This window comes from Trichosurus vulpecula, chromosome 1 (genome assembly GCF_011100635.1).
Source record: "Trichosurus vulpecula isolate mTriVul1 chromosome 1, mTriVul1.pri, whole genome shotgun sequence".
Taxonomy (NCBI): Eukaryota; Metazoa; Chordata; class Mammalia; order Diprotodontia; family Phalangeridae; genus Trichosurus; species Trichosurus vulpecula.
In genome coordinates this window covers 484,301,990-484,446,168 of record NC_050573.1, presented here as the reverse complement: position 1 = coordinate 484,446,168, position 144,179 = coordinate 484,301,990, and positions in this window count along the sequence as shown.

The window sequence follows — 144,179 nt, the reverse complement described above, 5'->3', positions numbered from 1 at the left end:
CACACACACACATCAACCAGTAAGCACCCACATTATAAAGTACCTACTATGTGTCAGGAACTGAGCTAAGTTCTGGAGAGAAAAAGACAAAAGTGAAATAGTCTTTGCCTCTAAATAATTTACAAGCTAGCGAAGGGGGGAGATAATCTGTACATATAAGTGCATACAAATATTTGCAAAATAAATATAAGGCAATTTGAGTGGGAAGAAAAACTAGCAACAAGGAAGGTCTCACGTGGAAGGTGGTATTTGATGTGAGTTTTTAAGGAAAGGGGGAATTTGAAGAAGTAGGGATTACATTTCAGGCTTATGGGACAGAAAATACAAAGACAAAGAGATAAAAGATGGGGCATTGTACCATGAGAAATAGTAAGTAGGACAGTATGGCTAGATCAGAGAGTGCATAAAGGGGTATATTCTGAAAGAAGATTGGAAAGATAGGAAGAGGGCAAGTTATAAAGAGATTTAAATATGAAAGGATTGTATACTTGACCCACAGGTAATATACCATTTAAGTTTATTCAGTTGAAATAAGGTGACATAGTGAGAAATGTGCTTTATTCCTATTCATTTTGGCCCTAGGGATGATGAATTTGAAAAGGTAAAAGCTTGAGACCAATTAAGAGGCTATTGGAATAGCCCAGGAGAAAGATAATGAAGGCCTGAACTAGGAGGTTGGATATGTGAGTGGATAGGAGGGAAAATACCTAAGAAATGTTTTAGGGTAGAAACAGCAAGATTTGGCAATCAACTGAATATGTAAGGTGAGAGTGAGGAGATAAGGATGACATAAAGGTTGAGAATCTGGATGCATGGTAAGCATGGTGATACCCTCAACAGCAATAGAGAAATCTTTATATAAGCATGGTAAGTTGGAAGGTGGGGTTTGGGGTGGGGGGTGATGGTTAAAGAAATTGAATTTCTCTTTTGAACATGTTTAGTTTGAAATGTCTATAGGACATCGACTCTGAAATGTTGAATGGGAAATTTGTGATCAGAGCTCAGAGGAGAGAAAAAGGCTGTGTATACAGATCTGGGAGTCCTCAGCATAGATGATAATTGACCCATGGTGGCTAATGAAGTCACTAAATGGATAGATGGATAGATGGAGAGAATGAAGAGGATAAATATACAGAAAACAAGACAAAAGTAGATAGGCGAAAGCCTTGGTGTACACATCTTAGGTACTCCCAAGATGTTTGATTTAGTATGAAAATGAATTTAATCCAGGCCATAGGCTGGGAACAAAAGGTTCTTAACCCACATCCCCGTCTTTATGTGTCAGCAACTACATCTGATTGCTTCCATTATACATTTTGGCCAATGAAAAAACTCAGCCTCACCACAGTCATATAATTGACTAAATGGTGAGCACAATATAATCCTACAATGCAATTGTCACTTGTTGACTATTAAAGAGCAAGCATCTGATTCAGTAGAACAAACTGCAATCTTAAAGAATATATTCCTGCAAGGAACCTCTCATGCATATATTAGGATTATATAAGATTTCTTGATAGACGCATATGTATAGATGACTTTGACATGCCTCTCCTTAGTAATGTTGTCAGTAGAAGTAATACAAAGCAAGATATAAGTAAGGAATAGTATTTGCCATGGCTTTGGAGAATGTTATGAACTGGAAAAAGTATTGAATTTGTAGGAAACCTAGGTTTAAATCAGGGCTCTACTGTACTACCTGTGTTACTTTAGGCAAGTCACCTAAGCTTTGAGTATGTTTCCTCATGTGTAAAAATGTGGTATAAATCTATGACCCATGAATGATCCAAACGTAATTAACATATATCAGATCTCAATTCCTTCTAAATAGTGAGATCTTCTAGATTCTTCTGTTTGTGAATTCTATTGTACTGATTGAATAAAGCACTAGAATATTACTGAACCTCCTATGTGAGGTCCTTAATTTGTCAATAGAGGTTAGCCTATATGTCCACAATGGAAAAAAATAATAACAACCAAATATATGTAGTATGCCTGTTGCCAAGACTGAAACATATAGTTCAGTGGACAACAATAGAGCTCATCCACTAGTACGTGTCTGGGACAAGACATAGAACCAGTGATCTCTGCCCAGAATTTAATAAGAAGACTAGAGCTACCTGAATTGCTTTTAGGAAATTGTGTAGTGCCATCTATGATATTCATTTTCCTCATGAAGCAAGACCACAACTTTCAGGGATGTTGATCATGGAGATGATGGTGATATTTATTTTTATGCTTTTAATTTATTTATATGCTTTAAGATTTGCAAAACACTTTACAAATATTTTCTTATTTTACCCTCATAACAACCCTCAAGGGTAAGTGTTATTTATTATCCCTTCACAGCTAGTATGCATCTGATGTCAAATTTGAACTCAGGTTTTTCTGATTCAAAGTCCTATGCTCTATCCATTGTGCAACGTAGCTGCCAATAAAGCTATAAATCATTAAATACCACAGCCTTCAAGGAATCAAATTGTAGGCCACCAAAAGAGCAGTGAAGAGATGCATGATGGACATATATAGGCAATAGCATAATATCAACAATAAATTATATACATGAAACCACATCAAATATATAATCAAGGAGCTGTATGGCCAGCAAGCAGGTGAGTCATTCATGTAAGCAGAGATACATGGTAACAGACAGAAGGACAGTGGGTTGTACTGATTTAAATAATATCAAGAAATACAAAGGAAATATGGAGAACATTGAGTGTATTCTTTGAAAAAGATTCATGAGAAAACATGGGCAATACATATAAAAGACGACGAGATGTCAATAGGTCATAATCTGCTGTGCTGAAGGACATGTCCATATTGATGAGATTAAAGACCCATTGAAGCAATAAAGTTTTCATTGATTTTACAAATATTTATGGAATAGTGGTTATTCCATGGAGCATATATAGGAACAAGTCTGTGCCCTGGAAAACTGTGACTCTGGGCTCTGCCTGGGTCACTTCTTGTAACATGGTCAGCCTCTGTCCTGGTCACATTCAATGAGACATGACCTTTGGCCTCTTGATAATGGTCATGTATAATCAGAGATTCCTAGCTCATCCCTTTGTGACTTACCCCCATGACTTGGGTGGAGAGGGCTGTGTTGAAGAGAATTGACCATTGAACAGGAACACCATTGCCATCAATATACTTTAAAGGAAGAGACAATTTCTTCTCTCTCATTTTCCTCTCTTTTAGGATGATTGGGGCATCTCACAGATTTCCTTTTGACTTCCCAAAGTCTAAAGTGGGTAAGGGGATGCATAACAATGCTACCTACTCACACATGGCAATGAAAGCATGTGCTGGTCTAACTATGCTTTAGAGTACATATCAGACAAACCTATAGCAGCCTCTTCTGCTTTGCATTTCTTTCAATAAATGCCAGTGGATTCCAAGTACCTCTACAGTCAAATACATAATCCTGATTTGGCTATTGAAGCCCTTCATAACTTCTCCTCTTGCTACCTTTCCAGTCTTTTTACACCTTATTCCTCTCTACATACTCTGTGATCCAGTGATGTTAGGCCCCTTTCTGTTCCCTAAGATACTCCATTTCCCAACAAGTCTCTCTCGTCCCATTTCTTAGACAAAAGATTTGGATCCTGAGTAAGTTGTATAGGAGAAACTAAGTTCCTGAAGTATTTTTGGAGGCATGCTTAGGAATCTTATATTTAAGAATTTCTTAGGCAGTGAAAGAATATATAAAACTTAATTTTTATATATATTTTATTTTTCCCCAGTTACAGGTTAAAAGAATTTTTTAACATTTTAAAAATGTTTTGATTTCCAAATTCTATCCATCCATCTCTTCCTTCCTCCCCTGCCCCCTCCCTGAGATAGTAATCAATCCAATATAGTTTATACATGTGCAATCATATAGAACATTTCCATGATAGTAATTTTGTATAAGAAGACTCAAATAAAACAAAAAGCATGAAAGAAAGAAAATGAAAAATAGCATGTTTCAGTCTGTATTCAGATAGTATCAGTCCTTTCTTTGGAGGCTGATAGCCTACTTCATCATGAGTCCTTTAGGATTGTCTTGGATCATTGCATTGCTAAGTCATTCACAGTTCTTCATTGTATAATATTGATGTTACTATGTACAATGCTTTCCTGATTCTGCTCACTTAACTGCATCAATTCATATAAGTCTTTCCAGGTTTTTCTGAAATCATCCCACTTTTCATTTCTTATAGCACAGTAATATTCCATCACAATCATATACCACAGCTTGTTTAGTCATTCCCCAATGGATGGACATTCTCTCAGTTTCCTATTCTAAGCCACCACAAAAAAGCTGTTCTAAATATTTTTATACAAATAGGTCCTCCCCACCCTCCTTTTTTTGTTTCTTTGGAATATACACCTAGCAGCTAACACCTACTTTGTACATTGAGAACCTTTCAATAACAGACCCTGTAAATCCCTTTAGGGAAAATCCTAGACAGACACAAACCTCAATCTAAGGCAGGCCTGCACAACATACAGCCCAGGCACCACTTGTGGCCCCCAATGGATTTCAGGCAGTCCATGAAAAATGTAGAAGATATAAAAGAAAGTCAAGATGTAATGAATGCATTGTCCATGCCCTGCTTAACCTGCCTTCCACTAGTCACTATTGTGTCCATCATGTAATTTAGCAGGTGTGTTGCTACTGAGCACTTTCTCCTGTTTGTCATATGACCCATGGCAACCAACCATCATCAGTCTGTCTCTAGTGTGAAGGAAACAATTTCATGATAAATAAAAATCTTAAGTAATAAGTGTTATTAAATTGATATTAACTGAAATTTCCCCCTTTTAAGCGTGGTTTATTTGCAAAATAGTTTAATCATTAATTATATCTTTACTTGGAAAGTGAACTGCTAAAAACATATCTGCCACCCAAAGAAGTTTGGCCTAGTATAATTTTGGCCCCTACCTACTGCCAAATTGTGCAGGTATGGTCTAAGGGATTATTTCTAGAGTTCCACTCTAGGTGGAAGTAAAATGAGTCAGAGACACTAAGAAAAATATTATTAATATCTTTACAAGCCTGGCTTTTCCCAGTACTAAACCTGGATCATGGAAGCCCAGAAGTGAAGCCCCTTAGTGAGGAAACCTGGGAATCTTGACATTTCTTCAGTGTTAATTATGAAAAAGCATTATGGTAAGAACCAAGGATAGGCCCTAAATGAGTTTTTGTGTAGAAGACAGAACCTTTTGCTATGGAGATATAAGTAGATATGTTGCTTAGACTTCTTTCCAGACTCCTAAGAAGAAGAAGAAACTTCCAGAAAACTTATATCTGAAAGAAATGATGTCTTTGAGGAATTACCAAGAACTCTCTAGATCACTGTAGTTCCATCTCTCTTGTACACATTACTGAGAATAGTAAATTCCACTTCCACCTCAATTTGGATAGCAAATTCCAAGAGGAGAAAGTGATTTACCCCTAAATAATGAATTTCATAAAACACAGGAACTCTTCTATTGCTTGTAGTTCCAAAGTCTCTGAAAATAATTGTGTGTATTTTCTTCCAATATATTTGTGGATTTTCTCTTAATTCTCTCTTAATTGAAGAAACAGGAAAGTTGGGTTGGGTTTTTTTGTTTGGTGTTTTTTGGCAGGGGTGGGGTTTGAAAATCTATTCTAAGCTTACTGGAATTAATGCTTAATAGTTTTATTTTCATTTTATGTGGTTTTTTTTGGTCTTGTTTTGTTTTACCATGTGAAATTGTAAAGATCTGTCATTTTATTTTTAAGCATGCAGCTTATTTTGAGGATTATAGTTAGATTTAATTAGTCTTCCTATGAAAATATCTACTCTCTGCTCTGATCTTTGTTCAATTTAGGATTGCCAAATAAAATGAATAATGGATCTCATTATGATATTTACTATTGTCCCAGGGTTCAATCTCCTTTTGAAGGGTTTAAATTTTTCTCTTATTTGTCTCTATCTAAGAGGTAGTAATCTCCCTTTCCCAGACTATGAAATCCTGGCTCCTTAAGTACTTATGTTGCTCCAAATCTCAGTTACACAGAGTTCCTCCTATATCATCAATACAATACTCACAGCAGCTGCCATGCATATGCAGGTGAACTCCCAGGTTTGAATCACGAGATATAACAGACTCTCTTAATTGAAGGTGACACCAAAACATTTATTCAAACACCAGAAAGCCAAATCCCAACACCAGAAAGCCAAATCCATCACAGCAACAAAGAAATCTATACACATTACCAATGCAGGGGGCACCACTATCCCCAACCCAAGCCTTCCCTCTGTCAGCCTTCCTTCAAGCAGATTCCCTTAAGCAAAATCACTCTCTCTCTCACTCACACTAGCTGCTGCTGCCTGCTCTCCCTCCAAGCTGCAATTCTCACCATCACTCTCCCAGCTCTCAATTTCTCCAACTTCCTGCTCCCCTCATTCAGCAAGCTCCTCCCACCACAGGCTCATGTGATTCAGGCTTCCAGGTGACTCCAGCAGGTCACATAGGCCTATTAATGGATGGGAAAGATCTTCTTATTTTCATTAACATAACACCTAGATAACAAAGCATGTAAAATATGTCTTCCAATTTAAATAATCAGATAATTTAAATTACATCAATTAAGATTCAAGATTCAATTTATTAAATAAGGAATTGTAAATAAATATTTAACTAATATATTCTTGTGAAATTCTAATGTGAATGATATGTTGCAGACTAGGTTTTACAAGATGGAATTTATTATTTGGTTTGCTATTGTTTGTGTTGTGTTTTTTTCTTATTTTTAAGGCAGCATCCTTTTATGATTCATGAATTTTTATAGATAAGTATTATATAGTAAATTGACATAGCATGATGGCTGTCTTCAAAAACAAATCTCCATGTAAACCTTTAAGTTAGTGAATTCAGTTGCCACTAAAACTGTGAAAATATTTAAGGGCCAAAGAGACAAGGAAGATTCTTCAAAAAATGGCAATTATTTTCTTCTACATACCTTATGCATAGGTAGATATGGGATTTCAAGGAGTATATGAATGTAATAATAATGATGGTGATGATGGTGGTGATATTGATGTAATATCTGGCATTAATACATTATATCTTCAATGCACTTTGTTCATATTATCTCCTGTGAATGATTATTCCTGTGACTGACTTTCCTTGCAAGGATTGTGTTTGCCAATGGACAAAGACAGAATGGGCTTTTGAATGAGTAAGGATTATTACTTATTTCTCTTAAATATTGTAACTAAAATATTCTTTGTATATACTTGAAATAATGATAATCAATTGAAAGGTATCATTTATTATAAACCTTTTCCTCAGAAGATGTGTAACAAGATGGCTGAGTAAAGGCAGGGACTTGCCTAAGCTCTCTCCCAAACCCCTCCAAACATCTTTAAAAAAAATGACTCTAAACAAATTCTAGAGCAATAGAACCTACAAAAAAGATGGAGTGAAACACATTTCCAGCCTAAAACGACTTGGAAGATCAGCAGTAAAGGTCTGTTGCACCACAGTGAGAGAGGAGCACAGTCCAGCGAAGGCTGCATTAGTACAGACCTGGCCCCAGCAAACCTGGAGAAGTCCTGTAGTTACTGAATCACTGGCAATATTGGCAATTTCCAGACCTCTCAGCCCACAGATGCCAAAGACAACTTAAAAAGTCAGCAGGAAAGGTCTGTTGCACCTGGATGAGAGTGGAATATAGTCCATCCCAGGCCCTGGCAGCACTGTCCCAATGCAAGCAAAACAGGAGCAGGCCTTTGGAGTGACTCAGTCAGCAGCAGCAGTGGCAGTGGCTACTTCCAGAGCTATCAGCTCACTGATGGTAAGGGGGTCAAACAAGTGGTCAGAAAGAGATTATAGGTGTCTCTTTGCTATCATTCAGACAAGACTCTGTTGCTTTGCCCATACTCAGATCCAGGTCACAATCCTGGGTGGCAGTCCCAGGGTGAAGAGGAGCAACTAGCACATCAGAGCTTGCAGCTGCAGCAGAGTAGGGACCCTGGTCACAGTTCCAGAGCCAAAAAGAATACTTGTGGTTGCTCACATACCAGAGCATAGGCCAGGAGAGTAGTAAACACTTCTCCTTAGATCATACCGCCTTGGAAGACCTGAAAACTCACAAGTCCCTAGAAGTGTCTCTGAAAACAGCTGCACAAAACCCCTGAAGCTTGTGACAGTACACTCTCCACCCTGGAAGCAGAGTCCTACCTTAACAAAGAGTTAAAAAGTCAAGAAATAAGCCATGAAAAGACCAAAGAGTGTAAAAAAAACTTAGACTATGGAATCTTACTTTGATGACAAGGAAAATTAAAACATACAACCAGAAGAAGACAAAAAAGTCAAAGTTCCCACATCCAAAGCCTCCAAGAAAAATATGAATTGGTCTCAGGCCATGGAAGAGCTCAAAAAGAATTTTGAAAATCACGGAAGAGAAGGAGAGGAAAAATTGGGATGAGAAATGAGAGTGATGCAAGAAAATTATGAAAAATGAGTCAGCAGCTTGCTAAAGGAGAATCAAAAAATGTTGAAGAAAATAACACTTTGGAAAATAGACTAACACAAGTGGCAAAAGAGGTCCAAAAAGCCAATGAGGAGAAGAATGCCTTAAAAAGCAGAATTGGACAAATGGAGAAGAAGGTCCAAAAGCTCACTGAAGAAAATAATTCCTTAAAAATTAGAATGGAGCAAATGGAAGTTAATGACTTTATGAGAAATCAAGAAATTATAAAAAGGAAACCAAAAGAATGAAAAAATATAATACTATTTGAAATATCTCATTGGAAAAACAATTGACCTGGAAAACAGATCCAGGAGACATAATTTAAAAATTATTGGACTACCTGAAAGTCATGATCAAAAAAAAAAAAAGCCTACACATAGTCTTTAAAGAAATTATCAAAGAAAACTATCCTGATATTCTAGAACCAGAGGAGAAAATAGAAATTGAAGGAATCCACCAATCACCTCCTGAATGAGATCCCAAAAGAAAAACTCCTAGGAATATTGTAGCCAAATTCCAGAGTTCCCAGGTTAAGGAGAAAATATTTCAAGCAGCTAGAAAGAAACAATTCAAGTATTGTGGAACCATAGACAGGATAACACAAGGTTCAGCAGCTTCTACATTAAAGGATTAGAGGGCTTGGAATATGATATTCCAGAGGGTAAAGGAGCTAGGATTACAACCAAGAATCACCTACTGAGCAAAACTGAGTATAATCCTTTAGGGGAAAAAACATTCAATGAAATAGAGGACTTTCAAGCATTCTTGATGAAAAGACCAGAGCTGAATAGAAAATTTGACCTTCAAATAAAAGACTCAAGAGAAACATGAAAAGGTAAACAAGAAAGAGAAATCATAAGGGACTTATTAAAGTCGAACTGTTTATATTCCTACTTGGAAAGTTGATATTTGTAACTCATGAGACCTTTCTGAGTATTAGGGTAGTTGGAGGGGAAAAATTATATATGTATATATACACACACTTATGTATGTATGTGTGTATGTATATGTATGTATGTATGTATATAGTATACATATATATGTATGTATATATGTATACACACATACAGAAGGCACAGGATGAGTTGATGAAGAGACGATATCTGAAAAATAAAATTTAAAATTAAGGGGTGAGAGAGGAATGTGCTGGGAGAAAGACAAAGGCAGTGGTAGAATTGGATTAGTTATCTCACATCTCACATAAAAGAGGCAAAAGAAAGCTTTTACAATGGAGGGGAAGGGGGGAGGTGAGAGGGAATGAGTGAACCTTACTCTCATTGGATTTGACTTAAAGAGGACATAACATACACACTCAACTGGGTATGGGAATCTATCTACAAGAAACTAGGGAGAAGGGAATGGGGGAGACAGTGATAGAAGAGAGGGCAAATGGGAGGAGGGGGTAATCAGAAGCAAACATTTTTGAGGAGGGGCAGAGTGAAAGGAGAGAATAGAATAAGTGGGGGGGTAGGATAGGATAGAGAGAAATTTAATTCATCTTTCTCAACATGACTGTCATGGAAGTGTTTTGCATGACTACGCATGTATAACCTATATTGAATTGCTTGCCTTCTCAATGAAGGTGGGTGGGGAGAGAGGAAGGGAGAGAATTTGGAACTCAAAGTTTTAAAAACGAATGTTAAAAAAATGTTTTTACATGCAACTGGTAAATAAGATATATAAGCAATGGGGTATAGAAATCTATCTTGCCCTGTGGGAAAACAGAAAGGAAGGAGATAAGAAGAGCGGGGGCAGTGTGTGACAGAAGGGAAGACAGATTGGGGAAAGGAGTAATCAGAACCCACAACATCTTAGGGTGGGGGGGAGGGGAGAGAGGGGAGAAAATTTGAAACTCAAAATCTTGTGGAAGTGAATGTTGAAAACCAAAAGTAAATTAATTAATACAAATGTATACAAAAGAACTAGAAAGGACCCTGAAATTCACCTAGTCCAAACTTCCCTACTGCATAGATCATTAAGTACTATGGTATAAGTTTCATATCCCTTTAACACTGGACTCCTTGAGGGCATTGACAATATCATATTTGAACTTTGTGTGTCCTTCAAGCACAAAGCTTTGTGCCCTGCACGTAGTAGGTGCTTAATAAATATTTGTTAAACTGAAAGAAAAAAGAAAATAATGAGCTGGATGTTCTCAGAAAAGTCTGGAAAGACTTGCATGGGCTAATGCAAAGTGAAATGTACTGTGTACAAAGTAACAGCAATATTGCAAGATGATCAGCCATGAATGACTCAGCTATTCTCAGCAATACAAAGATCTAAGACATCTCTGAAATACTTATGATGAAAAAATGCTATAAATCCTCAGAGAAAGAACTGATGGTGTCTGAATACAGATTGAAGCATATTTTTTTTACTTTATTTTTTGAGTTTATTTGTCTTTGTTTTCTTTCACAATATGATGATAATGGTTGTGTTTTGTCTGACTAGACATGTATAATCTATATAACTTGCTTTCTTTCTCAATGAGAGGAGGTTAGGAGGGAGGAAGGGAGAGAATTGGGAAATCAAAGTTTTAAAAACAAATGTTAAATTATATGTAACTGGGATAAAATAAAATACTAAATTAAAAATAAAAAAGGAACAAAGTAAGTTATGTACACCGTCAAATAAAATAAAATATGTATAACAACAACAAAAAATGCATAACAAAAATTCAGGTCAATCTGTAATTAGAGTTTGGTTCCTTTGAGGTAGTTCTCAATCGCTATCTCTAAGTTGTATCTCCTACCTGCTCCTGATATTAGCTGTGTCAACTCTTAAGAGTCTATTATTGCTTGCCCGTATTATCTTGGATCTGTATATTTTTTGATCTGGTGATTATTGCTCTCAGTGCTATCATACCAACCACATAGAATCACAAAATCTAAAATTTGGCAAAAGTCTCAAAGGGCACCTAATCCCTGTGTGAAAAGCAATTTCCTCTACAATATTGTTCACAAATATTCATCTGGTCTTTCTATGAAGACATATTGTGAGGGTGAACCCCACCTCACCTTTAGAGGCAACCCTTTCCATTTGTTGATGTTGTTAATTGTTAAAAAAAATAATAATAGTAATAATTCCCTTTTTTTGAGACCAGCTCTGCCTCTCCAGAGCTTCCTGACTTTGTTCCTAGCTTTTCTCTCTGAGGCACAATAGATAAATCTAATTCTTCTTATACACTATAGTCTTTCAAAGACATGAAGACATTTTTAATATCCCTATTCTTCTTTTCTTCATGTTAAGCATGCTCAATTACTTCAGACTGCCTCATAATATGCTATCAAGAACTATGAAGAGGGCAGAGCCAAGATGACAGAATAAGGCAGAAACTCACCTGAACTCTTCTAAATTCACCTTCAGGAATATGCATATATATATATATATATATATATATATATATATATATGTATGTATATATGTATATGTGAGTATGTATGTATGTATATATGTATGTGTATATATATATATATGTAGAAAGAGAGAAAGCGGGCAGAGGGTGAGTTGAAGATGAAGGGAAGACATATAAAAGAAATAAAATCAAATTAAGGGATGAGAGGAATATATTGAGAGAGGGAAATAGGGAGAGATAGAATGGGGTAAGTTATCTCTCATAAAAGTGGCAAGAAAAAGCAGTTCTGTAGGAAGAGAAGAGAAGGCAGGTAAGGGGGAATGAGTGAATCTTGCTCTCATCAGATTTGACCTGAAGAGGGAATACCATACATACTCAATTGGGTATCTTACCCCACAGGAAAGAAGGAGGAAGAAGATAAAAAAAAAGGGGGGGATGATAGAAGGGAGGGCAGATGGGGGTGGAGGTAATCAAAAACAAACACTTTTGAAAAGGGACAGGGTCAAGGGAGAAAATTCAGTAAAGGGGGATAGGTTAGGAAGAAGCAAAATATAGTTAGTCTTTCACAACATGAGTATTGTGGAAAGGTTATACATAATGATATGCATGTGGCCTATGTTGAATTGATTGACTTCATAGGGAGGATGGGTGGGAAGGGAAGAGGGGAGAGAATTTGGAACTCAAAGTTTTAAAAATAGATGTTCAAAAACAAAAAAAGAAACTTTTTGCATGCAAATAGAAAATAAGATACACAGGCAATGGGGCATAGAAATTTATCTTGCCCTACAAGAAAGTAAGGGAAAAGTGGATGGGAGGGGAGTGGGGTGACAGAAGGGAGGGCTTACTGGGGAATGGGTCAACCAGAATATATGCCATCTTGGAGTGGGCAGGAGGGTAGAAATGGGGAGAAAATTCATAATTTAAACTCTTATGAAAATCAATGCTTAAAACTAAATATATTTTTAAAATTAAATAAATAAATTTTAAAAAATATATATTAAAAAATGTAAAAAAAAAAGAAGAGAACCAAATTACCAGCATCAAAAATGAAAGGGATGATAATGAACAGGAAATTAAAGGCAATATTAGGAGTAACTTTTGCCCAACGATAAGCCAATAAATCTGGCAATGTAAGTGAAATGGATGAATATTTACAAAAAAATTAATTGCCCAGATTAACAGGAGAGGAACTAGAATATTTAAATAACCCCGCATTAGAAAAAGAAATTGAACAAGCCATCAATGAACTCCCTAAGAAAAAAATCCCCAGAGACAGATGGATTCACAAGTGAATTATACCAAACATTAAAAAAAAATCATTCCAATATTATTTAAACTATTTTTAAAAGAGTAATAAGGAGTACTACAATATCCTTTTGCAACATAAACATGGTGCTGATACCTAAACCAGAAGAGTGAAAACAGAGAAACAAATCTACAAACTAATTTCCTTAAGGAATACTGATGCAAAATATTTTAAATAAAATATTAGCAAGGAGATTACAGCAGCACATCTCCAGGACTGTATCACCAGGATTTATTCTAGAAATTCAGGACTCATTCAATATTAGGAAAACTAACAGTATAATTGACCATATCAGCAACAAAACCAACAGAAATCATATGATTACCTCAATAGGTAAGGAAAAAGCTTTTGACAAAATACAACACCCATTTCTTTTAAAAACACTAAAAATAAGAATCAATGTAAGTGTCCTTAAAATACTAAGTAGTATCTATCTAAAACCATCAGCAAGCAAATCAATACTGGGGATAAACTGGAAGCTTTCCCAATAAAATCAGGAGAAAAGCAAGGATTACCATTATTACCACTATTATTCAATATCATACTAGAAATGTTAGATATAGCAATAAAAGAAGAAAAAGAAATTGAAAGAATTAGAGTGGAAAACAAGGAAATAAGACTATCACTCTTTGCAGATCATATAATGACCTGCTTACAGAATCCTAGAGAATTAACTAAAAACCTAGTTCAAATAATTAACAACTTTAGCAAAATTGCTAGATATAAAATAGACCTACATAATTCATCAGTCTTTCTATTGATTACCAACAAAATCCAGCAGCAAGAGATAATTCTATTTAAAATAATTATAGACAATCTAAAGTACTTGGGAATTTACCTGCCTAGGCAAACCCAGGAACTATATGAACACAATTACAAAACACATTTCACATAAATAAAGTCAGATCCAAACAATTGGAAAAATATCAGTTGCTCATGTGGAGGCTGAGCCAATATAATAAAAATGAGAAGTCTACCTCTATTAATTTACTTATTCCATGCCATGCTAATCAAACTACCAAAAATATTTTATAAAGCTTGAAAAAAACAAATTCATCTAGAAAAACAAAAGGTCAACAATATCAATAGAATTAATGGAAAAAAAATATAAGGAAGTTGTCTTAGCCATATCAAGTCTCAAACTATACTATAAAGTGGTAATCATCAAAAACAATCTGGTACTGACTGAAAAATGGTGAATCAAGGGAATAGATTAGGTACACAAGACACAGTATAAAAAATAGTAATCAAGATTAACCCAGAGACCCAAATTTTGGGGATGAGAACTCACTATTTGACAAAAACTTATGGAAAAATTGAAGACAGTATGGTAGAAACTATGTACAATTCAGCATTTTACATAGACTATATTTTGACCAAGATCAATGGGGTCAAAATGGGTACATGATTTAGACATAATAGGTGATACCATAAACATATTAAGACAGCAAGGAATTGTTTATCTGCCAGATCTATGGAGAAGGGATGAATTTTTGACCAAACAGGAGATAGAGAGCATAATGAGATGTAAAATGCATAATTTTGATTTACTTTTTTTAAAATTGCACAAATGAAACTCATGGAACCAATATTAGAAGGAAAGCAGAAAGCTGGGAAACAAAGTTTGCAGAAGAAATCTGGGAAACGATCTTTGCAGTGTATCTCTGGCGAACACCTCATTTCTCATATATATAGAGAACTGACATAAATTTATAAGAATACAGATCCCCAATTGACAAATGGTCAAAAGATATGAAAAGGCAATTTTCAGACAAAGAAACCAAAGCTATCTATAGTCATATAAAAATGCTCTAAATCACTAATGATAAGAGAAATGCAGTTTAAAACAATGGTGAGGTCCTATCTCACAGCTACCAGACTGGCTAATATGACAGAAAGGGAAAACGATAAAAGTTGACAGAGTTGTTGGAAAACTGGGACACTAATGCACTGTTGGTGGAGTTGTGAACTGATTCAACCATTCTGGATAGCACTTTGGAACTATACCTAAAGGTTTGTAAAACACTGCATAGCCTTTGATCCATTAATATTGCTACTGCCTATATCTCAAAGAGCTCAAAAAAGTGGAGGCAAAAGGGAAGAATCTATTTGTTTTTTTTGTTTTGTTTTTGTTTTGTTTTTGTTTTTTTTTTTTTTAATTTAAATTTATTTATTTAACATATTTGGTTTTCAGCATTGATTTTCACAACAGTTTGAATTACAAATTTTCTCCCCATTTCTACCCTCCCTCCCACTCCAAGATGGCTTATATTCTGGTTGCCCTGTTCCCCAGTCAGCGCTCCCCTCTATCACCCTCCTCCCCTCTCATCCCCTTTTCCCTTCCTTTCTTGTAGGGCAAGATAAATTTCTATGCCTCATTGCCTGTGTATCTTATTTTTTAGTTGCATGCAATAACTTTTTTTTTTGAACATCTGATTTTAAAACTTTGAGTTCCAAATTCTCTCCTCTCTTCCCTTCCCACCCACCCTCCCTAAGAAGTCGAGCAATTCAACCTAGGCCACACATGTATCATTATGTATAACCCTTCCACAATACTCATGTTGTTAAAGGCTAACTACATTTTGCTCCTTTTCAACCCATCCCGCTTTATTGAATTTTCTCCCTTGACCCTGTCCCCTTTCCAAAGTGTTTGTTTTGATTATCCTCCACCCCCATCTGCCCTCCCCTCCATCATCCCCCCCCTTTTATTTTTTTTTTATCTTCCTCTCTCTTCTTTCCTGTGGGGTAAGATACCCAACTGAGTATGTATGGTATTCCCTCTCAGGCCAATTCTGATGAGAGCAAGGTTCACTCATTCCCCCCTCACCTTCCCTCTCCCCTCCTCCCACAGAACTGCTTCCTCTTGCCACCTTTATGCGAGATAATCCACCCCATTCTATCTCTCCCTATCTCCCTCTCTCAGTATGTTGCTCTTTCATCCCTTAATTTCATTTTATTTCTTTTAGATATCTTCCCTTCATCTTCAACTCACCCTGTGTCTGCTCTCTCTCTTTTACATATCTATATATATATATCTATATCTATATATATATATATATATATACACACACATACATACACATACACATAGATATATACATACATACTCATTCACTTATATATATACATAAACATATACATAAATATATGCATATTCCCTTCAACTACCCTAATACTGAGGTCTCATGAATCATACACATCATCTTTCCATGTAGGAATGTAAACAAAAAGTTCAACTTTAGTAAGTCCCTTGCAATTTCCGTTTCTTGATTACCTTTTCATGCATCTCTTGATTCTTGTGATTGAAAGTCAAATTTTCTATTCAGTTCTGGTCTTTTCACTGAGAAAGTTTGAAAGTCCTCTATTTTATTGAAAATCCATATTTTGCCTTGGAACATGATACTCAGTTTTGCTGGGTAGGTGATTCTAGGTTTTAATCCTAGCTCCATTGACCTCCGGAATATCGCATTCCAAGCCCTTCGATCTCTTAATGTAGAAGCTGCCAGATCTTGGGTTATTCTGATTGGGTTTCCACAATACTCAAATTGTTTCTTTCTGGCTGCTTGCAGTATTTTCTCCTTGATCTGGGAGCTCTGGAGTTTGTCCACAATATTCCTAGGAGATTTCTTTTGGGGATCTATTTGAGGAGGCGATCGATGGATTCTTTCAATTTCTATTTTGCCCTGTGGCTCTAGAATATCAGGGCAGTTCTCCTTGATAATTTCTTGAAAGATGGTATCTGGGCTCTTTTTTTGATCATGGTTTTCAGGTAGTCCAATAATTTTTAAATTATCTCTCCTGGATCTATTTTCCAGGTCAGTGGTTTTTCCAAGGAGATATTTCACATTGTCTTCCATTTTTTCATTCCTTTGATTCTGTTTTATAATATCTTGATTTCTCATCAAGTCACTAGCTTCCACTTGCTCCAATCTAATTTTTAAAGTAGTATTTTCTTCAGTGGTCTTTTGGACCTCCTTTTCCATTTGGCTAATTCTGCCTTTCAAGGCATTCTTCTCCTCATTGGCTTTTTGGAGCTCTTTTGCCATTTGAGTTAGTCTGTTTTTAAGGTGTTGTTTTCTTCAGCGTATTTTTCACTATTTTTTTGGGTCTCCTTTAGCAAGTCATTGACTTGTTTTTCATGGTTTTCTCGCATCCTTCTCATTTCTCTTCCCAATTTTTCCTCTACTTCTCTAACTTGCTTTTCCAAATCCTTTTTGAGTTCTTCTACGGCCTGGGGCCAGTTCATGTTTTTCTTGGAGGCTTTGGTTGTAGGCTCTATGACTTTGTTGTCTTCTTTAGGCTGTATGTTTTGGTCTTCTTTGTCACCAAAGAAAGAATCCAAAGTCTGAGACTGAATCTGGGCGCGTTTTCGCTGCCTGGCCATATTCCCAACCAACTAACTTGACCCTTGAGTGTTTCAGTGGGGTATGACTGCTTGTAGACTAACGAGTTCTATGTTCCACGTTTTGGGGGGAGGTGCCAGCTCTGTCAGACCCGCACTGCTCCTTCCCCAAGAACCCCCAACCCGAACTGGGCTTAGATCTTCGGCAGGCTGTGCACCCCTGCTCTGATCCGCCACTTAATTCCTCCCACCAGGTGGGCCTGGAGCCAGAAGTAACAACAGCTGTAGGTGCCCCACCTCCGCTGCCCCCGGGGCTGGAAGCCGAACCGCGAACTCCCGCAGCTTTTCCCACTAACCTTTTCTGCAGTCTTTGGTGTTTGTGGGTTGAGAAGTCTCGTAACTGCCGCAGCTCACTGAATCAGGGCGCAAGGGCCCCCTCCGCCCTGCTTCTGGTCTGGATGGTCCACGCCGCTCAGGCTGGGCTCTGCTTCACTCCGTTCCCGGCTCCCAGCTCCGTGTGGAATAGATCTCACCCAGAGACCATCCAGGCTGTTCTAGGCTGGAGCACTGCTTCCCTCTGCTGTTCTGTGGGTTCTGCCATTCTAGAATTGGTTCAGAGCCATTTTTTATAGGTTTTTGGAGGGACTCGGTAACGGAGCTCACTCTAGTCCTTGCTTACCAGCCGCCATCTTGGCTCCGCCCCCAGGAAGAATCTATTTGTACAAAAAAATTTATAAGTTTTTGTGGTGGGAAAAAAATGGAAATTGAGGGGTTGCCCATCAATTGTGGAATGGTTGAACTAGTTGTGGTGTATGATTGCAATGGAATATTATTGTGTTGTAAGAAATGATGAACAAAATGATTTAAGGAATTCTGGAAAGACTTACATGAACTTATGCAAAGTGAAGCAAGAAGAACCAGGAAAACAATGTACATAGTAACTACAATACTGTATGATGATCAACTGTGAATGACTTAGCTATTCTCAGCAATACAACAATCAGAGGCAATTCCAAGTCTCATGATGAAAAATGCTATCCACATCTGGCGAAAGAACTGATGGAGTTTGGATGCAAACTGAAGCACACCATTTTTAAAATTCTTAATATTTTTCATATATTTTTTATTTTGCTGAGTCTGTCTTCTTTGAGAACATGATGAATATGGAAATATATTTACATGATTGTACATGTATAACCTATATGAAACTGCTTATCATCTCAGGGAAGTAGAAGAGAGAGAATTTGGAACTCAATTTTTTTTAAAAAAATGAATGTTAAGAATTAACTCTACAAGTATTTGAGAAAAAATACTATTTAAGAAAAGAACCTTAACCATCCTGGCCAGCTTCCCCTTATTCTTTCTAGCTGATAAGTTTTCTTTTCACAATGTGGCACTGAGAACTAAATCTACAATTCAACATAGTGTGTAATGAAGGCAAAATTTGGGGAACTAAACACCTCCTTGCTCTGAACACCATGTCTCTTAATGTAGTCAAAGTTTGTAACCTGTTTTTCTGCCAAGCAACACTTTTGATTTTAATCTAATCAAAAATTATTTATTAAGAACCTTCCATATACAAGGCAATATATTAGCCACTAGCTACACAAAGAGAAAGCAAAAAGTAGATCCCCCAAGAAACTTATATTCTATTGAGTGGACTTATATTTTGTTAGCAATCTATTCAATACTTCAAATCTTTTTCTTTCATCTGAGCTATCTATGGGTGTTTCCCAGATCTTGTACTAGTGACATTAAATAGAATGTAAACTTCTTGAAGATAAGAACTGTTTATAGAATACCTGATGTATTTTTGGTTAGAGGTGGAAGGTGTCCTGTGATTTCATTTTGTAGAGAACTCAGTGTGAAAACTCTATCTGTTGAGCTATATCAGTAGTTCAAATTGTTTTGGATGAGTTCTCAACCTGGGATCCCTTGGACTTGTTTTTAAAAAATTGGTAACTATTTCAACATATTTGGTTTTCTTTGCAATCTTATTGATTTTATTTTACATATTTATATTGTCCTGAGAATGATTATATGGGCCTCACCAGACTTCTTAGAGGTTCTCATGATACTAAAAAACATTAAGAACCCATCTTGGAAAGTTACTTGGAGTACTGTACGGTGAAGTAATTTGTTTTTGGTCACACTGTTAGATGTTTCTACTGCAGAATTTGAGTCAGTTTTTTCTGACCATAAATCCAGCCCTCTATCAAAAGTTAGTATGCTCCAGGCTGCCTCTAATTTTGTACTAATAAATATTGTTGAATTGAGTTGTATATCATATTTTATAAATATTTATATACTTAAGATCATAGTATTTATGTTTTTATATAGTAGTATTTATTATATACATATATTATGAACACTATATGTAGTAGTACAGTACATAGTATTAGTTATAGTATTCATATAATATATATAGGAGTATTTATAATATTCATAGTATGTATACATCTATACATATATATATAATCTATATTCTCAGGATCATAGAATTTATATCTAGAAAATATCTTAGAGATTCATACTCTAGTCCAATTCCCTCATTTTAGAGATGGCAACATTAATGCCCAGAGAGAGTAAGTTCACTTGACTGAAAAACTTTCTATTTCTAATCAATCTGTACATTTCTTCTTCTGTTTGCGATAAACAGTAATTTTCATTCTGTTGCTTTCAGTCAAATGTGGCATTTTAAAATATTTAAATAAAATATTATCAATATTAAATCTATTTTGGCTATAAAGATATACATTTATGGAGAAATATGATTCATTCAATTTAATTTCTGAAACCCAACATTCCAGTGGTGCACATAAATCCACATGATTATGCTAAGCATTAGATTTTGCATTTGGATCACCAGCTAAATTTAAAAATCAAGCATTCATGCAAGCAAAAAGCTCCCTATTAAACAACATATACAAAAAACCAAAAATATCTATATAAATCACTATGAAGATGATCAATAATACCTCTTTTAGGGAAAGATAGCATGAGAATAATTTCAATATTTTCAAAATCCATTGTTTGGGAACTAATCACTTATTGAATTGAAAATTTTCCATCAGAAATGGGAAATAAGAAGCAGAAAGAGTCTTTCTATAGAGTGCAAAATTCATATTGAGCCACAATTAACTGGAGAGTTCTTGTCAGTTCCTCAAATACATCACTTATTTCAGAAATAAGATTTCTAATCTCAAGACTCACTCAGGCACTAAGGAATTATGAACCTCTCCTAGTTGTTACAGCAACAAAACAAGAAAACATCTTTTCAACTGTGGCATAACTAAGGAGACAAGACAAAGGAGACAAAACCTTTTGAAGGTTCCTTGAATGGCAGAGTAATAATACTAAAGAATAATAAAAATAAGAGCAAAAAAGGAATATCAGCCTATTGAAGACTTTTCATAAAGCCTAAGAATTTCTCATAGCTGATTAAATGTAAGTATTTACAATTCCTTTCCTTCATTGCAAAGGTGGGGGACCTTGGCTGTGGAGTATTACATATCCTGCCAAGCATAACTGATATAGTGTATTTTGCCAAAATGATTGCTTTTCATTCCTTAGTCTTAGCTTAGAGGGGGAGAGCTGTAATCAGAAATGAATTCAATGTAAAAACAAAAGATATCAACAAATCATGATAAATCTTTAAAATTTAAGCATTTACATACAGCTTTGTCTCCTTAATCTTTGTTCTTTTCAGTCTTCATTTTAATTTGTCAATTTCAAAATTCTTTAATAGAAAAATAAAGTTAGTCATACATGTTTTTTATTTAAATCTTAATGTCTTCTCCATGACTATTTAGGTAGTATGGCCCTGGTGATGCCTAAAAATTGACATAGGTATGTTGTGACTGGTGGCCAAATAGGAGCTAACAGATATTACGTAGAATGATTGCCAAGTTCATGAAGCTGTGTTTCATGGCTAATGCATAATCACTGCTTCGTTTAAAAAAGGCCGTCCCCCTTGAATACGTGTCAGTAGGAAGAAAAAATTGAAACTTCTACAAAATAAAGTATATATGGAATTTCAGGCACATTATAGAACATTAAAATTTAAAGAAAGATAAAAATTTACTTTCAACCCAAAATAATTATGATAATAATTGCTTATTATTTATAATCAAGTGATCACAATTAGTTTATTGTTCTTCTCTTTAAAAGTCAGCCACCATTTGTTTCTATTTATGATCTATACACAAACAACCTAGTTCTGGTACCCTCTTCTAGGCTGGGCCTGTCTCAAACCAGTCCCCTGATAGTTTAAGTTTGATGCTGTAACAAAACTAAACACTCATAGGTCATTCAACACTTAACAAGCAGATTCACTTAGATAAAGCAGGAAAAGTATATTTATTAGGCAGTTAGGTGGCATAGCAGAGAGACAGCTGGGCTTGGAGTCAGGAAGAAGTAAGTTTGAATTTGACCTCATCTTATTCGCTGTGTGACCCTGGGCAAGTCACTTAATCTCTGTTTGTCCCATTCCCTCAATTATAAAATGAGAATAATAACAGCATCTACCTCACAAGGTTTTTTGAAGATAAAATGAGAGAGTATTTGTAAACTGCTTAGATGCTTATTCCCTTCCAGCTTCTCTTCAACAGGGATAGGAATTAAGGACATAATGAAGATGATTCAGCTGAAGAAAGCTCCTCAAGCATGAAATACTCTCTGAAACTCTTTGGGGCTGCTTTGTATGCAGGCAACCAGGAAGTGATATCGACATCCTGAAACATTAGTCCCCTTAGCCAACCAAGCATTAAGGATGGTCTCAATACTGAGAAAGCAAAGATTATCCTAACTTGCATGGGGGGAGGGGCTAGGATATTGTTCCTACATACACCCTATGTGCTCACACCCATCTTCACTTTTAGCATCATTGATTGGTTGCTTAAAAGGACTCACAAAAAATGAATCAGCTAGAACATACATCTCCTTAGCAAGGCAAAAAATCTGATTATTTTCCATGTGAGCTTTTCAAGCACTGGCAATAAATCAGAATAAAATAGTATCAACACTAAATACCAGGTTTCAGCAACATCGCCTTTTTTGGGTAAACAACTATATCAGATTCATTGCTTAACCTCTCAAAGACTCTATTTCTATGTGTGACAAAGCAGGGATACAACTCCCCTAATGATTCTCTTGGGGCTTTAAATGATCTGGATGAGCAGCAGCCTTATTCCCTCTTCTTTTTATTCACAAATGAGAACAATATTAAAGTTCCAAATAAGCATCAGGTAATTGATCCACCAGTAACCTATGCTGCAACAAATGACTTTTATTAGACACTTCTTTCATTTGCCTTGTATGAATCACCCGAGTGACAATTGATATTCATTTCCTCTTGTTCCATCCCTAGAACAGGATGTTCCTTCTGTGTAGATTAGCCACTGCAAAAAGATTAAGTTTAGAATGATTGCAATTGGTTCTGAAGCAATCTATCAAGCAAGAGCCCTCTATTGAGTGATTTTGCCAACTTCTACTCATCGATCTTTGGAGACCTTAGATCATTCTCACATATTGATGGTAACAGACTGAAGTTTAAATGTCCTTGTTCAGTCAGTCGTTAAATCAGGGAACGTATTCACCTCTCCTAAACAGATGAGTCTGTTATGATCTGCGTTTGTGAACTGATAAAAATGGCTTTTAATCTAACAGGCTGCCAAAAACTTCAACCGTAAACAAATGATGGGCACATAAACAGTCATGAAATCTAGAACAAACTGTGCACTTGGTATTATCATAAGATAATTTGTCCTAAGGATATTTTCAAGAACATATGGGTTCTTCCCAAGGAACTGAAATCTGCAAAGCCTTTCCTGACAATTCTGAGAACAAAGATTCTTAGTTAATTACAGGTATTCTTAATATTACAAAATGGATTTGTTCTAGCAAAGTTGGTTGTAACACAAATTTTAATGAAAAAAATTAGATTATTTCCTGATGTCTTTTAATAATACTGTAAATACATTTTAATGAGAACAAATCTCTTAATGGACTGAGTTTAAAAGTTTGAATGAGAAAAGGAGCCATAACATTCAGATGCAGATTTATGTAATGTGGGTTGTAGAGAGCATACATAGATATTCATTCCCTTCTCTCCAATTACATATTAACTCATGAGGTCATATCAGAGGTGACAAATTTCTAGCTGGTTCTAGTCATGTGGTAGCCAGCAGTGAAAGGACTTGTCACTTTAATACAACAAAAAACCCTGTGCCAAGGTTTGGTCAACCCCCAGAAAGGGATCCTGTGTCAATTAAAAGGAGAGACAGTTTATGACAGAGAAGGTCACCACTAACAAGACAAAGAAACCAAGCTCCTGGTATAGCTCATTAAAAGAAATACACTTTGGGGTGGAGCCAAGATGGTGGCTGGAAAGCAGAGACTTGCATGAGCTCCCCCCAGATCCCTCCAAAAACCTATAAAAACGGCTGTGAACAAATTCTAGAGCTGCAGAACCCACGAAGTAGCAGAGGGAAGCAGGGCTCCAGGCCAGGACAGCCTGGATGGTCGCTAGGTGAGGTCTATCGCGAACAGAGCTGGGAGCGGAGGGGAGCAGAGCCCAGCTTGGGCAGCAACAGGACCAACCAGACCAGGATCCAGGTGGAACAGGTGCTAGCACCCTGAATCAGTGAGCTGTGGCAGTTACCAAACTTCTCAACCCACAAACAGCAAAGACAACAGAGAAGGTTAGTGGTAAAAACTGTGGGGACAGAGTGAAAGGAGTTCATGGTTCGGCCACCTCCCTGGGGGCAGTGGAGGTGGTGCAGCTCTGAGGACAGAACTACAGCTTCAGTTGCTTCTGGCCCCAGGCACACCTGGTGGGAGGAATAAGGTGGCAGATCAGAGCAGGAGTGCAGAGCCTGCTTAAGATCTGAATCGCAGTCATGGTTGGCAGTTCTTGGGGGAAGAGGAGCACTGGTGTGGCAGAGCTTGCTGTGCAGAAATAGCTCTGAAAACAACAGTGCAGCCCCTCAAGATTGGAACAAAGTACTCTCTACTCTACAAGCAGTCATACCCTGACGAAAAACTCAAGGGTGAAGTAGTTGGCTGGGAACACGGGCAGGCAACAAAAATGGACTCAGATTCAGACTCAGACTTTGGAATCTTTCTTTGGTGACAAAGAAGACCAAAACTTACAGCCAGAAGAAGTCAACAAAGTCAAAGAGCCTACAACAAAAGCCTCCAAGAAAAACATGAACTCATCTCAGGCCATGGAAGAGCTCAAAAAGGATTTGGAAAAGCAAGTTAGAGAAGTAGAGCAAAAATTAGGAAGAGAAATGAGAGTGAAGAGAGAAAACCATGAAAAACAAGTCAATGACTTGCTAAAGGAGACCCCAAGAAATGCTGAAGAAAATAACACCTTAAAAAATAAACTAACTCAAATGGCAAAAGAGCTACAAAAAGTCAATGAGCAGAAGAATGCCTTGAAAGGCAGAATTAGCTAAATGGAAAAGGATGTCCAAAAGACCACTGAAGAAAATACAACCTTAAAAATTAGACTGGAGCAAGTGGAAGCTAGTGACTTGATGAGAAATCAAGATATTATAAAACAGAACCAAAGGAATGAAAAAAATGGAAGACAATGTGAAATATTTCATTGGAAAAACCACTGACCTGGAAAATAGATCCAGGAGAGATAATTTAAAGATTATTGGACTACCTGAAAGACATGATCCAAAACAGAGCCTAGATATCATCTTTCAAGAAATTATCAAGGAGAATTGCCCCGATATTCTAGAGCCACAGGGCAAAATAGAAATTGAAAGAATCCACCGATCACCTCCTGACAAAGATCCCAAAAAGAAAACTCCTAGGAATATTGTCGCCACATACCAGAGCTCCCAGATGAAAGAGAAAATATTGTAAGCAACCAGAGAGAAACAATTTGAGTACTGTGGAAACACAATCAGAATAATACAAGATCTAGCAGTTTCTACTTTAAGGGATTGAAGGGCTTGGAATATGATATTCCGGAGGTCAATGGAGCTAGGATTAAAACCAAGAATCACCTGCCCAACAAAACTAAGTATCATGTTCCAAGGCAAAATATGGATTTTCAATAAAATAGAGGACTTTCAAGCTTTCTCAGTGAAAAGACCAGAGATAAATAGAAGATTTGACTTTCAAACACAAGAATCAAGAGAAGCATGAAAGCGTAATCAAGAAAGAGAAATCATAAGGGACTTATTAAAGTTGAACTGTTTTGTTTACATTCCTACATGGAAAGATGATGTGTATGATTCATGAGACCTCAGTATTAGGGTAGCTGAAGGGAATGTACACACACACACACACACACACACACACACACACACATACACAGAGGGCACAGGGTGATTTGAATATGAAGTGATTATATCTAAAAAAATAAAATCAAATTAAGGGATGAGAGAGGAATATATTGAGAGAGGGAGAAAGGGAGAGATAGAAGATTGGAAATTATCTCACATAAAAGTGGGAGGGAAGAGGGGGCAGGTGAGGGGGAATGAGTGAATCTTGCTCTCATCAGAATTGACCTGAGGAGGGAATAACATACACACTCAATTGGGTTTCTTACCCCACAGGAAAGAAGGAGGAAGGAGATAAAAATGGTGGGACTATAGAAGGGAGGGCAGATAGGAGGTGGAGGTAATAAAAAGCAAACACTTTTGAAAAGGGATAGGGTCAAGGGAGAAAATTGGGTAAAGGGGGATAGAATAGGAAGGAGCAAAACATAGTCTTTCACAACATGAGTATTGTGGAAGAGTTTTGCATAATGATACACAAGTGACCTATGTTGAATTGCTTGCTTTCTTAGGGAGGGTGGGTGGGGAAGGAAGAGGGGAGAGAATTTGGAACTCAAAGTTTTAAAAGCAGATGTTCAAAAAATAAAGTTTTTGCATGGAACTAGGAAGTAAGACATACAGGCAACGGGGCATAAAAATCTATCTTGCCCTATAAGAAAGTAAGGGAAAAGGGGATGGGGGGAGTGGGGTGATAGAAGGGAGGGTTGACTGGGGAACGGGGCAATCAGAATATATGCCATCTTGGAGTGGGGGGAGGGTAGAAATGGTGAGAAAATTTGTAATTCAAACTCTTGTAAAAATTAATGCTGAAAACTAAAAATATTAAATAAATAAATAATGATTTTAATAAAAAGACATAGACTTTGAGGGAGACTATGTAGGTGTCATCTTTAGTCCTCCAATATCCATCCAAGCATATTCTTTCCTTCCCTCTCTAAATCTTACTGTCATTCTTGGTGGAGGGGGTCATGGAGGGAGGGGAATGTCCAGAAGAGGATCAAATAATGTCATCTCATTCAAATTCTTATTCTATAGTCAATCACTTTTATTTTAATAAAATTTAATTAATACATTTATTAAGCGCTGGAGATACAAAAAGAAGCAAAAGACAGTCCTTGCTTTTAAGGAATTTATAATCAATTGAAGGAGACAACATGCAAATAACCCCATACCAGGTTACCAGAGCCAATGTTAGTAGCTTGGATTAGTACCTTGGGGAAATGACACCTCCTTTCTGAGGCAGACATGTCATTAAATCATAAGTGATTACATATTCCCTTAGAATTACAGAATATAGTATCAGAACTTGGAGCTGAGGCTAAGGATTGTTAACCTTCCAAAGTATTCACTCAGTTCCTTTGACCCCAAGAGGAATTTATTTTCAATGTGCTGAAATGTAGGCCTGGGCTTTATTTGAGTCATGGATACCCCTCTTATGTCTGTCAACGCATATCTGCCACCTCCAACATGTCTCATCACCTTGATTTCTAATCACATTTCTAATCACATTTGATTAGAAAAATCATACTAGATTGCTAGGAATGTTCATGGGAAAGGAGATTGGAAGTGTTCCTCCTACCTGAGGAATTTAAATGCTTTGACAATTCCAAGATAAAATGCACCAGTTGCTTAGGTTCAGTTAGCAAGCAGTGATATGTTGATGCAAAGCAGGCATAGTCTGCCTAAATGATAAGTCCTCAAAACTTCAGTTTCCTGACTCTCCCATGTCCATCACTCTACCTTCTAAGCCTTATCATAAGATCACAGCATTTAAAATTGGAAGGAATTAAATAATAAGAGATTGTTAAGTCCAAGGTCAGAGGTTAGAGGGAAGGTGGGGAATATCATAAAACAACAGAGAATAATCCTAGATTTTAAAAGTACTATCAAAGAAAAATTCTATTGAAACTGACATGCATACCTCTAGAGAGAACACATTTCAGACATTCTTAAACATGGGTAAGGCCTAACAGATTTTAAATACTACTTATTATTATTGTCTCTTCTCTTTGATGCATCTCTTACTTAATTAATGAGTATTTCTTCCAATGATGTAAATTGTAACCCATTTGTTTCTGCCTATCTTGTCAATGTACTCCTGTAAAGCTGACATAGGAGGTCCTAACATAATGTGGGGTCTGAAAGAGAAACCATCAGAAAAATTGTATGACTTGCAATTTGTTTATAAATTATACTTTACTCTGAGTGTTTTGGGGAAAAGTACATAAATCTACTTGATGAATATCATTGACCAGTTAAGAGGTAGCTCAGGTAATGCAATAGATAAAAAGCTACATTGGGAGATGGTAGGTTCTTTTTCACATAAGCCCTTCGAACAGATACAGGATGATCATATGTTAATATGTTTTGGTAACAGGGATTCATTTTAAGAGTGGGTTGGAATAGAGAGGATGGCCATGTAGATCATTTACAACTCTAAAATACTGTAATTCTGTGGCTCCAACCTTCTGTTTTTCCATACTTAAGGCTTCTCTCACCCAAGTGCCCCGACAAAACTTTCTGAGCTTATAGTTAATTTGTTGGAATGGGAGGCAGAGTTTTTCTGATAGTTTCTGATAGAACTGGAGGAAGAGAGAGACAGAGACAGAGACAGAGACAGAGAGAGACAGAGACAAAGAAAGACAGAAAGAATGAGGAAGTGCTAAGGACCACAAAAGCTGAGCCACAATAGTGGGGATAGTGGGATCAGACTTCCCAGACCTATACAGAATTTAATGACCTGAGCCTCACAGAAGATGAGGGAGGAACTGAAAAGACAGCTGAGCTATAGCAGAAAAGGGACAAATCAAGGCATGCTATGAGCCCCCAGAGAGAGCTCAATATATAGAAGGCTCTGACTGAAGCTACCAGTTTCACTCACCTGTTCAAGAACCGAGAGAATGTCTGAGAAAAGGCAACTAGGTGGCGCAGTGTTTAGAATGATGGTCCTAGAGTCAGAAAGGCCTAAGATCAAAGTCAACCTCAGATAATTACTAGTTTTGTGACTCCAGGTAAATTATGTAACTCCTGTCTGCCTCAACATCCTTGTAGGGTTGTCAAAGGATCAAATGAGATAATATTTGCAAAGCGCTAAGCACAGTGCTAAGCATCTAGTAGGTGCCATATAAGTGCTTAGTCCTTCTCTATTTTCCCAGTTTCCCCTCCCTATGCATGTTTATAACAGACACTAAAAACACCCTACACTCCTTTCTTTAAATCTAACATTTCTGGTAACCTAAAGTTTTCTGTCAATTGTAAAGAGGTCAGGGCTAGCTAGAGAAAGAAAAATACATTTGAATTATATGCAAGAGCTAAACCTTTGCCTAAGTATTAGGAATTTTCTTAAGTAGAGACCCTGGCTGATTGTGATCATACTCCTAACTTCTTGTTTAATATAAACTTCATAAAGGCTAGAAGAAAAGACTTCCTGGATTTGAAGGACTGTTATATTGCCACAGGCTGCAAAATAAAGTAACAAAATGTGGCTGATTAACTTTTAAGAGACAAAAGGGATAAGGAGGAGAGGGCAAACTGCATTCAGTACAGTGCCTCAGTACAACCCTCTTCCACCGATATTGTACTAGTCAGTCACAGGACTCACTTTGTTCAAAGTAAAGGCATTTAATGAAATAGAAGAGTAATAAAAGTAGTAACAAGCTTTCTCCTGTAATTCTTGAGGTCATTTTCTGACAAATCCCAACACCATCTCCAGAAGGATAAACATGCCTTGAGAACCTTTGTGACCAAGCCACCATGTAGAGGAGTAAATCACATGCAAGGAACATGTGACTAGAGCACATGAGAGTAGGTTCACTTCATACCTTTGACTCTACAGAATTATATCTTTGGCTGATGCCATCACATTACCCCTGTTGGACCTGCTCCTTCCCAAGCATTGCTCTCCATCACTCCCTAGCAAGATGCTTGAGTTTGTCTTCAGGTATCAAAGCTACATTTACTACGGATATTGTACTTAGTAAGACTCAGCCTTGGGACAGCCATTGATATTTCATGTTCTTACTATGACTTATTTATATACCAGATAAAATATTATTTTAGAGCAATTTTGTTGTGAGAATAAGTTTGTTGTCTTAACATAACTGACTCTATTTGGTATTAGGCCACCATTTTGTAACGAAGTATTTTGATGTTTGTTTTTCACAAATTCTTATTTTAATATTAAGGTAAGTATAGCATGATATCAGTGGTAAACAAAATGTGTGTGTTGATAAACAACAGACAAATATATGGTAGAACAAATCACCAATAGGAAAATTTTATTAATAATCTCATTAGCTTGTATCATCCTGAATCAATCAAATTAATTGGTAAATTAGCCTTCAGCCTCCTCCTAGGTGGTGAGTAGGTCTGGCTCCTGCATTCCTCATCCTTCCACACCCCCACCCCTCATTTGTGGCTCTAGACACACTGCACTCACTCAAGGGCTGTGCTGTAACTAGGCCTGGACTAGCCAGGCAGCCACCTCAGAGAGAAAACATGGAGCCTGTGACTGGGCGGAGAAGAAACCTTGTTGTTGAGCACCAGCAAGAGACATGTTTACTGAGAAGTACTAGGAAATCAGGTTGGGGGTGTGTTACTGGTAGGGTTAATGTCTGTATTCTCTAATAGAGAATATAAACTAATGTTTGCATGCATTTGACTAATAGTTTGATTGCTAGCTTTGAGAAGTATAAATCTAATTAGTATTTCTGTCATACTAGCATAACAAACAGTAAATTATGTACCGTAAGTTACACACCTGTTAAACAGCCCACCATTCCCTGGGGGTATGCTCTTCCCTACAGAGGAGGGCTGCCGGTCTTATCTGTCAGCTCTCCCCTCAGCAAGTGGCTGTGAAATTCTTGCCCTCAGCCAGACACATAGAAGACAACAAAGGCCAAAGTTAAGATCCCGTCTGCTCTTTGAACTCTTCTGTTTTTTGGTACTATTCTTTTTTTTCTTACTATTTCATCTGAGTCCCTTAGCTCAATTCTCATTTAACTTATTGTCAGAAACTTGTTTTCTTAGTTTTAAGATAAATATCCTCAAGCCACTATTTCTCAAAACAGAAACAGAATGAAACTGTAGTAAGGAGACTGGTTTTAACCCGCTCCAATCAAACTCCCGTTTTCTATGCCACTGAAAAGGGCAAGAGGTGGTTAGAAATTCTGAGAAGGCTGTTGACATTTGTCTTACTTCCCTCAGGAACAAATTAAGGCCTAGTCTGTCTATGTATAGATAAACAAACTGAGGGCTACAGAGGTTTAGTAAAGTGTCCAAAGTTACTGAAAAAAAGGATTTATCCTGATGACTCCAGAATGATACAACCCAAGAACCAAATCAGACTCATGAACCATGTTCAAATCTTGATTCTGACACCAGTTATGTGGCTAAAAATGAGCAAAGCACTGGAACTCTCTAAACCTCAGATTCTTGATCTTTAAAATGGTGTTTGAGAAGAGTACACAATAAACCTTGATGTTCTAAATGTTTTATTATTTATTTTTTCTGACCTCTCATAACATTTTTGTAAATTTATTCTATCACAGATATAATCACAGAACCTCAGAGTAGAAAGAGACCACAGGCTATGCTACAAGAATTAACCCACTCTTTCCTGAAGTCTTATAGTGAGCCCAGAACCAGTCAGCTGGTGAGAGACTCATCTCTAATTTGTTTCATTTCAATTATTATGAAGTTGTTCCTTGATTCAAGCCTAAACTGAATTCTTTGTAAATTTGGCCTGTCACTTCCAATTTCATCCTTTGGGGTCAAGCAGAACAAGATTAAACCCTTTTGCAAATGATATCCCTTCAAGTACTAGAAGATAGCTATCACTCCCTTTTAAATGTTCTTCAAACTTAACATCCTCCCTTCACGTAATTCTTTTCACACTCCCCATCACCCAACCCCTTTCCCTTAACCCTTCCTTTTAGATTCAAAGTCCTTTGCACTCTACATCTTACTAATTGCCTTACTAAAACTTGACATTCAAAACTAAACATGATATTCCAAATGTGCTCTGACCAGTTCAAAATATCAGCTCCCTAGTACAGGTGACTATAATTCTGGCATAGAATAGCATTAGCTATTGAGACTGTAATACTGGCTCATATAGCTGACTTCCATCCATCATCTAATATTGATAAAAAGTTGATTTTTGGACCCAAGTATTTGTTGTTATTCAGTCATGTACAACTCTTCGTGGCCTATTTAATGTTTTCTTGGCAAAGATTCTGTAGTGATTTGCCATTTCCTTCTCCAGCTCATTTTACATACAAGGAAAACTGAGGTAAACAGTGTTAATTATGTGCTCAGGGTCACATAGCTAGTATCTGAGGCCAGATTTGAACTCATGAACCTGACTTTGGGACTGGCACTCTAACCACTGTACCACCTAGCTTTCCAAGTATAAGCTTTTACAATTATCCTTATTACTTTTAATCTCAAAATATTCAACCCAATGTGCTATCCTATCAATATTTTTAAAAACATTTTATTGTTGCATTTTTATACTGTAGAGAAGAAACATAGTATACTGGACAGAGAGCTTGAGCCAGGAAAAGCTAAATTCAAGACCTACCTCCAATAAACTGATAGGATGACCCAGGGCAAATCACTTAGATACTCAGTGATCTAGGTAGCTCTTTAAGATGAAAAGTTTCAGAGAAAACATGAACTAGCGTCAGTAGATGAGCATTTTCTCACCCAGGCATTGCCTATGCCAATAAAATCACAGGTGCAGTCTCTATTCTATTTTGTACCACAATCATTTCTCAGTAATTTCTCATCCTTTCAAAACAAATTGAACAAGAAAACCACTTAATAAATTGACCCAAACTGACAATATATAATATTCCTTACTCATAGACTGACAGCACTATAGAGAGAAGAAAGAAGTGTCTTTCCATATTACTCATCTGAAACCACCTTTGGTCATTATGTTTGTCCTGAATTATGGTCTTTTAGTATTATATTTATTTATACTGTTACACTCATTGTTTACATGGTTTTCCTGGTTTCTCTCAGTTTGTACAAGTCTTCCAATATTTCTCTGATTTTTCCATATTTGCTATTTTTTAAGAGTTCCTTGTTATTCCATTACTTTCACATGGATCAACAATGAGTACCAGCAAAGAGGAGGAGCTAGAAATTAAATAATGGGAGAATTTTTTAAGGGTGGAAACACCAAGATATCCATACAAACAAAACCAAAAATGTCTCAAAGATAGTCCGTTGCATAAAGCAGATAAATCAACAGATCCTAAAACCAAAATGTCCTTTCTAGCTCTAAATCTATGATCACATGATTCTGTGACGATACAAAGCACTTTAATTAGCTTTTTATTCTTCACCAAAAATGTATAAATTAGGTATTTCTAGCAATTTTAAGCTCATTTTCCAGATTAGGAAACAGATTTGCCCAAGGTCACATAACCAACACATAAGTGTCAGAGTTGTGACCCAAGCTTGTCTTCTGATTGCATATCTAGTGTACATTACACTATACTCCAGGTCCCTCAATAATGTTCAACTATTGAAAATTTATAATTGAAAAAGAGCTGCTTCTTTAAACTAACAATTAGCTTTGGGGATAGAAGCATAAGCAAAAATGGAATTAATGAATTAGTTAATTATGCTTGTCTCCTGTGGACGTTAATAGGCATATGGTCTTTAGTTGTAACACATAAGTAATACAAATGTGCAACATCAAAGGAAGAAAATTTGTTGTACAAAGATTAAAAAAAATAAAAAAAAATGAATTAAAGAGGGCTTTGGATAAAAGAGAATCACCCTTAGACAAAAAGTTTCGCCCGTAAGAGGAATAGTAATTTGTGCTTAGGCTGAACCTTTGGATTTTAAAGCAAAGCATAAAAATTATTCTTCCAAAAAATATAGTGAAACAGGTAAAGCCAAGTGTTATTCTCCCTATTTGAATATTAACTGAAAGAAAATGAGAATAGAAGATGTTCCTATATTTGTCAGATGATAAGGTTAGATACAATTACTAAGACAATATGGAATCCAAGAGTCTTAGACTCTCATATTTTGTAACCCAGAGTGCTGGCTGAATGTCTCTTGTGACATCTATCACCATGGAAATTTTGGTGCATGTATGCCCACGCTAAACGTATAACACTTTTCCCTATGGCAATGATTTGAAGTATATACTAAATTGTAAAGCAGAGAGACAGATTTAATATAATTCCACTCAGTAAGTACAGCTGGGACAGGTAATTAAACAGGCTTCCTCTCACCAATAAGCCTAGAGCATGGTACCATACAATTTTAGTAATGCCACTGGACTTCAGTGGAAAACTCATATTAAATAGGCCTATTTCAGACAGGCCTACCTCAAAATCACAAGCACAAGTTATTAAAGTAGTCTAGGTAGGGGTCCCAAAGGATTTTCAAACCCTTAATCTCAGGAATATTGGAAATATAAACTGAAAAATGAAAAGGCATTAGAATAATTTAATAATAATTATTATTATCACTGAGGTTTTTTCTTATCCATGAAATTTGATCATTATGAATCTTTAATATTTCCAGTTAAACTTTGTGGAAATGGGCATCATTCTGTGAACTAAATATTTCGCTATTCACTTTGAGGCTTGAATATGTATGGAAAGTTCAACCACAATGAATGTGCAATTAATCAATAAATTTCTATGAACACTGGTAAAATAGAACTTGGTAAGAGAAGACAATTTATTTTCCCAAAAGTGCGAAATATCAATAACAACCACATAATGAAAAAAATGGCTTTTTATGAATCAATTGTTCAAAAGAATTTTTTTCAATTTAAAATAAAATGGAAGTTTTTTTTCAAGAAACTTTTTCCTCACACTTTTTGAGTTTATTAATTAAGGACATTCTATAAAACTTTTGAAACAGAAGAATTTAAATATATCCTTAATTTCTAATAAAATGTTGAGCCAGGATAAGCAGGAGAAACACGATGTTTTTCATTTAGAAAACAGTATACTAAAATACTATTGCTGTGTATCTTTTCCTGAGGCCTATGCCATCAAGCCTATATGATTATGTGTACTATTGTAAGTTAGTTCTCGTATATCCTGACTTTGTAAAACTACTCATAATGGCAAGTGTAGAGAAGTGTTACCAATATAGTGACTGCAATTTCTTTCAAACTTTTCTTATAGAACTATCACATATAGTTACTGGACTAGAGAATCTCCATGGAGTATCCAGCCAAATTCTTTAACCCTTTTGCTTTTTTTAACATCCCAGGTGCACCAATATACCAGTTGTCCTATCAGTTTATTTTCTCTGACAGACCCGAACAATATGACTAGCTAACCTCCTCTTTCAGTCAGATGTACTTTTTTTATGCTACATATTATGACAGAGTATTATGCTAAAGATTACTTATAATAAATACATATCAATAAATCAATACACATTTAGTAAGCACTTACTAAGTATGAGGCACTGTGCTAAGTGCTGGGGATACAAAAAGAGGCAAAAGATAGTCTCCAAGGAGCTTATAGTGTAATAATGGGGAAGAAAATATGCAAATAAATATATACAAAGCAAGCTATACAAAGGACAAATAGAACACAATCGATCTCTTTGATGCCTTTTTTTAGATTACTTATAATTCTTATTCTTATACAATTCTAGTATTCTCTGACTTTAGCTATGTGATATCACAGGAAGACTAGCATTTATTAAGCAACTACTATGTTCCAGGAACAAGATTAAGTACTGGAGATATAAAGAAAAGCAAAACACGTTTCCTACTCTCAAGTAATTTATAGACTAATCAGAGAAACAATATACAAACAATTATGTACACACAAGCTATATATTGGATAAATTGGAGACAATAAACAAAGGGAAGGTACTAGCATTTAAGGGATTAGAAAAAATTTTTGAAGATAGTACTTTAGCTTAGTTGGGATTCTGTGACACTGAGCCTTTCCTAAGTGTGGCCAAACTTGGTGGTCTGATGGATAAATCACTAGGCCTACAGTCAGAAAGACCTCATTTGAAATCCAGCTTACGACACCTACTAGCTGTGATCTTGGGCAATTCACTTAACTTCTATCTGCCTCAGTTTACCAAATTGCAAGATGGGAATAATAACCTCACAAGGTTGTCATGAGGATCGTGTGATACACTATTTGCAAAGAATTACTCTTAGTGCCTGGTATATAATGGGTACTTAATAAAAGATTATTCCATCCCAATGAAAGTTGGCTCACTTAAATAGCCATCTGCAGTGCTTTGTCTTCATGGGTGTTGTGACTCTCAAATGAGACAAAAGGCATGTAAATGTATTGGCAACCAAAAATGGGCTCCTTAGCACTTAGTCAACAAGTGGCCTTGACTAGTTTGGCTTTTTCCCCTGAACTGAATGCTGTTTGTATGTTGGACTGGAGTAAGCTTGTCGGCCCCTTCACCTTGCTTCCCTTGCTTAAGCTGATGGAAAGAACCTGTGCTTTCCCGGTCAACCCCTTCACCTTGCTTAAGCAGATTGAAAGAACCTGTGCTTTCCCCAGTGTACCTTACACCCCCCACCCCCCCCCCCCCCCGCAGAAGCTGGATGGTTAAAAGCAGCTCCCGTTGGAGCCAGAGGCTGCTACAGCTACAGCCACAGCCACAGCTGCAGCCACAGCCGCAGCCACAGCCACAGCCACAGCTGAAGCAGGAGCTGCCAGTAGCAGAGCTGACCTACGAGAGGAAGCTGAACAAAGACTTCAGGCCAGTGGGTAATCTTTTTACCATAGAGGGGGAAGCATGATTTTGCTTTACGCAATCATGCTTCTCTGTAGCCTCCTGGTTACTCTTTCAAGGCGTACTTATTGGGCCTGGAAGCTTTTGATCAATATATCAAAATGGGGTTGCTGGTTCATGGGTTGGTTACTGTGGAGCCTAAATATATGTTTTGATTCTTCTGCCTTCTACTTTGAGAGTTTCTTATATCCGGCGGTTCCGAACCTTTCAGACATGTTTATGATCCTCTTTGAGATTATAAACTCTGCCCTCCTAATACAGTAAACCACTTTGTGAACCATAAGGCACTTCCATAAATTCTAGTTATTATTATTAATATTAATAACAATTATCATTAGCCTACAGTTAGCAGCCTTACGTAACTATAAATGCTCTCAGCTCAGTTTGGTCATAACTTCATTCCCCAAGACTTCCAATACCCTCCTGCTAAGCTCAAAGTTCATAGAGCAATATAAGGTGGTGCAGGTAAATGTTTTACAATCAGGTTCTTTAGTGGGGATGGTGGAGGAAATATGTGCATACATACTTTTAAATTTAATCTGCATTATTAGCACTTTCTTAGGTTTAGGCAATCAACAAAACAATAAATCTAGTCCTGATTTGTAATAATTGTCAATTTCTCAAGTGTAAATGTTCACACTGAAAATTTAAGAATCCAATTAGGCACACACCTGCCTTTCTTCTTTCTTTTCCTCTTCTACCCTTTCATGACTGAAGAAGACAATTTAATGAGAAAATAGAGGTCATCTACATGAGATCCCTTTTTTCCTCCTCTACTTCATCTCAGATGTCATCCCCTGCCTTCACCTCTTTTAGCCCAATATCTGATAATAGTCTTCTTACCAAGGTCATCCCCACTATATGTACCCTTGATTCTATCCCTTGCCATCTTTTCCACAGATAGTCCCCCTCAAACGTCCCCCCATATCACTAATCTTCAGTTTCTCACTGTTTACTGGCTCCTTTCCTGATGCTTTAAAGATGCCTAAATTTTCTCCAATCATAATGATAACAACAGTAATAATTAATAATACTAATAATAAATGGCCTTCAAGGTATTTATCATTCTTTCAAGGAGAAATTTTCCTTTTCTCAGTCAAACTTTTAGAAAAAGTTATATATGGTTCTCACTTCCCCTCAAGGAGCTTACACTCTAATGGACTGATGGAATTTGAAAGTAAGAATCTTTCTTTAGCCAAGATGGATTTTTTAACATGGAAATGGGCTCTTGCATCTTTACATACTTACAAAAAATTAAAACCAATATGAAGTGGTATTTTATCTGTGGAAATCATGGGGCCATATATTTTTGTAGGTGTAGCACTTGACACAAAAATAAATACATCATCAAGAGAAAGAACGAACACATATGGCCAGAGGAGCATGTTTTGGTCTATAAAGTCACAGCAAGTTGAGCTATAGGAGAGTTGATTGATAACAATTATGATAGAGATTCTGTCATGATGTTTTATTTTAACTATATATTCCTGGGAAATCCAGGAACCGGAAAGGAGAACCATGATAGAAAACATTTTGATGAAGATTAGTTGAGAGCACAGGGACTGTATTATTATCATTCCACATGGGCAGAAAGAAAGATGAAATAGATGAGGAACTTGAGGAACAGATCACAAACCTGGCACAGAGCATGATATGATAATGTTGTGGAACTTCAATTATATAAACATCTGCAGAAGCTCTCTTTCTGCCAAAATAAGCGAAGCTAATAATTTCTTAATTTGCCTTAATGATCATTTCTTCATTCAAAAGGTGGAGAAACCAAGAAGGGGAAATCTGTTCTGGACCTGATTGTTACTAACAAAGGGAGTTGGCTGCTGGTGTGAAAGAGGATGGAAATTTTGGAAGGAAGCAGCTATTCCTTAAAATGTGTGATAAAGCAGAAAAGAAAAGCAAGGAAGAGTATGATGTGCACCTTAGGTTTTGGGAGAAGAAATTCAATTCAGCATAAATTCAGGCCAAAATCTTGGTGAAACTGGGGAAGTGTTGATTAATCCCTGTGCTCCCACTACACCAGCCAGGGGTATTGTAGCCTGAATTTGTGGTGCAGACCTGAAGCAGATGGAGGTAACTTTGCCTCCTGGTGGATTGAACAGGATCCTTTGGACAAGAGAAATAGAAGAGTCATTTTTGAGAGTTTGTCAGGGAGACCATGCTACCCCAGGCAGCTTCCTCCCTATTAGCTTTTTAAACTTCTTGCATTTTACTGTTTTTTTATCCTCTGGACAGCTTTCAAACTTCCCTAAGAATACTTTCTACCTGGGAGCTTTTGAGTATGATTTTAGTAAGAGGGTTGTCTTAAACAGGCCTTCTGGCTTTGAACAATCAGTTGTACCAGATGCAGGATAGTGTTTGTAAATCTATGGTTTATTGTCCCTTTGGAAGAGAATTTGAGACTCCTAGAGAGGAAGCTCCTGTCAACCTGAAATAAAGATGACTACCAATTTAACGAAAACTAGGATGTTTAATGCAGGCAAAGAAAATGCAATTTGAGATCACTACATAGTACCAGGGTACTAGAGTGCCCAGGAAGAGCAGAGAGGGGCAGGGTTACATACATTTCAATGGGGAGGGAATCTCATGTAAGACACAGTCTTGGGAAGTTGTTCCATGAGTTGTTTTCCATTAACAACCAAACATTTATGGAGACGATTGGGTGAGACTAGGGAAGAGGGATGATATCTGGTCAGAACAGTGGGCTCAGGCTCCAGGTACAGCAACAAGGAATTCATTTTTGACCCACACATTGAGCTGTTAAGGATAGTCTCGTTCAGCAAGGATACCATACAAGGAACAATGGTGCATGGGGAAAAAATGAAAGGGGAAGATAACCCACTTCCATGGTCCATTTCACCTATCTGTCATATCTTAGAGCTCAGATGTCTCATGCAGCTATCTAGTTTCTAAGGACATCTCCTACAGCAATCATCTGGTCTTTTGGAAATCTCCCCTTCTAGGAATTCTGGAATAGATGTTTTCTCAGGGCAGCTTCTTCTAGGAGATCTGCTTCTCCAGTTCAAGTTACTTGTCACAATGCCCTCTCTGTTAAAATTTCTTGCAAAATGGATCTCAATACAATTCAATGCAGTCATTTGTATCAGTAAGGCAAGATTCATGACCTTGAGGATGACCGTGAACATGCCAGTATGGTTTGGAATAGCAAAGTATGAAAAACTCTCTATGTAGAAGGCAGAAGAAGTAAACATTTATTTAGACACCAGAGTATCAAATCCCAAAACCAATAACCCCAATTCGATATAGCAGTAATTTTATTCCAAAACCAGTAAGCCTACCTCAATGTAGCAACAGGGAAATTATAACACAGTATTATAGCTAGAACCAAGTCATACTGTAATCTTCTCCCCTGCTAGGGCCTTCCCATAAACAATCACTCACAAATTCTAACTGTCCGCTTGCCTGTGTCCTGTCCAGCAATTCTCAGAGTTCTTGCAGTGTCCTGGATTCTCTGGATCCTCACTTCTTCAATCTATTGATGCTGTGGATTCTCAGCTCTTTGATCTCCACAACTGTCTTTTCTACACTCTCTACTCTGCAGTCTCTCTCAGTGCTGTCTGCCTCAATGTCTTCTTGGTGTCTGCTTCTCAATTCTCCTTCTCAATTCTGCTGCTCTCAGTTCTGCTGCTCTCAACTCTGCTTCTTTCATACTGTGGGTTGTCTTTATATACAGTCCTAGCCAGCATCTGATTGGCTACAACTCAGTGCACATAAAATTTGCTCTGGTCTTAGTACCTCTCCTTAGGGCCCTGAGGGTTTCCCCCCTCAGGTGACTCAGTGCACATACAAATGGCTCTGATCTTAGCACCTCTCCTTAGGGCCATGAAGGTTTCCCACTTCTCCTGATCTAAATAGCAAAAGGGTGTGGGCCTGAGGCTTTGCACCTAGTAAGTAAAGGGTGTAAGCCTGCCTATAATCAAGCCTCTCCTAGTCAAGTTTTCCTTAACTGTCTCCACCTGAGAAACTTCCCTTAACTAGCTCTACCTAAGGCCTATCGAATGGACAGGGAAAAATCTTTAATCACATCACCACATCATTTTATGTTAGCTTTGGCAGTCACTACGTCAGGTGATGAGAACTAGTTCAAATCTTATAGTTCTAATAAGAACGTCAAACCTCTGGGAAGGACTATAATTTCAGGTTGAATAGCTAGGTTCTTCTTATATAGTAACTTAGATGTGTTTCAGCCTTTGTCCAAGAAATAAAGATTAATATTTTGTTCATATCTTTTCCTGATCACATACCATGATTATACAAATTTGCATAAAATGAAAAAAGGGACGTAGTTAATAAGGGAAAAAATGCTCCCTTAACTTGATATTGATTCCAGGCAAGAATCATATAGGCAGCTAATGATGTTGACAGAATGTTAGAATCGCCATGTGGGAAAATTTTCCATTCAAGAGGAAATGTCATAATGGGAAAATAGAGTTAAGAGAATCTTACTTCAGACCATGCCAAAAGTCACTCTCCCAGCTTTCCCATGAGACAGAACTTCACCTGCAGTTTCCAGATGTCAGCCCTATAGGGCTGCTGGCCTTATGGGTCACTGGCTCAATAGCATTTCTTGATGCTCATACCTGGAATCTGACACAGAATAATATCAATTATAGCCCCCTAAGAATTCACCTTAAACAGCAAGTTTCACTAAGCATGCTTAGGGCTGAACATAAGTTACCGTCATGTTGGAAGTCAGCTTGCGAGTTAAAAGTGCCTATTCTTCCAAAAGTCACACAGCATCCTTTTCTGCAGCTTATTCTACTTTTCAAGTTTATACTCTTTCTAGAATAAAATCAATCAATAAAATAATTATAATCTGTAATTTTACATAGACAATGAACATAGAAGGTTTACTCAAACCAAATTTCTTAGAAGAAACTGACAATTATTTGCGGACTAATGCATTATCATTTGTTAAGGTATATTAACCCCTACAAGAAAACAAAATCTCTAAGACTGGGGCCGGATGAGACTAAACTGATCAAAAAATGTAACTTCAGTACTGACTATTCCAGATATAACTTCATAATTCACAATAAACAGTCCTGTACTATAAACAAATTCCTCATTACTCCCAATCTCATCAAGAAGTGTTTGCAGTGGGGGGGGGGGGGTGGGAATTCAGCTTTTCTAAGTAGATTGCCAATAACTTCAGGTAAAACTTGCTCTTCACTACAGGCAAACCTGGAAGTGTCCAGTTTCTTAAATTACAGTGCTTCAGAATGTTATAACATATGATCAACAAGGCTCATGAAATAACAGTTTTCAAATATATTCTTAACACTTCAGTTCATAATCTAACAATGTCCAAATCAAAAGAGAAGTTGCTTTCCTGAGAGCATATTTGACACAGGAGTCTACCAAATTTTACATTATTATGGATCTGGTACTTGAAACAAAACTCATTACTAGTCAGGTGACCTCAGTACAGTGGAATGCATTTACAAATTACCTCACATAGAAAATAACATGTGGCTTTAGTATTAACAAATTTAAGCAGAACAAATTTAAGTAGAACTGACTTCCTTCCAAAAAGCAAGGTCTCTATGAATGATTGGACACCACAAACCAGTTATCCCAGTAGTAACTTTTTTGACACCTCCTACTTAAAACCCTCCAAATTAGTGGCTGAATAACTGTAGCAACAATCTGCTAGAGGCTGCTGTGTGGTTTAAGAGCCACCAACAACCATCAAAAGACAAACCACTTTATCTGCCCCATTCAAACAAAGGCCAGAATCATTAAAGGTACTTAAGAGAAGAACAGCAAAAAGTCCCACCTTAATTACTATTACAATAACCCAACCTTTGGTGAATTCTGCTTCATAATGATAAGAAAAATGACATTAAAAGGTATTTCATAGCTCTCCAGTTTGAGCATTACAGAATTTATATCATATAACCAGCAGAGCTAAAACAAACTTATATCCACATCAAATAGCAAAATATATATATCTTACCAAAAAAGAGAGATTTCTAAATGCATTCAACAAAAATAATTAGCAGCTTTGAGACAATTCCTCAATAACTGAGTTTATATTTAAATAACAATGGAAGCCATTCTTCTATGTTAGTGTTACCAAATTTCACACTATTAGCATGTAATTAATTTTATATTAAGAATACTAAGGAATACATGTAAAGCTTTATCAATTTAGTTTCTGCTTAGCTCAAGCTATGTTAGTCTAAGTACTTTGCTAGAATTATTCTAGGCAGATGGCTGATTTTTAGCCCATCTCAAAAACTCTGTGCAATTCAATTTAATGCTGGCAGAGTTTGCCCCAAATCAAGTCTTTGAGAGTTTTCACAAAGAGTTAATATGATGAGTGGAGCACTGAGGATCACAATAGACAGCATTTTCATTGTACTTGATGTATATTATGGGCAAGGCCTAAATTTCTATAAGCAAGAGCTTCTTATAAACTATCCTGAATGGTGGTTGGGCAAGACTACTAGATGATTATCTAACCTTACTTGTAGAAGATTGTAGTATTAATGTGATCAAAGATCTTCCCCACCCATTCAATAGGCCTCAGGTGAGCCTACCTGGGAAAGCTTAATTATATCTTTGCTTGTAAGCAGGCCTAAAGCCCCTACCTACTATGCACTAAGCTGATGTGAGCATGAAGTGCTCAGGAACCTAAGACGAGTTGCTAAGGCCAGAGACAATGGTATGTGCACTGAGTTCTAGCCAATAATGAATTCAGCCAATCAGAGACCTGAGTTCTAGCCAGTCAGATGCTGGCTAGAACTGTATAGAAAGAGAGGCCAGAACTGAGAGCATCAGAATTGAGAAGCAGACATCAAGAAGACATTGAGGCAGCAGACACTAAGGGAGAGTCAGCATTGAGAGAGACTGAAAACCTGAAAGTGCAGAACAAGAGAGTTGTAGAGATCAAAGAGCAGAATCTGCAGAGAGCTACAGTAATTGGAATGCAGCCCAGTGAGAAGGAGCAGCAACTCAGAGTTGACAGAGCTGCAGAGAGAGTGCTGAGTGGAGAGTTAGGATTCATGAGTGATTGTTTACAGGAAGGCCCTAGCAGGAGGAAAGGCTACAGGATGACTTGGTTCCTTGCTGTAATACTGTGTTATGATTTCCTTGCTACTACATTGAGGTCAACTTACCAGTTTTGGAATATAACTGCTACTATATTGAATTGTGGGTATTGGTTCTGGGATTTGATCCTCTGGAGTTTAAACAAATGTTATACTTCCTCTGTCTTCTACATAGAGAATTTTTCATACTTTGCAATTCCCAACCATTCAGGCATGTTCATAGTCATCTTTGAGGTCATGAATCTTGCCTTACTGATATTAAGATTAAGAAGTCAAAGCCTCACAATCTTTTCCTTTTGTAATTTCTAGTTCTCAATTAAAATTAAATATCAACATTATAAATATCTATTGTACCTCTAAATTAACAGTTTTAAATATGTAAAATCATTCTTTTAACAATTCAATCCAGGGGAAGGGAGGGAAGGAGAAAAATTTAGTACTCAAATCCTGTAAAAACAAATGCTAAAAGTTTTATTGATATGTAGTTGGGGAAAATTAAAATACCATATAAAACAAAAAACCTAAACAGAAAAGTATCCTAGAGCTATTTTTTAAAATTAACAGAAACCTATTTTCTTTCCTTATATTTCTTTCCTCATTGGGTAAAAAAAACTATTAGTAAACTATGTTATTTGAGTCAATAGCTTCAGATGCCCCTCAAAATTGGGGAAGTATGACTATTGTGTGCAAAGAGAAGTATTAACAAATTATAGTCCATATTTGGAGAATATAAATACTGTCAAATTTTTGGAATTTGTCTGCATTAACTTCCTTTTTCTGGAGGATATTAATAAGAACCGAAGTCAAATACTGGTGGTAAGTGACTAGTTTACAAGATATTGCAAACATACGCAGCCATGAATCAAAAGCTTTCTAACATGGCTAAAGTACTTCTGAGTAGACGGACTTCCTTCCAAGATCAACTTGGACCAATGTAGAAACTTTGACAGCACAATACTGAAAGAAATGCTAGGTTTGGCTGGCAACAAGAAGTCTAGAAAAAAAATGCCATATCACTCTCAAGAGAGTGCATGATCTGCCTGAATTGTGCTGGAATAGCTTTCAAGAAGCACACTCATCACAATGAGGCACTGGAGTATGTTTCAGTAAAGGAACAAATGGAATGTTATATTTTAAAAATTCCATTTTATTTTGAGGACAAATACCATTTGTTGTATCTATTTGGTAGAAATAATGTATTTATAGTGTCAAGAAATTTTATTTTACATCATGACAGTCACTCAGTAAGTCAATAAGTATTTAATAAGCACTTATGTATGTGTGAGGCACTATGCTAAGTACTGAGGATATGAAGAAGGCAAAAAGAAATACAGTGTCTGGAGCTCATAGTCTAATGGAGTTATGCAATATGAAGATAAGAATCTCTCAGTAATCAAGAAGGATACACATACATGTACATATACCTTTAAAAAAATTAAAGCCTGTGTAAAGGAATATGTTGTAGATAAGAAGCAAAGGGAACATATATGACTGAAGGAGGATCAACTCAGCTCTCTGACCATGAAGAGACACCTATGTGTTCTGGTGATGTCACTAAATTGCTCTCAGCCCAGGCCCCATGCCTACCCATCTTCTTTGGGCACATGAACTCCACCATATGATATTTCATTGGATGCATATTTTCTACCAGACACTGCTTCCGCTCAACTTAGAGTCTGTGCCTAAGATGTACCCTCTGTCAGAAGCTGGTGAGGAAATTGAGGGAACTGAGGAAATTAGGACAGCAAGTAGTTAATTATAGCAATTAAATTAATGTATCAGTAAGGCAATAATAATAATGTAAATGATAACTGTCAAAATGCCTAAGTGTTTTTGCATCACAAAGTATACAAGACTCTCCAAATAGTAGGTAGAAGAAGTAAACTATTTATTCAGACTCCAGAGAACCATATCACACAAGCCATTTATCCAATCTATCAGAGCAGTAAAACATTCAATACACAATATCATAATTTGTCACAGTCTGTTCGGCTCTGATGGCCCTTAGCAGCCATAACAGCGCTCTCTCTCTCTCTCTCTCTCTCTCTCTCTCTCTCTCTCTCTCTCTCCTTCTACATTTCTTGGGACATAACTTCCTTTTCCTGTCAGAAAGCTCCTCCCACCACACATGACTTAGGCTTCCTGTGACGTAAGCTGGTCACATGGCCTATTAATGGGAAGGAAAGCTCTTCAAACCTAAATTGCTGCTACATTCAGCCCCAAGACCTTTCTTATCCATTACATAGGGCAATGGGAATTCTGGGATAACTGGTATCAACAGAACTTTACACAACAATATAACAGGGATAACACAAGATAAGCATATAAAACAATGTCATCATTCCTCCCTCGAATGAATGGGGCTCTAAAACTTGGGGTACAGGGGGAAGGCTCATCCTCCAAAGCTTTTTCCTGCTGAAATTGGATGTAGAGCTGCCCCTGCCTCAAAAGATAAAGAGTCCTATTCAAGAAGTCAGTTCTTTAGCAAACTGGCATCTGGACCTCGAGTTGACACCAGGTCCAGGGATGACACATCACAATTGTGGACAGGCCCAGAGATGACACATCACAGTCATAGACAGGTCCAGGAGTGACATCTGAACACATCAGAGGGTGACATCTGGCTTAAGTGATCAGGTAGCTGCAGGTGGATGGCACTAAGCCTGCAGGAAACAAATCTCACAAATGTAGCAGACAAAAATCCAAAAAAGAAACAGAGACTATCATAGCCTCATTCGCAATAGAATACATGAGTCAAAGGTACCATTTCATAATTATTTTCTCCTGGGTAAATCACTATTGCAGTATTATCTTTCCCATGTGCTATAATTTCTTCAACCATTGGAACATCATCCAGCTTCCATTTTACCCATACTTTAGCTCGCAATTTTATCCTATCATTAGAACCAAATCCTTCCTTTTCTCTGATAGTTATTTTGGAAGGAGGGTCAGTCTTCACAAGAGGTATTGTTTCACAATTTTCCAATGAACTGGACAATTCTATCATTTTTACACAACTGTATAGGTTCTTCACCTAAATTGTGGAGTCTTACAATAATTTCTCTTTGATAGCTAGTATCTATCACTCCTGCCAATACATGTATTCCCTGAGCTGCTAATCCTAGTTTAGGTAATATCCATCCAAAATGATTCTTAGGGATTCTCATACATACCCCAGTAGAGATTTTTCTTATCTCATTTCTATCCAACCAAAAGTTCTCTAAACAATGTAAATCATATCCTGCCAAATCAGGTATTCCTGGATACAGTGGAGGGACATCTTCCCTCACAGTCTAATTCTCAATATTTTGGATCTTATGTGTTTACTGTTTTCTAATCTGCAGATTCGGGGTCATCATTCTGGCTAGAGGTGTACTTCCTCCTAATGGTCTATTATTCAAATTATGTAAAGCAGTGAACCAATTGTCCTTCCAATGTTGATAAGAATTATTAGAACTTAACTTTCTTAACCATTCTTTCAGCAATCCATTCATTCTTTCTGTCAATCCAGATGCTTGTGGATAATATGGAATATGATATATATATACTCTATATTGCTTAATATACAATATCTCTTCATCATATTACTTTTGATATGTGACCCATTGTCACTTTGAATATGCATTGAGGCTCCATAATATAGACTTATAATATCTAGAGATTTAAAGGTGTTGTTCTGGGTTCATTCTTTTATTCATAATTTTATTATTTAATATTTTTAGTTTTTAACATTGACTTCCACAAGATTTTGAGTTACAAATTTTCTCTCCATTTCTATCCTCCCCCCCACTCCAAGATGGCATATATTCTGATTGCCCCATTCCCCAGTCTGCCCTCCCTTCCGTCACGCCACTCCTCCCCCCCACACCCATCCTCTTTCCCCTCACTTTCTTATAGGGCAAGATAGATTTCTATACCCCATGGTCTGTATTTCCCACTTGCATGTAAAAACAACTTTTTTTGAGCATTTGTTTTTAGAACTTTGAGTTCCAAATTCTCTCTCTTCTTCCCTCCCCACCCAACCTCCTTGAGAAGGCAAGCAATTCAACATAAGTTACACATGTATCATCATGCAAAACATTTCCATAATAGTCATGTTGTGAAAGACTAACTATAATTCCCTCCATCCTATCCTGTCCCCCTTTATTCAGTTTTCTCCCTTGACCTTGTCCCTTTTCAAAAGAATTTACTTTTGATTACCTCCTTCCCCTATCTGCCCTCCCTTCTATCATCTTATCTATCTTATCCCCTTCCCCCTACTTTCCTGTAGCGTAAGATACCCAGTTGAGTGTGCATACTATTCCCTCCTTAAGTCAAATCTTCACTTCAACTACCCTAATACTGAGAAAGGTCTTATGAATTACAAATATCATTTTTCCATGTAGGAACATAAACGAAATGGTTCAACTTTGATAAGTGCCTTATGATTTCTCCTTTCTGTTTACCTTTTCATTCTTCTCTTGATTCTTGCATTTGAAAGTCAAATTTTCTATTCAGCTCTGATCTTTTCATCGAGAATGCTTGAAAGTCCTCTGTTTTATTGAAAATCTATATTTTGCTTTGGAGTATTATACTCAGTTTTGTTGGGTAGGTGATTCTTGGTTTTAATCCTAGCTCCCTTGACCTCCAGAATATCATATTCCAAGCCCTTTGATCCCTTAATGTAGAAGCTCCTAGATCTTGTGTTATCCTGATTGTATTTCCACAATACTTGAATTGTTTCTTTCTGGCTGCTTGCAATATTTTCTCCTTGATTTGGGAACTCTGGAATTTGGCAACAACATTACTAGGAGTTTTCCTTTTGGGATCTTTTCCAAGAGATGATCAGTGGATTCTTTCAATTTCTATTTTACCCTCTGGTTCTGGACTATCAGGGCAGTTTTCTTTGAGAATTTCTTGAAAGATGATGTTTAGGCTCTTTTTTTGATCATGGCTTTCAGATAGTCCAGTAATTTTTAAATTATCTCTCCTGCATCTATTTTCCAGGTCAGTGGTTTTTCCAATGAGATATTTCACATTGTCTTCCAATTTTTCATTCTTTTGGTTCTGTTTTATAGTTTCTTGATTTCTCATAAAGTCACTAGCTTCCACTTCCTCTAATCTAATTTTTAAGGTGGAATTTTCTTCAGTGGTCTTTTGGACCTCCTTTTCCATTTGGGTAATTCTGCCTTTTAAGGCATTCTTCTCCTCATTGGCCTTTTGGAGCTCTTTTTCCATTTGAGTTATTCTACTTTTGAGGTGTTATTTTCTTCAGCATTTTTTGGGTCTCCTTTAGCAAGTCGTTGACTTGTTTTTCATGATTTTTTTGCATCACTCTCATTTATCTTCCCAAATTTTCCTCCACTTCTCTTACTTGATTTTCCAAATCCTTTTTTGATCTCTTCCATGGCCTGAGACCAATTCATATTTTCTTGGATACTTTTGTTGTAGACTCTTTGACTTTGTTGACTTCTTCTGGCTGTATGTGTTGTTCTTCTTTCTCACCAAAAAAATATTCTATAGTCTGAGTCCTTCTACACTGCCTGTTCATGTTCCCAGCAAACTACTTGACCCTTGAGTTTTTTTGAGGGTATGACTGTTTGTAGAGCAGAGAGTAATTTGTCCCAAGTTTTAGGGGCTGCACTGTTGTTTTCAGAGCTACTTCTACTCCACAGTCATTGCAAGTTCTGCCATACCAGTGCTCCTCCTCCCCCAAGAACCACCAACCAGGACTGTGACCCAGATCCCAGCAGGGACAAACAAGAGAACCCTGTCTCATGCAGAAGCAAATCCATGCAAAGCAATCCCTGCACTCCCGCTCTGATCTGCCACTTGATTCCTTCCACCATGTGGGCCAGGTGCTCTGGAAGCAGCTTCTATTGGAGCTCTGGAAGCAGATGCAGGAGCTTCCTGCTCCTGCCACCATGCCACCTCCACTGCCCCTGTGGCTGGGGCTGGACCATGCACTTCTCTCACCCAAATCTGAATTGGCTGTTTGATTACCTCCTTGCAAATTATAATCCCTAAAAACTTGCTGTACAAAAGAATTCTCACTAATACTTATGAATCTCATAAAATCCACAGTATCTACATACACTCCTGCAGGTCCTTCATCATTGATTCTCACTATCCAAGATATTAATGATTCTCCCATTCTCTGGGTAAACCTACTCAAGATATCTGTGATTTCCTGCTGTGTAAAATCTTCCCAAACCTCCCTGAACACAGTATTATGATCCTGTGTTTCTTGCCTCCCTCACTGTATTGGGTGTACTTCTGTTGGATGGTGTAGTAATGCCTCATTCTCTATGTGAGAAGCACCATGCAACAAAGCATCATCTCACTCCTCAGTTTCTGACATTGTATCCTCCTGTCTAGATTCTCTCCCCCGTTACCATGGTAACCAGACTGTTTGCTGGACTGGACCTGGGCTGTACTGAAGTGCACTCTTGACTTCGTTGGCTCCCTTTGCCTTCTAGATGAATTTACAGCAAAGTTAGTAGATTCCTGTTGTTCTACCACCTGAGATTCCCCATCTTTCTGTGGTATAGAAGAAGCACTCTCACTTGGATTAGCAGACGTTTCAGTAACTGTCTGTGTCTGGGTTCTCTTTCTTAATAGTCTGTCCCTGCTTTCATATATAATACAATATGCCATGCGTAAAATCCAGCCTCATGTAGAGATCGCTGTTGGCTTTTCCCTTCCTGGCTCAACAGTAAGTTCTCTCAGACATCTCAGACATCTCTAGGTTCTCCCCTCTATAGCTTCTGTTTTCAGTCCTCACACAAACCTGTTCCTTTAGAGCATTCCCTTGCTAGGGAGGAATAAGTTATATCCTCCCATCCTGGGATAACCATTTCTTCCTCTAAAGCCCTTCTACCTTTAAACAGAGATCTCATACCTTGTGATCTTGTTCATGATGCCAAATGTATGAGTCAGGCAATAATAACAACGTAGATGATAATCATCAAAATGCCCATGTGGTTCTGTATTGCAAAGTATATAAGACTCTCCACATAGAAGGTAGAAGAAGTAAACCATTTATTCAGACACCAGAGAACCATATCCCACAAGCCATTTATCCAATCTATCAGAGCAGTAAAACATTCAATACACAATATCATAATTTGGAGCCTCACCATCCCAAAACTTCTCAGACACCCTGCAGTAGTCTTCCCAAAAAACAAACTCACAGTACAGCTAAGTCACAGTCTGTTCAGCTCTATCATGACAGCCCTTAGCAGCCATAAGCGGCCATAACTGCACTCTCTCTCTCTCTCTCTCTCTCTCTCTCTCTCTCTCTCTCTCTCTTTCTCTCTTTCCTGTGACATAAGTTCCTTTTCCTGTCAGGAAGCTCCTCCCACCACACATGATTTAGGCTTCCTGTGACATAGGCAGGTCACATGGCCTATTAATGGGTGGGAAAGATTTTCAAATCTAAATTGCTACTACAATGAACCACACTAATTCCATCTGGCTACTCAATTCTGGAGCTAGCTCTGTTCCCTTTCTATTCAATTATGCATCTAGTCCAACTTCTGCCTTGTGAGAAAACTTTATTCAATTGTAGAAATTGGAGAAAACCTTTTCATACTGTTTGAACCTATACCTACATGACTGAGAACCTAGGCCACCTCTACCTTAGAGACCCTTAACTAGGTACTTAGGTTATGTTGACCAGAAATCTAATCAAATCCAAAGAAAGGAAGCAAAGAGTTTCATCACAATTGTACATCTTAAGCAGCCCATATGTCTTATCTGAAAACTGACCTTGTACTGATCAATCAGTTATTGTTTCCATGTTCCTTTGATTGTTTATAGATACTTGGGGGGGAGTGAAACAGCTCTTTTTTCTAATTTCAGGGAACTGCATATATTTGATCTTTTCTCAACTTGGAAAGTCCCTGATCTTTCCTCCAATTAGAAATCAGACTATCTAATGTATTATTTCCTTTTAATCAATTGATCTTATTTGATTCATTGTTTTTAATGTACAAAAATCTGTCTCCCCCTATATTCAGGGTTCAGGCCTAAGTTGAAGCAGTCTGGTCCCAGTTTTTGGGCAATTGTCATGCATTGCTTAATAAATCATTATGTTTAGAAGATTAAATCTGTTTCATCAGTTATTTCATCATTAACCAGCCACACTGGTCCTCTGTTCATGTAGTCACCACTGAACTCTGTCAGACATGGCTGAAAGGGACATGAAACTTCTCTCTGTTACCACATGGCTTCAGTCACAATCCCTTGGCTTTCTTAGGAGAAGAGTAAACTTTTTCAAGCTTTTAATTCAAGTCCCGGAGCCTTTTTTAAAGCTCTTTTAGAAAAGCAGCACTTCTTGATTCAACCATAGGACTGGCAAAATCCTACTTAGTGAGGAAAAATACCTCCCTAGGTTTTTTTTCCCCTTAAGGAGTTGTAACCTTTTATTCCCTTCAGATTCATGGTTACAAAGTCTCTCATCTATAAAAGAGATTTTTTTTTGCCTTTTGCCTCTGGCATTACTTTTTTATAATAAAGAGAAGAAGTACTCATAGCTAAATTGTTCATGTCCTCAGGCTCAAATCTGTCTTTTGAACTGATGCTTCCTGGCTCACAACTGGAGTCTCTCTGTCAGGCACCTCACTCATTGATGTAGTAAGCATTACTTGGGTCTCTATATATTAATGTCTGAAAGTTTAACTACATATAGCTATTACCCGTATAAAGACTCATCCAACAACCTCAAAAAGCTATGGGGGTTTGGTTTCTCCTAGATTGTCACTTACGAATAACTTCTCTTTTCCACATAGATAAGTGAACTGGTAAAAGGCACTAAGCCCAGGAGGCCTTGTCCCTCGTATCTCCTACCTTGCCCCATTCAATACTTTTCATTCATATACGGCCAGCTAAAGCTTAAAGTCTTTGTGACCCTCTCAAATTTCCCTTACGCAGAAAAATTCTATAACTCTGTCTTTACATTTCCATGTCCTTATTTCTTCTAGGGGAAAGGGAACTATTTTGGGAGAAAAGAGTAATAATATTCTGACTTAATTTTACTGCAATAGGGGCAGCTAGATGGGCAGTGAGTAGAGCACCAGTCCCGGAGTCAGGAGGACCAGAGTTCAAATCCGGCCTCAGACATTTGACACACGTAGTAGCTGTGTGACCTTGGGCAAGTCACTTAACCCCAATTGCCCTGCTTTCCCCCCTCCAAAAAAATTTACTGCAATGAATAGTATAATAAAATGTAATCATACCTAGAAACCAGAACAATTTAAAACTTAAAAAGGAATCATAGTAAGAAAAGAACTGATGAAATGCAACACAATCATTTATAGAAAAAGGAAAGAAAAATCTCTAAAGTTAAGTAACTATCCCTGGATTCCCAATGTAGTGATCTTTCTATGACCTCTCATAATCTCCAGAGCAAAAATATTTAGTTGAAAATAAGACTATCTCATAGAAAATAGAGAACATTAAATAATAATGCACATTCAAGAGCAAATTGGTGAAATATGAACTAAAATTACAGTATTAATTCAGAAAAAAGATATATTTTTAACATTCAGAATACTCACAGAAGGCATCAGAAGGAATTAAGACACAAGCCAAGTGAGTAGGATGAAGTTAGGTAGGTAGAGGAAAAAAATCCACCTCTATCCCTAGTTTTGTCATTTTGTCCATCTTTTTTCTTGTTTTACATTTTTTTTTGTCACTAGGCTTAAAAATAGCCAGCAAAACTCACAGATTATAGGATGGTGGCTGCAATGTGAGCAGCCTTCCCTTCACACACACATGGTCTACTTTGCCTCAACCAGGACCCACCTAGAAGAATTTATTCAGGTTATACCTGCCCTATCCTACCCTCAGCAGTAGTCAAGGAAAAGGATTGTTGTCTCAAGAAAAGTTCATATTTTGAGCTCTAGAATAAACCTTTTGAATAACTAGACTACGACAACATATTATGTGAGCCCTCAAGACACTTAAGATTACCAGAAATATAGTTAAGAATTTTGATTATAAAACATAATAAGAGTAGAATTGGGGAAATTGTATTAATTATTTTTTCACATCACTCTAATTGTTTTTTACAGTTAAGATTTGATGTATGTTTCTCAAGATTTTCAGCATTCTCACATAATTTTTGCATTTGGATTTTGCAATTTTAAAATGTTACCTTTTCTCACTGGACCTATTTTAATTCCATCCTGAGATTTCATGTGTTTCTCCACATTGGGAGAAACAACTGAACAGCAAGTAAAGTCATCCCCTTGTTAATAGTCATATATTTCTGTATAAGATAACATCCTTGATGTATCTCAGAATGGTTTATGGGAATTATTATATCTTTGCTGTTTGTGCTAATTTTGGCCCAACAATTAACACTAAGATAACACATGTGCTCCACCAGCCAGTACCACACCATCCATATGTGGAACCGTTGGTTACAGAAAATGGAGAAGTTTTGAATGCTGTGGATAAGTTAATTTACCTTGGAAGTATGCTTTCCATAGATGTGCACATGGATAATTAGGTTGACACACACATTGCCAGAGCTAGCTCAGTGTTTGGGAGGCTCCCAAGGAAAATGTGGGATATAAGAGGTATTGGACTGAAACTCTACAGAGCTGCTGTGCTGACCTTGTTGTTGTATGCCTATGAATCCTCAAAGTTTACCAGAGAAATGGAAGTAAAATGAATTGCTTCCATTAGAATTATCTTAAGAAGACCCTAAAGATCACCTGGAAAAATAAGGTACCAGACACTGAGCTCCTTTTTCAACCTAAACTGCCAAGTATTCAAACTTTACTACCGAGAGCACAACTCCAATGGGCTGGCCACATTGTGTGAATGCCAAGTGTACACTTGCCTAAAAGACTATTTTACAGAGAACTCACACAAGGAAAGTGCTCACATGGAGGTCAGAAGAAGCAATACAAGGACACTGTTAGGGTCTCTCTGAAGATCCTTGGAATTGATTACAGGACATGGGAGACACTGGCACTGTACTACCCAGCATGGTGTGCCTTCATCAAAGAAGGTGCTGTGCTCTATGAAAAAAGCAGAATTGAAGTAGTTCAAAAGAAACATGAGATGCACAAATAATTTAGAGAATCCACTCCAAATGTTCTCATGGACTATTTACATCCAACCTGTGGTAGAGCATTCCAAGCTGATCAGCCACAGTCAGACATGCTGTAGCTTTACTCTAATATGGTGATGTCATTTTGATCTTCTTCAACAACACACATATATTTGTGTGTGTTGCACACACACATAAACATATATATATATATATATATATATATATATATACACACACACATACATATAGACATACGGAGAAGTTTAGATATAAATATATATATATATTTGTATGTGTATATATGTATGATGTGTATCTCTATTTGTATGTTGAGAGAGAGAGAGGAAGATGGAGAGTGTTCATGGACCCCAGATTAAAAACTCTTTCATTAGAGGAAACTGGTTTTTCACAATCATTTTCTTTAGCCTTCCTTTCGGTAGCCTTGATTATAACAATTTCCTTTGTTATCTATATGCATATACAGGAATGATCCCATAGTATTTTGATATTAGTTAATGGGCACTTAAAATGAAGGCCAACATTTACTTTTCTCCTTTTCCAAGCTGTTCTTTATTTCACCTCTATACTTGGGAAAAGGGTCATTATGCTCAGCAGATAAGAGTTAGGAAAAAGATATATTGTGTTATGGTTATACATGCTGATTATTTAGGGTTTTTGAAAGATCCTTAAACTGAACTGATTTGCCTCCATTACATAGTCAAACCTTCCTACCTAAGGAGAGCTTTATTGTATTAGATCTTATGTAAAGATCTCAGAATAATTAGTAACTTGCATTTAAAAGTTGATAAAATTAAAACAGAAAAAATGATAATGTTGAAAAAGAAATCATAAAGAAAATCTGCTACAGAAAATAAATAGTTCCACTGAAATAATTATAGAGAGATCAGAATTCTGGAGTGGACCATTATGAATGCCAGTGGGCTACATTGGTATTGCCAGTAGTATAAGGTAAGAGCAATTGATTATTCCTGTATTTAAGCAATATGGCTCCAGCACAGTTATTTTCCCTGGCTGTTTAGCCCCAAAGAGTACAGCGTCAGGGCACACAGTAAGTTTGTCATTCAGTCAAAGGAGCCAAACCAAAGAATGTTTAGCAGTTGAAGCTAATGTGCTCTCTAACTCCTCATGGCTTTTATAGAGAAAAACCTAAGAACACAAGGGGTTGTTCTCAGTCAACATGCAGCTGAGAGTGCAGCTGTTGTGACAGATGGGTCATTCCCTAAGGTTCATGGGTATAATCTCTGTTGCTTCAGAGGATCTGAGGTACAAGGAACATAGAGAGTAACCCTTCACCTTTTAGTGCCTCCAATGATGGGAGAGAAAGGGGGAAGTATTCAGTTCAATAATACCCTTCATGGTTTTTATAATTGTTCCTTTCCTCCAAAGAGTTCAGAGTCATTCATTGTTACACATGTCACAGACTCATTAACCATTAACAACATCAGTGTGTACATTGGCATTCAGCATACAAATTCCATATGCATATAGTCCAGCTCATAAATTTTGGTGTCATACTTTACAATTAATAAATATTTACTACCACTATTGTCTACTTCAAATGCTAAGGAGCATATTTAAGGCTCCTCAGGAGACATAAATATTTCATGTTAAGCATTCTATGTGACAAGTACAAAATATAACAACAAAATCCCGTGGGTGGAGCACATTTCACATAATCAATCATGTTTCCAGATTGGCCTTACAAATAAAATGGATGAGATTAACATTATCAGGTCAAAAATAGCTGCCACCAACCACTTGCATACTGAATGGGTTATTTGTTTGACAACAGTATACTGAGCACACATAAACACATTTTAAAATAAAGTACTTGCACATGATATGTATTTTAGAAACCACAAAATTACTGAAGAGTGAAATAAGAAAAATAAGAACGTAAACTGTGTACTGAATTAATTCTTAGGAATAATTAAAATGGATTTTTAAAAAGTAAATTCTTGTCTCAATAATAAAAATCCTATGTGAGTAATCCTAAATATGAATGTGCATTTTGACATTGGGTGAATCATTTGGGGGAAATATAAATCGTACAATAAGCTTCACCAAAAGTAAGAATCCAAGAAAGATTAGGCAAAGTAAATGTATGTGTTGATAAGATGAAAAGATGAAAGGAAGGTAAATTTCCATTTGCTATAACTATTTTCCAATAATCTATATATCATTTTTTGCCATATTTAAATATTTCATTGCCTACTAGAGTGCCTCATGTATTGTGGATACTTATTAAATATTTGTTGAAGGGAGTTGAAGGCATAGTTCTATTATTATTTCTTGTATATGTATATATGTATGTGTATCTCTATTTGTGTGTTGAGAGAGACAGAGGAAGACAGAGAGTGTTCATGGACCCCAGATTAAAAATTCTTTCACTAGAGGAAACTAGTTTTTCACAATCATTTCTTTTAGCCTTCCTTTTGGTAGCCTTGATTATAACAATTTCCTTTGTTATCTATATGAATATACAGGAATGATCCCATAGCATTTTGATATAAGTTAAGGGGCACTTAAAATGAAGGTCGACATTTACTTTTCTCCTTTTCCAAGCTGTTCTTAATTTTACCTCTATACTTGGGAAAAGGGTCATTATGCTCAGCAGATAGGAGTTAGGAAAAAGATGCATTGTGTTTTTATACCAGTTTTGACATATAGTGGCTTGAAGAAAGGCTTTAACTTGCCTGTTACTCAATTTCTCTTTTTATAACCTCAGGGCCTAAAAATGAATTCTGTTTATCCATGACAAAATTTCAGCCTCAAATTTAAAAAATATGAAGAGAAACTCTATACATGCTTCCATAATCTAACTGTAAAGAAAGCACAAAGAATACAGTTGGCTGAAATGAGAAATCCTTCACAGTATCCACAGATACTGTTACTTGAAGGAACATTTAGGTATATCAGTAAAAGAAGCAGAAATAAACTCTGGCACATTCAACTCAATCTGTTAACATTCTTTCATTCTTTCTCCATGCCTCTCTTACTCCTTCCTGCCCTCTCTTCCTCCTTCCCACCCTCTTTTCTTTCCTTCCTTCCTTCCTTCCTTCCTTCCTTCCTTCCTTCCTTCCTTCCTTCCTTTCTTTCTTCCTTCCTTCCTTCCTTCTTTCCTTCCTTCCTTCCTTCCTTCCTTCCTTCCTTCCTTCCTTCCTTCCTTCCTTCCTTCCTTCCTTCTTTCCTTCCTTCCTTCCTTCTTTCCTTTCTTCCTTCCTTCCTTCTTTCCTTCCTTCCTTCCTTCCTTCTTTCCTTCCTTCCTTCCTTCTTTCCTTCCTTCCTTCTTTCTTTTCTCTTTGTCTCTCTCTGTCTGTCCCTGTACTTGTGTTTGTTTCTCCTTCTCTAATCTCCTCTCTCTTTCTAGCTCTTTTTAAAAATAATTTTTATTGATGTCTTCTGTTTCTTACATCATCACATTTATCTTCAGTATTCTTCCCTCTCTCATTCCCAGAAAGCCATTCCATATAACAAATAATGTAAAAAATATCAGCACAACTGATTAAAAAGTCCCAAAATATGCAATATGGAACACCTGTGTATCTCCCACCTCAATAAACGGGTGGGTTGGGAGTGTTTTTTTTTAATCCCTCTTCTTGGGATAAGATGTAATTGAGTGAAATATCTCTAAATATTCAGGGAAATATCTCAATGATTTTTTTTGATTCATTAGTGCTTTGATCCCAGGTGGACTTGCTAATTCTTTCAATAATTTAAAGAAAACTGGAATCCTAAATTATATTTCTTTGCAAAAATATATATAGAAGTCACTTTACCAACTCCCTTCTATGAGAAAAATGTGAATAACCCTAATACTCAAAATGATGAGTGATAAATCAGAAAATTAAAATAGAGACTAACATCACTAATGTTTCAAAGCATGGAATAAAATATATTTTGTTCTTGTCCTTCCAATATTGTCTGATTTTTTGTGAACCCATTTGGGGCTTTCTTTTTTTTCAGTTTTCTAATTTTTTATTATTATTTACTTAATGTTTTTAGTTTTCAGTATTGATTTCCACAAGATTTTGAATTACAAATTTTCCCTCCATTTCTACCCTCCCCACCACTCCAAGATGGCATATATTCTGATTGCCACATTCCCCAGTCAGACCTCCCTTCTGTCACCCCACTACCCCCCATCCCCTTTTCCCTTACTTTCTTGTAGGGCAAGATAGATTTCTATGCCCCATTGCCTGTATATATTACTTCCCAGTTGCTTGCAAAAAGAACTTTTTTTTGAACATCTGCTTTTAAAACTTTGAGTTACAAATTCTCTCCCCTCTTGCCTCCCCACCCACCCTCCCTAAGAAGGCAAGCAATTCAATATAGGTCACATGTGTGTCATTATGTAAAACCCTTCCACAACACTCATGTTGTGAAAAGCTAACTATATTTTGCTCCCTCCTATCCAGTCCCATTTTATTCAATTTTCTCCCCTGACCCTGTCCCTTTTCAAAAGTGTTTGCTTTTGATTATCTCCTCCAACTATCTGCCCTCCCTTCTATCATCCCACTTTTTTATCACCTTCCTCCTTCTTTCCTGTGGGGAAAGATACCCAATTCTGTGTGTATGTTATTCCCTCCCCAAGTCAAATCCAATGAGAGCAAGAATCATTCATTCCTCCTCACCTGCCCCGTCTTCCATTCCAACAAACTGCTTTTTCTTGCCACTTTTATGCGACATAATTTACCCAATTCTGTCTCTCCCTTTTTCCCTCTCTCAATATATTCCTGTCTCATCCCTTAATTTGATTTTATTTTTTTAGATATCATCTCTTCATATTCAACTCACCCTGTGCCCTCTGTCTATACACACACACACACAGACACAGACACACACACACACACACACACACACATATATATATATACACATATGTATGTATGTATGTATGTATGTATGTATGTATGTATATTCCCTTCAACTACCCTAATACGGAGGTCTCATGAATTACACACATCATCTTTCCATGTAGGCATGTAAACAAAACAGTTCAACTTTAGTAAGTTCCTTGTGATTTCTCTTTCTTGTTTACCTTTTCATGCTTCTCTTGATTCTTGCATTTGAAAGTCAAATTCTCTATTCAGCTCTGGTCTTTTCACTGAGAAAGCTTGAAAGTCCTCTATTTTATTGAAAGTCCATATTTTGCCTTGGAGCATTTTACTCAGTTTTGCTGGGTAGGTGATTCTTGGTTTCAATCCTAGCTCCATTGACCTCCAGAATATCATATTCCAAGCCCTTTGATCCCTTAATATAGAAGCTGCTAGATCTTGGATTATTCTGATTGTGTTTCCACAATACTCAAATTGTTTCTTTCTGGCTGCTTGCAATATTTTCTCCTTGATCTGGGAGCTCTGGAATTTGGCAACAATATTCCTAGGAGTTTTCTTTTTGGGATCTTTGTCAGGAGGTGATCTGTGGATTCTTTCAATTTCTATTTTGCCCTGTGGATCTAGAATATCGGGGCAATTCTCCTTGATAATTTCTTGAAAGATGATATCTAGGCTCTTTTTTTGATGATGGCTTTCAGGTAGTCCAATAATTTTTAAATTATCTCTCCTGGATCTATTTTCCAGGTCAGTGGTTTTTTCAATGAGATATTTCACATTATCTTCCACTTTTTCATTCCTTTGGTTCTGTTTTCTAGTATCTTGATTTCTCATATAGTCACTAGCTTCCACTTGCTCCAATCTAATTTTTAAGGTGGCATTTTCTTCATTGGTTTTTTGGACCTCCTTTTCCATTTGGCTAATTCTGCCTTTCAGGGCATTCTTCTCCTCATTGACTTTTTGGAGCTCTTTTGCCATTTGAGTTAGTATATTTTTAAGGTGCTATTTTCTTCAGTATTTTTTTGGGTCTCCTTTAGCAAGTCATTGACTTGTTTTTCATTGTTTTCTTGCATCACTCTCATTTCTCTCCCTAATTTTTCCTCTGATTCTCTTACTTGCTTTTCTAAATCCTTTTTGAGCTCTTCCATGGCCTGAGACCAGTTCATATTTTCTTGAAGGCTTTTGATATAGGCTTTTTGACTTTGTTTCTTCTGGCTGCATGTTTTGGTCTTTTTTGTCACCAAAAAAAGCTTTCAAAGTCTGAGTCTGAATTTGAGTCTGTTTTCACTGCCTGTTAATGTTCCCAGCCAACTACTTGACCCTTGAGCTTTTTGTTGGGGTACAACTGCTTGTAGAGTAGAGAGTACATTTTTCCAAGCTTGAGGGGCTGCACTGCTATTTTCAGAGCTACTTCTACACAGCAAGCTCTGCCACACTAATGCTCCTTCTCCCCCAAGAACTGCCAACCAGGATCGCAGTCCAGATCCAGGCAGGGCAAAGCAGGCTTTGCACTCCCTCTCTAATCTGCCACTTAATTCCTCTCACCCAGGTGGGCCTGGGGCTGGACGCAAGTGTAGCTGGAGCTCTAGAAGCAGCCTCAGAGCTGCACAACCTCTGCTGCCCCCACAGTGGTTGCCCACTGCGAACTCCTTTCACTCTGTCCCAGCAGCTTTTCCCACTAACCTTCTCTGTTGTCTTTGGTGTTTGTGGGTTGAGAAGTCTGTTAACTGCCACAGCTCAATGATTCAGGGCACTATACCTGTTCAGCCTGGTTCCTGGTCTGGTTGGTCCTGCTGTGGCCCATGCTGGGCTCTGCTCTGCTCCATTCCCAGCTCCATGTGATACACCCTTCCCAGAGACCATCCAGGCTGTCGTGGGCTGGAGCCCTCCTTCCCTTTGTTATTTTGTGAATTCTGCAGCTCTAAAATTTATTCAGAGCCAGTTTATAGGTGTCTGAAGGGACCTGGGGGGGAGCTTAAGCAAGTCCCTGCTCTCCAGCCACCATCTTGGCTCTGCTCCTCCTATTTGGGGCTTTTTCGACAAAGAAACTGGACTTGTTTAATATTTCCTTCTCCAGCTCAATTTACGGATAAGGAAACTGGGGCAAACGAGGTTAGATGACTTGCCCACAATAGCTAGTAAGTTTCTGAAGCCAGATTTGAACTCAGAAAGATGAGTTTTGCTGACTCCAGGTCCCATCCTCTGACCTAGCAAACTCTACTGAATAAAATATTAGGAGAGATTATACAGTCGTATATTTAAAAGATGTTCTACTGTGAGCAAGTTAATTTAAAGCAGTGGTGGAGGAATAGTTCAATAGTACATAATCAATAATCATTTATAATAATTTCAAAACAATTAAATCACATGATTATATCAATGGATATAGAAAAATTACAAAATCAAAGATCAAGTATAGCACTTATGTTAAAGATTCTAAAATGCATAGGCATAAATGGATATTTAATTTCTATAATAAAGCCAAATGCTAGAATTATTTATAATGGAGGAACACAAGTAACTCTTCCAAATACTTCAAGACTAGAAGAATGTCCATTATCACAATAATTAATTTATAAAGTTTTAGAAATGCTAAGTATAGCAATAAAACAAGATGAACAAATTAAGGGAATAAACATAGATAAGAGACGTGATACGGTGTAGTAGAAAGCTGACCTTAGAGACAAGAAGTTGTTATTGTTCATTCATTTTCAGTCATGTCCAACTTTTTATGACTCCATTTGGGGTTATCTTGGCAAAGACACTGAAATCTTTTCCTCTTTCCTTCTACAGCTCATTTTAGAGATGGGAAACTGAGGCAAACTGGATTAAGTGATTTGCCCAGGGTCGCACAGCTGGTACATGTCTGAGGCCAGATTTGAACTCAGGAAGCAGAATCTTCCTGACATTTGGCCAGGACTGTTTCCAATGCACCACTTAGCTGCCCAGGAGAGTGTCTCAGACTAGCTACCCTTTCTAGTTCTGTACTGACATGGTAATTATCAGAATGCAGTCACAATGCAAGTATACCTAGCAGATACTATGGGTTCAGTTCCAGATTACTGCAATAAAACAAACATCATGATAAAATGAGTCAAATGAATTTGTTGGTTTTCCAGTGGATGTAGAAGTTATGTTTTCACTGTATTGTAGTCTATTGTATGCAATAGCATGATATAAAAAAGAAAAAACCTTAATTTTAAAAAAATACTTTATTACTAAAAAATGGCTAACCATCAATCTAAGCCTTCAGTGAGTTGTAATCATTTTGCTAGTGAAGGTTTTTGCCTTATTGTTAATGGCCGCTGACTGATCAGAGTGGTGGTTGCTGAAAGTTGAGGTGGCTGTGGCAATTTCTTAATATAACACAACAATGAAGTTTGTATCATTGATTGACTCTTCCTTTCACTTCCACTTGAGCCCTTCAGAGACTATTATAGGGTTATTAATCAGTTTAATTTCAATATTGCTCTGTCTCAAAAATAGGGAGGCCTGAGGGGGAAAGAGTCAGGGTACAGCAAGTGGATGGAGCTGTGAAAACATACCAAATTTATGGATTCAGTTTGCTATCTTCTATGGGTGTGGTTCGTGGGGCCCCAAAACAATTACAGTAGTAATATCAAAGATCGCTAATCACAGATCACCATAACAGATATAACAGTAACAAAAAAATTGGAAATATTGTGAGAATTACAAAATGTGACACAGAGAAATGATGTGAGCATGTGCTGTTGGAAAATTGGAACCCATAGACTTGCTCAATGGAGAGTTGCCAGAAACCTTCAATTTGTAAAAAACAATATCTGCAAGGCACAATAAAACAAGGTGCAATAAAATGAGGTATGTCTGTAGAGAGTTTCTATCAATATTAACCAATGAAAATTGAAAGGATTTATCATTGTTTTCTTATTTTGGCATAACTTGTCTTTCTAGACTTTCTCTAATTTGTCTTTCTGGAAACATTTCATGGAAAGTACTGGGAGTGCCAGTCTTGATGACCACATGCTATTAAGATGGTCTTTGTCTATGAGATCAACAAAATATTGAAGATCTTTGATGTAATTCATTCACAATGCCTTCACACAATGTGTTTATGTGTGAATTGGAACAAAGACTTGGCTTAGAAAATAAATTGCAGAGACACGTTAGAGGAAAGATGATACACACTAAGGGAAATAGATTTTGAAATTAATTTTTTGCTTTAAAATATTTTGGCTGTTTTTACAAAAACAAAAAGTTAAAGTTCTACTATTGGCAATTAAAAACTAGATATGCTTCCTATGATATATTTAAAAGTAAAAGTAGGCTTCATACTACTTTACCAATAAGCAGGACCATGAAATTTTTCAATTACTTTGGAAGTGCAATTTATAGTTCTCCCTATTGGCAAGTGCGCTAATGATTCATCATGAATCTTCCACAAAATTAACCTTCACTTTAATTGAAACTAAACTAGAACTCAAGTATGTATGAAATTCCAAAAGCTTTGTGTTTTATTTTGGAAATTTTCCACACATTTGGTATTGAGAAGGATAGCAAATATGATTTGGTGGAAAGAGCAATGAGTTTAATTCATAAGCCATGGGATAGCTTATGCTCACTTCTGGAAATTTCTCCCTGCTTTCTACATTTTTAAAGCAAGATCTTTTAACTTTCTCATTCATGTTAGTAAATCTTTTAGTCATCTCCCTTAGAAAATAGTTCTCACTTCATTAGCACCTTCTTAACTCACTATCAGCTTGATACCCAACTCATTTTTCCTTCCCTTTACAACTTCCTTCCCCTTGAGTCTTTCTCTTCCTGTAATTTTCCTACTCCTAGAAAACATTTTCTCCTTTTCCCTCTCTTTCTCCCCTTTATTCTTTTAGGTCATTCTAAGTCTTCTCACAGAGTTCTTTTATGAAATCCTTCTACAATTTGAATCCTTTTTACCTTCTTCAGCTGTCTTTCTGTTTCTTCTTAAATCATCCCAAACTCAATCTGTGAAGTTCTTCACAATACGAAATTGCTCTAAATCTCCTTGACGCAATTCTTTCTTTTATAACCACTTCTATCACATAATGATACTGTATTTAGAACCCGACAGTCAAAGAACATTTACTGCAAGCATTTGTTATAGACTTATAATTTTTCAGGTACTCTGATAAGTGGTGGGTGCGTAAAGAAAGGCAAAATGGTTCCTACACTCCAGGAGCAAGCATTCTAAAGTGGAAGCAACATGTAAGGGTAGAAAATGGAAGAAAATAAGCATTTATTGTGCCCTACTATGTGGCAGGCACTTGTTCTTTTATAAATATTACCTCATTTGATCATAACATCAATTCTGTAAGGTAGATACAAATATGGTCCCCATTTTACAGTAAAAGAAATTGAGACAGGTACAAGTCAAATAACTTATCTAGGGTTATATAGCTCTTAATTGTCTGAGTTCATATTTGAAGTCAGGTCTCCCTGACTCCAAGTGCAGAACTCTATCTACTGTACCATCTAGCTACCTGAAGGCCTTTGTAGCTTGAGCTTAGTTTTATTGGAAAGCAGAGAAACCAAGTGGTAATGGTGAAGGGCAAAGCATCCCAGGCATGGAGTAGAGCCACTGAAAAAGTAGTGAGATGGAAGATGGAGTGTTGTGTTCCAGGTATTGCAAGTAGACCAGTTTAGTTAAATCATAGAGTGTATGGAAGGGATTAGAGTGTAAGATGCTTGAAAACGTAGGAAGACACCAAGATATAAGACCACTATGCCACTTACTAACTACGTAACCTTGGGAAAATCATGTAATATCTCCAAGACTCAGTTTCCTTATAATTTGAAAAATAAGGAATTGAATTACGTAACTCATACGAGTGTTGTAGAGATCAAACGAAATGGTGTTCATGGAAGTTCCTTATAAGCATAAAGAATGATATTCATTCAGTTACAATGTGATATAGTAGAAATATATGCTAGATAAACGTAAAAAGACCATAGTTGGAATCCAGTCTTCATTATTTACTTGTTACATGGTGTATTTGTCATTTTACTGCTCAATTTCAGTTTTCACACCTGCGCAATATGAAAAATAGTGCTCACTATTATTAAATAATATAAAACTTTGTAAGCCTTAAGGCAGTATAGAAACGTGAGTTTTTCTAATTAGTACACAATTTTTATTCAGTTATTCAATCAATGTATAGATCTACCAAATACAGTTTGGCATTATTTTTTCAATTCAAATTTCTTTTTTTTTGAAGGGGGAAGGCAGGGCAATTGGGGTTAAGTGACTTGCCCGAGATCACACAGCTAGTAAATGTGTAAAGTGTCCGCAGTCAGATTTGAACTCAGGTCCTCCTGACTCCAGGGTCAGTGCTCTACTCACTGCACCATCTAGCTGCCCCTCAATTCAAATTTCTGAAGATAAATACAAAATAATGAAGTTATAAGAGAATTGACCTGAAATCCCAGAGATCTGTAGCTGAGTGCTAACTCTGACAATAACTAACAGGGTGGCCTTTGGCAAGGCTATGATCCTTAAGGCATCTTAAGGATACTATGAAAATAATTAAGGATATGAGAATTAGTAAGGAGGATAAATAATATTTGCATAGAATTGTTGTGAGGAAAGTACTAAATGTCTGAAAGTTTGAACTGTCATTATTAGTCAGGTATAAACACTTCATTAATCATAAATCTCTTTTTATGCAAGTCTACAATATCAGAAATGTAGAAAAACCAAAGAAGGGTTGTATGAAACCAATGTGTCCTCTTTCTTGGGGCCACTGTTCCTCATCCCATGCTGTCTTCTTCTTGACCAATTATTTAGTCCCAAACACTGGGTTACTGCTAGAAAACTCATGTCTGATCTCCTGTCTAGCTTCCCATATTTAGTTGCCCATAACCTATGGCTTGACCCTTCTTCAACTCAACATAAGCATCCTGTTTACACTCTCTTGGCTCATGTCTTAGAGCAGACTTTGCTTCTCCAAGACAGTTATTCCTTTGGGTCCTGTTTATTGCCGCTAATCATTCTTCAGTTGACCCTATGTCTCTGTAGGGTAAGGTTTTGACATATTTTTGTCCCAGACAGTCTTTTGTGGACCCAGGAGAGTACAACAGAGATTTAAATAAACTTGGAGATATTAGACTCACTGCTCTTGGAAAGCAGAAAAATAACAAAGTCTTAGGACAAGTTCAAGAATAAATTCGTGGTTTAATGAAGCAGTTATTTAAATAATTCCCTCTATGTGTCAGGATATCAGTCCCTCACCAAAAAAAAAAAAAAAGTCAACACCTGCATCCAACCTGAAGATGAATGTTTTCATATACAGTCAGGCTTACCTAACAGCAACAGACATGGAGCCCACCACTGATCTCTATTAGCTATATTTGTGCTCTGCAGACAAAGCCTTTTTGAACCCAGTACAACCTAAACAACATAAAGCTTGGAGAAAGGGTCTAGAGAAGGCTTTTTCCCGCTTATCCATCATTTCGTGAACTAGTGCTTGACAGGGAGAATGTGACCCACTGACACTTTAAGCTCTTTGGGGAAGTGGCAACTCTGGGAAAGAGGAGCCTTCCTCTTTTAATGTATGACAGCTGAAGGGAGTATACAGTATATAAAGGTCCTTATCTCTGCTCCATCCTTGGACCTTTGGATGTTCAGGTCATGCACACTTCAATGTATCTTTAATAGCTCTCATTTCTTTCAGACCTATTTGAAAGTATAAACATCTGTTTTCATTCACTCCCAGTATTACCAATCTAAATAAGCTTGAGTTCCCAGTGATTTACCACTTGTTGCTAGGAGACTATCACTCAAAAAATATTTATTAATCATTTTTATTTAAAGCCAAAAACTGTCATAAGTACAGGACATACAAAAAAAAAAGCAAAATATAGTCCTTATCCTCAAGGAGCTTATCTTCTAATGGAAGAGAGAATAAGTACATATATATATATATATATGTATATGTATATATATATATATATATACACACACATATATAAAGATATATACATATATAATATACATATCTAAAGATATGCATATATGTACACACATTTACATACACATATGTGTATATATACATATGTACACACATTCACATATGTACAGACACATATAAATATACACATACATGTATACATACGTATACATACACACACACATATATATATACATATACACATACATCAAATACGAGATAATCTGAGAAGGAATATTTATCAATTGTTGAGGAGTTAGGGCAAATGGATAGGTACCAGAAAAGGCAAACCACAGAAGATGAGATTTGAGCTTAGTTTGAAGGAAGCTGGGGTTCTAAGAAGAGGAAATGTATTTCTCTAGCATCGTGAGATGGAGGCCACTTGCTTGTCATAACCTCTACCAGAGATCTGAGTGGGGATCCTAGAAGACTGAATAAGATGAATCTAATATATTTATATGCTCTTATAACCCCTTGAGAAATAAAGCCTGTCAATCAAATTTACAGGAATTTTAATGTTCCTAGAGGATGTATACTCATTTATCATTCCTACTCAACATATGTAGGTACACAAATACAAACACATGCTTTTGGGGTTTATTTTCTTCAGATGTCTTCCGGGACAAAAGGAAGAAAAAGAAAAAAGAGAAAATAGAGACATTTAATCCTGGTCAAGGTACAAACCTATAGAACAAGTATATTTGACTAGAGTAAAACAGTGTGCCTGGTTAGTCAACCTGGTTGACCCTCTGTAAGCTTAAAAAAGAAAGTTTGTTTCCTCACTTTAGACACCTACCTTAAGAACCATACTGCCTGAAAATGGCACAACTCTGTATCCATCATCCCTTAAAGAACAATTAGGTTCTTCATCCTCCCCCAACCACAGTAACTTACATCTCTTAGTTGAATATAAGGGTCTCCTTTGCAGTGGGGTTTTCTATATCAAGGATATTTTCTTATTTTCCGGGTGGGATAGGAGGGGTTTTCTAAGGCTCCATTCTCCCAGTTTTTTGATGCACAAGTAATGTGATCCAAATATTCATAGACTGACAAATTATACACAGAGTTTGATCTTTTGGCAAATTAAAGATGTAAATTAATATGCAAACAAAAAACAAACCAGCAGTTTGCCTTGAATTGAGTCCCATTGATTCAAACAAATCAAACGATTCTGTGCATGTATGTGCAATCGTAATAGAAAGTGGGGGAGCAGGTTAGGATGATGGAGGTGATAAATTTCAATAAAGTTAAATTATAATGCATGGCTGTGACAGTAGCTTGGTGGATCCTGAGGACTCCAATTTGAATGCTGACTCTGGTGGTTACTACCTCTGTGACCTTAAATAAATATTTTAACGTTTATGCATTTCAGTATCCTCAATTTTAGATTTTTAAAAAGGTCTGTTTTTCAGTCAAAATATTTTATCATATAATTCTAGGAATCCGTATTCAAATGAATCTATGTTCTTAGTTATGTGAATATTGTCTTGTGGTACAAATTATATCCCATCCACTCTTGTTCACTCTATGCATTTCTTGTCCATGTCTTCCTGCAAGTTCAACATAGGAGATTTACCCTATATGATGGGAATATCCACTGATTTCACTTGACATTGCTAGAATATCAATGGAACACACTGTCCATACATTTTTTTCTTCTTATCACGTAGTGAGGTCATCTTTCTGTTCAGACTTTTTTTGATAATACACTTTACCATACTTTTTCTTTGTAGCAGTTTATTTATTAGGTGCCATACTCTGCCCAAACCTGCCATGAAACTCTCCATTAACCTTTGGGTGATCTTCAAATGCAATTCTTCAGTGGTTATAAGATTTGCAGCACAGTCAAACATCAATGCCTCAAAAATATTGGTATTAAGATAGTTCTTTGTTACAGGAAGATGCCTGGGCTCCTTAATATAACTTTTTTGTCTTCCAAAAGAAATTTAGTCTAGTTTCTTCTTTCTGTTTAATTATAGACCCTATTTATTGCCTGTTCTCTAACAGCACCAATTCAAGATTCGCAGGTTGTCTATATACTAGTAAACAAGCTCTGTAGGTTATTGTTTTAGCTGCATATCATGATCTAGACCAATGGTTTCCAAAATCGAGGTGGAGTGTGGGAAATGCAGTTTAGATCCTTGGGGAGCTATGGCATAACCTGAAAGGATGTTTGATCAACTAATAATAGGGTGGAGAGATGGATCCTCTCCCACCCTCCATGATAGACTACCATTGGGCTTATAGCCAAAACAACTACACCCCTCCCATTAAGCATCGTCATCAACATTTTCCAACCAGATGCCCTTATACCTCTTTCCTCCCATAGTTGTACCATCTCCTAATCTCACCACTTCTCAGTTTTGTATAGGTCACTCAGTATGATTATAAACTCAATGTGTGTGGCTGTGAAGTCAAAGCGCTGTCACTTCATCTCCATCTTATCTAAATCTCACTCTCCTAGATCACCTCATGAGCACAGCAAGTGCCCCTCATGGCATTTAGAGTCTGTACTCTCAGGAACCAGTAAAAATCTCTCTCCCTTCACTCCCATATTTTTTATTGTTTTCAGTGGGACAGAATTAATTGCACAGGATAAACAGGCATAGAGGGCTCGCATTTTGAATCAATGATTTCATGATATATATTTCTCCTGAACCTAGCCATTTTCTGAATTTTTTTTAATTATGTTAAAGCCACTGCCCTTCTTCCATTTACCAGAGTTCAAGACTGTAGGGTTATCCTCAATTCTTCTTTATCACTAATGCCACATATAAAATCACTTGTTGAATCATTTAATTTCTACCACCACATCTGTCACATCTATCCCATTTCTCCTCACACAGCCACCATCCTAGTTTAGGTCCTTCTTGCCTCTCACATGTAGTATTACTGTCCACTTACTCCAATCTATACTCTAAACAGCTGCTAAAGTGATTATCACAAAGTAAATATCCAACTCTGGCAACCTCTTACTACAAGGAATCCCTACTGATTCCAGGATTAAACATTATTCTATCTTTATCTAATCCTTTAAAAAAATCAAAAGCTTATAAAATATATCACTGTTATCACAGCATGATATATGTATATAAATGCATGTATATAAAATTTAGAAATAATTAAATATACATATATTGAGAGTGAATACAATTTTTTGTAGCAAAAATTCATAGAATACTTTGGAGATCACTAGTCCAGACACTTAATAGATAATTCTTCACCCCCTTTTTTTCTTATGTGGGTTAAGTAAACATGTTTTGAGTAGGTGGTAATCTCATCCAGAAAGCTCAGAAATGCTCCTGAGCTTGGTGAACTTAGAGCAATATTATTTTCAGATGGGAGCATCTGGAAGACCTTGCCACTTTTAAGTAATGCCTTTCAGATTTGTATTATAAACAAGGTAACTGGGGTGAAGGTATTTGGATAGCTTTAATTGCTAGGATGTTTTCTGGCATGAAGCTTATATTTGCCTCTTTTAACTTCCATTCATTGTTCCTGATTCTGTTTTTTAGAGGCACTCAAAATAAGACTTATTCCTCCTGTTGTGGTAGCTCTTCAAATACTTGGATATAGTTATTATATCCTTCTTGAGTCTTCTGTTCTCCAAGGTAAACCATTCCAGATTCTTCAACTAACCTTCTTATCACATTGATTCAAGATCCTTCCCTACCTTGGCTTCCTTTTCCTGGAGATTTTTCTGGAGATTTTAAAAATCTCCAGTTAATCAATGTTCTTACTTATACCACCCAGTGCTGAACACAGTACTTCATATGAAGTTTGACAATTGCTGAGCACAGTGAGTACATCATCTTCCTGTCCCTGGGAAAAACAAAAACAAACAAAACAACACGATGGGTGTTGACTACATTATGAATCTTTTAACATGGTAGTCCAAAATCATATTTTGTTTTTGTTTTTGGTTTTTGGCTTCCATATTATACTATTAACTCATTGAGTTTACAGGGCACTCAAACTCAGAATCTTTTGTTAGATCAATTGCCATCTAACCATGCCTTCCCCATCATACAATTGACAAAGTATAGGTGTGTTAAGTCTCTACTGAATCTCATCTTATTAAAGTCACCTCAGTGCTCTAGCAATCAAGTGCCTTCTGTATCTTTAATTTGGGATATAGTATATTAGCTATTCCTCACTTTTGTGTCATCTGGAGAACTGATCAATCTGTTACAATATCAAAGTCATTAATAAAAATTGTTAACAGCATGAACCCAAGAACAATGAAACCCTCCCACCACTGAACCATCAATGATCTCTTTTTGAGCTGTTATTCAACTATTTCAGAAACAATATAATCAATATTTCTCCATCTTTTTCATAAAAATACCATTCAGTATTTTACCAAGAAATTGAAAAAATAAGCAAACTAGATTACAAAGATTATTTTTATTTACTAATTTAGTAAATTTTTAAATGAGATTAGTCTGTCATGAAATGTTCTGTATGAATCTGCACTGGTTTATATTTTCCCCCTCATTCATTTACCAGCATATATTCTTAAAATTTTAAGTTCCAAATTCTCTCCCTCTATCCCATCCTTTCACAATCCTCTGAGTAGGCAAACAATATGCCATCAATTATACATTTGAAGTCATTCAAAACATATTTCCATACTAGCCATGTTGCAGAAAGAAAGAAAAGAAAAAGAAAGTGAAAAAAACATGCTAAATCTGCCCTGTAAGTTAATCAGTTCACTCTTTGCAGGCAGATAGCATTTTAAATCAAGGGTTCTTTAAAATAGTCTTGGATCATTGTCTTGATCAGAGTAGCTAAGTCTTTCACAGTTTATCATCATTACAATATTGGAGTTACTGTGTGCAATGTTCTCTTGGTTCTTCTCACTTCATTTTGCATCAGTTCATATGTCTGCCTAGGTTTTTCTGAAATCACCCTGCTCATCAATCTTATAGCACAATAATATTCCATCACAACCATATACCACAACTTGTTCAGCCATTCCTCCATTGATGGGTACCTCCTCAATTTCCAGTTTTTTGCTACCACTAAATGAACTGCTATAAATGTTTTTGTACAAATAGATCCTTTCCTTTTCTTTAATTTCTTTGGCATATTGACCTAATAGTGGTATTGTTAGGTTTGCAAAGAGTATGGAAAATTGTGCAGATTGTTCCAAATTTTTCTCCAGAATGGTTGAACCAGTTCACAACTTCACCAACAGTGCAATAATGTTTTTATTTTTCCATATCCCCCTCAGCATTTATCATTTTCTTTTTTGTCATCCTAGCTAGTTTGATAGGTGGTGCCTCAGAGTTCTTTTAATGTCCATTTCTCCAATCAATAGTGGAACAGCTGAGTGGCACAGTAGTTAAAGCATAGGGCCTGGAGTCAGAAGTTCAAATTTGGCCTCAGACACTTACTAGCTGTATTGCCCTGGGCAATACAATTTACCCAATTTACCCAATTTACCTTAACCCAATTTACCTCAGTTTCTTCATTTGCAAAATGAGATGGAGAAAGAAATAGCAAGTTCACCCAGTATCTTTGCCAGGAAAACCTCAAATGGGGCCACGAAGGATCAGACATGACTGAAACAATTGAACAACAATAACAAAATCAACAATGATTTACAGCATTTTTATGTGACTATTGATAGTTTTGTTTTCTTCTTCTGAAAACTTCTTGTTCAAATAGTTTGACCATTTATTAACTGGGAAATGGCTCTCATTTTTACAAATTTGACTCGGTTCCCTATATATTTGACATGTGCTCTTTCTTTGCAATTGTTGCTTCCTTTTCAAAATATTCACCAACCTAGACTTTTCCCAAGAAGGAAAGTCAAGCTCAATCATCTCTAGTTTGTCTACTCTGTTCTCTTCCTTAAAAAAAAGAAAAAAATGATACATTTGCACTTCTCAAATCTCCACATTCTATGATACTTCATATAACGCTGAAAAGGCTCTACAATAACACCTACCAGTTTGTTGTTTTATTTTCTATATCGAAGAATGTAGTTCACCTTAAAAACATCAAGATAAGTGTTCTTTTGCTATCTACTTTCTTATCATTATTATCTCTGTTTCTATATTTTCCAGGACAAAAGATTCTCATCGGCAGTAAAAAAAAAAAAGCACCTTTTCGGGGCAGCTGGGTGGCGCAGTGAGTAGAGTACTGGCCCTGGAGTCAGGAGGATCTGAGTTCAAATCCGGCCTCAGACACTTGACACATGTACTAGCTGCGTGACCCTGGGCAAGTCACTTAACCCCAATTGCCCTGCCCCCCCCCCAAAAAAAAACAACAACAAAAAAAAACAAAACAAAAAACAAAAAAAGCTTAAAAAAAGTACCTTTTCATTCTCTCTGTTACCAGTTATCATCATCCTCCATTCTGATCCAAAGTTTCTGTCCCTTTTTTGATCCTACTTTTTCCCTCAATATATATTTTAAAACCATTTTTGTTTTCCTTAGTTTCTCTCACCACTCTCAGTTTATTTTCAGATTTTCAGATCATGCCACTCATTCATCCCATTACCTGGCTTGGATTCCATCTGTACATTTATTTTAAAAATCTAAGTGCTTTGATCTCCAAAAATTTCATGAAATCCATAGTTATTTCAAATGGAATTTCTCTTTCTACATCTTACTGTATTTGTTTTGTGATATACAGAAATTCTGATGTTATATTTGGATTTATTTTATATCCTGCAACTTCACTGAAGTTATTGTTTCAATTAAATTTTAGTTGACTCTATAGTTTTCTAAGGAAACCATATCATCTAAAAATATATTTGCTTCATCTTTTCCTTAATTTATTTTTCTTCTGTTATTGTGATTGCTAGCATTTCTAGTAGTATATCAAATAATGTTAAATAATGTTGAACAGCTTTGCTTTACCCCTGATCTTACTGGAAATTACAGATTTTTGTTTCTCTTGTTATTAATATGGTCTATTATGGTGATAGTTTTCTATGTTTTCTTCTCCAATACAATGCAATCTCCTTGAGGTTAGAGATTGTCTTTTTTATTGCTTGTATTTGTATTCCCAGAATCCTAGCACATAAGAAGCTCCTAAAAATGTTCTACATTTATCCATATATCTATCGATCAATCGAATGATTGATGGATCCAAAACAAAATTCATTATATTCCCTCCCCCCAAACCCTGCTCCACCCCCACCACCATTGTCCCTGTTATTAAAAAGATCAATACCATTTTCCCAGGCCCTCAGGCTCACAACTTAAGAGGCATCCTAGATTTCTCACTAACTCGTATTCCTCCTGTAGTGAAGTTATTGCCAAGTCCTTTCAATTTTACCTTTGTTGCCTCTCTTAAATACACCACCTTCTCTCCTCCACTGCCACCACTCTTGTGCAGTCCCTCATCACCTCACACCTTCATTAGTGAAGTAAGTTGCTTGTAGTTTGCCTGCCTCAAGTCTTTTTTCACTCCATTCTATTCTTCATTCGGTCACTAAAATGGTTTTCCTAAAATGTAGGTTCAATCATGTTGCCCCAACTCAATAAACTCCACTGACTTTCTATTGCCTCCAGGAGCTAATATAAAATGCTCTGTTTGACCTTCAAAGTCCTTTGTAAGCTAGCCTCCTCCTATCTTTCCAGTCTTCTTATACCTCCCTCCCCAATGTACATTCTTTGAGCCAGTAAAACTGGCCTCCTGGCTGTTCCACAAATAAGACATTGTGGGCATTTCCTCTCGCTCTCATCCATCTCTGGAATACTTTCCCTCCTATGCTGTGCCTACTGACCTCCCTGACTTCCTTTAAGTTTCAACTAAAATTCTACCTACAAGAAGCCTTCCATAGGCCCTCTTAATTCTAGTGCTTTCCTTCCTTTAATTACTTCCTATATGTTCTGTATATAGTTTGCTTTGTATTTAACATGTTTTCTCCTTTCTTAGACTGTAAACTCCTTAAGGACAGTGACTGTCTTTTGCCTCTTTTTGATTCTACAGTACTTAGCACAGTGCTTGGCAGAGTGGATGCTTAAAAAAATGTTTATCGATTTATCATTTATCTGTATTTTCATTTCCCTCTTTTTGTCTAACTCTATCATCTATCTCTAACATCTATCTATGCACCATTTCCACCTATAATCTATCTTTATTTCTGTTTATCATCAAATTATTATCTATCTCCATTATCTATCATTTATATCCTTTATCATCTATGTCTATCCATCAATCCATTTCTGTCATCTATCTATTTGTCAATCCTTTTATTCATTTATCCATAATCTATTGAAGCTTCAGTGCTTGCTTATTGTCTCATATAAAATAAAAACTCCTTAGTTTGACATTTAAATCCTTTCACCATCTGGCTTGATCCTATCTTTCCAAAGTGACAACACAGTATCTACCATATGTACTTTTTCTCCAGTCAACTTGACCTACTTGTCCCCAGTACGTGATGTTCCATCTCCATATCCTTGTCTTTGCTGACTGTTTCTTATGGTTGAAAATCACTCCCTCCTTACTTTCATCTCATGGAAACCATGAAATCCTTCAAGGACATGCTTTGATGCCAACTCCTTCAAAGTGTTTCCTAATTCCTCTAGTTGTTAATGTCCCAATCATTTATGTTATGTCTAACGTTGGTGATACTAAAAAGAATGTGTATGTTCATTTATCTCTTGCTTAAGAGTAGACATTTGACTTTGGTGAGATGAGACAGTGACTCTTGTGTGGTTCTAAAATCTGAGAGAGGGGAGGGACTGTTTCAAAGATGGTTGATCATTCTGCTTCATAAGGGATGGATTTCTGTGGAGGAAACTTTCTCATCATTAGGCCCTAAAAAGAACTAAAGAAAACGTCCTTGCTCTCTGTTTCTCTAGTGAGAACATCGTATGGGATTCTACCAGCCTCTCCATTGAACTTCAAGTAAAGGGTGTGGGGAGGGTACTCATTTCCTGAGAACCCCAGTGGCCAGGGCATGTATATGCATAAAGAAGCAAGAAGTAGTACTTGCCCAGCAGAGCCTAGCATTTGACCTCAAGTGCCTGATTATGTCTTCTTCATTCTGTGTGTATGTGTGTTCATGTGTGCCATATCCCCCCGCCATCTTCCTTAGCACAAATGCCTAAACAGCACTACTGAGAATTTCATGTTTTCAGCCATGGTGGCAACCTCATGTCTTGAAGAGGTCAGACACCCCCAAGTCATGATCAGCCATCTAGGTGCTTCCTGCAACTACACGGTTGTTGCAGTTAAAAGGATTAAGAAAGCCTAAGGCATGCCCTAGTTTTCCAGGAGATCCAGATTTTGGGATGCAGACTCTGGTATCCAGGCAGGGATGCAAAAGAATGGAAAATAGAATTACTACAAAGTTTTCTTTACCACTTGAAAAAAGCTAGGTGGTACAATGGATAGAATGCTAGGCCTATACTTAGAAAGACCTGAGTTCAAATCTAGTCTTAGACATTTACAAGCTATGTGATCTTGGGGAAGTCATTTAGATTCTATTTGCCTCAGTTTCCTCAACTACAAAATAGGAATAATAATAGTACCTTCCTGTTGTAAGATTCAAATGATATATTTGTAAAGCAATTAGTACAATACTCAGCATTTAGTTCTTATTGTTTAGTTATTTTCAGTCGTGTTTGACTCTTCATGACCCCATTTGAAGTTTTCTTGGCAAACACACTGGAGCAGTTTGCCATTTCCTTCTCCAGCTCATTTTACAGGTGACAAAACTGAGGCAAACAGGGTTAAATGACTTGCCCAGGGTCATATAGCTAGTAGGTATCTGAAGCCAGATTTGAACTTCTGACTCCAGGCCCCATGCTCTAACCACTATACCACCTAGCTGCCCGCTAGCATACAGTAGTTATTACTTAAATGTTATTATTTTTAATATTATTCAGCCATGTAAGTAAGTGTGATGGTTTATTGTTTTATATTTTAAATTTATTTATTTACTTATGTTTTAAGTATTTTTATTAATTTAAATTTATTTATTTGCTTATATTTTAAGTATTTATCAATATACACCTGTGGGTCTTTTATGTTATAAGCATTTCCTTTGTGCTAAAGGAAATAATTTTGAATTGTACCCGATATCTATTTTGTACATCAAATACCTTTTCTCAAAGATGCCTTCCTTACCATGTTTAAGGGAGATGCTACACATTAGTCCAATCTATATTTTCTTTCAATAATTTTTCTTAGAACTCTTACTTTTCCACCAGCTGTTTTGCTTGGTTTTAACTCAAAGAGCATCATGCCTCTGCCACATTCATAAATTCATCACTTGAAATTTCATAATCATGTGGATTTAATTCATTTTTGATGCTTAACACTTCAGCCGTTTCAGCTACCTCTTCCCTTTGATTACAGGGCTAAGAGCAGGGAGCAGTCAACTCCTCCCAAAATCTTTATAGAGTTTTAAGAACTTTCCAACCACCTCTCCATTTCCCATTAGCTACTCTGCCTGGTATCAGTTCTGTGAACATCATGTCCCTAAATACCACCTCTTTTGAGCTTCCCTTTATTTATTGTCTTCCCTCCTTATATTATAAGCTTCTGGAGGACAGGAACTCTCTTTTTTTTCTCATTTGTATCACTAGTACTTAGCATAGTGCCTGGCACCTGGTAGATGCTTGGCAAATGTTTATTGACTGACTTCAGATGGAGGAGCATAAAAAACAAGAGATGGTGATACAATGCCTGAGCCCTGTCTTTGAAGGTCAGGCCATCTCCAGGAAAAATCAGAATCCATCTGAGCCCGGGGTCTTTGTCCTTTGTGAGATGCTCTCTCTCGCAGGTCACAGGTGATGTCTATGCATTCTGTTTTTACTTATCTATGAACATGATATATTCTTTCTCTCCCCACTCCCCTTTACCCATGATACAAGCTCCTTGAAGAGAGGAATCTTTTTTCTTTTATTTCCAATTCTTGGAACATAATGGAACTTCATCAATGCTTGTTGATTCATTGATTGAAAGCCTAGATGGTCTCTTTTTTTGTTGTATTTGAACCCAGGTGTCTAGCACAGCATTTGACCTATACTAGGCACTCAACAAATGCTTATTAAAGAATATAAAAAAGGAACAGAACCACCCACAAATCCTCTGCATTTTAGCCTTTCTTTATGACCCTTAAAATATTAGGGTTCTTGAAAGATATTTGCTTTGTATCTCTCTATTAAATTGCATATTCCCTTCCAACTAAATAAATATTTGTGTTTTTCTATGTATCTTCTTGGAACATGCTTCTCTATTTTCAAATGTTATCTCCTCTTTTAGACTGTGGGCTCAATGTGAGCTCAAACAATCTATTGCTTTTTGTTTTCTCCCAAATTACTGGAACATTGGTGTTTAATAAATGCTTGTTGGCTAATTTAACATTTCTACTCATTTCTCAACATTTCATTTCTAATAGTTGAAAACCTCTATTTTATTAAAATGTGCCTTTTTCCTCCTGCAGGATTATACTTAGAAAGGCCAACCATAGTTATAAACCTTTATGACTTGCCCTTTGTATATTATATTCCAAACTCTTCTCTGCTTTAAGGTAACATCTGAGCTGCTGTCTTATGTAATACTTATTGTGACATTCGTATTTCAATTCCTTCTTTTTTGGTTTATTTTAGTATTTTCTTCTTTGATCTAGAAGTTTTGGAATTTAGCTGTGATGCTCCTGGGAGTTTTCTTTTTGAGATTACTCTCTGTAGGTCAACAGTAGCTTTTTTTCTATTTCCACATTCAACTTCAAAAATGTTAAGAGTTCTGAGCAATTTTCTATTTAATTGCATGGAATGTGGTATGCGTATCATTATGCAAAACACTTCCATAATAGTCATGTTGTGAAAGACTAACTATATTTCCCTCCATCTTATCCCATCCCCTATTTATTTAATTTTCTCCTTTGACCCTGTCTCTTTTCAAAAGTGTTTGCTTTTAACTACCCTTTCACCCAATCTGCCTTCCTTTCTATCATCCTCCCTTATGCCCTTCCCCACTACTTTCCTGTAGTATATGATATCCAATTTAGTGTGTATGTCCCTCCTTAAGTCAAATCAGATGAGAGTAAGGTTCACTAATTCCCTTTCACCTACTCCCTCTTCCATTCCATTATAACAGCTTTATCTTGCCTCCTTTATGTGAGATAATTTACCCCCTTCTATCTCTCCCTTTCTCCTCCCAATATATTCCTCTCTCATCCCTTAATTTTATTTTTTCAGATATCATCCCTTCATATTCAACTCACCCTGCACCCTCTGTCTATATATCTATATCTACATCTATATCTATCTACATATATATGTACATATATACATATACATGTATAATATATGTATATTCCTTTCAACTACTCTAATAGTGAGAAAGGTCTCATGAGTTACAAATATCATCTTTCCATGCAGGAATGCAAGCAGTTCAACTTTAGTAAGTCCCTTGTGATTTCTCTTTCCTGTTTACCTTTTCATGCTTCTCTTGTTTCTTGTATTTAAAGTCAAATTTTCTATTCAGCTCTCATCTTTTAATCAAGAATGCCTGAAAGTCCTCTATTTAATTGCAAATCCATTTTTTGCCCTGAAGTATTATACTCAGTCTTATTGGGTAGGTGATTCTTGGTTTTAATCCTAGCTCCTTTGACTTCCAGAATATCATATTCCAAGCCCTTTGATCCCTTAATGTAGAATATGCTAGATCTTGTATTATCCTGATTGTGTTTTCACAATACTAGAATTCTTTCTTTCCGGCTGCTTGCAATATTTTCTCCTCGGTCTAGGAACTCTGGAATTTGGCTACAATATTCCTAGGAGGTTTCCTTTTGGGATCTTTTTCAAGAGGTGATTGGTGGATTCTTTCAATTTCTATTTTACCCTCTGGCTCTAGCATATCAGGGCAGTTTTCCTTGATAATTTCTTAAAAGATGATATCTAGGCTCTTTTTTTGATCATGGCTTTCAGGTAGTCCAATAATTTTTAAATTATCCCTCCTGGATCTATTTTCCAGGTCAGTGGTTTTTCCAGTGAGATATTTCATATTGTCTTCCATTTTTTCACTCTTTTTTTGTTTCTGTTTTATAATTTCTTGATTTCTCATGAAGTCATTAGCTTCCATTTGCTCCATTCTAATTTTTAAGGAATTATTTTCTTCAGTGAGGTTTTGGACCTGCTTTTCCATTTAGCCAGTTCTGCTTTTTAAGGCATTCTTCTCCTCATTGGCTTTTTGGACCTCTTTTGCCATTTGGGTTAGTCTATTTTAAGGTGTTATTTTCTTCAGTATTTTTTGGTCTCCTTTAGCAAGTTATTGACTTGTTTTTCATGATTTTCTTGCATCACTTTCATTTCTCTTCCCAAGTTTTCCTTGACTTCTCTTACTTGCTTTTCCAAATCCTTTTTTTAGCTGTTCCATGGCCTGAGACCAATTCATATTTTTCTTGGAGGATTTGGATGTAGGATCTTTGACTTTGTTGTCTTCTTCTGACTGTCACCAAAGAAAGTGCAAGTTTTTTTTTCCCCCAGACAATTGCTTGGCTTTTCAGCTCTTTGCCAAGGTAGAACTCTGCTTCCAGAGAGGAGAGTGCTCCATCCCAAGCTTCAGGGGCTTTGCACTGCTTTTTTCAAAAATATTTATAGGCACCTGTAAATTTTCAGTTCTTCTGAGGCAATATGATCCAATGAGAGGTGTTTAGTCCTCCCCTGGCATGTGCTGTGGTCTGTGAATAATCTCAAGCCCACTCTTTTCTGCCATGTAACTACCAGAAGAACTCCCCCTCCACAGCCACCACAAGATGTGCCACACCAGTGCTCTTCCTCACCCCAGGATCATCAACCAGGAATTCCACCCAGGTCCAAGCAGGGAAAAACAAGAGAATCCTGCCTCAGTGCCAGCAAAGAGATCCCTGCACTCTCTCTCTGATCAGCCACTTGATTCCTCCCAATGTCTGTGGGCCTGAAGCTCTGGAAGCAGCCGCTGGTGCTGTTGCTGCTGCTGCTGCTGCTGCAGCCACCTTCACCACCCTGGGGCTTGGGCCAGACCTCGCCCTTCTCTCACTCAGGTCCAACAGGGTTTTCCCACTGACCTGTTAAGTTGTCTTTGGCATTTGTGGGTTGAGAAGTCTGGAAACTGCAACAGCTCAGTGATTCAGGGCCCTGAGGCCTGCTCTGCCCAGTCTGCTCCAGCCTGGTCTGTGCTGGTGTAACCCACGCAGGGCTGTGCTCTACTCCCAGAGTGGTGCGATAGACCCCTTCTCAGCTACCATCCAGGCTGTCTTGGGCTGGAGACTTGTTTCACTCTGTTATTTTGTGAGTTCTGTATCTCTAGAATTTGTTTAGAGTCATTTTTTACAGGTGTTTGGAGGTATTTGGGGGAGAGCTAAAGGAAGTCTCTGTTTTCTGTCTGCCATTTTGGCTCCTTCTCCTCTGCTCACTTTTTAAAATTAGTCTGATAATCCTTATATTATTACTTCTTGGCTTGTTTTCTAGGTAAATTTTTTGAATATTGTATTTCTTAGAATATTTTTAAAAATTTGTTTTATTTTGATATATCTTTTCTTTTTGGGTGTTTTCCATCTGGATCATTAAATTTTTCACAGCACGAAGTTCTTAAGTGATGTTTTTTACACTCCATTCTAAGACTAATTTCACTTGCTATTCTTTACTCCCTAGAAATTGCATTCTGTGTCTCATTTCATTTTATCTTTCTAGGTACTCTCTCTTTCCTTGTTGCTGGGACATTATTTTTCTCTGAGGCTAGACTCCTAGACTCATTGTGGAATACCTATCCTCTCTGCAGTTTTCCCCCTGGGTATATCTCAGATGAGAGTATTTCATTTTGGTGGCAAGAAATTTCCTTTTTTTTTTTCTTGAGTGGGAAGGTTGGGGAGGGAGCTCTTAACCCTTGAGTTCAACTCCACAACAGAATTGTATAGCCAGTGTCTGTTTGGCTATTAATATGGCAGAAATTACTAGGCCTCTCTTTCATAGGATCTCTGGAACTCTTCTAGTGCTGGTCTCTTTCTAGGCATTCCCTCTTGTCACAGAACTGTAGGACCTCTCCATACTGTAGTTTTTGCCTGGGATCTTTTCCCCTTGTTATTGGGCTCAGGGCTGTTCACAATCTGGGCTCCAACCACAAGCCTCAGAAACTATTTGACTGGATGTTGTTAAGGGCTTTTCTCCCACATTATCTCATAATTTTTTAAATTAACAGTACATTTATTTTACATAAAGGAAAAAGCTTGTCATTAGTGAAAAAATTAGTAGAAAACAGTTCTCCTGCTCTCAATCTAGTTTACTTAAAAGTAGAATCCACTTATTAGTGAAAACTTCAATAGAAACAGAGAATCCTGTAAGAAAATATTCTTGGCACAAAGTAAAAAGATCTCAACACCAAAGGAGAAGCAATGAAAAATATACTGTGCAACATCATTGGCAGAAAAGCCTAGCTCTGGTGGCTGGTAGTTTCTGAGTCTCTTAAAATATTAACAGGGAAGATACCTAAACCTGCCTTACATAGTTAATCATATATAAATATCATGTCATAACTTGTAATTTGTATAGAGGCCACCCACTTAGTTGAGCAGTTCTAAGTAAGCAATTGGTACTTTGCCCTTTTGATTTCCTCTTTCACTAATTAGTTGATCTAAATCCTCTGATGTACTCTGATCACTTCTTCTGCTTTACTCACTGGTGCCAGACCAAACCCTACCTGGAAGAACATGGGGCTTTTCTGTCTATAAATCTAGACCTGGTTCAAGGTGTTATAGGGACAAAAACTCTGTTTGCCTCAGATCAGAATATTGCATTGTACCATCCAGAATGCCTCAAGGCTGTTGTTTCTTCAGCTTGGCTCAGGTAGCCAGGCACCGGTTTAGGTATCCTGGTTTTTGGCTCAGGCAGGGAGTTCATTACTGGTGTCTTTCATACAGCCCCAAAGTCACTTTCTTGAAGCCAAAGTCTTGGAGAATGTTCAGGCTTTGCCAGACTGGCCTGGGCTTGGGTGCTATGGAGATCAAGCAGGGAGTTTTAGAATTGCCGTAATGGTTCCAGGGTCACCTTGTGCTCCATCCCCTATGTACTCAACCTCTCTAGGAGTGACCTGCCTGGACAAAATTTATTGTCAAACTTGTCCTGAGTAAATTTATCATTTTTCTTTAATTCCTCCACTCTCCTCCCTCATTACTTCCTTGTGAACCAGAATCACTTATTCTAAAATCCTGTTTATTTTATGTCTGTACTTTATGATATGTTTCATCTCCAATTAAAGATAAGCTGATTTTCATAGCATTTTGAATCAGCTTTGCTATAGAGTGGGCCACAACATGGGGGAAAAGGAGAAGGACCCTCTGAGAAAATAGCCCTAGATTTAACAATGAGCCTATATTGAAGTTTTCTCCCTCTGGAGTCATAAAGAATTACTTGATTTTAATAAATTTTAAAACAGAGAAAGTGTCAGTGGGGGGATCATTGTTATTCCTCCTTGTTTTCGAAGGGGACAAAAGAGATCACTGATTTGTGAGTGAACTGGATTTAAGTGAAGCAAAGTTGCACAAAGTCATTACCTTCAATCTCTCTTCCAGAGTCATCAAAATCTAGTGTCAAGACAAAAGTCAAGTCAAGTCAAGATGGCTTAGGATCCAGTGGAAGACCTTGGCATCTTTAATTTCTGACCAAGGTTCTACATGGTCCCCAGTGCCTGTTTCAGCACTTTCATGGCCTCTGGAACAAATTGTTCTCATCCCACCCATTCCACCATAGGATGTCTTCACATTCTGGGGGTAAACATCCCTTTACCCTACCAACAGATTTGAGGCCTACTGGATATCCTCAACCTGGTTTAGCTGGTCTGCTCAGAAAGTTTACTGGGGTAGTATGCCTACTGAGTGTGCTTGGAGCTTCTTGGAGCCAACAGGTGAGAGGTGGGGGCCAGGTGGGCATCAAAGGTGGATATGAAGCCCTGAAAAGGGCTTGGCAAGCTGTCAAACCAGAGGTTCTAGTCCTCACTAAACATGGGAAGGGAGGGTTACAGTAATTATTTCAATATGCTGAATTGAACTAGTTAGAAATCCTCATCCTGTCAAATAGAGGATACCTAGGGACTCAGAGATTTTACCATTAGTTTATTAATAATTTGTATTAATAAGCCCTTGAAAATAGCAGGGGAGGGAGAAGATAAATCCATAAACCTGAGGATAATTGCTCTGGCCTAACACCATGGATTTATCTACCTAATCTCCATAGGGTTGATTATCTTTGATACAGGAACTTGAGAATAGGTAATCCTCACCCTTCAAGGAAGGGAGGAGAGGGGACAGGTGTGTGACAATATTCCTCAGTTATATCATGCCCTCTGTAGTGACAGCTGCTGGTTATGATGAAAGGATAGATTCATCAAAGCACTGAAGTACTCTCTTCGGACCCTGGGGACTCTGAAGAACAGGTACATATGCTTCTGGTCACACTTCTTTGGCCCTCTAGGCCTTTTCCAATATTGCATAAAATTATGAAAAATGATTCAGAAAATTGCCTTAGTTCACTGTCACAGTAGTTCAATTCTCCAATCAATTTGAGATTCTTGTTAGTAAGGGGGAGATATTCCCTCCACAACTGTGGATATTTTGTTTTATATATAGAAAACAATAGGAAAAATTAAAGTGACATCTATTTGCCTAATTGTGATTGACAAAGAGGAGCATTATTTATATATAGGGATACATGATGAGTTTTTAAAAATAAAAATGAAAGAAAATCCCCTTCTTGATCCACTCAAGACAAGCAAATTCACATGGACTTTTCCTCTCAAAACAACAAAATATCAAATCTAAGATCGCGTCTCACTACTTCAGAGACCTAGGCAGTTATAATTTAGGTCCTGCTGTAAACTAATTTTGTCTACAAGTGCAAAAATAAATGTATATTTGTTTAATTAACTAGATAATTTTAGCAATTTCAACAACTAATCTAGCTACTTCTGAATGCTTAGGACCAAGAGGTATTAAACTTCTTGTCCCCCAATAGCAGGGTGCTATTAATCAATTATTTAAATATGTTTAGAACTCTATTTCATTTTACCTGTCTAGACTTCTTTAAAGTAATTTTAATGATGAGTCATTTAAATTTTGATCAAAGCCCCAACAATTTTAATGATTATATGTCAAAAAACCCAACTTTTATAGCACTATAGTCATAAGGTAGGATAAAACAAATTACAGGGATCAGTTTACTTTCACAATAATTGGTTGGATCAACTACCATCATTAGCTCTAATTTCTTCTATTTTCTTCTAATTTCTTCTGGTTATTGTACTCCAGTCTTCCTCTCTACTACAACCAAAGAGGAAGTATAAAACCTGTTATTCACCCATGTTATAATTAAATCTCCATTTTAAAATTCCTACTAATCTCTGGACAAGAATGGTTCTTTAAGTGGTTGAATTTTCTATTAAAGCTTTGAACATGTTTCAGGTTGTTAAAACAACTTAAACTTTTTCTCAGCTTTCTGAAATGCACTTAACTAAAGGATTTCTTAATAAGCAAAGGAATTTATCTATGGTACATTTAAGTGTGTCATTGCAACTGTCAATCATGGATTAAAATTGACTACCTGGTCAAGCCAATTCAATTTGATGCAATGCCCCTTTCCCATACCCCACACACAATACTGTCTAGTCACAGATGGCATTTTAATGTGTTTAATAAGGAATATAAATGTAAAATTGTAACTACATCTTGTAATCCTTTTATGAAGTATGAACCCTTTTCTCTGATGGAACTAAAGGGAGCACAAAAAAATTGGTCTCATCATTGCAGGGCTTTAAATACCTTAACTCTGGAATGGGTTTCAAGTTCCAAAGTCCAGTGCATTTCATGGAAGAGACCCCTGTAGAAGATAAGGAGCAGATTTTTCTCTCCCTTCCAGATTATTAACCAGTACATCTACCATCAGAGTGGAAAAGATGGCATCCAGTTGTTAGATAACCCATTGGTTCCAGAGATCTAGACAAACAACTAAGAGAGTAGAGATACAAAATTTAGACAAACATTGATTTAGAAATATAGTCATTCAGGGGAAGAAGAGGTGTCAAAAACAGGACCCCTTTCCTCTGAGAAGATTTAAATTCTTGAGAGAGAACTAATTCTAGTGATTGTGAGTTGAACCACAGAGATGAACTGAAATTCAGACCCAAGCTAAGCAATTCACCCAGCAAAGATCATAGACCTTGGGGAGCTCCATAAGGATGACGAGAATAGAGAAAGTTGCAACTTGTATTGGTACAAGTGTTTTCTATACATGTGCCTTATTTCCACTAAATTCCAAATTTGTGCAAACTTTTTTCATGGTTTCTGTAGCTATTTATGGGAGATTGTACCCCAAATAACTCAGTAGAGTACTGACTTTTAACCATATTTCTTGCTTTTTCATTGTAGTAAATGCTGTTGTTCAGAGCTAATTATATCTACTGGTTAAATGTTTACAGGAAGAACAGTAGTGGCTTCTAAGGTATGGTTTTAAGAATGAAGACCCAAAGAGGACTTCCAGGAGCCAATATGGTGGAACACACAGTAAATCACTGTCATTCTCCCATATTCACCTCCATAAAAGCAAACAAACATTAAATAGTGGCCCAGAAGAAATCATGGAATAGCAGAGCCAGCAGAAGTACAGGGTAGAATGGTATTTTAGCCCAGGAGACTTGAAGAATTGGCAAGAAAGGTTCATCTCATTTGGTTAAAAGGGGAGCACAGTCCAGGATAGGAACTATTCCAGCAAACTAACAGTAAGCCCCACCTCAACAAACCAATGGGAGAGCCTGAGCTCTAGTGTGGTGGAGCAGGCAAATGCCAACCACAGGACCCCCACCTGTCTTAGCATAGCCAGGGGAACCAGCAGATTCCAGATCTCAGAAAGGGTACATGCTTTGGCATGGCTCTGGGCAGGCAGGCATTTTTTAGCAGCCAGACCTCCATGTGTTTTGGAGTGGCTCCAGGTGGGCAGACGTGCTCCAGTGGCAAGACCTCCACAGGCTTCATTGCAGCCCAAGGCAAACAGTCATCCTCTAGGGGCCAGCCAGACCTCCCCATGCTGCAGTGTAGCTGCAGGGAAATGAAGAAAGACCCCAGCTGGCCTCAGCACACACCAGATATCACCAGTAGAACCCCAGGTCAGCACCAGGTAAGCTGCCAGACCTCTACAGCTTCCAGCAACACCAACTAACCCCTACCTCACCACCATAGTGCTGTACCAGGCATGAGGGTCCCCCGTAGCCTCAGGGCAACATCAGTACAGCATTAGGTAAATAGCCAGGGTCTGCAGCTACTAGCACAAGATGCCAGGGACAGTGCCTTTTCCACTCTGGGAGCAGAGCTCAATTTCAAAAGATGGTACAAAGGCCAATAAGGAGATGGAGGATGAGCAGAAAACAACAAAAAAGAATCTGACCATAGAAAGTAATTATGGGGACAGGGAAGATCAAGACACAAACTTAGAAGAGGGCAACAATGTCAAAACACCTATGGGCAAAACACCAAAGAAAAATGGGAAGTCATCTCAAGCCCAGAAAGAACTTATAGAAGAGCTCAAAAAGGAGCTTAAGCATTATATAAGAGAAATAGGAGGAAAATGGGGAAAAGAAATTAGAATGATGCAAAAGAATTATGAAAAAAAGTAAAACAGCTAGTTAAACTGCTTAAAAAATAGAATTGGCTAAATGGGAAAAAAGATATGAAATCCACAGAAGAAAACAACTCCTTAAAGAGTACAATTAGCCAAATGGAAAATAAAGTACAAAAAACAATTGAGGAAAACAACAATTTAAAAGTTAGAATTGGGCAAATGGAAGCTAATGACTCTCTGAGACATGAGGAATCAATCAAACAAATTCAAAAGAATGAAAAAAAATGGAAGAAAATGTAAAATACCTCATGGGAAAAACAACTGACCTGGAAAATAGATCCAAGACAGACAATATCAGAATCACTGGACTGTATGAAAGCCATAATCAAAAGGAGGCCCTCTACAGCATCTTTCAAGAAATTATCAAGGAAAATTGCCCTGAGGTCTTGGAACCAGAAGGGAAAATGGGCATTGAAAGAATCTATCGATCACTTCAGGAAACAGATCGCAAAATAAAGAGTCCAAGGAACATTATAGCCAAATTTCAGAACTATAAGATCAAGGGAAAAATACTCAAAGAGAGAACAATATACACAATTAGATCAATATAGAAATCTATCTTACTAAACAGAGAAGTAAGAGGAGAGGCGATTAAATAAATGGAGGTGGAGACTGACAGAAGGGATGGTGGATCAGGGGAGGTGGTAGACAGAATCAAAACATTGGTGATGTGGGAAAGAGTGAAAGGAGAGAGAGGACAAATGAGGAAAAACAGTACAGAGCAAAATACACAGGCATTAATCATAACTGTGAATGTGAATGGGATGAACTTGTCTATAAAACAGAAGTGGATAGCAGAGTGCATCAAAAAACAGTATCCTACAATATGTTGTTTATGAGAAACACACTTGAAGTAGAGAGACACACACAGGGTAAAGGAAAACCTGGAACAACTTGCATGAACTGATGCAAAATGAAATGAGCAGAACCAGGAAAACAATGTACACAGTATCAGGTACATCATGTGATGATCAACCATGAATGACTTGACTTTTCTCAGCCACACAATGATCCACAACAAATGCAAAGGATCCATGAAGGAAAATGGTATCCATATCCAGATGAAGAATTGATGGACTCTGAATGCAGATTAAAGCACATTTTTTCCCTTAATTTATTCTTTTCTATGTTTTGTTTTTTTATCTGTTTCTGCTTCTACAACCATGATGAATATGGAAATACTGTCTTACATGGTGGCATATGCAAAACCTATACCAAACCCCCGACCATTTTCAGAAGAGTGGATGGAGGGAAGGAGGAAGGGAGAAAAATTTGGAATGCAAAATCTTATAAAAATGATTGATAAAAATTTTCTTGATTTGTAATTGTGGGGAAAAATAAAATATTATTTAAAGCAAAAAAATTAGTAAAGTAAAATTTAAAAATAACATTTTTTTTAAAAAAAGAATGCAGGTCAACAAAGTTACCCAAGAACTTCTCATAAGGATTATCACCTAGAGATCCAATCTATGATTTTGTGTGAATTGGGAGATTATGCAACAGGAGATGGTACAGTAGTATAGTTAACTACTAATTAGTCTTAATGATGTTACTATATTCCTTTCAGTGGCCATTTAGGAGGAAAAAAACTATAACTCCATTTCCTATTAATGTTGGAAATGTAGCTATTAGATTCAGAGGAAATTTATATAATTAGAGCAAATTTTATAATTATTAAGGCATTCAAGCTTTTTGGAACAATATTTATGTAAATTTAATTCCACAATTGATATATAAATGAGCTCTTAAAAGCTGTGGATAAACTACATAAATGGATAATTTTTTTTAAATGAAAGCATTTTTAGAATATAAATTAGTCCTATTTTGAAAAGTAAAAGAATAAAATATTATTTTATACTACAAAAGGCTTATTTTTAAATCTTCTACAAATTTCATATCTATTTGCACATTTGTGTAAGAATATGTGCATATACATGTAATTTAAGAACTAATATTTAAGGAAACCATACATGAATTCAGAATGATAGCTTTAAAAAGCAGTGTGTTTAACAGAAATAGATCCTATATCATCATCTGTCCTCAAAATACTGGAAACCACAGACACATAACCAGCCTTCTGAATAGGTGTGGTGTCAATGAAATATTATTATATGAAAAAATTAATTAAATAACTTGTTATAATCCAATATCATTGTAAAAATGGATTTTCAATCATAATGACTGAGTGAATGCTCTTTTACTCTCAATTTATGCTAATTAGAGCTGTTAAAGTTTCTGTGGAGGCAATGGATTGCTGTGTAAGGCAGAAGAAAAAACCATAAGTCATTGTATCTGTCATGAGGGAAAGCCAAAACTCCCTCAGCAGTCAGTGAAACTGTAGAAATTGTTAATCAATCAATGGGAGTGGGATTAACATTAGCAAACAACTGTTTGGACCTGCCATTTCTGTCTCCAATGACATAGAAACATTCAGTTTAACAATTGATTGACATTTCCTGTACAAGCTTGTGTGGTTTGCTGTAATTATAGATAAAGAGCAATGCCATCGCTTTTAAAACCTTATTTTAGCAATTGACTTTTAGCTTTAGTACACACAGCAACATTCAGGTCAGAAGAAGTCACGGGCACCTTGGGAGACATTTGGGAAAGATTAGTGTTCAGTAATTTTAACTGTAGAATTGAATCTACTTCAGGAATGTGTAAAGATTCTCTTCTCTGTGCCCAGAATTGTGCTAGGTATTACAGCAACGGTAAAACATAAAGATTTTTCCACCCTACTCAGTGATCACATTTTGGAATCTGGTGATCTTTTGAGACCCAGCTCAAATGACAGCTCTTCCACAGACTTCATTGTTCAGCCAAAGCAGAAGTTGTCTCTCCTTTCTTTGAAACACTAACATTTTGTTTGAAATGTAGTCATATAAGGAAGGAAGTAGTTTCAATAAACATGACTCCTTTCAGCAGAGATTTGGTTGTATCACTCATATAAAAATTATAGTAATATTTAATGTCTATATAGTGCCTTTTCTGTGCTCAGAACTGTGCTAAATGCTTCGCAAATATTTCCCCATCTGATCCTCACAAGAAAGAAATTCAGCTATCTCGAAGATCTAGGACACCAAGAACATAAAAGAAGTTTTAAAAAATCCTCCATGAACTAAAAATTCTTGGCCCCTGTTCAATCAGCATCCCCTCCTCTACTGCCAAACAGGCTCCCAGCCATGGCCTGCACAATCCAATCCATGCCTTGCAATAGAACTCAATCTAACCATACTCCCTTCTTCCCAGGGCCTTGGAGATCCACATTCAAAATGGCAGAAATTTGCTTAGACAGGGTGGGCTGTGTTTCAGTATTCTGTACTGCAACAGGAACAGAAGAAAGGGAAGGACAGGTATCCAGGCTGTAACAGACCTCAACTCTCTGCCCTGCCTCACTTCCCTTCCCTCACCCAATGCCTCTGAGATCCAAATTCTAAACACCAGAAATTTGCACAGGCTACGGTAGCAGCATGGTCCTGCACCAAGGAACTGAAGAGAGAGAACTGGGCATTTCACATTGGGAGGGGCTGCACTCTAATAAGCCTAAGGAAAAAAGCTCAGCCTTCAGGTGGGACCAGTTCTATTCTCCCATGCCACCCTCAACAAGTTACTTGAGCAAAGGCTTAGACTGCAGAACTAAGAATTACTCAGAATGGGAGGAGTCTGGGATGTTTTCAGAACCAGCCCCCAGGGAAATAAACATCAGAGAGTCAGAAAGTGAGCTACAGGTGAAAATAAAGGGGAGGAGGGCAAAATTACCAAAGATCTCAGAAAGAATAAAATTCAAAGCCCTTTATCATAAGTAGATGAACCAAGAGGGAGGCTATTAAGAGCTAAAGGAAATATAGCCTCCAAATCTAGTAAATGAATTTTGTCATCTATGACAAAATATTGTAATACAAAGGAAAATGTTAAAAATCCTTAATCGTGCAGAGGACCCTATGGTTTTGAGGAGGGTATGAAACTACAGCATACTCTTTATGTGTGGCTTAAAAGAGAAATAAGAATTATAAGAGAAAGATGTATGACTTGCACAGCACAAATAATTGGCATAGTTGACAAGTCTCACCAAAGAGACAAACAAAAAGGAAAATTGAGTGTGAATTCACATAAGTGAAGGACAAACCAGAAGAAGAGAAGCAAAAAGCAATAACAGTAAAAGAAAGCATATTCTCTCTACAAGCAAGACATAATGATCCCAAAGACAATGTGCTTAGAGAAAATTTGAGGATTATAGGTCTCTCAGATGAACATAATTCAAAAAAACTTGAATACCATAATGCAAGAAACAATACAAGAAAGTTGTCAAAATTTTGAATGTGGAAATCTAAACGCCAAATTTAAAGAATACATAAATTATCTAAAGAAAGTCAAGGCTGCAAACTGCAGGACACATGAAGGTTGAATTTAATAATTCCACTAACAACAAATTCTGTGAACATTCAAAAGAATTGCCTTAAAATATAGAAGAAAAGAGAATTGAAAAACACAAGCCTATTCTCCACTGACCAGAAAATGTAGGAGGCAATGGAATAACATTCTGAAGAGCAATGGACCTCTAGATGTATCCCAAGGTGAAGTTCCCTGAAAATCTGAGCCAAATGACAAATGAAAGAATAGGTATGTTTAGTGATAGAGTGGCATTCCAAACATTCTTTGAAAGAAAACCAGAAATAGATTATTTGCTTCTCACAATCTCAGACAACAGAATTACAAAAAGGATAAACAAATACATCAACCAAGAACAGTGATAACAAAATAACAATAGAGAGATCATTAAATAACTTCTTTCTAAATATACAAAAGGAGATAGGGATGAAAGCAGAAACTAAATATAAAGGATGGTGGAGAGAAATAGCCCAGAAATATAATAGTCTAAACATCGGAATACCATAATTACAGGTGAATCTTTTTTTTGTATGACTAAAGTAAATATTGGGAGAGAGTATAAAATGAGGAAAAGAAGGAAGAAGATAGAGGTAAATCTGTCATATGGCATAATCAAGTAAAAAGCTAAGAAGGTAAGCAAAATAAATCTTGCAGTCTTTCAGGAAGCACAGAACCCACAAGACAGAATATACAAGGAGGCAAAAAAAAGTAATTGAAAAGGGGGAAACTTTTTAAATGGTGGGATTGAATACTACTGCAGAAAACTCCTAAGAGATGAAGAGAAATATTCTATAAAAGAATATAGGGACTTTAACATAGATGTGATCTGCAAGAATTTAGGGCCTAGAAAGACCACTTATCTTGGCTCAGAAGAAGGGGACTTTGAGCTCCCAAAGACAAATAACTGATGCCCAGAAGGATAGGAGGGCATGGATCTGGAGAAAGGATTTTGAAGCAAATGAGGAAAATGACCATGGGGTGGGCAAAGGTCAGTAATGAACTGCATAATCAAAGATAAAGGAAGAGTAGCACCATGGGGCAATATCCTCTCAATCATTTGCAAGAATGAGTGTTTTTTCAAAGGGAGGCACAAGGTGGGGGGGGGGGTAGGTAACCTGTACAAGGCAATAACAGAAACTATTTAGAAGGGAGACTCAAAATAAGCACCTCCAAAGTTTTCATTCTGTGATGAATACAGAAAATGAATAAGAACTAGGTAAATATGAAGACCATGAAACAAAGAATAAAAATCTAGGGAAAAAAGGCAGAGGAGTGACTGAGAAAAAAATCAATGAATAAATAAACATTTAGTAAGCATCTGTGTGTCAGGCTCTGTGCTCAACACTGGGGATAAAAAAAAAGATAAAAGTCCCCACTCAAAGAGCTCAAAATCTAATAAGGGAGATAATAAGCAAACAAATACATGCAAGCAAGTCATATACAGGATAGATAGGAAATAATTAAGAGAGAGAAAGACGGTGCACTTTTTTAAAAGAATTTTTTTTATTTTATTTAACTCTCCATTACACGTTAAAACAATTTTTCACATTTGCTTTTATATTTTTTGAGTTCTGAATTCCTTCTGTCTATCTCCTCTCCCCTCCTTGAGAAGCCAAAAATGTTGGTACTGATTATATATGTGGAGTCAAGCAAAAGATATTTCCATATTAGCCATGTTTCAAATGAGAACACAGACCAAAAAAAGAAAGAAAAGAAAAAGTGTAAAAAGTATGTTTCGAGATCACTCAGACTCCATCAGTTCTTTCTCTTGAGGTGGATAATGTTTTTTATGAGTCCTTCAGAATTGTCTTGTATTATTGTACTGCTGAGAATAGCTAAGTCATTTACAGTTGATCATTGTACAATATTGCTGTTACTGTGTACAATGATCTCCTGGCCCTGTTCATTTCACTTTGCAGCAGTTCATATAAGTCTTCCCTAGTTTTTTTTCTTTCTGAAACTATCTTGCTCATCATTTCTCATAGCACCATAGTATTCCATCACAATCATATACCACAACTTGTTGAGCCATTCCCCAATTGATGGCATCCCACAATTTCCAATTCTTTACCATTACAAAAAGAGCTGGTATAAATACACACATACATGCAAATATTTACATATAGGACCTTTTCCTTTTTCTTTGATATCTTTGGGATGGTAATATTGCTGGGTCAAAGAGTGTGCACAGTTTTATAGCCCTTTGGGCATAGTTCCAATTGCTATGCTGGATCAGTTCACACTCTACCAGGAGTGATTTAATATCCCATTTTTTCCACATTCTCTTCAACATTTGTTGTTTTCCTTTTCTATCATATTAGCCAATCAGGTAAATGTAAGGTAGTACCTCTGTTATTTTTTCATTTCTCTAATCAGTAATGATTTGGAGAATTTTTTCATATGACTATGCATAGTTTTGATTATTTTATCTGAAAACTGCCTTTTAATATCCTTTGACTATCAATTGTAGAATTGCTTGTATTCTTAAACATTTGACTCAGTTCTCTATATATTTGAGAAATGAAGTCTTTATCAGAGAAATTTGCTATAAAAATTTTCCCCCAGTTTCCTGCTTTCTTCCTAATCTTGGCTACAGTGGTTTTGTTTGTGAAAAATCTTTTTAATTTAACATAATCTAAATTATCCACATCCTGTAATGCTCTCTTCTGTTTGGTCATAAATTTTTCCCCTATTCATAAAACTGAGAAGTAAACTATTCCATGTTTTCTTAGTATGGAAAGGCAGCAAAATTAAAAGGGTTTGGAAAATGATTCCTGTAGAATATGGCATTTTAGTTGAGACTTAAAGAAGTCATGGCAATCTGTAGGCAGTGATGAGAAAGGAGATCAGTTAAGGCATGGAGAATGGCCAGAGAAAAAGCCCAGAACTGAGAGATGTAGTGTCTTGTTCATCAAACAACAAGAAAGCTCGTGTCATTCAATCAAAGAATACATGGGAGGGAGTCAGTTGTAAGAAGACTGGGAAGATAGAAGAGGACTAGGCTATGAAAAGTTTTGAACATCAAACATTTGATCGTGGAGGTTATAGGGAGCCTCTGGAGTCTCTTGAGCTGAGGGATGACATGGTTGGACCTGTGCTTTAGGAAAATCACTTTAGTGAGTGAATGAAAAGGTAGGCTGGAGAAGGGAGAGACTTGAGGCAGACTTATTAGCAGGCTATTAAAATAGTTCAGATATAAGGTGATAAGGGCCTGCACCAGAAGGGTGGCAGTGTCAGAGGAGAGAAGGAGAAATATTTGAAAGACAGTACAAAGGTAAAATCAGCATACCTTGATAATAGCTTGGATGGGGGTGGCTAGATGGAATGAGTGACAGTGAAGGATTGAGGATGATACTTTTAACAAACATGTCTTAAAAAGGAGGCAGAAAATAAAATTAATAAGATAGCAAAGGAGCAAAGTAAAATTAAAACCAAACCAGAATAAAGAAAACTAATAATCAAAACATGTATGCATAGTTATATGTGAACAATATTTAGAGAGGAGCATCTTCAAACATATAAAATGCCCAAACTGATGTACCAAATAGACATCTTAAGTAGCCCAATCTCAAAAAAATAAATAAAACTTACGATGAAGGAATTACCAAGTGTGAGGGAGAGACTCCTGACCTGAATGGATTCAAAAGAGAGTTCTATAAAACTTTTCAGGAAAAAAATAGTACCCATACTGCACAAATTATTCTCAGATTTTGAGAAAGAAACCTACCAGCATCATTTTATGAGAAGGATAAGAGTTGGAAATTATAATGCAAATGCATTAATGAACATAAATTTCAAAAATTTAAATAAAATCCTGTTGAACAGTTTACAGGAATCAGCCTATAAATCTAATCTGTAAAATTAGGGTGTTGGACAATGTGGCATCTCAAGTGATTTATCCATGAAATCATTATGAGCAAGTGGGCTTTATACCAGGGATACAAGGATGGTTCAACATTAGAAAAACTATCCGCATAATTAATCATACTAAAAAAACAAGAATATCTAAACCACACAATTATCTCAACAAATGAAGAAAAAAGCCTTTGATAAAGTATAACTATTGATACTAAATAAAAAATATTAAAAAGTATCAGCAAAAAGGGACCATTTTAAAATATCATTAAAAATCATAAAATGAAACTCAAGCATCATCTAAAATACACTACACTTTTCCAATAAATACAGGAATAAAGCAAGGATGCCCAATCTCCTCATTGTTATCTTATTCTGGAAGTGCTAGAAATAACAGCAGACAAAGAATTAAAGGCTTAGAGATAGGAAAAGAGGAATAAAATCATTTCTATTTGCTGATGACATGATGGTAATACTTAAAAATCCTAAGAAATCAGCAAAGATGCTAATTAAGAAAATTAATAGCTTCAGTAAAGTTACAGGCTACAGCATAAATCCTCAAAACTCAGTACTTCTTTTAACATTAGAATAATAAAATTCAAAAAGCAATAGTGGAAAAGGAAATTCCATTCCAAATAACTCCAAAATGCATAAAATATCTGTGAATGAACCTACCAAGGCTTATAAAAGTCTTTAATAGATTCAATTAAAAGGTGTTCCTTAAAGAAATAAAGAAAAACCAATAGGTAGAATTATATTCATTGCTCATGCATGGAATGTGACATTATAACAGAAGTGAGAATACTACAAAAGTTAATTCACACTTTTTATTTTATTTTGTTATTGTTGTTAATCATTCAATTGTGGCTGACTCTTCGCCAAGGAACATAACATGCCAAGCCCTTCTATCCTCTATCACTCAAAGTCTGTTGAAATTCATATTCGTTGTTTCTGAGAAAAATGATTACTTCTCTCATATTAATAATGAATTGGATTGGGAGATTCAGGTGTGTTTTTTCCCTTTTCTATTTCCCTATTAAAAGTTCAGTCTTTCAAAGAGATTTCTGACTTTGCCCCAAAATTTGCTCCACCTAGACCATCTTATCGAAATGGAATTCTTACCCTACTCAACTAGAAAACCTTTCAAAGAGAATATAATCTAGATGAATTCTGGCCCATTGTGTTCTACTCAGACAGGCTTGGGTGGAGGTAGGGATTAGATCCCTTTGCCTAGATTGCCAAGGCTGGGGTAAGTCTGGGCAGGGAGCAGTAACAGTGACATGATCAAAGTCACATTCCTCAGCCCCTCGTTAGAATAGGTCCACATCTCATTATAATATTCATTCTCTCATTAATTGTTAACAGGTCAGAGTTGATTTCCTCCTGTTGGGAACATCTACTCTTTCAAGGGTGTATAAGCATAACTAACCTCTATAATTCATCTTTGGTTTATGAGAGAAAGCCAAATAACTATCCTTTTTATTAATAATTTGTTAGCCATAATTAATAGAATGACTGATAATTACCCAGAAATTATGTCTCTTAAACTTTTCATATATCACATTTCCATGATATTGTCTATTGATCTCATAGTCTTCTATCCCCTCTACCCTTTGCCTTCAATCTTTCCCAACATTAGTATCTTTTCCAATGAATCCCACCATCTCATTATGTGGTCAAATTATTTAAGTGTTAGCTTCAACATTTGACCTTTCAGTGAATAGCCTGAATTAATTTCTTTAAGTATTGACTGTGTGGATTTCCTTTCTCTTCAAAGGACTCTCAAAAGTCTTCTCTAGAACTGCATTTTGAAAGTGTGAATTTTGTGGTACTCAGCTTCCTTATATACAACTCTCATAGTCATACATAGCTACTAGAAAAACCACAGCTTTGAGTATACGGACCTCTGTCAGCAAGGTGATGTCTCTACTATTTAGCATGCTGTTCAGATTTGTCATAGCTGTCCCTCCAAAGAGCAAGCATCTTTTATTTTCATGGCTGCAGTCACCATCTGCAGTGATTTTGAGCCCAAGAATATAAAATCCAACACTGCTCCATTTCTTTTCACACTATTTACCAGGAAGTGATGGGACCAGTTGCCAAGACATTAGATTGTTTTGTTTTGTTTATGTTAAGCTTCAAGCAAGCTTTTATACTCTCCTCTTTCACCCTCACCAAAGGTTTCTTAATTCCTCTTCATTTTCTGCTATCAGTATGGTATCATCTACATATCTGAAATTGTTGATATTTCTCTTGGCAACCTTAATTCTAGCTTTTGATTCATCTAGCCTGGAATTTTGCATGGTCAACTCTTCATGTAAGCTCAATAAATCAGGTGACAATATACAGCCTTGTCATATTCCTTTTCCCTCCTTAAACCAACCAATAAAATTTTCAAAGGATACTTAACACAACTGGAAAAATCATTTTAAAAAATCGTTCTGAAAAACTATCTAGAAGATTTTTTTTGTCTTAAAATTCTGTTTTTATATTGAATAGCTTTCTGGGAGTGAGGAGAGGATATTGGGGAAATTTCTGGTACTCAGTTTCCTCATTTGTAAAGTTAAATGTTGGATAATACAGGACCTAAATTTGCATCCAGTGCTATTATTCTATAAAATATATTTCTTTATGTATATTGTTGTTGTTTGCCCTTCGTTCTCAAAGAGAACCATGACATCAAGGAAGTGATGCCATGACATCCAAGTGAATTGGATTTAAGAGAAGGAAGACTGTGTCTCCAGTGGCAAGATATAGATCAGGACAACTGGAGATGATCCCGGATACAGTGAGAGGCCCTGGCCTTTTTTGAGCTAAGGTCTTTAACAGGTCTCAGTTTGACTGAGGCAATGACCATTCAGTGATTAAGGCTAGATAAGAAATGAGGCAGAGAATGGCATCTTTTACCTTATCAAAAATATATGTGTAGGTGTATGTATATATGCATATATACACATATATACATATGTGTGTGTGTGTGTGTGTGTGTGTGTCTAGGAGAGCAAGACCCTCAGGCTTTAAGTCCAAAAGAGAAGCAATTGCTATTTACATTCACTCTGAGCCAGTCAGTGCCCAAAAAATGACCAAGTAGGGCATAGCCAGCCAATGAGAACCAGAGTGATTTGGGTTTAAGGCATGGCCCTTAAGAAAAAATTCCCATATATCTAACAGTAGATAGAACACTTGCCTCCAGTCAAGAAGACCTTTTTCATATACATAACTGCCACGTTACAATCAGTAAGTCACCTAACCTCTCAGTGTCCCAAGCAACTAAGACAAAGTAAATTATAGATAAATTGACAACCTGCATTGTTGGAGGAAATTTCCATGCTAGGAAATACTAGCACAAATAATATAACAGTTCCATACAAAAACAACAAAAATATTGGGAAAATGCATATTATCTTCCCAACTATATTATTAGTTCTTGACAGCAGAGAGCACATCTTATGTTTTATGTGTTCATGTCTTATATGTTATGCATCATGGTACCCCAGTACTTAGTAGTGTAATTTGCACAAATTAGGGACTCAATGCTTACTGACTCAATGTATTATTTGTGCTCTTGAGACGATTAACATACAGTCAAAAAACAAGAATATCCCAAATGAAGAGTAAAACAACAATTTAACCACTTAGATGGGTAAATATAAAGATATGACAAATAAATGATACAAACAAAAAGTTCCTTAGAAATTCAGGGGAAAAGAAAATTATAGTGATATAGGAGAGTAAGGAAAGCCCATGGGAGGTGTAGGATTTGAACTTTGTCCTAAAAAAAAAGATAGATTTTGAATAATCAGAAGAGAAAAATGATATTAGGGTTTGTGTGAAGGAAGCAAATAGAAGTAAAAAAAAAAGTGGGGGAATGGCTGGGGAGACACATCACCAAAACCTGGCAGTGTGGCAACAGGATGAGCAAAATTTTTCTTGGACAAAAGAATAGAACTACCATCATAGAAAACTAGAATTAAAAGATAGCATAGAAGGCTGGGGGGAAAAAAGTTACTATCAAATTGTGTGCGCATGCGAGAGAGAGAGAGAGAGAGAGAGAGAGAGAGAGAGAGAGATTGAGATTTACTAAGCAGCAAATAAGGCCCAGATAAAGTTATGCACTGTTTATATCAGGCAAATCATCTCAATTTCTGGACTTTCTCAAGATTTTCTGCAACTCCAGAGTAGAAGTGGAAAATTTAGTTGAACCTTATCTTGGGATGAGGGAGGATTAAGGTAGAATGTAAACACCTTGAGGAAAGGAACTGTTTCACATTGGAATTTATATCCCCAGTGCCTAGCTGCTTGCTATTTGATTCACTGACTGATAAAATTAATTGAAGGACAAAGGCAGAAGCAATTCTATGGTCTGAAGTGCCAAATAATTGGTTTTGGACTGGGTATTAGAAACCACCGTTGCTAGAGTGAGAGAGATGATTTAGGAGAATGGGGATGAGGCAAGGAAATAGAGGTCACAGTCATGGCAAAGAGTAGATGTATTGTGAATTAGAGAGTTCAGAAGCCATAGAAAAAGAGGGTATGATTGAAAAGCAAATTTCATAGTTCTGGACTTTTAATATGGTAAGTGTGACTAAAATGATTGTGTACCTGAACTGAAGTGAAGAAGAATGTTCTTGAAATTTGAGAAGTTGAAGAATCACGTGGTCAAGTTCTTAGGAGTGTGTTTGACATGAATGTTGCATCCCTAAAGATGGTGGAAAGAGATTTATGGAAGAGAAAAATGCAGCTAAATTCTATAATCTTAAAGAAGGTAGAAGCAATGACATAGAGGCTGGTGGATGACATCAACAGTAATGAGGAGAGGAAATACTTAGAACAAATAACAAAGAGTGGGCTGAAGGCAAATATGTAAGGTATTGAACTGCAGCAGAGAACTGACTAATTTCCATAGATAAAATATAATGAAACTTTGAAAGTTATCGAGAGCCAATCCAAAGTAATTGGACATCTCATTGTGATCAGCTGGCATATATTTAAAACTACTACATCAAATGCAGCAACTTAGATTTCTTATTGTTCCATTTAAGAAGATCTACTAGAACTTTTATTCATGAAAATAATTGCCTCCTCTAAAATCTTGCAAGCTTTCCTTTAAACCACTGTTTCTTACTTCTTCAAACTTTATGAAAAGGACCATTGTATCTGCTGAGGGAATTGCTTGTTTCTTATTCTGTAGATTTAAATTGGATTTAATCATCACTTCATATATAGTGCATCCCTTTCCCCTTCACCCCCCCCAACACATACACATTCTAAATTTAATTAAAATAACTGAAATGAAACTAGAGATAATTTGTTTTTTAAATAGACTGCCACATGCTCCATTTACATAAAACCCATTAGTTTGCATTAAATACAAATTAGCTGCTGATATGAATTAAATCACATATAAATAGTTCAGAATAGCCTCAGAACCCTGCATTTTAATTAATATAACAACTAACCAGATTTATTTGTAAGGTAATCAAGAATCTTACTCATTTAGTCTTCAGCACAATAGAATAGACAATACAGTGCTATCCTGGAACACACTATAGTTTCTGTAGTAGCAAACCTAGGGGAGTCATTGATTGGATTCTCTTATATGAGTTATCAAAATGTGGCAGTTATGGAATTAAGTGATTCTCAAAAAGAGATGAGGCAAACTGAATTTATTCCACTGATTACTAACAATATCCTTTTCTTTTTCCGATTTTAATCATTCTTTAACAGTTTGGGTCCTAATGAAGAAAATAATAAATAAAATATTTTGTTCTTTAAATTTCTTGTATTAATCCATATTATGCATTAAAAATTAAAATGTCTCTCTCAGTAATGATTTCCCCCTCAAGCAAACTGAGAGTTTAGTGAAAAGGACTCTAAACCTTACATTTAACTCTGATACTGACAAGTCACTTTGCTTTGGTAGTCCTGTTTATGCCCTGATTTATCCTTCTGTAAAATTCCAATGATCGATAATCACTATTCATCCAAAGCACTCATTGGTGCAAAAATCTAGAGTGAGTGCAAAAAGCAGACATGGGGAAAGACATACAGAAGATAAGAGTTCTATCAAGAGAGATTCATTGTTAGCCTTTTCAAACTTGTGGTAACATATCACGTTTAAATATGAGAGAGACATATACAACACATATATATATCAACTCTGTCTTAAAGAAGATGAATGAAATTGCTTAATTGGCTCATATGACATTCTCTGAAACTCAGGATGAAAATTTCCGTGGTCTTAAAATCTTTATGGAAAATAAACTAGCAATTGATTTTGATTACCTACTAGAAAGAATTGCTGAAATTGTCGATCCTATTTAATGTCCCTTAAAAGCCTCACAATCGTAAGTGTGCTCAAAGTATGACAAACATAGGACAAACAATGCATATCTGCCTGAAGAAAACGCTTCCAAATATCCTCTGATATTTGCTCAAAAGTGACACATCTAGCATGCCAAGAAAAAGAGTACAATATCCTTTAACAGCTTCTAAGTGTTTCTAATCTTAGTATATTATTTGAATCAAAATTGCTTCTCCCTTCTGTATTTCTCACCTTCTTATCTTTAACATGCAATGTTGAATCCCTGTCTTTAATACATTGTCTTAAAATGTGATGTGGCCTTCTAGCTAAGATAGCAATATGATTAGGTCACAGAAGAGCCAAATTTTCCCACATATATACCAGCAAAGATCTAAAAAGACTAGGTTAAATAATGATCAAGAAATCTAAAGAAAAACATAAGCTCCTCCACAGAGCCCAGGATTACACAAAAAAAGACAACCAGAGCCTATAAGCAACGGGAGAGGACACAATCAAAGAAGTCAATGTAAGTTTAGGTAAACAGGCATGATCTATCACACCAAAAAGGTATGCTCATGGGGAGAACTGAAGCCTGAAGCAGTTTCACTATTTATACTCCTAGGGTAGGAAGTTCATAGCTCTCTGATGAGGGGCACTTTGGGGTAAGATGAAGGGGCTGAAACCTGCAGCAGCACTTTGATCTTGGATATTTCAGACAGGTTAGAAGCCTCTACTCCTCTGATCAGGAATGTCTGAGAACGAGTCAACAGACTACATCTCAGACTGATGATGTTCTGGTGAATATATGAGAAGCCTGAGGCACTCTTAGTGCCTTGAGGTATAGAAACCTACATTCCTCTGACCAGGGAATCTCCAGAAGGACCTGAAGCCCATAGCTCCGATCAGTGATTCTGTAAAGAAGCTGGAAGCACACAAATATATGAGAGTAAAAATGTTACAGGAGGTAGAAGCCAGGGGCAAGTGCTTTGGAAATCGGGGTTCAGAACCAAGTAGGGCTGCTGTGAACATTGCATATTAAAAATAAGAGGGTGAGAATGTAGGTACTGGCCAACCCATTGAGGAGTTCAGGAGGAGGAGGAGCTTACACATTGCACAAATTTCCAAACCAGAATGGAAGCTGATACTATAAATGAACAGAAGACTGTTCAGAATGCAATAAAGAAAAACTGTGAGTTAAGATAAGCCTGAGGTAAAACCAGAAGGAAAAAGCAGCTCCATAATAAGAACCAGCCAACTTCAGATTCATCTCTTTTTTTAATGTCTTGGCCACAAGAACACTAAGATAAGAAATGAAGCAAGGGATGAAAATAAAATTATAAGAAAAACAAGCTCTCAGAAGGAAGTTCACAAAACAAAAAAGGCAAGTTATCAACCATATGAAAGTAATGTTCCAAATCACTAAATAACGACATTTTAACACAGAAATATTACTATTAGGTGTCTATCTATGTATCTATCTAACAGCACACACATGTACATATAAAGATAGATATGTGTATATAACATATATGTATACACACATATACATATAAAAGAAAGAGGGAAAGGATACAAATATAGAAAGTATTTTGGCAATATTTTTTGTTGTAAGTAAACAAATGGAAAGCTTTCTTAGCTAACTATAACCAAATTCATTTGGAAGGACTCACTAGCAATGGGGAATTCCCTTTAAATGTGTATTCTGTGTGGCATCCCTTACACTCTCCTTTTATAATGGACTACATGCTGGAATGACGTCTTTTTCAAAATGTGTAGTTTTTAAGTCTTTAGCTACTGTATCAATACAGAAATGGACAGAAAATCTGTATATGAACTACTCAATCCATTCACAACATGTATGTATTACTAGATAGATGAAAGATAGATGATACGTAGATAGGTAGATAGATAGATAGATAGACAGACACCTAGTTGTAATGCTTCTGCCCTCAATAGGCAAGAGAAAAATCTCTCTTATTGCTTAAAATATTGGCAGCATACCTAATAATTGAAGTGGTACTACTTCAGAAACGCAGTAACTACTTTGAGTCTTAATATTAAAAGAGGTCAATCTTCTGTATGTCCCCAGTGATTCATAAATAATCTACCTCTGTGGCTCCTCCAATGTAGTATGATGAAGTAAGATTAGATGGTTAATAGGAGTTTGAGTGGGATATGATAGTTCTATGAAGAGTTAAATAGCTTTAAAAATCAATACAGGAATCCATTTGATAATGCTTTTCTTTTTTTGCCAGACCATCTTTTTTATCCAATTGCTAATGCATACTATGCCACCCAAATCAAGAGAAAGAAACAAAGCAAAAATGTGACTGTACATATCACTCTGACCTCAAAGTTTTGTTCAGAATACTACTATTCCATCTGAAAGGATTTATCTTGATAGCAGCACTCATAAAATCCACATATAACATCTCTTTTTTTCTGTCCCTGAGGCTCAAATTTATTTATTGGAGGTTTTTCTTTTAACATAGCTTGTTGTCCAAGGGCCTCTGGAGACAACAAACATCTCCTCTCTAAATGAACCGATGTTCACTTTTTTTTCATCTTAGCTGCACTGAAAATAGTCCTGCCCAAAGCATTTTCCTGTCACTTTCCTGACCACATTACTTTCCCACTCAATCCTTAATTAGTGCTTTCACAGTACAAATTCAGACTTCCTCCTCTTATTTTCTGTGTCCTCTGCCTCTCTGTACTATAATACAGTCTCTCTTCTGCAAACATTTTTTATTGTAATTTAAGTTTTCATTTTAGGGTTGTCACCATTTCATTTCCCAAACTGCTCACTGTTTAAATCAGTCACCTTTTTTGGGCTCCATCTTTATTCTTTCTTCTTTTAACCCAACTACAAACCATTTCTACAAAACTCTCCATAATCATTATATAATCAGCTATTCAAAGTTTTCTCTAAGGATAAATGATGCAGAGAAAAGAAACAATGAAGGGGGGAAGTATAATGAAAATCCAGACAACTAATTAGCAGTTAGCTAATTGTCATATTGGAAGGTAGAGAGAACCCTACTCTAAATGAATGAGTTATGAGACAATAGGCTACATAAGTGTAAGCTCTGGTGTTTTTTTGACTAGGGAATCATATGGACAAGTCTGTGCTAAAGGAAATTGCTTAGGCAGCAGTGTATAGGATGGCCTGGAATGGGGAGAAGCCTGATTAAGAGGATATTTTAATAATCTAGCAATGAGGACCTGAGCTAAGATGGAAGCTGGGTGAATGGAGAGAGGATGTTGGATATGAGAGATGTTGCGAAAGAACAGTATGTTTTGACTACTAACTAGGTTGGTGGAGTAAAGGAGAGTGAGGAGGCCAGCATAATGCTGAGATTATAAACCTAAGGAATTAGGATGATGGTTCAACAGAAATAGAGATGTTTAGAAGAGGGAAGGACTTAAGGGGAAAGGTAATGAATTTACTTTCAGACATGTTAAGTTTATGTCATCTCCAGTACATGTTATTAGGACATCCAATAGACAAATGTTGAAGAGCGATTAAAGGGGAGAGGAGATACTGGGGCTGAATATGTGGATCTTGGAGTCATCTGCATAGAGATATTTGTTAACCATTTGAAATCTGATGAGCTTCCTAAGAGAGGATGAATATAGAGTGAGAAGAGGACAGAGCAATGGAGAAAGAACATCCAGAGTTAAGCAGACTCTAAATGCTAGCTGTCATCATCATCATCATCATCATCCATGTGTGTGTATGTTATATATGTATGTTTATATATCTCTGCACATATATTATATAAAAATAAGGTATTATAATATCATATTTATGTTACATAATTATTATATTATAATCTGTAATTGTATAATGTAATATTATATTATATAAAAATAAAGTGTATAAAAACAAGGCAGTAAGGGAAGTCTCTAGCAGTTGAAGAACGAGGAAAGGCCTCATGTGGAGGATAGCTTAATTTTGAAAGAAGTGGAGGATTCTAAGGGAAAAGGGGAGAAAGAAATACATTTTAAACATAGGGATTAGCCAATACAAAGGTCATCAATGAGGTGAGAAATCATTTGCCCACTTTCCTCTTTTCCATCAAAATAAAACTACTGATCAATTGTCACCCAAAGGCAGATGAGCACAGCAGCCCAGGGAGTAGCCACACATCCCAGAGTGTAGGATCTACTTCCAGCCTAGCCCTCATAGCCATCAGCATCAAGGGAAGGAGCTCTTATCGAGAAAAGGCCAATCATTCCCACCAACTGTGAACCCAATTTCCACCCACAGGGCTTCAGCTTAGCTGACACATCAAGATGAGGAAGAGACAAGAGGCAGTATGTATCAGGCAAGTCAAACCACCTCCACCTTGACCACCATATCCCCTAGACCCTGAAGAACTCAGAACAGGATCCTGAAGCCAAAACCCTGAGAAATGTCAGTGCTTCCAGTCCAGTGCCCAGAAGCATCATCTTGGAAAGCAACCCCTGTGGAGATACAGTCTGACAACTCCTATAGGAGCTACAGTCCAAATCTACTGGAGACCCAGCAAAGAAATTTATTGCCCCTCAAGTCCTTGGCATTGTCAAAAAATGTCATCACCAGAAACTGATAGGATTTTATTAGTGAAATGACATTAAAGAAGAGGCATCTGTTTGCCACTGCACCCTAAAGACTATGAGATCTTTCCATCTCACTTGCAGTTGAAACTTTTCATATTTGTTGTCTCCCCCATAAGACTGTGATCTCCTTGAGAGTAGGGACTATCTTACTTTTGTATTTGTATCTCCAGTGCTCAACACAGTATTTTGCACATTTAATAAATTCTTTATTTATTTAAGGATATGGAAGATGAAATGGCATATCTGAGGAACAAAATGATGGCTAGTTTTCTGCAGAGTCAAGGAAAGGAAGTAAAGTATAATGAGCTTGGAAAAATAGATCACAGCCAGTTTTTGAAGTGATTTGAGTGATAAACAATTTTTATTTTATTCTAGAAACAAAAGGGAGTGACTGGAGTTTATTGAGTAGGGGAGTAACATGGTCACATCTGCAATTAAGAAAAATAATTTTAGCAAGAGTGTAGAAGATGATGTGAATTGAAGAGTGTCTCGAGACAAGGAAACCAAGCTGGAATTGCAGCATTCTAAGCAAAGCCCAGAATCACACAGGGACCTGAATTAAGGCAGTTGTTATGTAGGAGAAGTTGAGGAGGAGCTCAGGATAGATACTAAGACTGAACATACGAATTTGGGAGTCATCTGCATAGAGATGTTAATTAAACCAAAAGGAACTGATGAGTTCATCAAGTGGAGAAAGAAGGGAAAATGTCCTATGTCAAAGTCTTGGTGTTCATCCACACTTAGGGACTATGGTATGGATGAGTCAGTAAAACAGGCCATGAGAAAATGGAAGACAGGAAGGTGACTGAGGAGAGAATAGTGTAATAAAAACCCAGAGAAGAGAGTATATCAGGAGAAAGAGTAATTAGCAGTCTCAATTCAGCAAGGAGGTCAAGAAAAATGAGGACTGAGAAAACATCGTAAGGTGAGGTGACTAAGAGTTCATTGGCATCTTTGGAGTGATCAGGTTCAGTTGAAAGATACTATTAGGAAGAGAAATAAAAATGGCTGAGAAGTGAGAGAGAGAAAAGTGGAAGTGACATGTATAGATATTTCCTTGAAGTCTGGCTCATAAAAGGAAGAGAAACAAAAGATGACAGGTGTTGGGTTTTTTTTGTTGTTTGGTGGGGGGGGGGGGGGGATAGTAGGATCTACTGATGTTTGGAAGAGACTTTGGCTTGTTTGGAGGAAATAAGGAAGGAGTCAGTAGAAAGGAAATGATCAAAGATTAAAGTGAGAAAGAGGATAATTGCAGTGGCAATCTGCTGGAGATTATTATAGGGTGCGGGTTCAGTTTACAAATGGGAACTGTTCAAAAGCTTTTTTACTTTTCCTTGGCAAGAAGAAGAGGTACCCCATTCTTAGAGACTGGAATAAGAGAAGAAAAAATTGGAAGATCTCAAAGAATTTTGCTAGACAAGCAGTGATCCAGAAGAGAAAGCTCTAGGAATAAAATCACGGAGAAGGATGCAAATCCTGCCTCAGATATATCACACAGATAACTGTGTAATTCTAGGCAAATGACTTAATCTTTCTATACCTGTAAAATGATGGGGCTGGACTTGACGGCCTTTAAGGCTCTTTAAAGTTCTAGATGTATGGACCAACGGGAGGAATGGAAAGGAAGAAAGGAAACATTCTGTCAACATTGTTGGTAGTGTTAGCATGTAATTATTGTCTAAATACTGAGTAGTTAATACATTGGAAGAACAGACCCCATTAATATTGACATATGACATGTGACTACTTAAAGTGTTGTGGGGGGTATATTTTTTTCCTAGCATGTGTTGAATTAAATGGCCATGAAGGTACCTTCCAGCTCTGAAATTCTGTTATTTCGCTATGAATTAAAACCAAAGTATGGAAGGATACTTTATGGGCTTAGAGTCTCAGATAAAAGAGGTGGCAGCAGACATTTCATCATCTGTCTAAAGGCATCAAGAACTGTAATTTCATGAGACACTCTCATCTTTCCTTGCAAGGTTCAGTATAAGCATAAACAAATAAAAGAGCAATGTAAGATAGTAGAAATGTGTGCACCAGTGTCTGTTACAGAGCTTAAACTGAGTAAATATTTACCTTAATGCTTAGATACATGTGAACTCTGAGTCATTTGTCCATTCTTCTGTATTTATATGTAGCAAAATCCCAGTGTCATATTTGAAATGGGCTTTTGTTGCTTTTTAGTCCAACCTAGTCTCGCAAAAGCATTCCTTCTACAACTCATTGATTCAAAGGTGGGATCAAGGGAGGACGACCAGAATGATAAAAAAAAATGTCCTTTAGAAAGTACAAAATAAAAGGAATTTACCACAAATAATGACATTCTACACATGCTTCTATTTTTTACATGCTATTTTAGTGATTGTACTGAGCCCTGAAATACTACAGGAACTCCTAAACCAACTCAATGGTCATCTGAATAGATTCATCCAGCAATGTACACAAGTATAATAAAAAAGATTAAGAACTTATATTTATTACTTTTTTATTGACCAACAGCTTATTTTTTAAATTTTAATTTTTTTCAACTGCAAAAATATTTTAATCCTTTACAGCTTTCTCATTCCCCCATTGAAACAGAAGGAAAGAAAAAAGAAAGGAAGAAGGAAGGAAGGAAGGAAGGAAGAAAGAAAGGAAGAATTCCCAAAACCATTGTAACAAATATGGACAGACAAGCAAAAAAAAATCCACACTGGCCAGGTAGAAATAATAAAACTCCCATTCTGCAATGTTTCCATCACCTCTTCGTTGTCAAAAGTAGTTAGAATCTTTTATTATCAGTTTTTGGAAACTATGGTTGGTCGTTTTATTGGTCAGACTTTTTAAAAGTTTTGCAAAATTATTTGTCTTTAGAATGTTGTAGTTACTATGTAGCTTTTTCTCCTGATTCTGCTCACTTCATTCTGCCTCAGTGCCATACAATTCTTTACAGGTTTCTCTGAAATTATGTCATTCATCGTTTCTTATAGCACGATAACATTTCATTATATGCATATACCACAATTTGTTCAGGCATTCTTCTGTTTCTCATTCTTGGCCACCACAAAAGAGTTGCTATAAATATTTTTGTACATATAGGTCCTTTGTCTCTTTCTTTTATTTCTTTGTGGTATAAATCTAGTAGTTGTATTGCTGCTTTAGAGGGGAAGCACAGTTCAGTAACTTTGTAACACACTATCAAATTATTTTTCAGGATGGACAAAAATCACATATCCACCAACAGTATGTTAATGTGCTTGTTTCCCTGTATCTCCTCCAATATTTGTCATTTTCCTCTTTATCAGTTTTGCCAAACTGATAGATCTGAAGTGGAAGCACAAAATTACATTGATTTATATTTCTCTAATTATTGGTTATATGTTTTTTTTCAACTTGGCTATTGATAGTATAGGTTTCTTCCTTAGCTGTCTCTTCATATGTTTGATCATTTCTTATTTAGAAAATGGCTCTAGCTTTTTATAAATCTGAATCAATTTCTTATACATCTTGGAAATGAAACCCTTCTACAATGATTGTTTTCCTTTTTTTCAGTAACCTCCTTTCCTTATCGTATTAGCTGCACTGATTATGTTTAGGCAAAAACTTTTTTGCATTTATTATTTATTTACTTAATATTTTTAGTTTCAGTGTTGATTTCCACAAGAGTTTGAATTACAAATTTTCTCCCCATTTCTACCCTAACCCCACTCCAAAATGGCATATATTCTGATTGCCCCATTATCCAGTCAGCCCTACCTTCTGTCACCCCACTCTCCCCATCCCTTTTTCCCTTACTTTCTTATAGGGCAAGATATATTTCTATGCTCCATTGCCTGTATATCTTATTTCCTAGTTGCATGCAAAAACCTTTTTTTGAACATCTGCTTTTAAAACTTTGAGTTCCAAATTCTCTCCCCTCTTCCCTCCCCACCCACCCTCCCTAAGAAGGCAAGCAATTCAACATAGGCCACATGTGTATCATTATGTAAAACCCTTGCACAATAATCATGTTGTGAAAGACTAACTATATTTTGCTTCTTCCTATCCTATCCCCCTTTATTCAATTTTCTCCCTTGACCCTGTCCCTTTTTGAAAGTGTTTGCTTTTGATTACCTCCTCCCCCTATCTACCCTCCCTTCTATCATCCCCTCTTTTTTTCTTTTCTGTGGGGTAAGATACCCAATTGAGTGTATATGTTATTCCCTCCTCAGGTCAAATCCGATGAGAGCAAGATTCATTCATTCCCCCTCACCTGTCCCTTTTCCCTTCCAACAACCTGCTTTTTCTTGCCACTTTTATGTGAGATAATTTACCATATCATATCTGTCACTTTCTCCCTCTCTCAATATATTCCCCTCTCATACCTCAATTTCATTTTATTTTTTTAGATACCATCCCTTCATATTCAACTCACCCTGCATGCTCTATCTATCTATCTATCTCTACATATATGTATATGTATATGTATATTCCCTTGAGCTACCCTAATACTGAGGTGTCAAGAATTACACACATCATCTTTCCATGTAGGAATGTAAACAAAACAGTTCAACTTCAGTAAGTCCTTTAGGATTTCTCTTTCTTGTTTACCTTTTCATGCTTCTCTTGATTTTTGTGTTTGAAAGTCAAATTTTCTATTCATCTCTGTTCTTTTCACTGAGAAAGCTTGAAAGTCCTCTATTTTATTGAAAATCCATATTTTGCCTGAGAACAGGATACTCAGTTTTGCTGGGTAGGTGATTCTTGGTTTTAATCCTAACTCCATTGACCTCCAGAATATCATATTCCAAGCCCTTTGATCCTTTAATGTAGAAGCTGCTAGATCTTGTATTATCCTGATTTTGTTTCCACAATACTCAAATTGTTTCCTTCTGGATGCCTGCAATATTTTCTCCTTAATCTGGGAGCTCCGGAATTTGGTGACAATATTCCTAGGAGTTTTCTTTTGGGGATCTTTTTCAGGAGGTGATTGGTGGATTCTTTCAATTTCTATTTTGTCCTCTGGCTGTAGAATATCAGGGCAGTTTTCCTTGATAATTCCTTGAAAGATGATATCTAGACTCTTTTTATGATCATGGCTTTCATGTAGTCCAATAATTTTTAAATTGCCTCTCTTGGATCTATTTTCCAGGTCAGTGGTTTTTCCAATGAGATATTTCACATTGTCTTCCATTTTCTCATTCCTTTGGTTCTGTTTTGTAATATCTTGATTTCTCATAAAGTCACTAGCTTCCATTTGCTCCAGTCTAATTTTTAAGGTAGTATTTTCTTCAGTGGTCTTTTGGACCTCCTTTTCCATTTGGCTAATTCTGCCTTTCAAGGCATTCTTCTCCTCATTGGCTTTTTAGAGCTCTTTTGCCATTTGAGTTAGTTTATTTTTAAGGTGTTATTTTCTTCAGTATTTTTTTGGGTCTCCTTTAGCAAGTCATTGACTTGTTTTTCATGGTTTTCTCACATAATTCTCATTTCTCTTCCTAATTTTTTCTCTGCTTTTCTTACTTGCTTTTCCAAATCCTTTTTGAGCTCTTCCATGGCCTGAGACCAGTTCATGTTTTTCTTGGAGGCTTTTGATGTAGGCTCTTTGACTTTGTTGACTTCTTCTGCCTGTATGTTTTGGTCTTCTTTGTCAAGATTCCAAAGTCTGAGTCTGTCTGAGACTGTTTTCACTGCCTGTTCATATTCCCAGCCAACTATTGACCCTTAAGCTTTTCATCAGGGTATTACTGCTTGTAGAGTAGAGAGTACTTTGTCCCAAGTTTGAGGGGCTGTGCTGTGGTTTTCAGAGCTATTTCTATACAGCAAGCTCTGCCACACCAGTGCTCCTCCTCCTCCAAGAACCACCAACTGGGACAGGACTCAGATCTAAGTAGGCTCTGAGCTCCAGCTCTGATCCACCACTTAATACCTCCCACCAGGTGGGCCTGAGGCCTGGAACAACTGCAGCTGTAGCTCTGGAAGCAACTACAGAGCTGCACCACCTTTGCCACCCCCAGGGCAGTGGCCCACCATGAACTCTTTTCACTCCATCTGTCCCTGCAGTTTTTCCCACTAACTTTCTCTGTTATCTTTTGTGTTTGTGGGTTGAGAAGTCTGGTCACTGCCACAGCTCACTGATTCCGGGCGCTAAGGCCGGTTCTGCCCAGTTCTGGTCTGGTTCGTCCAGGTGCAGCCCATGCTGGCCTCTGCTCTGCTCTGCTCCCAGCTCCATGCAATGGACCTTACCCAGTGACCATCTAGGCTGTCCTGGGCTGGAGCCCTGCTTCTCTCTGCTATTTTGTTCTAGAATTTGTTCAGAGCCATTTTAACAGTTTTTTGGAGGGTCCTGGGGGAGAGCTTTAGGGAAGTCCCTGCTTTCCAGCCACCATCTTGGCTCTGCCCCCTAGGCAAAAACTTCTAAAAGTTTATGTAATCAAAATTGTCTGTTTCCTTACCTAAGATCTAGCCTTTGGTTGGTGATAGTCTGAAAGACAGTTTCTTATGTCTTCTTTTCTCTTGCTAATGATGTCACCTTTTACGTGTAAGTCCATTTGGAGTTTATACTGGTATGCATTATGACATACTGGCATATACCTAGTTTCCTACAGATTGCTTCCTAGTTTTCCCAGTGGCTTTTGTAGAATATTGAGTTACTACCTCAGCAGTTGGAATTTTGGGAAAAATAAAAGCCTTGAAACAAATATGCATAATCCATATATATGTCTTATTCTGTACCCTGAATCCTCTAACTTTCTCTAAGGAAGTGGGTAGTATGCTTCATCATTCATCCTCTGGAATCATCATTGATCACTGCATTAATCAGAGCTGTCTTTTAAAGCAGTTTGATTTTATATTATTTTAATAACAAATGTTTTTGTGATTTTTCTCCTTTCACTCAGCATCAGTTCACAGAAGTCTTTCCAAGTTTCTCTGAAATTGCCTCTTTCACTATTTAATTCATCAAAATAGTATTCCATTATATTCATATAGCATCAGTACATTTTAGAGAGGTCCTACAGATGGACAATGATATGGAACTGGGATTTAGTGGCAAGATAATATAGAGTTACCTCAAATATGTGGAACTATACAGAATTTCTAACAATCTCAAGATGTTCCAGCAACAGAAAGCTGTCTTTAAAACTTTATTATCAAATGATAATACATGATTGTGAATAACAGAACACCATGGTATCAAAAGAATCAAAATTGTAATTACTCCAAAGGACAATGAAAATTTGTGAGTTGAGTTAAGTAGGCTGCAGGCAAAAATGACTTGAAAATAAGAAATGGCATGAAAGGTATCATTAAGAACAGTTATGATCAGAAGGAAGATGGTCTAATAAATGAGAGTGAGAATGATAGGATATGATAACAGATGGCCAGCCCAAGCATTATATCAGTACTCTATCTAAGAAATATCCAAAAAAAGAGGAAGAAGGCCTCCAGCACATTGAGTAGATTCTCTGTGAGAGATTTGTAGAAAATAGGGCATAAGAATCACACAGAATGAGATGATCAGTGTTATAATCTGCATAGAGATAGCAAGTATTACGCTATGAGATCACAGATTTCTCCTTTGAAGAATCAACATGGGATCTTTTTTTTTTATTTGGCTACAGATCGCACTAGAGGGGACTGTAGATATGATCTAATTCAATCTCTCATTTTCCAAATGAGGAAACTGAGGCCTAGAGAAATGAATGGTCAATTAGAATCACAAAATTAGGTAGTGACAGAGATGAGACTCAAATTCAGATATCCTGATTCATTCCATTGCTTTTTCTATGATATGACTCATGGTCATTCAAAAATGTGATGCTTGATTAAGCCATCTAACTGCTATGATAAGGACTGATGCTACCTCTTTATCCACATGATTTGAAGCATGCTTCTCTTTCCTCATTACCTCAGTTTTTTTTTAAATCACACATATTTTTATTTTTATAATTAGTATGAATATATTTCAATAACTTGAAACTGATGATACTGTTGGGAATTTTAGATTATTCTCACATTTCTATAGTTTTCAGTAAATTTGGAGTGTCCCAATCACTATAATTCTGTTTCCTGGAGGAAAGTCCTTTCAACATGTTCTAGCAAGAAAAATATGGGAAAAAGTTTGTTATAACTGAGGTGGTCAGGGCCAAATACTTAATTACAGGTGCTCACTGGCTATTAATGAGGTATGCTGACTCTCAAAAAAAAGCCCATCCCAGACAATGAGCTCACTGCTCTTTGAGGTTTAATATCATGCCCAGATCACCTTGTCCTTTGGCATTGACCCAATAGATCTTACTGCTTCATTTGGGTGTGACACAGAGTCTGTACCTAAATTACTAGGTGTTGGCAACTTTAGGCAGGAGGAAAATGCAAGTAAAATGCACAGGTTGAAAAGAAACTATCACTTTAGCTCTCCTCTTTCCCTTCTTTTTTCATGTGTCTTTCCCAATAGCCCAGAACTATAAAAAGCATTTAACCCACTTCATCAATTGCCTTATCCCCAAACTTTATTCCCCCATCTTCAATTTATTTCCACTGGAAATCTCTAAATCTCTAAGATAGCTTGTGAGCAGTGAAAATGGGGAGGGAAATGAACAATGATAAGGATGAAAAATAAAAGAGGACAATTGGAACCTTTTGACATGTAGTCTTTGTCCTCTTTTCTGGTCTATTCTTTTGAATAAATACTACTCTAACAATCAAATAACTCTGCAAGAACACTGTTGTTGGAATCCTAACCCTAACCCTATACTCCCCTCCCCAATGATATATTTCAGAATGTCATCTACCCCTGTTCATCCTAACTCTCATTTATTGTCTTCCTGTAAGGTCACTAAAATGTGGTGGGAGCCTTCCTTGCTTTCTCTTGTCATCATCAGGATATACATAGACCATGTGTTCCATAACATCAGTTATTTTTTACTCTCACACTTTTTTTTCCTGAACAGACATTTCTTTGATGACATCATTTGTACTCATCCTCCTCCATAATTCCTTATTTATAATGTGCTACCTCTGCTTATTCCCACCATGTGTCTCTTTGTTGCCTTTTGGGTGATTCTCAACTTTAATTTTTTGGAATCTCCAACTGTTTTGTGTCTCACAGGAGCATAAAATCACCAGAAGAATATTAATAATAAAAATATAGGCCTTCATTTCAGGAAGAAGCTCAGGGTCATTAAAAGTACATGGAAATTTCACTAGAGCAAATGTATTTGTCCCAAAATTAATTATTCTGTCTTTGGTATCAGCGCATCAATTTATAGTAGAAAGAGCACTTGGGGAATTTGGGGAAGATCTTGTCCTGGTCTAATGATCCAATGAAATGATCTAAAACAAATCCCTTTGCCTCTCTGAGACTGACTCTCCTTATTCAATCTGTTAACAAATATCTATGGAAGATTTATAATATGCATGCCATAGTATTAAGTAGCCTGGGAACAATACTACTTCATCCTGACCTCTAAGGAAATGGATTCTTTTGATCCTTTCCCAGATTTGCCAGATCCTGGTCCAGTACTATTTTATGGCAGGAAGAGTAAAATTTCTAGCAATGAGATTTGTAGTGAGAGCAAAATAAATGTACCTTATCCCTTGAGTAATAGGCATGAGCTTTCATCTTCTTTTACTACTTATCTTGTTCTAAAAGCAGACCTTTTCCTATTCCCAGCATTTGATCTAACTTCCTATTTGCCCTAAGTGTTCATGCACTAAGCAATGTAGTTTCTTCCTATGTTACCTTAGAAAAGAATCCATTTACTTCAGGAAGCCTTTCCAAACTAGCCAAAAGATGCAACTTTACTCTAATAAACAAATTGCACTTCTTCACATATCTGTGTACATGTATATGCGTATATGGCCATATAGATCATTTAATGAGCTCATGACTTTTTGAGCCACACTGAGATCATGCCAAGATCACCTTGCTGCTTGGCACTCTCTCAGTTGATTTCACTGTTTTGTACATATTTTCTCCACAGGGTTATTTAAATCTCTCATCTGAATTTGATTTTGAGCTTCTTGACAACAGGGGCAGTCATTTTTCCCTATTCACTAATCCCACCTCATGGTGCCCTATACAATGCCAAGTGTTAGTTGCTCCCTTGATAAATACTCAAGAATTGAACTGTGTCCATATTAGGGTTTGGCCTACCAAGTCTGAAGCAGGAGGGATCTGTTTTAAAGCTGGTAGATTTTAAAGCAAGAGCAACTCAATCACAGACGACACTTTCAGTTACTTGGCACCCACATTAGCATTACTGAAGTACCCTTATAAGCAAATCTGGCTCCATAAAAATGACATTGTAGTTACACTTGCTTGGTTGTTGAACAGCAGTTACGGTGTAATTAGTGCCACTTAATGGAAAGCGTTACTGAAGTGCATATCGTTATTAATCAAACTCCAATATAAAGCTGGCTATGGTAATAATGAGTGCAATTATGGGCTGATGAACTGGCAAACTTGAGAACTGACCCTGACCAAATTTGCTCTCTTCAGAAAGAAATAAAACTCAAAGGGCTGAAAATCACTATTTCTCAGGTGTTTGGGTCACAAAACCAACCTGGGAGATGTTGTCTTATGCTCTATGTTTTATAATTTCATGCACACTGAATCTCATAGAGTAAGGATTGGATAATGAGACCCTGAAGATAGGGTCAACTTTAATCCAGATCTGACAAGATTTGATCCATCTCAGACTCTCTACCTACCAGACAATGTAGAATTTTATCCAGCTTTATTACAGATTTTCACACATACCATCTAAAGGAAGCATAAATAATGTCTACTGAGCCCAAACCCGCCAGCAGGCAAATTCTGTCTCATGACAGTATAGGCTTTTTTCTCTACGTAATATTTGTCAGGATTCCCACAGACTTAGGGAGGATGAAATTCTGGCCCTGGGTCTTAGACTTCCCTAAAGCCCTTCATAGTTATTTGACCAGTCTTTAGTAGCCTGTGCATTTGTTATTATCATCAACCCTACTTAGGTTTTATAAAGTAATTCATTTTTCTAAAGCATGTTTTTTATTATTTTGCCTTACTGGCACACAACAGATGCTTATTCTCATGTTCTCTAGTAATTAAAACCATGGTGCCTTTCAATGTAAATGACAGGAAAGTTATATTTTTAATACCTAGACTTTCTAAAAATTACTTACTATTAAAAATTGGCTGCCTGCCTTACCCTTATCCTTATTTCAGTCTTTTATTGAATAGCATCACAGGCTTTAAGATTCAATCACAACATTAGCAAAGGGAATTGGAGTAAAAACCTAGGGACAATGTAAATAGGGAACTTCATGGAGTTGTCTTTATAACATACTCCTGGCAATTCAGAGCTATATTTGGGAACTAAATCTGTTTACCCTAATATTCCTCAGACTTATTTGGTCTGAGAAAGGACTCCTGAGATGCACAGGGCCCAGGAGGACTAGCAGAACATAAGCAGGAGACTTTACAATATAACTGAGAGTTGGCCCTCAACACCTCCACCCCCTCCTATTTCAACTTCCTCAACTTCATGTAAATGTTAGTTAAAGTAATTTAGTCTCCTGGGCCTGAATGTATTTCAAGTCAGCAAAAGATGAAGAATTTTCATAGTTTTCTTAAAGTTATTAATACATACAAAAATGACATGATGTAAATATGCCAAAATGAAAGTGATGCAAAATAGATTTAACATCATAGATGTAGAGTGAGAATGGAATTTTGAGGCTACCTGCTCCATTCTCTTCAGTTCTTAGACTGGGAAACCGATGCTCAGGAAAGCCAAGTAATTTGCTGAAAGTCACAGATGTAGTATCAGAAGTGAAGTGTGGAGCGAGGCCTTCTGATTTCGGTGCCAATGTCCTTTCCACTGTACCATGCCTTCTTAAACAGAAGAAATATTACTCAGCATATTTTAGGATACCAGAAAAATGCCTTCAAATTGTAAGTGGGAGTAAATGCTTCCTTGTATAAACTAAATCCAAGACAGCTCATTTATTTTCCCTCCTGCAGAGAGACCCTCTTCCTTGCTGAGACTGAAATAAGAGGAAAGGGTAAAAAAATAGCAGGAATTGTACATTGACAGACCTTTCATTTCTTTAGTATAGCTCATTCATTCTCTAGTTCATTTAAAGTGTGAAATAAATGTTGTCAATATATGAAGTATGTCAAAAGCCTAAAATTTTCAGGTTAAGGTGATTAGACCAAATAACTTTTCTTTATATTCTGTTTTCCTTCTTTTATTAGTTATCATATGTTATATAGGAAAGCATATGAGATTATATACTAGAGAGCATATTTTAAAGTCTATTGCCATATTAGACATTTGGGGAGAACAAAAATCATCTCTAGTTGAAATGCAAGCATTTGTTTACCAAATATACTATCACTAAAAATTATGTTCTGACAAAACAGGAAAATTACAAATCCTGGAGAAGATGTGGGAAAATTGGAACATTAATGCGTTGTTGGTGGAGTTGTGAATAGATCCAACCATTCCGGAGAGTAATTTGGAACAATGCCCAAAGGGCTATAAAAATGTGCCTACCCTTTGACGCAGCAATGTCACTTCTAGGGCTGTATCCCAAAGAGATCAAACAAATGGGAAAAGGACCCATATGTACAAAAATATTTATAGCAGCTCTTTTTGTGGTGGCAAAGAATTGGAAATCGAGGGGATACCCTTCAATTGGGGAATGTCTGAACAAATTGTGGTACATGAATGTAATGGAATACTACCGTACTATAAGAAATGATGAGCAGATGGACTTCAAAAAAACCTGGAAAGACTTATATGAACTGATGCTGAGTGAGGAGAGCAGAACCAGGAGAACACTGAACACAATTACAGGCACATTGTGCAATGACTAACTTTGATAGACTTGGCTCTTCTCAGCAATGCAAGGTTCTAAGACAGCTCCAAAGGACTCATGATGGAAAACATTATCCACATCCACAGAAATAATTACAGAGTCTAAATGCAGATTGAAGCAAACTATTTGCTCTTTCTTTTTTGTTTTGTTCTTTCTTGTGGTTCATTCCATTGGTTATAATTCTTCTTTGCAGTATGACTATTGTGAAAATATGTTTAATGTCAATGTATATGTAGAGCCTATATCAGAATGCATGTCGTCTTGGCAGGAGAGGGGGGAGGAGGGAGAGGGGAAGAAAATTTGGAACTCAAAAGTATGTGGAATTGAAGGTTGTAAACTAAAAATAAATTAATTATTTAAAACATTATTATGTTCAACACCCTTTGGGATGAAATCATGATGCAACCTAAAGATTAAAAAGGAATATAAAAACAAAAGAGTTGGAATAAGTGTTAGAAAGAGAGGTAGAAATAGCGTTAGACTTGAAATAAGAGTGACCTGAATTTCATATTGGACAGCTGTGTGAACACAAGCAAATCATTTAATTACTCAGAGACTCAGTTACCTATTTGTAACATGGGGAAAATGCCTATAGAACTTTCTTCAATAAACAAACATTTATTAGGGCAAGTCAAATCAACAAGCTTCTATTAAAGACCTACTGTGTGACAAGAACTGGTATATGCATCAAATAAATAAAGAAAAGCAAAAGCAGAGTCCCTTGCTCTCAAGGAGTATAAGTAACTACTGTGTGCAGGAATTGTGCTACTGGGGTTAGAAAGACAAAAATAAATTGTCCCAAACTTCAGGGATATTTTCTTTTTTCTTGAGGAAAACAACATGGACACACACAAAAAAGTAAATACTACATAATTTTAGGTGGGACAGTGAGCTAACAACAAGATCATCGATAAAGTAGAACTTGTGCTGAGTTTTGAAGGATGTCAGTGTTTATAAGTGATAGTATTCCTGAAGGAGAGCATTACAGGGATAGAAGACAGATTGGGCATGGGAGATGGAATACCAGTGTGTGGAAATAGTCTAGTTGGGCTAGACTGTAGAGTACATGAAGGAGTGTGATATGAAATAAATCTGGGAAAGTAGATGGGAGCCATACTGTGGAGAATGGGGAAATTTGTATTTTATCCTAGAGGCAACAAGGAGCCACTGAAGATTGTTGATCCGTGGAGTGATATCTACTATATTTGGGGTGGCTAGGTGGTGCAGTGAGTAGACCACTGGCCCTGGAGTCAGGAGGACCTGAGTTCAAATCTGGCCTCAGACACTTGACACATTTACTAGCTGTATGACCATGGGCAAGTCACTTAACCCCAATTGCCCTGCCAAAAAAAAAGAGTCTATTTGAGAAAGGACAAACTGGGAGAAGGAAACAAATTAGTATCTCATTGACATCGTTCTCATAATATAGATGTGAGAATCGAGTGAGATAATGTTGAAAAGCACTTTTGAAACTTCAAAACCCTATGTAAATGTCATTCATCATTCCAACTTTTTAAATAATAAGCAATTCACTACCTAGGTATATGTCCCAAAGAAGTCAAAGTTAAAAATACCTCATATATGCCAAAATACTTAGAGCACTGTTTTTCTGTAGTAGTGAAGAACTGCACACCATGAAGATATTGATATGGAAGGTCCAATTATATATATATATATATATATATATATATATATATATATATATATGTGTGTGTGTGTGTGTGTGTATCATTTGCCTATCATGGTGTTGAAATTGATTCTTCTTTTAAAATATGGTGACATATTTAGAGATGTGGAATATTAGAGATGGAAGGGTTATTTAGCACAATCTCCTAATTTTATAAAGAAGCCAGGTGTCCCTCTCAGAATTACACAGCTAGTAAGCAGCCACTCAAACCCAGATCTCTAGACTTTCAGTCTAGTCCCAATTTCTCATAGCAAACTCCTAAAAGATTAGTTTCTGCATTCATTAGAGGATTTCCCTATGCTTTACCTCTCCATATGTGTAGCTAGCCATTCAGAAACAGGTGTTGAAAGACACATAGAAAAACTGAACACAGAAGTCTTTAAAAGTGAACTTGGCACACAAAATCTCAGCTCCCATGTTGCATTAATAGGAATATCTCAAGATTTTTCTTGGGCCAGACTATGGCTATGTTATGGCTCATTATATGTAAGCCATAGTATTAATTGTACATTCACATGAGAATTGTATGAACTAATTATTTCAAAATGTCATGAAGTTTTCAATCAAAATAAAACTTAATAGGTGTCCTTTTTGCTGTCCAATTGTGTTTATTCTTTTTATTGAAGCTATTAATGAAGAAGGATATTGGTCAAAGGGTACTTTTGTTTCTTTTTGATTCATTTAAAAAGAACTTCACTTTTCTATTTGCCTCATCACAAACGAGCTACAGGGGTTGCCCCATTTTTTAGTTTCTAGAATAATTGCCTACAATCCTATAAAAATATGTGCCCCATAGCTAATATGGTAGGTTGTCTTTACCCTGTTGAGCTATAAATAAGGCAGTGCTGTAAGAGGCCAATTAAATCATTTGTACTTTAGGTATGTTTTATTTCAAAATTCAGATCAATTCACAAAGCAGCACCATGCAATCTCAAAAGAACTAACATGAATTTAGTTGTTCAAAATATCAGTTGCTGAGATCAGGACTTTGCAATGACATAGACATTTAAATATGTTTTTCTTCATCACATGAAAATAATCTCACAGAATAGGAACCTGACCAAACTATTTTATATTTTAATAGGGTAACATCCCTCTTTATTGTTTTATGTTATAACATTTGATAATCTTGACTGGAAGGAGTACATCTCACTGATTTGAATCACAGGCAGGTGTGATTCAGTTTCTTTATATAACTCTACCAATGTACCTGAATCTTAATATGCAACACCTCTGCTATTACAGTCCCCTGAAGCACAGGCTGTCAATCATGCTGAATTGGGCCAATTTAAGTGGTGACTTTTTGATGTAGGAATAACTACATTTTCATTTCTACCAAGAAAAATGAAAATTATTATTATGTCATCATTGTTATTTCCTTACACAGGTAAGCTCTTGCTTGCAGAAAAACAAAGCAATTACAAAGTGTGAGAAAGCAGTTTCCCTTGGAAGATTGTTTATATTCAACTGCATGCTTGTTTTTTCCTTGTTTCTTTTGTTGGAATGGGCTCTACATATGCACAGTTTTCCATCATTATAAAAGCATATTTCCTAAGCATCTACTATGTGCCCAGCTCAGGGCAATCATCATCATTTAATTAAAGGCCTAACTTTTATTTTTTTTTTTAGAAATTCAGAGATGCAATTGCTTTTAGATTGGAGATGAATGGCTCTATTAAGAAAAAAATAGATCTCAAAGCCTGCTATCCATAGATCACGTCTTTCCTCAAAACCTGATGAAAAGACCAACAAGTGTGTGTGTGTGTGTGTGTGTGTGTGTGTGTGTGTGTGTTTCATGGGTTAGATAGTAGCAGGGTAGAAAAACCTTAGTCATCAAGTTTCTTTCAATCAAACCTCATGAACTATATGGAAAGAATGAGGTCCCATAAAAGAATGGAGAACACTAAGATTATCATAAGCAGAAAGTAAACAAAGTCAATGAAATTTTTCCTCACCTTCCAACAAACTTGTGAACCATGCATTCACACCTACTGGGCCAGGGTGGAACAACAATGTCCCGCAGAAGCTCCCTTTGATTGTATTGTACACACAATAAATCCAACTTGTCCTATACATTTTGTGGTAGGTAAAGAAATCAACTTCTTGTCCTATTGCGCCTGCTGAGATCTTCACACCAAGGATTTTATGGTTCCCCATATCGTTTTCGTTTTTCTTCCTTTCCCAAAAGACCTCCATTGAGTACAAATTCAATTATTTTGACCACAAAAATCATATTAATAACAGCATGACACAGGAAACCAATTTGCAGGCCTACAATGAACTGAGACAGTGTAAACATAATCTGCTGATGAGGAACGAATCCTGATGAGAAAAGGAAAGGTTCAGGTTGCTATTATTGAGGTATATTTGTCTGTAGAGAAATATAACAGAGCTGAAAGTTTGAGGACTATTTGAAGGCAGCACCCTATCTGAAAATCTTGATAAACAGAAATATGATCTGTTTCATGCCCTACTGGTGAGAAAGGAGTAAATTAATTACTTTTTGGAAAAACACTACCTCCAAGATTATTAGTATGAAGCATCCATATGTACTCTGACTATGTATTCCTTGGCTGATTGATTCCAGTTTAATTCTACCATTAATGCCAAATTTTGTGCTAAATAAGAAAAAAGCTCTTGGCCTTTTCTGGCTAAGAGATTCATTAATTTGTTTTGAAAGCCATCTCAGCTCATTGCTACTTCTCTTAGAGCAGAATAGTGATGTCTCACTAGAAGTAAACTTATGAACCCACTCCTTACTTATTCCACCAACTACAGTCTTGTGTGTACTTGTAATTAAACCTATTCTGGGACCACATATCAACCCAGCTTGCAGGGATCAATACAAAAGTGTAACAGAAGGGAAAGAGATGATCTCTGTTGTTAGTAGATTTTTGCCTGTACTTGTACAAATAAGATTAGAAGTAGCATGTAGAGTGAGCTGTGAGTACATGACATTTTCCCAATAAATGTTTTTCATTATTTTGAAGTGTGCATAAAACTCCTGCCACATTGTATTTTCCAAGCCTATACTTCCTGTCATCTAGGATTTCAGCTCAGGGAGTGCCCTGGCTACCTGACAGGAAGTACAGTCTTTGCTATAAATGATGGTAGCATTTCTCTGTCAACTAGTTTCAGATTAAAATAATAATACCTTTTAATCCTTTATACCTAGTACAAATATCATATATGGGTTTCCAGTTAGGGAGTTAGCTTTTTAGTCCCAATATAAGTAACACACAAATTTCAATGTTTAAAACAGCAAGGGATAAGGACTAGACCTGGAACTCCATTGATACAGGATACACTCTATCCCAAAGCAGGTCAGTATCTTCTCTGCAACTTATAGTCTAGAAGCCTAGGAGCTAAAAATGTAAGTGACTTGCCTAAGGTAACATAGATTATAACTATCAGAGTCAGGACTTAAACGCAGGTCTTTTTTACTTCTAGACTAATTCTACATTCCCTATGCCTTTCTTAAACAAGAAATCATTGAGCAATGTTGAGAGGTGACTACAAAATATCACTTCATACTATTTATCTCACAAGAGAGTTGTGAGGAGATTTCATAATCCTTAAAGGCAAGAAGAGGTAAAAAGAGTAGCATGAGAAGAGGATAAGAGGACAAACTCAAAATTCAAGGGTCTTCATTAAGTGTTGGCTACAGTATAGTGGTATCAAATGCGTTTGAAAAGTTTTTTCATTCTCTCTTTTATATTTTATCTATTCCTTCATATTAGTACAATGCCAATCATTTTAAATCACCATTTTGAAAGAAATTAAAAGCTCAATATAAATCTTGAAACTCACTAAATTTTCAAAAAAGCAAAATGACTATGTTAAATGCTTGCAACAGTTAAATCTTAAAGGGTTATTCACTTTAATACTTTAAATATGAGGAAAATAACAATAAAGATGATGTCAGTTTCTTTTTTACAAATCTTTATTGTCAATATTGACTATGTATATCATACCATCTAGTAGTTGTGACTCACTAGGAGTTTGTGAGTACATCTACAATGCAAGACCTTTTACAACCTACATTAAATTGTCATGGGTTAAAAGCATAATGTCAGCCCCCTGAACTTTCTATTTTACTGCTTTTGTTGGTTTTCATGAGGCAAACCCTTACAGATAAACTTACATCTTGAATTAGAAGGATTTATGTTCTGTTCTCAGTGCATAGGATTTACATTGATCAGTGTTAAAAGAAGTAAAACATATAAATCTCTCTGCATCAAGAGAAGAACATATACCCAGAAGGGATTACAAAGTACTCTTTGTATTTACTGTAACTGTACTTATTTCTATGACTGTATGGTCTGAGTCTATATACATATGCATTAAAAAGATATGACAATCCTTCCACTGCTCTTTCAGCCAGATATCAGAAAAATGCAGCACCAAACCTGTACTTAAATAAATGCTTCCATTTTTCTTGTATCTGTGTACTAGCTTTAAATTATCTAAAGCATTCAATTACATTCACACTGAATTTCACATCTAAATTCACTGTCCTACCTGACAAAGAGGATAATCAAACATTGAATGCAATGATTCTGAGTTTGGTATTCCGGGGATGGTGCTGCTGAACCCAAACAGAATCTAGTAGTTTTCTCTACTTAGAATACCATGTCTTCCTCATTTGAAGAAATGGAAAACAATTGCAAAACAATTTCTTTTGCTCTTTTCCTATAAGAATAACTGAAAAATTCTCTTTGTCTTGTTTTACCCTCATATGCTACCAAAATATAATTTCATTTTCCACCCTACATAGCAGACACTTTTTTTTCTAAAATTCTTCTTAACACTTTCCATATCATTTTAATGATTGCAGGGCATGAATGTCTCCTGCAGTGTTTAAAGTGGCTTCAATGTACATGATAACACATTCTTATAAGTAACTCACATCTCTATGGGTTTTCGGCTCTCCAAAGTAATTTGAACTGTGCATTCCACGTTCACACATATTTGTTAACTACAAGACAGAAAAATGAAAAATGTTTTGATTGCACATAACTTCATGTCTTAAAAACTTTTATTGTAGTTGCATCGGGATGTTTTCCAATGAAGACTTTAAAATAGTATGTAAAATCAAATGCTCAAAAGCATAAAATTGTTTCAATTATTAAAACCTTTTGGTTACCTGAAACAAGGACAGTTTTTAAAGTAAGGTCATTTCTCTACTTGAAAAGGACAATAGCATGTGGGAGAGTAGATAGCTCAGGGGATTTATAATGAGATGCAGTCTTTCAATGGTTTGAATATAGCCCTGGGTGGTAGAGACAGAAAGTTGTTGCCATCTGGTACCTAATCAGTGACTCCTATGAAAGAAGCTGCTGATTTTTTTTAATAACAAAAGATAACCAAAGCAACTATCTAATGCTCTAGAAAAAGAATAAGCAGGACTATCTTAATTTTAACTGTTTTCTATTTTGGCCATCATGACAAAAGAAAGTAGAGATGTGCTATTTACCACTGAAGGAAACTCACATCGTACTGCTCTTTGGATTTATATATGGCCTAAGATACTTGGAAGAAAATTTGAAAAGGAAGTATAGCTTGGATGATTGTTATGATTATGAATTCATAACAATAATATCTCAATAAACTTTCACAAATTTGTACTACTTGAGAAAGTGTTTATTTTATTAATTTTCATAGTTTACAATAAATCAAAGCATGCAAAGTCATTTTACATTCTTTACCTAAGATTTAGAGAGGTCTGTACAATGGAAAGGCTAATGGAACCATGGCTTTCCCTCCTTCCTTCTTCCCTTCCTTTCTTCTTTCTTTCTTTCCTCCCTTCTTTCATTCAACCCTTCCTTCCATCCTTCCTTTTTCTTCCTTCTTTCTTTATTCCTTCCTTCCTTTCTTCTTTCTTTTACTTTTGCTTCTTTTTCTTGTTCCTTCTTTTCTTTCTTTTTCTTCCTTCCTTTCTTGCTTTTCTTTATTTTTTTTACTTTCTTTCTTTTGGGGAAGGACTAGAAATATGGGAGATCAGAAAGGTATTGTAAACATAGCTTACCTTAATTTCAGCTGGTGGACTGGATGAAGACATATGGGCTAAATAGCAGTATAATTAGATTGATTAAGTTGAATACCTCAACATTAAAAAGCTGAGTTGAAGTTATCATGGAAAGATTTCTCTAGTAGAATGTCTGAGGGATTTGTGTGTGGCCTTGTGCTATTTAACTTTTTTTCCCCTTTATCAGACTTGGGAAAAGGGACTGGACAGCAACAGCAGGAACACCACACTTAGCATTTATATAAGCATTTTAAGTTTTACAAAGCACTTTAAATATTTTATCTCATTTGAAACAACTTCATGAATTAGGTATTATTATTCTCCTTATTTTTATCAATGAAGAAACTGAGGTTAACACAAGTTAAGTGACTTGCTCAGGTTAAGTGTCTGAAGCAGAATTCAAACTCAGGTCTTAACTACAAGCTCTTCCCTTTATTTACTGCTCTACCTAGCTGCAGTATTATTAGCAAATTTGAAGATGATTCAAAGCCAGGAGGGGATTGCCAACCCATTAAAAAATGAAGGCAATGTGCAAAAATATTGCACATGATTACAGGTCATCAAGGTATAAAAATCACCTTGACTAGTCTTCACTGGATAGAGAAAGCATAGTTAGATAGCAGTCTTGCTGAAAATGATCTTGGGGTTTTTAGGAGAACAAAAGCTCAATATGAGTCAATGATGTGACATGGAAAGGATATAAGGAGCTAATACACAATCATAGGAACTATGAATAAATCATAGGGTGGTTATAGCTCTACAGGCATGCCTCATTTTGTTGTGCTTTGCTTTTTCGTGCTTCACAGATATTGTGGTTTTTAAAAATTGGACGTTTTCTGACAATCTTGCATTGAATGACTCTTTGGTGCCATTTTTTCCAATGGCATGCACTCACGTCTTTGTGTCACATTTTCATAATTCTCAAAATATTTCAATTTTTTCATTATTATTATTATATCTAGTATGATGATCTGTGATCAGTGATCTTTGATGTTGCTAATGTAATCATTTATCATACCTATAGGTCTATGAACTTATTGATAATGTATTTGTACTGACTGCTCCACTGACTGGCCATTCTCTCTCTCTCTCTCTCTCTCTCTCTCTCTCTCTATCTATCTCTGTCTCTCTGTCTCTCTCTCTCTCTCTGTCTCTCTCTATCTCTGTCTCTCTCTCTCTCTCTCTCTCTCTCTCTCTCTCTCTCTCTCTCTCTCTCTTTCTCTCCCCTCCTGCACTTCCCTATTCCTTGAGACACAACAATATTGAAAACTATCACACAAATTTAGTTGATAAAGTAGCAGCAGAATTTGAGAGGACTGACTTCAATTTTGAAAGAAGTTCTACTATAGGTAAAATGCCATGAAATAGCATCACATGCTACAGAGAAATCTTTCATAAAAGGAAGAGTCAATTGATGTAGCCAACTTCACTATTGTCTTAGTTTAAGAAATTGCCACAGCCACCCCAACCTTCTGCAACAACTATCCAGATGAGTCAGCAACCATCAACACTGAGACAAGCACACCCTCTATAACAAAAAGATTATGACTCACTGAGAGCTCAGATAGTTAGCTTTGCTTGGCAATAAAGTATTTTTAGATTAAGGTATGTAGATTGCTTTTCTTAGATATAATACTATTGCACACTTAATAGACTACAGTATAGTGTATATATAACTTCTATGTGCATTGGGAAAACAAAAAAAATATTGTGACTCACATTTTTGCAATATTCACTTTACTGCAGTGCTCTACAACTGAACCTACAGTATCTCTGAGGTCTGCCTGTGCTTTATCCATATCAGACCACATATGGAGTAGGGTTTAGTTCTGGGTGCAACATTTTAGGAAGAGCATATATAAGCTGTAGCCCATCCAGAAGATACCTAATGATATAGTGAAGGGTTTTAAGATCATGTCATGTGATCTTCGAGCAATACATCTAGGGATAGGTGTTCAGCCTTGAGAAAAGAAGACTTAGAGGAAATGATAGTCATTGTCAAGTATTTGAAGGACTGTCAGATGGAAGAGGGTTTAGACATTCTTTTTGGTTTCAGGGAAAAGGGGTATAAGTTGCAAAGATTCAGATTTCATCTCAATGTCAATAAAAATTCCCTAAAAATTACAACTACCTAAAAGTGAAATGTGTATCTGGTATGGTCGTAAGATCTTTCTAACTAGAGACCTTTAGACCAAGGCTTGGTTAGCACTATGGGAATGTTGTAGAGGGGATTCTGATTCAGGTGCAGATGAGAATTTATGTCATCTGACATTTCTTCATCAAAATGATTTTGTTTCTTATCATTGGTAGGCAGGATACTCTAGGCTCTATGTGACTTTTGGCAAATAACTTACTTTACTATAGGTAACATCCAAGGTCCATTTTAATTACCAGGGCTGTGTTAGGCCAAATAGTCCAATCTGAAAGGGAATCCCCACTATGATAAACCTGACAGGTGGTCATCCAGAATCTTCTAGAACACTTCAAAGGAGAGGGAAGCCGCTACCTCTCTAGGAGGCCTCTTCCACTTTTGGAGACCTCTAATTGTTACAGACAATTAAGTGGGGCAGTAGATAGAGCACTGTTCCTGGAGTCAGGAGGACCTGAATTCAAATATGGCCTCAGATACCTATCAGTATTTGACCCTGGGCAAGTCACATTTTAACCTCAATTTCCTCATCTGTAAAATAAGCAAACTACTCCAGTATCTTTGCCAAGAAAACCCTAAATGGGGTCATGAAGAATTGTACATGATGGAAACAACTGAACAACAACAATTTGTTAGAAAATTTATTCAAGCCTAAATTTGCCTCTTGTTAACTTATACCCATTTCTTCCATTTCTTCTCTCTGAGACCAGGTTAATTCAACTATTCTTTAATATATCATACCCTAAAATACTTGAAGAAAACTATAATGTCTCCTTTTGGTCTTTTCTTCTCTAGGCTAAATACCCCTGGTTTCTTCAACTCATCCTTTTACTAGGTGAATTCAAGATCCTGGTTGCACTCCACTAGACACTCTCTAGGTTACAATGTCCTTCCCAAACTGTGACAATTAAAACTGAATCCAGCATTCCAGATATGGTCTTACTAGATTAAAGTAAAGAGGAGCTATCAGCTCCTTTTTGTTTGAAAGTTTGGCTTTTTTATGTAACCTGAGATGCTTGAATTTAGATCATATTAGTTTTATTGTTAATTACATAAATCTTTATATAAATAGATATGATTAAATTACTTTAAATAGCTTTTTCCTGTAGGCATTTCCAATATTCCCCTTGTAATTTTGTTTACATGGCCAATTTGTACTCTTTAAGTAGAAAGTGCTTATTGAGAAAAGGCAAATTTCAGCTCAGCTCTACTACAAAATATAAATTCTAAAGAAGTGAAGAAAAAATAAGAGATCTTACACTGTACTTCAATTATGAAATAATTCAAGATTACATCCCTTAGAGATTGAGCATAGACATAGCTTTTATGTTTTCTATATTCTACATAGGCTGTAGTACAGTGTTGAGCATATAGGAAATAGCAAATGAATAAACCCACTTGACAACCCACCTTTTGAACTGAAAGTCACTTGAAAAGATCTCCCTTGACTGGAACAAAAACAAAGCTCATAAACATAAACTATTCACTCCAGATAAATAAAGGCCATTTGCCTACTTGAATAGAAGTATAACTTATCCCTTTTCTGTTCTATATTCTACCAATCAACAAGCTTTTACTTAGGACTTACTATGTTCCAGACAGTGTAATAAGTGCTGGGAGTAGCACAGAAAAAAGAAAAACAACAACAGTCTCTGACTTGTAGGAGGTTATGTTCTAATGTTCTGTGACTAAGTGCAAATATCTTCCCTACAACTGAGCATATAAGGATAGGAGTTAATTCTTTAACAAGACAGTATCACAATACAAATACTATCTAATGAAAATTATTCTATCATTCAAGTGTTTGATTACAGAAAGGGTAGCTAGAATACCACCATTGGGAAATTACGTGAGATGAGAAATACCTGAAAAGAAATGTAAAAGGAGACACAGAAAAGAGACATTGCAGGGAATCATTGAGAAATATTTGCTGATGTATTCAATGTGGGAAAGAAAGTAAGAAAGAGTGAGCACTACTCCTTTTTTACAAGCTTGGAGAACTGAAAAGCTGCTGTGTCATTGGTGTTAATGGAGCAATTGGGAAGGTGTGACTGTACAGAAAGCAAAAGCCATAAGCCCAGACTTTGATCTGTAAAGATTCATGTCATCCAAGTTAATGGGGCTTAGAGACAATTGGCAATAATAAGGCTAGAGAGAAAATGATAGGTCAGGGATGAAGGTGGAAATTTACAAGTCATCTGTACATAAGTGGTACTTAGAAGCATGTGAGTATAGGCTTCCAGAAGTAGTCACCATAAAAAGGTAAAGGAAGAAGGCTACAGATTAAACTGTGGTGGAAGTTTATGACAAATGGAAAGAAGGGAAGGTAACAAAGACTAAATTATGTGGTAAAAAGTGAAAGAAAAGCCATGGAAGACAAGTGTCGTATGTTTTTTGGATGATCAAAAGTTTCATATATAACCAGAGTGCACATAAAAGTATCATGTCGGAGAGTTTCTTCCAAATCTAGATATTACTAGCTTAAATTATTTATTGTTAATGTTTTTGAATTGTAAATACAAGAAATGGAGCTGTGAACACATTCTTCACAATAGTTTTACTAGTTTTCCAAAACATTGACCTTGCGGATTGAATGGGAGCTAAAGGTCCCATTCTCCCAACCTGTTAGATCAGACTTGCTTCCCAAAATATAATCCCAACCCTCTCCTGAGTACCCCCTACTAATATTATTCTGAGTCATCTTGTAGTTGTGTATTTGTAGGAGAGTTTTGCTTTAAAAAAAAAAAGACTATTTCTAAGTGGCCTGTTTCTCAGAGCTTTCACAACTTCCCTAGGGAGGTTATTCCATACCTAATAGTTCTGACTGTCAAGAAGCTATTCTTGATCATCAGGCTGCATTTTCCTTTCCTTAATTTCATCCCATTACTCCTCATTTTACTCCTTTGCTCAGTGCTAAATGATCTCTCTCTCTTTCCTCAGGATGACACAGACCATTATCATATTCCTCATTACTCATCACTTAACAAAGCTTTCTCTCTATGTCTCTTTCACTCTCTTCTCATAAATCAGTCCTCTTATTTCTTTAATCATCTTTACTTTCTCCTCCTTGGGCTCCAGAATAACTATATCTTCAGTATAGCAAGCGTCCCCAGCTGAATGGGGCATAAGCTCTACTCTTTACTGCCTGTGTCACCTTGGATCTTAGCCTCCTCATCCGTAAAATGACTAGATCAGGAATTCTAAATCTGATAAAAGTAAACTTTTAAAAATATTTTGATCTGATATCTCAATGTTATTGATTTTCTTTGTAATCCTATGGATTTTATCTTATGCATTTAAAAGCATTATTCTGTGAAAGGGTCAGCAGGCTTCACCATACTGCCACTGGGGTCCACAACACATAAAAAGGCTAATAACCCCTGAAATAGTTGGCTTCCAAAGTCCCCTATTAGCTCTAGATCTAAAAAGTACTACCTTTTCTTCCTATGAGGTAAGTTCATAAAAATGATGCCCTAAAAATCTCAGAGCAATTTTAAGCTTTAATAAACATAAAACTGTACTTATCAAAGCTTTTTTAAAATTTATTTAATATATTTAGCATTGATTTTCAAAAGAGTTTGAATTACTAATTTTCTCCCCATTTGTACCCTCCTGCCCACTCCAAGATGGCATATATTCTGGTTGCCCTGTTCCCCAGTCAGCCCTCCCTTCTGTCACCCCACTCCCCTCCCGTCCCCTTTCTTGTAGAGCAAGATAAATTTCTATGCCCTATTGCCTGTATATCTTATTTCTTGGTTGCATGCAAAAACTTTTTTTTGTTTTTGAACATTTGTTTTTAAAACTTGGAGTTCCAAATTCTCTGCCCTCTTCCCTCCCCACCCACCCTCCCTAAGTAGGCATGCGATTCAACATAGGCCACATGCATATCATTATGTAAAACTCTTCCACAATGCCCATGTTCTGAAAGACTAACTATATTTTGCTCCTTCCTAACCTATGTCCCTTTATTGAATTTTCTCCCTTGTCCCTGTCCCTTTTTGAAAGTGTTTGATTACCTTCTCCCCCTATCTGCCCTCCCTTCTCCCCTTTTTTATCTTCTTCCTCCTTTATTCTTGTGGGGTAAGATACCCAACTCTGTGTGTATGGTATTCCCTCCTCAGGTCCAATCTGATGAGAGCAAGATTCACTCATTCCCCCTCACCTGCCCCCTCTTCCCTTCCTACAGAAGTGCTTTCTCTTGCCACTTTTATGTGAGACAATTTACTCCATTCTATGTCTCCCTTTCTCCCTCTATCAATATATTCCTCTCTCATCCCTTAATTTGCTATTTTTTAGATATCATCCCTTCATATTCAACTAACCCTGTGCCCTCTTTCTCTCTCTCTCTCTCTCTCTCTCTCTCTCTCTCTCTCTCTCTCTCTAATATATATATATATATATATATATATATATATATATACATATACACACATATATATATATATATACACACATACACACATATATATGCATATTCCCTTCAGCTACCCTAATACTGAGGTCTCATGAATCATACACATCATCTTTCCATGTAGGAATGTAAACAAAACAGTTCAACTTTAGTAAGTCCCTTGTGATTTCTCTTTCTTGTTTGCCTTTTCATGTTTCTCTTGATTCTTGTGTTTGAAAGTCAAATTTTCTATTCAGCTCTGGTCTTTCCACTGAGAAAGCTTGAAAGTCCTCTATTTTATTGAAAATCCATATTTTGCCTTGGAGCATGATACTCAGTTTTGCTGGGTAGGTGATTCTAAGTTTTAATCCTAGCTCCATTGACCTCCGGAATATTGTATTCCAAGCCCTTCGATCTCTTAATGTAGAAGCTGCCAGATCTTGGGTTATTCTGATTGTATTTCCACAATACTCAAATTGTTTCTTTTTGGCTGCATACAGTATTTTCTACTTGATCTGGGAGCTTGGGATCTATTTGAGGAGGCGATAGATGGATTCTTTCAATTTCTATTTTGCCCTGTGGCTCTAGAATATCAGGGCAGTTCTCCTTGATAATTTCTTGAAAGATGATATCTAGGCTCTTTTATTGATCATGGCCTTCAGGTAGTCCAATAATTTTTAAATTATCTCTCCTGGATCTATTTTCCAGGTCAGTGATTTTTCCAATGAGATATTTCACATTGTCTTCCATTTTTTCATTCCTTTGGTTCTGTTTTTATAATATCTTGATTTCTCATAAAATCACTAGCTTCCACTTCCTCCAATCTCATTTTGAAGGTAGTATTTTCTTCAGTGGTCTTTTGGACCTCCTTTTCCATTTGGCTAATTCTGCCTTTCAAGGCATTCTTCTCCTCATTGGCTTTTTGGAGCTCTTTTGCCATTTGAGTAAGTCTATTTTTTTAAGGTGTTGTTTTCTTCAGTGTATTTTTCAGTATTTTTTTTGGGTCTCCTTTAGCAAGTCATTGACTTGTTTTTCATAGTTTTCTCGCATCCTTCTCATTTCTATTCCCAATTTTTCCTCTACTTCTCTAACTTGCTTTTCCAAATCCTTTTTGAGCTCTTCCATGGCCTGGGACAAGTTCATGTTCTTCTTGGTGGCTTTTGTTGTAGACTCTTTGACTTTGTTAACTTCTTCTGTCTGTATGTTTTGGTCTTCTTTGTCAGCAAAGAAAGAATCCAAAGTCTGAGACTGAATCTGGGTGCATTTTCACTTCCTGGCCATATTCCCAGCCAACTAACTTGACCCTTGAGTTTTTCAATGGGGTATGACTGCTTGTAGAGTTTAGAGAACTATGTTCCAAGCTTGGGGGGATGTGCCAGCTCTTCCACACCAGCACTCCTCCTTCCCCAAGAACCCTCAACCCAGACTGGACTTAGATCTTCAGCAGGCTCTTCACTCCTGCTCTGATCTGCCACTGAATTCCTCCCATTAGGTGGGCCTGGGGCCAGAAGCAACTGCAGCTGTAGTTTTGTAGCTGCCCCACCTCCGCTGCTCCCAGGGCAGTAGCAGAACTGCGAACTCCTTCCACTCCCGCAGCTTTTCCCACTAACCTTCTCTGTTGTCTTTGGTGTTTGTGGGTTGAGAAGTCTGGTAACTGCTGCAGCTCACTGATTCAGGGTGCTAGGGCATGCTCCACCCAGCTCCTGGTCTGGTTGGTCCATGCCACTCATGCTGGGCTCTGCTCTGCTCGCTCTGCTCCCAGCTTCGTGTGGGATAGACCTCACCCAGAGACCATCCAGGCTGTCCTGGGCTGGAGCCCTGCTTCCCTCTGCTGTTTTGTGGGTTCTGCAGTTCTAGAATTTGTTCAGAGCCATTTTTATAGGTTTTTGGAGGGACCTGGCGGGGAGCTGATGCAAGTCCCTGCTTTCTAGCCACCATCTTGGCTCCATGCCGCACCCCCCCCCCCGCCCCCGCACCAAAGCTTTAATAGATTAAAACTTCACTAAGACTTTTGGGACACCTTGGCTTAAGCTGTCATGAAATTTTGTCTCATGCAGTATGGAATACTGTCTGATTTATTTTAGTTAATGACTTCATTTTTACTATTATTTGACTTGAGTTCTGACTATTTTAGGCATAAATACCCTAAATGTTCTATACTTTTAAATTTTAATGTCTCTATTCAATTTCATTTAAATAGATGATATTCAACAAAGGCAATAAGAGAACATATGGCTTGACACTACGCATTGTATTTTTCTCTAAATAAGTTGCTATTGTATGATATGTTTCTGTCCTTGCTCCCAAATCTATTATATCCATGCAGTGCCTTACTGAGACTAATTCAAAGAGTTTCTTCTCATTTTTTCCCAAAAACCTGCCTTTCCTCCCAACTTCCCTATTACTGTCGAGGACACTTCCATCCTTCTAGTTACCTAGACTGGTAACACAGGTGTCATCCTCAGCATTTCACTCTAACTCACCCTACATGTACAACCTGTTATCAAGTCTTATCATTTCTACCTGCACAGCATCCTCAGTATAAAGTCTCTTTCCACTCAAATAGTGTCCCCTGTGGTGTAGCCCCCCATCACCTCTACACTAGACTATTACAATAGCTTTGTGCCTCATTTCTCCACAACCCAATCCATGTTTTGTTATGCTGCCAAAGTGACTTTCTGTAATTGCGAGTCTGGACATGTCACCTCACCCACCTACCTAATAAACTCCATGACTCGCTATTCCCTCCAGGATCAAATATGAGAAGCTGTGTTTGGTGTTTAAAGCCCTGAAAGCCTTCCCCTCTTCGAACATTTCCGTTCTTACAATTTATTCATTTTCAAATACAATTTGAAATACAATAAGTAAGCTGCACTGGCCTATTTACTGTGCCTCTGACAGGACACACCATTTCTCAATTCCATACCTTTTCACTGATGATTTCCCATGCCTGGCATATTCTTCCTCCTCCTCTCAATTTCCCTTGATTTCTTCAAGGGCCAGGTTAGATGTCAATTTCTGCAGCTCTTTCCAAGATTCCCCACTCAACCCTCATTCCCTCTGAGATTACCCTCTTTTTACACTATAGTATAGTATATGTGTGTGTACACATGTGTATATATATATATATATATATATATATGTATATATATGTATATACATATATATATATACACACACACACACACAAGTACACATCTGTCTGTGTCTTACACATAAAGTTGTTTGCATGTTGTCTCTCACAGTGGAATGTGAGCTCCTCGAAATCGAGGCTTGTGATTTTTCCTTTCTTTGCATCCCCAATGTTTATTATAGATCTTGGTGCATTGTAAATGATTAATAATGGCTCGTTGACTGTTTCTAGCTAGATTATGTATTGGCCCTCTGCATCAATTCTTAGTAGGATGACTAAATCCAAATGCATCAATTACCAAGAATTTATTAAGTTCCTACTATATGTCAGACACATAATAGGCAAGGCAAAACCGAAATTTTCTCTGCCCTAAAGCAGTTTACATTCTATTTTAGGAAACAGCAGGTGTGCATTGAAGTAAATATAAAGTATTTTCAGAATAGATATAAAATAATTTTCAAGTGTGGGAGGAGAACTGTAGTACTAGGTAGGGGGGAAATCCAAGTAGGGCCTCATAGAAGAGATAGCAGTCCCTAGTAGTTTTAAGATAATGATGGTGATAAGGTATTACAAATACACCAGAATATATTTAAAACCCTACAGCTTTGATCTACCATTTAATATCTTTATGATAGTGAAAGATAGGGATTTAAGAACTAGATAGACTTTAGTAAAAAGGATTTAGTTTTTCTTTAGAAAATTCAAGAATCTCTCACTTGCATTTCTCTAGATTATATTATCTCCTAGATTGTAAATTCCTTTAGGAGAAGTGACATAACTTTGTGTCTGTTCTAGATTCTACCAACACTTGCACATAGCTTCGCCATTCAATAACAATTTTCCTAAGTATTTTTTTCTATACGTTTTGAATTGAATTTGTTGAATTGAATTCACTGTCAGGCAGGTCTTGATTATTTGGTGACCAAGCATGAGGCCTATACGAAAACAAAAATTAAAGTCAATTTCTTTTTTAAAAAAATCTATGATTTATATTAATTATTAGAGGCCAAAGCTTTAACTAGCATGGGGAAATAAGATTTTGCTCCATGATCCTGATTCAGAAGAGGAGAAGGCAATGGGAAGAAGGGAGGATGTTTCTTCCCCACTTTTTCCATAAGTAAACTCCTCAGTACGATGCTGCGGTATCCCTAATACATCTTCCCAGAACATATGTGTGTATATACCCACAATTGAACCATCCTATTTGCTCTGAAGGAGGCAGCTAGGTGACTCAACGGGCTTGTGGTGCTGGGCTTGCAGTGAGGAAGAGAGGAGTTCAGATTCAGCTTCAGACACTTACTAGATGGTGACCCAGGCAAGTCACTTAACTTTTGCTTTAATCCACTGTAGAAGAAAATGATAAGCCACTGAAAAACTCATGGACAGTATAGTCCATGAGGTCATAAAGAGTCAGACATCACTTAATGACTGAACGACAACAAATGTTATGAACTGCCTCTCCTCCCGCCATTTAATTTTTTTTCCCTATAGAAAAATACTTAGAAAGCAATGTAATAATGAAAGTATTGATGAATTACTGAATAAGGTATTTTGGGCAGAGGGGTAAACACCCTCAAAATGTAAAAATTATAGATTTAATTTAAACAGAAAGGGTAATTAAGATAAACATTCATATCTAGAAGGTCATATACCTACATTTTCACTTTTATAAAATATTTATGAGAATGACCCAGGCATATATCAATCATATCCTTGATTGGAAATATGAGAAGGGAACTAGTGGAACTCTCAAAAATAATTCTCCACAGCAGACTACATTTTCATAATAATGCATAATACTGGATCCAATTTGATTATTAATTGTTGCTTATGAAAAAATTGAATCAGATAAAATTCAAGCTCATAGGCTCCTTGATAAATGTAACCACAGAGATAACTGTGCAATGATCCTGTGATCACCAGCATCAGTTTATATATGAAGCATGGACATACATGTTCATAAAAAAGATGTTTGCCACTCTTATACAAAGGCAGAATGGAAATAGGATTCCCTATAAATGTCAGAGTGCTTCAGAAATTTTTGTTTGCCAATGATATAGAGGCAGCCTGTTTGTACAGTGAATAGACCACTGGACTTGGAGTCAGGAAGACCTGAGTTCAAATGTGACCTTAGATACTTTTAAGCTCTGTTACCCTGGGCAGGTCACTTGGTCTCTGTTTGCCTCCATTTACTCATCTGTAAAATGAGGCTAATAATACCTTCTGGCTCCTAGGATTTTTATGAGGAACAAAGGAAATAATATTTGTAAAGGACTTTGAAAACCTTAAAGCACTGTGCAAATGCTAGCTACTATTATTATATTGAGAAAATTGCATCCAACCCCATAATGCTATCTAACTGGTTATTTTCAATGTTCAACACCAAAAGAGAAAGAGATGAAGACATAGAGATAGCAACAAATTATTTCCATATAGAATGTTGAAGAAAAAGAATTAAATGTGAAACTGTGAATCTCTACTATGTACAACTTGTGAAAGCCCCATAACATTATACACTTTTTGGCAAACTCCATTAGTCCCTAGCTCCTTGGTTGTTCCTAATAATTGAAACAGGAAAAAATAATAAGTGAAAACTTAATGTCAAGACTTTGATATGCACTTGGATTCACTTCATTGAATTATTATTTTATATTTTTATTTGGACCAGTCACTGTAGATGGACAATGAGTTAGACCCAGAATTGAATAAAGAGAAAGAGAGTAGAGTGGATTTTATTTAGAAAACTGCCAAGAATTTTTAGCCACCCCAGAAATTCAACTTTAAAAAAATGTAATACTGGAAATGGCACATGGTTGTGAATCTTAGAACATCACATCTTGCAAAAGATTAAGATTGAAGGATCATTGCCAAAGGGTAATGGAGAGACACATAGTAGGCATAAGTGGGCTCCTGCATATTTGTCATAATAACCTACATGTGAAATCTGACTTAAAGAACACTAGTGAAGGATAGATCAAGGAGCCATTTGCCTGAAAAAGAAAGTGGGCTGACATGCTTAGAGTGAGCTATAACAGATGAGTAATCTGATTCTTTCCAAGAAAATATAAATACTCTAGAAGAAAGTCTTTAAGACTTTAGGTACTTACATTGAGCAGAATCTATAGGAAAATGTGAGGGAGTGGCACAGAATGAGAAAGGGATTGTAATCTTTACCAGTGGACAGAATACCCACAATAAAGAGATCATAGATATGTTAAAATATTGAAGAATCACAAAAACAATGCAGAAACACAGGCAATTTGGGGAGAATAATGGAAAAACAGATTAGTCATCTTGACACTGGTTGGATGGGGGGATAGAAACAGAAGTATGATAAGTGAAGTCTGAAAATCACATGGATAACAGAATAAATGTGAAAACACAGAAAAAATGTATAATAGAGACATGATATTAGTAATATTGAAGATTTATCTCAGTTATTGAATATTTTTTACCATATTTTCACCAAAAGTCTTCATTTTTATTTTTTTTCCAAAAAAATATTATTTTGATCATTCTTTTTTATTTTCACCACTTTTGTTAGGTCAATTTTATTCCATTTTTTTCCCTTTTGCCTGCAACACCTCTCTTTTTAGCATGGGCTGTAAAGTTCATTAATATTCTTTTCACAGACTCATTTTGAATCATCAATAAATGATAAGTGCTAAAAAAAAGCTCTAACACAAAAATCCACTGCACCCCCTAAACACCTCCTACTGCTGTGATATATTGCCATTTATTATTATGTTTTGTTTACTGTCATGAAGGCTGTTTTGAATTCCTATGACTGTTTTCAGGACCTCTTTAAATCAGAATTAAAATTTAGCAAGTAACACTGTTTTATCATATCGCATCCAACTCCTTCCCTTGGTCTAAATATAAAACATCCATTATGTTCCCTTTCACCCAATATCTATGGGAAGTTCTTTAAAATTGCTTGGGGATCATTTAAAAATCTGTCTTGCTTATTTCTGACAAGAACATTGTCCTAATGGTATTTGCAAATTGTTTTGTTCTATTATTTCTTTTCAACATTGTTCTGTTTTCACATCCATAGTATCTTTATTAGTTATTAAATCACCCAGTGACATTTATTGAGTGCCCACTATGTGCAGAGTAATAAACTAAGATGCTATAGAGAGGAACAAAATAGAGACTGCTCTTTGTGGAATAGATCAGGAGAGAGAATGAGCACAGATGAAAAGTACTTACAAATAATAAATCTGTAAGTGTAAAATAGCATAATTTAAGCTATATGCATAAGTGCTAAGAGACTCAGAGTGATCAGGGGCACATAATCAGACTGTTGCTATCCGAGATACTTTATATGGCAACTAGAATGCCTAACTTAAATATATCTCCTTGGTTACTGAGGGGAGTTTGGTTAGTGGATGATTTGTATTTTAAAAGATTTTGAAGAGTCTCAATGCTCTATTTTGTAGTACCTTTTGGTGACTCTTCATCACATCCCCACCTTTTTTGAGGGGAGGGGTTCCCTATCACTCACCAGATAAAATACAAAAAAAAATTTAGACTGATAGGCCCTTTATATTCTGCTCCACACTACCTTTCCAAGTCTTCTTTTTTTCTTACTACTTCCCTTCATGGATTGCTAGTGCAAAAGGACATTTACAAAGTGCTGTTGTCTGCTTCTGACTGACCACATACAGTAAATGAGCTTTTGGACACTTTGCGAATCACAAAGCCTCCTACTCCTTCCATTTCTGAACAGCCATGTGCGACTCAGTAATGAAAGACTTGAGCACTTTGGAGATGATGAAGCAAAGCATTCCCTGTATTGGACACTGAAAAAGAAGAGCAAATGACTCAGTGGATCTTTAAAAGAAAGTGAACCACCCTCAGCTGTCTCTTTTCTTCTCTTTCCCACTGCTAATTGCGTCAGATCTATCCAACTCTATCCTTGGAAAGGTGGGAAGAGGACTCTTCCCCTCACCCTGGCATCAGTGGCTACTGTTCTCATGTGACAGCTGGAAGAGATGCTCTGCTAAATATACTGACCTCATTTCTTGAGGCTTCTCACTGCCTTTTCCTATTGTGTTTCTCTTCACAAGCGTTAGTGATCACAGCAATCCTGACACTCCAGCACTGGAGACAATCTTGTGAGTTAGAAAAACTGGACACTCTGGTCCCTTGGTTGGGACTGACTACTTGCAAGAAGAGTTTCTATACAATACAGAATACTATCAATACCAGAGAAAGAAGTTCAATCCTACTCTAGGCTTGCCAGATAGAACTAATTTGAGGAAGACTGTGCAGAACAAGGTAAAATTTAAAATGTCTACTAGTCAGTTCTACAAATTGCTTTATGTTCTGATTTTTAAGTCTCATCATCCCCAAAGAGCACAATATTAGTTAATACTGCTGCTCATTTAAGATCTTCTGTCAATGTGCAATTGTGAGAGCCTCTTGTGTGGAAGTAATAAATACCTGTCTCATACCTGATTCATATTGTACATAGAGTGCCTTTCTATCTTCCTATTTGGGGGAGATCTTTGGATGCAAGCCAAAAATACACTTTAAGCAATTTTTCTCTAGGGAACCAGGATGACAGTTTAATGAGGCAGAGTATGAGAAAAAGAACCTAATCCTACTCATTCAAGGCTAGACTGCCCCAGGACTGAACCTGGTCACCATGTGTATGGATTCAAAGAAGAGTTCTAAAAAGGATGAACTGCCAAAGCCCAATTTGGGCCATCAGTGGCTGTAATTGTTAAACTAGAAATTTCTCTGACTTTGTACTCTATCTGCATTCTCCATACTAAGCTGTTAAATACCCTTGGAATGTATTTACCCTGCTTAGAAACTTTGTCTTCCTTCAAGCCTCAACTCAGGTATCATTTATTCTTTGAAGAATTTCCTGATTCTACCCTCACCCTGCCCAAGTTCTGATGCCATATTTTTCCTCAATTTTCCTCCTATTATACTTATTTTGCATGTATTTCCTCCCCCCACCCAAGTAAAATGCATGCCATTTGAGGGCAGGGACTGTTTTGTCTTTGTATCCCAATGGGTAACACAATGCCTTGCTCATACTGGGCATGTTAAAAATATTTGCTGCAATTTGTTTGATTCAAATCTATCCAAGTATACAGGAAATACACAATTTTCCCCAACAGGTAGTATTCAAAAGGTGTCCATGAGTAAGTCAGTCAATAAGCATCTATTAAGCATTCATGTTGTGCCACACACTGCAGCAACCACTAGAAACAATTACTAGAACAAATAAACTTTGTGTTCCTATTATAACAAAAGTATAAATGCCCTCTCAATATGAAGCACTTACTGACCTAGTAAGGGGCTGGACAGAGGCAGAGAGAGAGGAGGAGGAGGAGGAGAAGGAGGAGGAGGAGGAGGAGGAGGAGGAGGAGGAGGAGGAGGAGGAGGAGGAGGAGGAGGAGGAGGAGGAGAAGAAGAAGAAGAAGAAGAAGAAGAAGAAGAAGAAGAAGAAGAAGAAGAAGAAGAAGAAGAAGAAGAAGAAGAAGAAGAAGAAGAAGAAGAAGAAGAAAAGAAAGAAAGAAAGAAAGCAGGAAGGAAAGAAAGAAAGAAAGAAACTTTGGTCTAACTTTTGAAAACAAGGCACCTACATTGAGCACATTATAAGGCAAAGAAAATTAAGGTTCAAAGTGAATTTGAAAACTATCATCATCAGAGAAAAGACAGTTTGA